This window comes from Natator depressus, chromosome 7, assembly GCF_965152275.1.
Source record: "Natator depressus isolate rNatDep1 chromosome 7, rNatDep2.hap1, whole genome shotgun sequence".
In the NCBI taxonomy this organism is placed as follows: domain Eukaryota; kingdom Metazoa; phylum Chordata; order Testudines; family Cheloniidae; genus Natator; species Natator depressus.
Genome location: NC_134240.1, coordinates 93,449,184 through 93,562,498, shown reverse-complemented (window position 1 = coordinate 93,562,498; position 113,315 = coordinate 93,449,184). Strand labels below are relative to the sequence as shown.

The 113,315-nt window shown below is 40.5% G+C and overlaps 1 protein-coding gene across 2 annotated transcripts; it reads left to right on the top strand.

Annotated features, from left to right (window-relative positions):
• The first annotated feature begins 14,603 nt into the window (after positions 1-14,603).
• On the top strand, positions 14,604-110,432 carry BTAF1 (B-TFIID TATA-box binding protein associated factor 1). 2 transcript variants are annotated; one of them, XM_074959097.1, is made up of 38 exons: positions 14,604-14,872; positions 24,251-24,374; positions 25,466-25,580; positions 27,143-27,289; positions 35,459-35,622; positions 35,948-36,084; positions 37,189-37,300; positions 38,141-38,209; positions 41,942-42,031; positions 44,453-44,548; positions 44,642-44,818; positions 45,398-45,538; positions 45,716-45,840; positions 51,011-51,131; positions 51,359-51,463; positions 51,685-51,834; positions 53,202-53,344; positions 53,526-53,700; positions 54,336-54,539; positions 57,738-58,164; positions 59,466-59,656; positions 62,223-62,376; positions 62,461-62,570; positions 63,761-63,962; positions 70,942-71,090; positions 82,867-83,019; positions 91,359-91,480; positions 91,568-91,735; positions 91,952-92,029; positions 92,112-92,241; positions 92,998-93,139; positions 93,318-93,448; positions 93,913-94,038; positions 94,765-94,917; positions 96,345-96,556; positions 99,605-99,764; positions 107,571-107,741; positions 108,076-110,432. In XM_074959097.1, the coding sequence occupies exons 1-38, from the start codon at positions 14,859-14,861 to the stop codon at positions 108,214-108,216; spliced, it is 5,529 nt and encodes a 1,842-aa protein (XP_074815198.1). In that variant the 5' UTR covers positions 14,604-14,858; the 3' UTR covers positions 108,217-110,432. The 2 variants fall into 2 exon arrangements, with proteins under 2 accessions (XP_074815198.1, XP_074815197.1); XM_074959096.1 differs by having other exon boundaries at positions 35,459-35,664.
• The last annotated feature ends 2,883 nt before the right edge of the window (positions 110,433-113,315 follow it).

Genomic DNA, 113,315 nt, shown 5'->3' with positions numbered 1-113,315 from the left:
TTTATGTGTGAGAATTTTCTCTCACGAATTGCTGACAACTTCAGATTAATTGGATTTTCAGTAAGAACTTGTTGACCTTGCTCTTAGGCAGCCTGAGGATCCTGAACTGAATCTGCATTCCTTCCTGCTCCCACAGACAATGCATTTGTCAGTCCAGTGCCAGATGCATATCATCATTATCTTCCACTAGCTTCTGCTAGCAATGTAGCAGAGTGATCTTGCCCATATCACCAGAATCCCTGTTCCAGCTGACCAGGTCCCTTGGGGTGGAGGTGTGTGCGCACACTTTTACATGTCAGTCCAATCTACCTCCAATCTCCAATTCTACTACACTTTCCACTGGCTTTCCTCAGCAACACAGCAGAGCAGTAGCTAGAATCTACAGGTAAAGGTAACCCTAGGTTCATCCATGTGTGTGCCCGAGCAGCCTACTCTGGATCACCATCTCATTTGGTGTGCTGGCAGCTCTCCAGAGAGTAATGCAGCAGAGAGTGACTGATTAACCCGTCACCAGCCTTCCAATTCTGGTAAATATTCAGTGCCTATAATCCTGCAGTTAAAAGCTAGTATAAAGAGAGAAAAGTGGTTTAAAGGTGGAATAGCTGTAAACCCACTGCATCAGCACTTAAATACACACCATGCAGTTTAGTGCAAAGGAAGGTTCTCAAACAGCAGTGCTCTTGCCCAGCACTCCCAGGTCAACATTTTTTTAAAAATAAGATCTTCCTAAATCCATAGTGAGGTACCTAAACAAGTGTTCAGATTTTCAAAAGTGCTAAGCATCTAGCACAAGGGTGGGCAAACTTTTTGGCCAGAGGGCCACATCGGGGTTCTGAAACTATGGAGGGCCAGGTAGGGAAGGCTGTGCCTCCCTAAACAGCCTGGCCCTCGCCCCCTCCCACTTCCCATGGCCTGGCCCTCACCCCGTGACAGCCCCCCTCAGAACTCCTGACCCATCCAACCCGCCCTGCTCCTTGGCCCCTGACTGCCCCCTCCCAGGGTCCCCTGCCCCTAACCACCTATCCTACCCACCCTGCTCCCTGTCCCCCGACTGCCCCAACCCCTATCCATACCCCTGCCCCCCGAGAGGCCCCCCCCAGCACTCCCACACCTATCCAACCACCCCTGCTCCTTGTCCCCTGACTGCCCCCCAGGACCCTCTGCCCCTTATCCAACCTCCCCACGCCCCACCCCCTTACCATGCCTCTCAGAGCACCAGGACTGGCAGCCATGCCGCCTGGCCAGAGCCAGCCACACCACCGTGCTGCCTGGTAGGAGCTCGCAGCCCCACCCCCCAGAGCATTGGCGGCATGGCGAGCTGAGGCTGCGGGGGAGGGGGACAACAGGGGAGCGGCCAGGGTCTAGCCTCCACAGCCGGGAGCTCAAGGGCCGGGCAGGACGGTCCCGTGGGCTGCATGTGGCCCACGGGCCATAGTTTGCCTACCTCTGATCTAGCAGCTCCCACTGACCTGGAGCTTTATTATGAAAATTCCAAGAACCTAAGGGCATGGCTACACTGGAAACTTCAAAGCGCTGTCGCAGGAGCACTTTGAAGTGTGAGAGAGTGGTTGCGTGCAAGCGCTGGGAGAGAGCTCTCCCAGACCTCCTGGTAATCCACCTCCACGAGGGGATTAGCTTTGAGCGCTGGGAGCACTCTGACTTGCTGTGCTCAGGGGGGTGATTTTTCACACCCCTGAGCCAGCAAGTTAGAGTGCTATAAAATGTAAGTGTAGCCAAGCCCTAAGAGTAACTTTTGTATAAATTCAAAAGCATTACAGATTTCTACAACATCTGCTCAAACATCCTGCAACTTCTTCTGTAGAAAAATGTGTTAGCATTTCAGATTATTCTGTTGTAGATGAACATTCTCTGGTTTTATGCTCCTGTGTTTCTGACGTAGCAGTGTACCATAGCTTGACAATGACTATTTTAACTAGAGTTGGGTGGCAAATGGTTTTCCCATACCTCAAATATTTGAGAGTTGAAAATTCGTCCCATCCTGAATCGGGACAAAAAGTCAAAATCTCAAATAGAAAAGCGAACAAAATTTCACTTTGGGTCAATCAAAACATTTTGTTTTAATTAATTTTGAAACACGTTGTTTCAATTTCAACATTTTTAAACTTTTTTCAGTCTAATTAGCTTACATTTCTAAACAAAAAGTCATTTTAAACTGCAGAATTGAAATCTGTCATTGACAAACTGTCAATGTTTTTGTTCAACAACTTTTTTCAATGCTTTTTCAAGTCCGATTTGTCAAAACTGTTTCAATTTTGACAAAAAGTCAGTTTTTGACCAAAAAAACAAAAAACAAAAATTTTCATTAAAAAAATTCCCAACCAGCTCTACTTTTAACACTTGTACACAGACAACTAACTGGATTATCTGTCAAATCTGGAAAATGTTCTTCACATGCCTGTCACATCAAATGGTGATTTTTTTTTTCAGTCAGTCCAACTGATTTTAAATTGTGGTTTTGTTGGGATACTGGTCTCTAATGTTGAAAATCTGGAATAGCCCTGATCCTCCATGTGTCTGTGTTGCTAAAAGATCACTTTCAAGATGGACTGGACTTCTTCCAGATTTCTAGCCTTGTAGAACAATATCCCAGGAAAAGCACAACACAGAATCTAAGTTCTGAATAAGAGCTGCTTTTCAAAATCTGGGCCCAATTATGGGTGTTGAGCTCTTTTGAAAATCAGGCACTAGACCACTGAAAGCAGAGAGATGCAAAGAAAATGAACAAGTTCAGCAGAAAGAGGTCCTGACACTTCATGAGTAAACAGTACTGTTTGAAGGGTGAAGAGTTATATCTTCTTTTTCCTAAGATCCTCTGGGTTTTCTTCCTGCTTCTTCCCAGGTCCCTTACAGACTTACCTGAGAGAGCCCAACAGCAGGCCAGCTGGCTCCAAATCATCCCTAATTCCACTTTTCTCCTGCATTCTCCACCTCAGTGATAGTGATTGGTCAATAACATTCCCCTCTGTCAGGATTCTCTCTCAATTTGCCAATTTTTGCTTTTTGTACAAAAGCTGAAATTTCTCATTTTACAACAGTTAAGGTTCGTTTTCCATTAAATCTGTGATCATGAGAATACTACAACCCTATTCAGTACTAAAGTAACAAGTATTTCAAAGATGAAGTAATTTTGAGAAAGGGTGTGCATATTAATGAAGCAAATTTTCCTTCAGTTGGGTGCTCTTTTCTATTAAATCATTTTAACAAGGGCTTAGTCTAAGCATCAGCATTCACATCGCTTTATCAGGGATGAGGGACAGGTGCAGCTCACGCTACAGGTTTCTTACATTCAGGTTTTCTAAAGAACTTGCTGATATCTTCCAGCAGAGAGAGGGAAGAGAGGCATTAGTATTGCAAATATAAATGTCTTAGCTTTGTTTTTGCAACGTTTAGATACTTGCTATATTGTATGTAAAAAAGGAGTAAAGAGCAACAATTGTGGTACATAGAGGAGGAAGTGCTTTGGAGTACACCGTTAGATTCAAAATGAGATCATAATTTGAATAGGGAAATACAGCCCCTATGCCCAGATTCAAAGGTAGAGTACTCTAGAGATCAATACTCACCTCTAGGTACAGTTTTCCAAGAGCCAGATGTTTTCAATTTGACAAAACATATTTTGCTTTTGCAGTTATGGTTGAAGCAAAATTGCTAGATAAGCCATTTACAACACACTGGCTTTGAAATGTTCTTGGGTGTTCTCATATCCTTTTTCCCAGAATTTAGTTTCTTTAAAAAAATTCCTATTCAGAATGGAATTACGCAAACAGTTATTGACTTGTCTTGAAATGTTTCTGCAGCTGAATCATCACTGCATATTAGCATCTGTAGTATTTTAAGTTAGCCAGATGGTAGAATATGAAATCAAATTAATTAAAATACTTATCTTCATACTATAGATCAATGCAACTGTCAAAATAAATGTCAGGTTCTCTCTTATTTCCTCCTTAACTTTTGAAAATATCACATGGTCCTGGCCTATTTCATGCAAATTCTCAACACTACTAGAAATATCTGCAGTATACTGCAACACATCTTGGGGAACACCACTGGTTTCCCACGGTGCGGAGTATGAAATCTCCTGGAAAGATGTAATGTTGCTGACATCCTGGAGGTTGCTGGTGGGGTATAATATGTCACATAAAAGGTATGACTTCAAACTTTTCTGGGTTGACTTTGTTGTCATTCACAGTGCTGTTGCAAACACTGACAAATTGCTGAAGCTGTGACAAAACAATATTATGAGTAATTTGCAAAAGGGACAAAACTGGGGGTGAAATCTTTAGATTCCTGCAAATCAGTGGATATCTGCTTTATATCCACAGACCATTTTTGCAGATCGCAGATGGATGCAGATCCAAATATTATATCCATGCAGAGCTCTAGAAATCTTGTCCCCATTTAAGACAATAGGAATTTTGCTATTGATTCAGTGGGGCCAAGTTTTCTCCCTGGATATTTAACTATGAACCAGATTCTCCAGACTGACTGAACCATGCTCAGCACAAGATAGGAAGGGGAGGGAAACAAAGGTTGCTTTTGGTTATCTTTGCGACCCCTGATCTTCAACTAGGCTGTACCAGTGCATATTTTTGAGCACCCTAAAGATTTCTCTTGTATTGTGCTGACAGTCCTGGCAATTCTCCCTATACCAGGTGCAGGAGGGATGGGTCTGCACCAGCTGCAGTTTCCTCTACTCAAGGGCAATCATCTGTTGGCTGTAAGACCCCCTTTTAACTGGAAAGATAATGTCTCTAAGTAAAAATAAAATTTATTTAAAGGCTTTTTTAAAAAACCTACCTAAATGTCTTACTCCAAAGGAAACCTGTTAAATTGTGCTTATTTATTTTTGATAATTGCTTAACAATCACACTGGTAGTATACAATGTAACTTCCTAATAACAAATGTTTTCCACAAATTGCTCTGTAGCATTGTAATGTTAGACCTGCTGGATATCGTACAAAAACAGATTACAGCTATAGCCTGCATTGCTACTGTAAGAAAGGATTGTTTTCACCTAACAAGAGAAAAGAGAGACTTAAATCATGACTCAGTTCATTTTTTAAAATATTGAATGTTCTATTTTTCCTCATCTGTGTTCAATACATCATCATTACTCTCATGGTAGAGTTTGCTAAAAACATTGTATTGGCCCTTTCTGCACGATAGAAACATGACAAATATTTTGATTAGTTTGTGATAAACTTCTGCATCATTGTTAATATTCTGAAATTAAATAGAAAATTCCACCTTGCTGAGTCATAAGATGCATCCCTGGCCTTCTCTCAGTGGGTCAATTGTACAGCTGATGAGCCGTCAAGCAGGCTAGGCAGTGCTAATGCCAATCTGTCTGGAGGTGTCACCGAGATGCACAGCACAAGTTTGGAACTACAGACATACCATATGTAACCCTTCTGCCCGTCAGAGTTGGCAGCAACAAGGGCCGGGTTCAGTATCTAGGGGTTCCATTCCAATAACCCAATGCAAAACCTGCTCGAGCCCCCGCCCAGTGACCTGGGACAAATATATATCACACCCGCTGCGCGCCTCCAAGAGGCAATACTTCCCCTCTCGCAAGCACAGAGTCTGAGTGTAGCAAAATCCTTTCAATAACAGAGAGAAACAATGTGGCATTATGTTGGGGAAACACCACCAACAGGATTCATAACACAACCCCTGAGCAAAAAACCCACCCCAAGCAAACTGGGGCATGTCCTTCCCTTTGGTTCTTGAGTCCAGCAACCCAAAGTCCCAAAAGTCCAACAACCCAAAAGTCTCTGTCCCTGGTCAGTGCAGCGTGCCAGAGTTTGAAAATTTATCTGCAGTTTTACCTCCCAACCTGGGTGGAGATGGGGAGGGTTAAGGGGCACCTTACGTGGTACAAAGCCGATTGCCCCACCTCTCCATGGGGCTCTGCTCCGCCCCACCAGCTGTCCCACGAACTGCTCCACTCTGCCAGCTGTCCCCATGAGCCGTTCCAGCCGTCCCACAAACTGCTCTGCTCCACCAGCCACTCTGCTCTGCCAGCCATCCCATGAGCCGCTCCAACCGTCCCGCAAACTGCTCTGCAATATATCTTCAGCCCCCCCCCAACACAACACAACACAACACTCCAGTGATTTCAGCTCTTAGTAAGTTTAGCTCTTTTGTGATTTCAGATTATAGCAGGGGAGCCTCAGTGCTGGTGCACCATCGGCCCAAAGTGAATTCAACTCAGTAGCCTGTAACTAGACTCCTAATGGAATCAAAATTAGCTCTGATAATCCACAATGGAGAGAGGAGGAAGTGCAATTAGCACATAAGCCCCTCACCCAGGGGCCTATGCTACCAGGTATTAATACCTATACCCTATCCTACACCTGCTCCCTCTCAATTCACTGAGTTTTAGAACCCATGTCCCTTGCCTAGCGAGTGCTACTTAGTTGATGGCCAGTCCCTCCATCATAACAAAAGGCCAAGTACAGTTCCACTGTCCTTAATTCATATAATCAGGATAATAACAATTTATTCTTCCTGCCCCAATAACAGAGAAACTGGGGATCCCACAGCAGCCAAAGTGACCATTTGGGCAGCTATGGGCTCATTTTATGCGGGGTGTGTGTGTCTATGCAAATGAGATCAGCCCCTGAAGTTCTTTTCCACAACTTGCCACAACTCACCACCAGATGTCAGGGTGGAGCTCATCCTGACTCTGCTTACACATACATAACTTATACAGTAACTCCTCACTTAACGTCGTCCCAGTTAACATGGTTTCATTGCTGATCAATTAGAGAACATGCTCATTTAAAGTTGTGCAATGCTCCCTTATAATGTTGTTTGGTAGCTGCCCGCTTTGTCCATGCTTGCAGAAAGAGCAGCCCATTGGAGCTAGCTGGTGGGGGCTTGGAACCAGGGTGGACCAGTAGCCCCCCTATCAGCTCCCCTAAGTTCCCTGTGCGGCAGCTGCCCAGCAAGCTATCAGTTGCTGGACAGTTCAGCTGGCCCTCCCCCCCTCCCTTGCCGTGTGCTGCTCCTGCCCTCTGCCTTGGAGCTGCTCCTGGGAGCCTCCTGCTTGCTGTGCAGAGAAGGTGGGGGAACAGGGATGCTAATGTCAGGGTGTCCCCCTCCCCCACTCCTGCCCCCCCACTCCTGTACCCCATCTCCACAGAGTAGGGATGGGGTGAGGGGGACAAGACAGGGTTCAGGATGGAGGGAGCTTGCTGGCAGCAGCTGCTGTCTCAATTTGCTGATCTACTTAAAAAGGCAGTGTACTTAGAGTGGCGTCAGCATACTTAAAGAGGCAATGCCCATGTCTCTCTCTCTCTCTCTCTCTCACACACACGCACACGCTGTGTGTCTCTGTCTGTCTCTGCCATGCTGTGTCTCCTCCCTCCATTCGTGCTGCCTTGTAGAGTGGGAGGATACATTAACAACAATGTGTTAACCCTTGAGGGCTCAGCCGAATGCTAGTTCATTGTTTAGCAGTAAGGCATTCCCTGGGAAATATACCACACTCTTCCACCCTCTGACTCCACCACCTCAACCAAGCTTCACAATCATCATCATTGCTGTGTACAATATTAAAATTGTTTGTTTAAAACTTATACCATGTGTGTGTGTGTGTGTGTCTTTTGTCTGGTGAAAAGAAATTTCCCTGGAACCTAACTCCCCCATTTACATTAATTCTTATGGGGAAATTGGATTCGTTCAACATCATTTCGCTTAAAGTAGCATTTTTCAGGAACATAACATCTAAGACTTTGAATGGGAAACCATCAGAGGCAATAACAATCAAAACCACTTACAGGTAAAAAAAATTACAAGACAGGGGTTTGCCATGTCTGTGAATAGAAATAAAAGGCTGTTTTCAGTATAACACACAAGAGGGAGAAGAACTCTGACCCATTCATTGAGGAAACCCCTCAACAAACTTAACGCTTGAGTGGCTGAAACACTAGTGGTGTCAGGGAACTGACACCCAGTTACCACAAGACTCCTTCTCATTAGATGCAGGGGGTAACAAAGTGACTCACAGTCCCGGGTGCCCCAAGAACCCTCACAACTTGTGAAGGAGTATTTTGTCAACTGCCACTCACATAAAACCTGCTATTCTGCATTAGTTAAAAAAAAAAAAGCATAACATATCAGTTGAAAATAATCACGTTAATGATAAACTCACAGTAAATAAATCAACAAATGCAGGAACCTCTTATAGTCAATGATCTTTTCTTTTGGGCAGTGTGATAGAGCAATCCACCAATGAAGATGAGAGAGTCTACAAGAGTTAACCTGCAAAGGTATCTCAATTAAAACCATTCCCTAACACTTACATTAAGAATAACTATTAATGGAATGATGTCTAACTGAAGGGAAGTCTCAAGTGGGGTTCCACAGGGATCTGTTCTGGGTCCGATGTAAGTACAGAGAGCATATTGATCAAGTTTGCAGATGACAAAGCTAGCAGGGGTTGCCAATACTTTGGAGGATAGACCTAAAATTCAGAGGGAGCTTGATAAATTGGAGAACTGGGCTATCGACAACAAAATGAAATTCAGGAAAGACAAATGTAAGGTGCTACACTGAGGGAAGAAAAACCAAATGTAAAAATACAGAATGGGGAAAACTGGCTTGGGAGCAGCACTGGTGAGAAGGATCTGGGAGTTGAGGAGGATCACAACCTCAATGCAATGCTGTTGCAAAAAAAGCAAATGCAATTTTAGGTTGCATTAACAGAGGCATAGCATATAAGTCATGGGAGGTGATAGTACCTCTTTACTCGACGCTGGTTAGACCTCAGCTGGAGTACTGTGTCAAGTTTTGTTCACCAACTTATAGAAAGGATGTAGAGAAACTGGAAAAGATCCAGAGACAAGTGACAATGATGATGGAATTCAAGCCATATGAGCAAAGGCTGAAGGAACTGGGTATGTTTAGTTTGGAAAAGAGGAGATTAAGGAGGGATATGACAGCAATCTTCAGATACTTGGAAGGCTGCCATTAAAAAGATGAAGAAAAGTTGTTCTCTTTGCCACAGAGGGCAGGACAAGAGGCAACAGGTTCAAACTACAGATTAGCAAATTTAGATTAAATCTCAGGAAAAACTGCCTAACTGTAAGTATTGTAGGACAATGGAACTGACTGCCTCAGGAGGTTGTGGAAGCTTTTTCACTGGAGGTTTTCAAAAGGAGGCTGGATGTCTTGGATGGTTTAGACACAACAAATCCTGCATCTTGGCAGGGGTTTAGATTAGATGACCCTTGCAGTCTCTTCTAACCCTGATTCTATAATTGTAAGGGAACTAAGGGATTAAGCACAATCACAAACTTCACCGCTTTTTGCTCAAAGTGCAAGGCATGCTTCTTAAACCTATCTTCTCTAACATAAAAACATAGCAGTGTCTACATTTTAAAAAACTCCTACAAAAACACAAACACTGCACATTTAATTTTTCCCCTGGGGAGAAGATGAGAGAGTACAAACTACATATGACAGAGGTTAGTCACAACACTTAATGTACTTCTGGAAAGTACTCAAATACTACAGTTATGAGTGCAATATAAGAACCTACACAGAATAGAATAGAAAGGGAAAGAGAAAAATGAGGTGCAAACTGGCACTGAATTGTGAATTCTGCATTTGTTTTTTCCTTTTTTGAATCACAGATACAAACAGGAATAATACTGCTTTCTAGTATATCATATAAACAAACATTTATTTAGTGCTTGATGGTAAGCTGAATTCTGATGTTCAAAGTCTATATATTAGAGTTTTTAACAAGCCTAAACCATATTGTTAGGAACAGTCTTATTGTATACAGCTTTGAAGAGAAATATCAATTGATTTTTTATAATTAAATACAATCATTTTAACATGTTGATATCTAGTTGCAAACTTAGTAACCATGATAGAACCTTGATGATGGTTACAGATTAGCCTTCTTTTCTATTTTTATATAGCAACAGCTTTTGGAAAGAGCTGGATTAGATGTGAACCCTCTGGCACTGTCTATTCAGCATTTCAGTGTTTTTCCTCATCCTTATCACCCTGATGATAGAGGTGCTTTTCTATTTATGCTATGCATATTTAGTTTGGGCACATGGGAATTACATACATCAAAGTCTTTTTACTGCACCGACTAATGTCCCTCTTGCACTGGTTCATGAGAGAAGAGCAATTTGACTATTAAAGTGAAACAAAAATATAACCTTATGGATGTTTGAGCTTAAATAATAAAATACTTAACTCAAAAGAAATGTGGCCCATACAGCATAACTTATTTATGTACAAGTTATCTTCATGTCGTCACTTTTCCACAGGCCCATCTGGTGACATCTGCAGTCTTACAGCAACAAACAGGCCTCACTATCTCCATTTCTCTCTGCTCATTTTTGCCTCTTACATAGCTCTGGTAAACACTGAAAAAAGTGAGGGGAACTCTTCTTTCCCAGGCTTCTCCCTATATACACAATATTAAACTGATTAATTTGTTTTCATATGGGGAGTTCCCTCATTTCATACATGCCATCCACTCCAAACTGAACTCGCAGATACAGTTTATAGGTGGGCTGAAAATAATGTTCCTATCCTGCAAATATTTTAAAGAATTCAAAATTTTTTCCCCATCTCAAATTGGGACAAAAAGTAGAAATCTTGAAAATATTTGTGAACCAAAAAAACCAACAACCACCCAACATTTTTTTGTTTCAGATCAATTAAAACATTTTGTTTTGATCATTTAGAAAAGTTTCATTTTTATTTTGGACCTTTTTCTTTTTTTAAAATCCTTTTTCAGTCTAATTAACTTTATTTTCTAATCAAAAAGTAATTTCTAACTGGAAAACCAGAATTTTTCATGTTGACAATTTCTAAACTTTTTTTCAGTTGGGGAATTTATTGAACTTGACCCTGTGGCATGAACAGTTTTGGTTTTGACAAATAGACAGTTTTGATGAAAAACAATTAAAGAACTCCAGACCAGTTCCATGATATTGTGCTTATCCATGTGGGCTGATACTGTAAGGCTCATAAAAGTTCAGAGTTCATAAAAACCATGCTTGATTTATGTAAATATAATTTAGTAGCCTTGCTGACACAAACAGTGGAGGAGCTATCAGTGGCACCTTTATTAAGTATTTATTAAACCCTCTAAGAGCCCTAGTTATGGATCAGGGAGAGAAATATAAAGAGGGTGGGTTTAAATTTAATAAGCAAAGGGAAACTTTTTGGAGAAGTGAACACCTATACACAAGAGATGAACCAGACTTCTGGCATGGAACTCTGCACACGTTTGGGGATATTATTTAAATTAAGAGCTGGAGTAAAAGCTTGACACGGTGGAGGAGTACCCGGATCATACAAAGACATGTGCTAGGGATGTCAACAAACAACAACAAGGTATTTCTGCATCCAGTAAAGAATAGGACAGAAATTAGAGCTGAGCTGGAGGGGAAACAGATGGAGATCATGGAGGTAAATTCTGGAACAACAACATATTAAGAGATTTAATAACAACAGGCTTATGGCCAAAAATTAAACCTAGAATACCTATATAGTAATACAAGACATTTAAATACAAAAAATGGTGAACTAGAATGCTTGGCAATGGAATAGAACCTTGACATAACAGGCATACATTAAAACATGATGGAATGTATTATTATAATCTCAAATTGGACTGATGAGGCAATCTTTTTACTCCTAGAAGATTCCATACAATCTAATGAGATAAAATTTCTGACTGGCAAGGATCATGGAGTAAAATCCCAAGCAATAGAAATCTACAAGTATGGTTACACTACCAGTCTCCTAATCAGGAAAAGCCTGTTGAATGTACAATGCAGAGGGAGATCAGAGGCAACTAAATCTAATGAAATAGCAATAATAAATAACTTCATTTACTGCACAAAAAACTGATCAAACATCCCAATCAGACATGATTTAGTGAAGCAATTTCTCAACACATTAAAACATTACTTCTTGAAACAGCTGATTTTCCAGCGTGCAAGAAGAGAGGCTATTCTTGACTTAGTCATAAGGAACACATTGAAGTCTGTTCTAGAAGTAACCATAGATAAGCTACTAAATGACAGTGACCACAATATGAGTTCCATATCCTCAAGGCATGGACTGTACCAGAAACTAGCATTTCTACACTGTACTTTTTAAAATGGCATTTGAAAAAAAATTATGAGACTATTCAAAAAGTCCCTTAAGTCAAAAATGAGGCAATTAAAATTCTTAGGCTATATGTACACTTACAACACTACAGCAGTGCCGGAGTTCTCCTGTTGCTGTAGCTATTCCATCTCCCCGAGAGGAAGTAGCTAGGTCCACAGAATTCTTCCCATCAACCTTGCACTATCTAAACCGGTTAGGTCAGCTTTCACACCCCTGAACAACACAGCTGGGTCATCTTAACTTTTTGGTGTAGTCTTTGCTATAGATTCAGCATGTAGACCAGCTGAGTGATAGAAGATAAACATACCTCTAAACAAAGAGAGCAGAAAGACAAGAAAAACATTTGGTTAAATAGCCATAACTAAAGGTTACTTAAACTAAACAGATATTCTTCAGAAAATGGAAATCCATCTTTAGTGAAGTCATAGATGGGAGCATAAACTACACCAAGTAAAACATAAATAAAAATTAGGAATGCTATGTGGTAATTGAAGAGGATACAATCTCACAATAAACATAAATAACAAGATTTCTTTAGGTATGTCAGAAATAGAAAGCCTGTGAGAAAATGGGTTGGCCGGCTGGACTATCAGAGAGTAAAGGGAGCAATTAAGGAGGATCAGTACATGGCAGAGATGCTACATGATTTATTTGTATCATGCTACACTGCAGCTACCTATCTCAAACCAAGTCTTTTCAGTTAATGAAGTATCATCAGAGACTATGATATCAATAGAGGAGGTGCCAAAACAAACTGATAAATTGAGAGCACTAAGTCACCAGGACTGGATCGTATTCTGACAGTCTTGTCCTAATGGAATCCAGGAATAAAGGCCCAGATGATCCACAATGGTATTCATGTGCCTAATTCCCACTGAGTTCAATTGTAGTTAGGTGCTTAAATACCTTTGAGGACCTGGGCCAAAGTGACTGAGCTGCTAGAAAAATATGCACTCTGTTATTTAAATTATATGCTATACCAGAGGATTGAAGGTAGCAAATGTTGTATCTCTCTTTAGAAAGGAGGTTGTGGGTGGAAATCTTGGAAATTAGCAAACCTTATGTGAAGCTGATAGTAGGCACCTGAGGAAAGGTTTAGTAATCTACCCCAGATATTAAGACGAATAAATTATAACAGGCAAAAAAAGAGCTATGATTGGTGGTACAGATTGTTGGGCGGAGTCACAGTAGCCTTTAAAACTGGTTCTGTTTCACATGGTACTTAATTTGCTAAAAGAAAGCTTGGGGGAGAGCGTGAGTTTGTGTTACATGGAAGACAAATGCAATTTAGTATAGCTGAATATCAAATACAGCTCTGATTTTACCTGTGGCATTTAGAACGTAATTCCTCTTTGTAAAGGGAGTGGAATGAGCTACAGATATGGAAACTCAGTCGTGGCCCGGCTATTTTGAGAACTGTTGCAGGTTAATAAATAATTGTAAGTAAATCTAAGAGGTCTTGTTGTTGTATCCCAGCCTCTATTTTTCAGTGTAATACCCACCTGTTTGTGGGAGGTGGGGTGAGTATACATCAGTATCTTACTACTAGCTGGACGTATTTCTATAAACTGTTTGATTTTCCCATAGCCACCAGCTGCCCTCTAAATGTCGAAGGTGGGAAGGATTTACCTCCCTTGACCCTGCTGGAGTTGCTCAGCCCCCGAAGGGCAGGCAGTAGGTAGAGTGCTAATGACAGCAGGACACGGGCGGGAGGCAGTTGCTGAAATATGCCCCAGCGCTAGGACCCACCAGCTCAGCATCCGCCCTCAGAGGGCGAGCAGGCAGAAGCGAACACCCGCCGGGCGCTGCCACAGTGGGCCCCCGAGCACGCGGCCCTACCTAACAGCGGCGCCGCGCACCCGCCGTCCCTCCGCAAAGGGCCAAGCGCACGCGGCCCACCCGCTCAGGCGGGCGCAATGCATGCTGGGAGTTGTAGTAGCGGTGGGCCTGCCACGCTCCTGCCGCTTAGCGTGCGCTGTAGACAGTGTGCCAGCAGAAGTTGTGGGGACGAGGGCTTATGCCACTGCAGTCGGGGGAGGGGGGAGTGACCTTTCCCGCTCTAGCCCCACGGAGAACGTTGCAGTTGAAGTTATAGGGTGGATGTAAACTGCCTGACACATTTTGGGGATATTCTCTCCCCACACGCCAACGGGTACGATCCGTTGTGTAGTCTTCCTTCTACAGCTATGTAAATGGTATGGCCCGCTCCCCCAGCAGGCGCGGCAAGCTCCATAGTAGATTCTGCTCAGCCCCATCCCCCAACTCTACGCTCCCTCCCTCGCCACTCTTAGAAGCACTGTTCCCATTGGCTGCGGCTCGCCGCTTTTGCCAATGAGGAAGCGGCTATCATGGAGGAAGGGAATAAATACAAGATGGCTGCTCCTATAAAATCAGGCGTTGGGCTTCTCCCCAGCGATGGGCGAATAGAAGCTTTAAGCCGTGCTTTGAGGCCGCTCCACTGCTACCACCCACACTGCCGCCACCCCCGGGGGCCAGTGGGACTCAGCCGGCAGTCAACGCGCTCAGCCGCTCCCCATCGTTATCCGCTGGGGCCGAGGTCGGAGTGTGGAGCCTGAGAGGCCTAGGCCAGGCCCCTGTATCCTCCTTCCTGGGAGAGCAACGGCGGCCCCTGCCTGCCACCCGCTGCTCTCATCAAACCCGGCCCAGGTTCCCTCTGGCTATGGCGGTCTCCAGGTCGGTATAAGCCCGGAGTGGCGGGGGAAGAGGGCGGCGGCCCATGGGCTTCAGTCCCCAAGGCAGCCTCTGGTGTGTGGGGCTGAAGAGGTGACTCGCTCCCGCTTCCTGATCGCCTCCTTAACCTCTTGAGGCCCCAACGGGGCATTATCCCTGACCAGCAGCATGCGCCACTTGCGGCCTCCCGTGTGCTTCTGGTGCTGCTGCATGGCCCTGGGCGCGGGCTCAGTCCATTGCATGTCCACCGGCCGGGGCAACTGCACCCCAGGAGCAGACCGGAGCCCTTAGCTCAGTAAAGGGTGTGTGGACCCAGACCCCTCCTTCCTGCGATAAGGGTTTTTTCCCCTCCCAAGATGTTATACGCACTGTCAAAGGATGTACGGGCCACCCTTAAGTGTTCCTGCCGAAGGCTGGTGGAATCCTGCCACATCAAGGTAGCCCACCAGTGTATTGGCACCGATGATGCTGGCCTCGGGAGTTGACAGGAACCACTTTGCTTTGTCTGCCTCCTAGTATACCAATAATAAAACCATAGACTTCCACACCAAGAAGTGATTAGGGAATCCTAGCTTTCTAGCTCCTAGGTGATATCTGTTTAACATACGTGAATCAGGGTGTGCTGGGGTTTAAAGTGTTTAATTATACAACTTTAGTAAAATATTTGTATATTATAAAAGTGCCTATGAGTCTCAATCATCCTTTGAACACAGAAAAACTTCACAACAGGATGCTTTCCCCCCCCCCCGTTCTAACCATTACCTAGACGTTTTGACAGTGGTGATGAGATTTGGGGATAATCTACATAGCTGGTACCTCTACATTTTAAAACTTCTGTAACAAAAGTGGATCCTAATCCAAAGATGTACATTAAGTAGGTAGTGATGTTCATATCTTTGTCCATACATAATCTGGTCTATTAGAATATGTGAATTTCATTCACCACTGAAAGCTGTTGTGAAACATGAATTCAAGTCTGCAATATGGGTGTCTTTGTTTCTAACAGCAGTGAGGCCATTTGATTTGACATGAGAAGCTTTGAGGTTGACAATGTTTCATGACAATTTTTTGGTTATGTTCTCTACTGTTCCCTTCAAAACAATTGTTTTGTATTGGAATTTTGTCCAAAATTTAAAGCACTAGGAGATTATTTTACCTTTTGCAGTGAAATTTTGCTATCAGATGCCACATGTCATTTCCAACACAGCAATGTTATAATCCCTTTATTTTTGGGGCAGTCACTGTAAATAATTCTTCTGTTACACAAAAATTATCCTAATTACTTTATTTGCAATGTTGCAGATAACTGGAATATTAAGAAATAGCTGAACAGTAGATATGTATTTTAAAGCCTTGTCTACAATGAGGATTTGCTTCTGTTCTAAGCTTCAACTGCTTGTAATCGAATGTGTTCCCTGTGTAGACAAGTATACAGAAGTAGTGGAGTATTTGTGAGAGACAGTCCAAGAAAAGTTGGTAAGGAATCACTTCAAGAGCCAGTAGTGCAAAGGAACTGCATATTTTGAAACACTTGTAACAGTTTGGCTGTCCCTGTTGTCTCCAATGTTTCAGTCTACATGCAAAAGTGATACTGTATAAGTTTGGCCTCAGCACATTCTTACAATAGCAGAAACATCACACAATGCAGATCATATACAGTAACTCTTATTCTGACAAGTGACCTTTCCTTGAAGTTAAATATAAGAACAGGAGCATTGTAGCAGTCTGTATTACACCTGACAATAGAAAACCATGTTTCCAAGAGTTCTCACTTCTGAACCCAGAAATTTCAGCATGCTTTCCTTTCAAACTTGTATGAATATATAAATTGTTGGTGTTGATTACATTAGGTTTGGTTGCTTAGTGTTATGGTCTTTACAAGCTTCATTTATCTTAAGAGATCTGAACTCTCCCTGTGGATAGTTGTGGTTAAAAGTATGTTTTTTACATATGTATTAAAGAACCAAGATTACTGTTCAATTTTAACTATAAATGGGGGGAGGGGGCGGAAGCAAGTCTGGCTGACTTAATATCTGTCTAGGATAATACCCGATATTAGCCTTAGGGAAGTTTCTGGCTAATTTAGTATTAGAACCTTATTTCAAAATGATATCATATTCCTGTGTTTGCAGCTGATTTGCTTTTATATTTTCCTGTACTTCAAAAACAAAAGATTGTCAAGAACCTTGCTGTACATGTGAAGATTAGCTTTGAATGGTGGTTGAATGGAAAAACCTTCCTAAAATCTTGGCTTGTCAAAACTAAACTCTGGATGGATGGTGAGAATCTGTAAACATTTTTTGTCAAAACCAGATTAGGATCTTATAATGCTACTATAGCTAAAACGCATTTGCTTTGTAAAATAATGGCTAGCACTTATGGAATGAAGGAAATGGATTTTTGGATATTAGTCCATGCTATTGGATGAGTGGTGGTGTGTGTCACCAGAGTCTACTGTCTTCTAGAAATTTTGTTTGTGGCAGAATCTTTATAGAGTCTGCTGTTTATTTCATTGTCTTGGTTTTTTGGGTTTATTTATTTAAAACAAAGTAGCAGAAGCCCCATAACAAAAGTAAAACACAGATTATGTGCCATATCTCCTGAAATAATACACACAAGTAGGGGCTACCCAATGGATGTCATCCCCAAGAATAAGTACAAATGGGTGTTTAGGCAAGATAGCCTTCCTCTCAGGAGACAAACACATGTTGCTACAGTGCTCCCTTCTCCAATCTCCAAGAATAAGCCTTGAACAGGGATAATTTGATGGGAATTCTCTTCTCTCCCTGACGTCTCCTTCCCCATTCGCTGTACAGGGCAGTGTATCTGGGTAATAGAATTCTTTCTTGGTAGAAACAACCAGTGCGATAGCAAGAAATTTGTTCTTCCTCTTCTTTCTCACTAGGCTTGTACACAAATGTGAGCATGGTAGGAACCCCTGCTTGAGAAAGGAATTAGGAACTCGTGGAACTGGGTGGCTCAAGACAGGGACTAATAATGGGATACAGCAAATCCTTTCACCTTAGTCATTTGCTCAAACCTGCCCCCTGTTATGGTGACAGTCATTATGATGTGGTGATGGTTTTGGTGGTCTTTGTGATTATAGGTTGCCTAGTGAACATTTTCACATCACAAACCACTATCACTGCAAAAAGGACACTATATTCAGTATTCTTGCCAGATTTCAGCGGTGTCTAAAGTGTGTGTTGGCATCAAAACTGAAAGGGGACACTGCCAGCTAAAAAGTTAATTAAGGTATTTAACTAAAGTTAAATTTAAGCTGTTTTTTAAAAATCCCACCGAAGAGCCACTCTAATTAATTTAAAAAGTTTAGAGGGAACCTATTTTTCATTCCCTTGTGTATATTCAAAAACACTTTATATATCATCCATTGTTTCTTCTGCTTAGTCAGTCAGTTACCCCTCAGAATAATGGGAAAATCTGCACTACACTGGGAGGGGAGAAGAAACCTTTTTAAAATAGGAAAATATGATAGTAAAATCAAAGAAAGTGGCAGAATGACTTTCTAACAGGTATAATACCTGTCCCTACCTTTAACTCACTTCATGAAATTGATTAGATTTCTAGTTGTGTTCATTTGAAATACTTTCTTACCTCACTGGAGAAAATGTGAAGCACTTTAATAAGCAAGTGTGGAGAAGATAAGCTGCCTGTGCTGTACTTGGTCAGTAAATAAGACGCCAATTTCTGGGTTTTCAGTATAGCATCCTTCAGTTGCACCCCCTCCCCCAGCCCCACACACACACAAAAATTGGGACCATAATGCAGGACCAATATTCTGAATAGTTACTAAGGATGATCATGATAGTAAAGTCCCTGAGAATGAGAGAGTGGTTCGTATGCTGGTCCTGGCAAGCCTTTATAAGGTGTGAGGCTGTGTTATATAAGAGTTCCTAAGAACAGGCAACCTTGCTGTGGGATCATAAACATCTAAAATTTCAAACCTATATATCATTAACTATCTGTCTATATCTATCTTTGTATGTCTGTCTGTCTCAAGGTAACCCAAAGCCTCCAGTAAAGGCCTGAAAAATCCATGTGCTTGTAGAAACGTTGTGTTAATGGGGTTATCAGTTCTGGCAGAATATAAATTTACTTAAAAAAAAAAAAAATTCTAGCAGAGGACCTTCCAAATGTGAATGTGTGCACTGCTGTCTTTTCAAGTTTGCATGTAGTTTCATTGCTGCTGCTCTTCACTTTCCCAAGCAGCAACAGTAGTAGAGTGGAATTGACAGACTGGGGTCAAGTTGATTGCCATTGAAGAGCCTGTAGGTATTGGTGAAAGTTATATTGGTGCGATTCTGATTAGTTTCATCAATACCCCCAAGCTTTAAAATAACAGTAAAACTGACCTGAGTCTTGTCAGTTCCACTCTACTAGTATTGCTGCTTGGGAAAGCTAAACAGCAGCATGGGCAGGCACTCTAGTACTAAAATCTTACTAATGGAGACTGCTAGAGTTGTGGAAGAACACTACTGCCTGGCACTAGCCTCAGGCAGTTGGTAAAAGGATAGAGCAGTGGAACTAACCCCCCATCCCCACCCCCCCCATATAACAGCAAGGAGATGTGAAACTTCTCAGACACCTCCTAGTCAAAGACTGATATGAAAGATGAAACTCCTGAACAGGATCCAAGGCTAGAACCCTGATAGGAATTCCAGCAGCTAGAGCTGGGATTCTCACCAGGGTGTTGCCCATAGATTTTGCTGGTATATCTTTTGTATCAGTCTCTGGCTACTAGGTGTTAATACATTTTTGAAGCCCTGTTCTAATACTATTGTGTCATTTTGTTGCTTTTCTCTGTAACTTTTGCAACGTAATTGGTCATACATATGCTTCAATTAATTCTGAAGATGCTTTCTGAGATAGAAAGTACTTAAATGATGAAATTTGCATTGCATTTATAGTTCTAAGAAGGGTCCGTTTTTCTCTGTCAGCTACATTGTATATTTTAGCATTTTGTGTGTGTGTGCTTTACGTGTAAAGGAATCACCTTATTTGCTTTAATAAGGAATGTCCAGTTCTAACACTGAAGAGGTTTCAGATTGCCAGAGTTCTGAATGAGGCAACTACTCTTCTTATATATTCCCTCAAAACACTACTTCAAAGCCTTAAAACAAGTAACTTACATTTCTCTTCAGTAGATGTTTTGTGTGTTTATACCTTCTGCTTTCCATTGTGAGATGGGTATCTGTGTGATTGCCCTGAAGTAATACTCCCTTCCTGTTTACTTTTGACTTCTTCCAACCCCCCAAAAATCCCTCTCTTCATGGTCTGTCCGTCTGTCTTTCAATTTAAGGCTTAGTTCTGCAGCTCTTACCCATACAACAACTTCTTTTTAGAGGCCAGTAAAACTTCTTGTATGTCTTTGCAGGACTTCACCTTAAAGGCCTGTTTCATTTCTCATTAAGGCAGGGGGACAAATTATAGTCACTTAAATGGGACATGGCTCGGGTCCTAAAATAAGCTTCTTGAGGCAGGGATCTTCCCTACTTATTCGATTGCAAAGTATCATGCTAGCTTGGGGATACACTATGTATATACATGTCTGCAATATACAAGTTATAATTATAAAAATATGTTAAATACAGTTAAGGTTGTAAAGTGGAATAGTAAAAAGTAAGGAAATGACAGAGTTAAGGCTGCCTGTGCTTATGCATTACAGCAGTCTTTAATTGTTATCCCTTTTTAAACACGTGATCCCTGTTTCATTACATAAAATTGATGACTTTGTGCCTAACTTAGTTATGTTAAACTGTTTGGAAGATCGCAACAGAATATGTTCTGTTATGACACAATGTGCAAGCAGTGAAGTAAGGAGGCTTGCCTTATTCCATACATTTCTCTTTCTCTCTCAACAAATAGTCATTTATATTCCACAGTCCCCCAACCTATGAAAAATGAAATTCCAATCAATTACATTTACATGTCTCAGGATTACATTGAATGTGCAGACATCAATTTTGTGAAAACTTTCATTTGTTTTTATCATCTAATATAATCTGATGTACATATGTTAAATAGGACTTCTTAAAACTCTTTAACTTGGATATATCAAATTTTCACCAGGACATAAAAGGCACATTTATGGTCTCAGAACTGTATTCCTACAAAACTTAAGTTTCTATCCTCTTCCTGCTTTTTAGTCAGTTTAAAAAAAAAAAAATGCTTTCTCCCCACTCCTTCTATACTTGAAAATGGCTCAATTTATTTGGGTGAAACTTACAGGGGGGAAAAAGTGCTCCTTGTCTCATAAAAGCGTACTAAATTTTAGCAGTGTTTTTAAGACCTGAATAACAACCGCGTAACATTAAATATAGGCACTGCAATGGGTTATTTCTAGGCAGCATGCATAGTGGATGTATTTGTCCCTATCAGTATTTAAAGTTTTTAAAAGGCAATTGCTAAACGCTTACTCTAAAATATATTTGTTACTTGCCGTGTGCTGAACCACATATCCTGCATTTTATTTTTTGCGGGAGGCCTGTGGATTCCTTTGGTTTTTGCTTGATATCCTTGTGTGACTACACATTTCTCTAAAATCATACCATTTTAGAAGCTACATGAGGTGCCATGTACTCCAAAAAGCAACAAAGAAGCACAGAAGGGGACTCATACAGTTCCAAAAACAAAGGACTTTAAAGATTGTGGACTTCTTTCCTCAGAATGTATTTATAGTAAGAAAGCAGAACCTACAAAACTTTTATTTTATTAACACTCGAACATCCTCCTTTCTTATAGATACTTTTAAACAAGTATTAAATCAGCTGTCGCAGAACAAATAGAGATACCTGACAAGTTCAGGGAAGTGAACAAGGACTTGACTTAATTTACTGTGCTATAAACAACGTCGCTTTTTATTTAAGCGCAAACACATAAAGGGATGATGACTGTTCTACCATTGCATCCGATGAAGTGAGCTGTAGCTCACGAAAGCTTATGCTCAAATAAATTGGTTAGTCTCTAAGGTGCCACAAGTACTCCTTTTCTTTTTGTTCTACCATTGAAATTCAGATGTCTTTGGGGAAGAAGGTAGCAGCCACTACAGTTGCACAGACAATGGTTTACGGATGGCAAATGAAGGAAATGATTAAATTGTGGGTGGATGTAGGCAGATGGGCTGCAATTATGTTAAAATTAAGATATCTGTAGAGGGAGGCCAGTTCCATTATTTTTTTTTATTTTTATGTATATAAAATTCACTTTAGCATTATTCTATTTTTTTTCAAAGCAATTCAGAAATATCTTTGCTGTTATTTCTATCTCTGTGCCACTTAAGTTTAGTTCCCAAGTACTCCTTTTATCTCTGCCTGCTCACACTCAAGGCTTCGTTTCTGAGAAAAACACAACACCCTCCTGGTCGGCTGAGAATTTCAGCTATAATCACAAGTGGTGATGTACCTGTGTATTTAAACTGTGAGCTGATTTGGGGGAGAGTTCTATTTTACATTTATGGTGCTGTTATATATAGGAGGTTGCCTCTTCGTAGCTGAGGTTACAACCAGATTCCATTAGAAAGCTGTATTTCTAGTTCCACTACAGTGTTGGTTTGGCCTTACCATTGCCTGCTTTATTCTGAAGGCAAAAAAATGTCTGCAGTTTCAAGAGAACTTTTTCAAATTTCGGTTTGCATTGCAAATAGTTGATTACTCTGATTTTAAATTTTTAGTAGTGTCTCAGGTTTGTCTTCCCATTAGCTCAGAAATGCTTCGGTGCTATCAAAGTAGAAAACCAGATGTAATCGGACTAAGGCCTAGGCTACGCTGGGGGGGGGTGGGGGTTTCGAACTAAGATACGCGACTTCAGCTATGCTATTTGCATAGCTGAAGTCGAAGTATCTTAGTTCGACTTACCTGGCTGTTCTCACAGTGGCGAGTCGACCACGGCGACTCCGCCATCAAATCCGCTTACTCCTCCTCAGCAGGAGGAGTACAGGTATCAATCCCGATAGATAGATCACGTGAAGACATACCCTTAGTTATTAACAACTGTGGTGTCTAGCTTCAGGATCAGTCCTACGCCCACTGGTTTCAGTGGGAGTTGTGAGATGAAATGTTCCTCCCATTGATGCCAATTGATTTGGGGGCGGGAGGGATTTTTTTTTTTTTTTTTTTTTTTTTTTTTTTTTTTTGCCATTAACTTAGTTGGGAGGAGGATAATGGGGTTGGAGGGGGATGAGAGAGAATGTTCCCCCTTTGTTAAGTTTTGCAGCTTGGGGGGGAAAAAAAATATCATTCTCCTAGACCTTCCCTGATCTCATAGCTTCAAGAACACAAGTCTCTCACTGGGATCTAGTTCTGTCTGTACAAACATAGGTGTTACAGAGGCCTGGAGCACCGAACTGCGGCCAGTGGGAGCTGCGATCAGCCGAACCTGCGGATGCAGCAGGTAAACAAACAGGCCTGGCCCACCAGGGGGCTTACCCTGGCGGGCCACATGCCAAAGGTTGCCAATCCCTGCTCTAAGTGGTTATGGAGTCACATCCCTTGGCAAAGAGATCCATTGATTTGCTCCACAATTAGAAAAAAAAACTTATTCGTAAATCACAAACGCTTCCATTTATGAAAAATTACTGTAGGAAAGTTTCATAAAGAAAACTGCTTATTACAAAGTCCAATCTTTTTGCCTTAAATGTTGCCATCGTGATGTCTCTGCTAATAGTGAGGTAAAGTATTATACAGAAGACCCCATGTTGCGCAATACTTGTCGTGCTGTTACTCCTCTGTTTGACAAAAGTACCTCAAATATTCTATTGGCTTGATGCTTACACATCTGGCTACTCAGCTAGGGGAAGAATGAGAATTGATGACAAAACTGGTATCCAAAATAAAGGCAGAACTTGACATAATGGATTATAAATCTGCATTTCCAGCAAAAATTTTAATGTAGAATATTAGGGTTATTTCTACTGGAGTCTTGTCCAAATGCACTCGTGTAATAGCACTTCTCCATATCACTGTTGGGATATAAAGTGTTACTGAAGTTCAAAGGTATTTCTTTCCTGAAATAGAGAATTTCCATCCTGTTCTGAGATGAGCAACTAGTTGATCAGGATTACAACTTTGTGGAACTTGAAAAAAGTGGATAAACTGTAACTTTTGTAATGAAAGATTTTTACTCCATTTTGGATTTGATCAATGTTCTGGTTTATTCTCAATTAGAAAGTCCTTCAGAATGAGTAAACTTTTATTACTAAAAACCATAATTGCAGATCCGTTGGTCTATATCTTGTCTTTCCCCAAGCAACCAACTCCCCTCAAATTGTCAAGTATGCTGCATGGTTTAATGGGATTATGTTAACGAAGTGAGCCAATCAAATTCTGCAAGTACAATCACTTAGCATTTTTTTCATATGTGTAGGCTTGATCGTCTCTTCATTTTACTGGACACTGGTACCACACCGGTAACAAGAAAAGCAGCTGCACAGCAACTTGGGGAGGTGGTGAAACTCCATCCCCATGAACTGAATAATCTCTTATCTAAAGTAAGCATTTGTTTCTTAATATAACATCAGAGCCTTGCCAAATAGAGAACTGAAATGAGAATAAAACTAGATTTATTTTTTTGATACTACAAGGAAGCCTTATTTGTCAGTCTCCTGTTTTTTAGGAGACCACCTAAAAGAATCCCCTAAATATATTGAATACTATTCTGCTTCATTCTTAATTAGAAGACCACTTCCATTAAACAGCTAATTTATCAGCCTTTGGGATGTCACTTAAGACTGGTTTTCACTGTGTATTCTAGATATGATTAATTCCTACTTTGTTCAGCATTTGCTGTAATCTGGAAAGAGAAACTTAACTCTTTTCAGTTTCCCGCTGTTGCATCATTAGTTCAAAACTTAGTTGATCTATGTGTTGTAGGGTTAAAAAGTGATTAGTAGCAGGCTAGATGATTTTAAAGGACTAGAAATGAAATAGAGAATTTCATTACTTCTAGATTTTAATCTGGCCAAATCCAGTTTAAAAAAGAAACAAACAGAACCACCAAAAGTAATATTTGTCTGACAGTAGTGGCATCAGAATGATCTCATCTCTGTTCTTATTGAATGGGTTTCTATACCACAATTGATGCTATCATCAGAGTGGCCAGAGTCATGAATATTATTCCACTTTTACCAAAAGAGAGTCCTTTCTGGGGCTGAGGCATAATGGTATTGGTGTAGAGAAGTGTATGCTGTCACAGCCCATGTTGGCCTCCTTGGGCAAAAAATTGTGCATTGAGCGTACTTTTCTCAGTGCTCTGAGAAAATACTTCTTTTTAAAATTTAGACTAAGTTGAGTTAGAATGATGGGACACAAAACTGTGTTTTAACTACTTGTTTGAGTTTGTTGTACTAGATTATCATTGGTGCTTCTTGTTGAGTAGCATGAATGCCATTGATAATAAAGCAATGTGTATTCTCACTGTTTCTTCCTTGTCCCAGCTGTCTTTTAAATGGAGCCTTTTGATCCATTGCATTTAAAATGATCTTGTACAGCGTCCAGAGCACTGGATGGCTGCTGTACTCATGAAATTAAAATTTATTTCAAGGTTTAGATAACTAATTAATTTTCAAATCTTTCTTTAAAGGTGTTAATATACTTAAGGAGTACAAATTGGGATACTCGCATTGCAGCTGGCCAGGCTGTTGAAGCAATAGTGAAAAATGTACCAGAGTGGAAGCCAACTCCAAGACCAAAACAAGGTGCTTTTAAGTGAACTATGTATAGTTGATAATCACTCTAATGTACACTTACTCTGGTATAAAACTTGTCAGACAATCTTTTCCAATCTGCTTTACAAGCAGTCTGCATGCTACATATGTCAGGGGTCAGCAACCTTTCAGAAGTGGTGTGCCGAGTCTTCATTTATTCACTCTAATTTAAGGTTTTGTGTGCCAGTAATACATTGTTAACGTTTTTAGGTCTCTTTCTATAAGTCTATAATATATAACGAAACTATTGTATGTTAAGTAAATAAGGTTTTTAAAATGTTTAAGAAGCTTCATTTAAAATTAAAATGTAGAGCCCCCCCCCCCGACTGGTGGCCGGGACCCGGGCAGTGTGAGTGCCACTGAAAATCCGCTTACGTGCCACCTTTGGCACGCATGCCATAGGTTGCCTTTCCCTGACATACACAGAATCCATACTCAACCTCTTAATGGGGTTTGGCTTTATTAACAAGGATAACAACATACGGTTCCACCAAAACTTCTGCATAAGTTTGGCTTCTCCTAGGATTTCATCAGGACTGCTCAGCTCGTGTTCTAGACCCCAGAAAACATCCTCCCTTCTCTTTTATAAAACAGGTGGGATAATAAAGCGCCTACCTTAGTGAAAAAGCAGAAGTCCATTAATCCTTAAAGCTTTACTGTCAGAGTTGGGTGTTTGAAGCCTACTGCAAACACTTCCCCCTTCGCCTCCCCACTTCGCACTCTTACACCACTGAACATGTCTGCCTGCTAGAAGGTGGAGTCATGTGTTGTTGTTGTGTTGCTTTGGCCAGATATTTCCTGAACATCTCCAGTTAGTTTTCTATAAAAGCCCTGTAAGGCTAAAACTACTAACAACCTGGTCTGTATGTACTGTCTCTCTCTAATTTTGGAGTCAGTGAAGCTATTTGATCCTACTGATGTTTGGTGGCCCAGTGTAATGTTGCTGTATTATCATGGTTCTTTTACCTGAATGCTAAATACAATTATTGGACAAGTCAGTTCTCCCTTCTGTCTTTTATGTGTGTTACAAAAGCACAAGACTTTTTTTGTGTGTTAAGTGAAGAAAATAGGCTGTACTAATTTTGATTTGGGTACATAGACTTCCTAATAAAGCACATTAGGCTGTAAATGAGCAAGATTTTGTAATTTCAATTAGGGAAGCAAATAATTGATCTACTTTTTAGACCTTGGGTAGGTGCACATTTGTGTTTGAAGTACACAATCTGTGAACATATCAGGATTTATCAGCCCCGTGAGTCTGCAAATCAGTTTGCACAAAGTAGGCATGTAAATGCACAGCTAGCTAAGGTCTGAAAATCAAGCACAAGCATCATCAAGGCAACGTATTTAGACGGATATTTTTATTGACTCAGTTGGATTGCAGCATGTAGATTCTTCCCTCCATGAGGCCTTTAAACTCACAAATTAAAATGGGTGTATTTCTTAGTTTTCTGAGAAACACTTCCTCCTTTCCCACCTTTGCCCCTGCTTCTCATGTGAAAGAGCATTGGTGTTGACTGTTTCCTTAAGCTGTATTTTTAATTTCTATCTAGAATCTGATTCAGAAAGTCCTATGGACGATTCATGTGCCAGTGATAGACTGCGTTTTGATAGGTTTGATATCTGTCGACTGTTAAAACATGGAGCATCTCTTCTTGGATCTGCTGGTGCAGAGTTTGAGGTCCAAGATGACAAATCAGGTATGTGTTCTATTTAATAGATTTTCCCAGTTATCAGTGTGTGTGTTGACCATATTGTAGGTTGTGACAATCGAGAATCTCCCATACTGCTAGGAAGAAGGTGTGGGGGAACTTGCTAAATCAAAACGGTCTTTTGGTTTGAATTCTCACTTTAGGGTAGAGGAATGAATTATTACTACACGGCTCTGCTTGGAAAAATAGTTTCTGCTCTAAAGTAGTGAGATTGATTTTTAGTCATTGTCCCAGCAGAGCTATGATAAATGCAGGGGAAAAAAATGAAATAAGGTTTTGTAGTTGAGTTCAAAGGGAAAATGACAGGAGAAGAAAAAACTAAGGTTTCTACAGCAACAATAATTCAGCCACATTGTGCATGTACAGGTTTTCTATTTTTAGCCTAAGTCTATTGTAATCTCTTTGTATTTCCTGTATGTGTTGTAAGTGCTTAATATTCCTGCCTTTTTATAAAATCATGATTTTGACAGCTCAACCTTAATGTTGGATAGCATAGTTTGAAGGTTCTCAAATGTTTTCATAGGGTGGACTGCATTTTAACAGAACTTGTGAATGAGGTCTTACAGACCTCTCATGTAATATTCCTATGACAACCGCAGCATTTCATTATACGGAGGGAAAAAAAATATCAGGAAAGCTCTTCTTTAGCTTTGTTAGTGAAGAATAGGAGCAGGAAATAACTGAGAGGAGCCGGTACCATACGACTAGCCAGCTGTCCAGCAAGTACTCCGTGGACTTTTGTGGTCCAGAGACTGGTGGTGGCGGTAAACATGTTATGGTAGTATCCAAAGGCACCAGCTGGGATTGAGGCCCTACTGTGCTAGTTGTTGTTGTGCAGACGCAGATAAGAGACAATCCATGCCCCCAGACAGCTTCAATCTAAATGGCACAAAACAGACAAATTAGGAGATAGGGATTTAATGTATGAGAAAATGAATATGTTGAAGAAACAGTTCTGCTTTGTTAGGTTCCTGTGACTTGGGGGAGGGGGGGGGTGCAGTTCTTCTTTAAATTGGAGGTAGTAGTAGGATGAGAAATGGGGAAGTTAATAAGAGTAAGGGGAAAGAGGCCAGTCACTGCTCATTACTTGCCTGACCATGGTCTGCATCCTGGGTTTGGTAGGCATTCTAAAAGAGGAGTCTTGAGGAGGGATTTGAAGGAGGATAGGGTAGTGGTTGCAAGTTATATTAGCAAGTATTTCTGAGTATTAGGGGTGGCATGAGCATACAGGATGCATAAGGAAGGAAGCTGACTGGTGCACAGAAAAAGGTGGGAGTTGACAGAGTGAAGCTGGGAGTTGGTGTCATGATACATTACTAGGTCAGCAAGACAGGGAAGGGCTATGTTGTGAATACTTTCTCATTAAAACAGACTTTACCTTTGAAAACAAAGGACAGCACTATTGGAGGGACTCTAAGGGTATTTCTACATGGCAAAGAAAAACCCACGGCTGGCCCTGTGCCAGCCAACTTGGTTTTGCAGGACTGCTTAATTGATGGGCTCTCCAACCTTGCAGGGTCCTAGAGGCTGGGCTCCAACCTGAGCCCGGAAGTCTACACAGCAGTGAAACAGCCCTGCAGCCCGACCACATGAGCCCAAATTGGCTGACATGGACCAGCTGCAAGTGTCTAGTTGCTATGTAGACATGCTCTAAGAGGACTAATGTCATCAGAGCAATGAGCCAGGAAGGTGATATTGGCAGCAGCATTTTGAATGGACTTGAGAGAAACAAGGTTTTAGTAACCAATGCCAGAATGGAAGATAATAAAGATGCAAATGGTGAGGGCTTAAACAGAGTACTAGCTGTGTGAAACAAGAGGAAACGTCAGACTTTAGAGTGATTGTATAGGAAGAAGGGGTGAAATTTAGACATGGCCTGAATAGACTCAGATATGGCTGAGTCAAAGATTTTTATCCAGGCTATGGCCCTGGATGACTAGGAGCATGGTGTTGTCCACAGTGAGAGAGAGAGAGAAACAGTTGGTGTGTCTTAGAGGACATGAAGAGCTCAACTTTGGCCTTCGTGAATTTGGGAGGACTGGACATCCACAAATAGGTGTTAGGAAGATGGGCAATGACACTGGATTGGAGGGAGGGTGGAGTGCTCATTGGTAGAAAGGCAATGAACCTGTGCACTTATGTGGGTGAGATATGTAGGAAAAATGAATTTTTGTAGTTTGTGGTGATAGTTAAATGGTATTAATTGGGCTTTGATTTTCATACCTTATTGATCAGCATTGGGCAACAGTGACCCTTCTACATTTACTACAGTCACATAAGTATTAGAAAATAGGGTGCAGGAGATTTATAATGGATTTTTATTTATTTTTTTTTAAACTTTCTTACTCGTAATCTTTGGTACCAGCAGAAGGAATTATGGTAAAACTTTCCAAACTTTTTAGATGACGTAGGTGGATTTTAGGTGCTTAACTTTAGTCACCAAAGTTTGGAAACTTCGGGTAAATCGCTTCCTGTCTCTACTTAACAGGTAGATTCTCAGAATTTATCAGTTACATAGTATCTGTATTTTTGGTTTTAAGTGTGTGTGTTTTAAAACTTACACTGCTTTAGCTAACACATTTAAATTGCAAACAAAGTTATTCTGCATACTAATATTCCTCAGAACCAGAAATCACACAATTTATTTTCTCCGAATTAAGTTTCCTTTATGGGTGCTGCATGATGGGTGTCACATAATGGTGTTGTTCCTTGTTACATTAACATTAAGTGTAGTACTCAACAGAGTAATTGCTTCTATCTTAAGCTTAAATCTTCATACAAAAGGCACTTTTGTTTACTTCCAGAAATCAATTAGAATGTGAAATCAATATTTTTGCTTCTTTTGCAATTTGGTATCTGGAGTAGACAAATAATGACCTTTTAGTCCCTTTGAATTCCTGTTAATAAACAAAATACCCTTTATGAAATAAAGTCTTCTAATTTGGTAAGTAAGGATGTATAACGGTTTCAAAACTGTAGGCACACGGGTGTGTGCACCTGCATGCCCAATAAATATGCAGAGTTACCACAGTTGGATGAACAAATGAAGTGTACATATTTGTGTATACAAACTTATTTGCATGCACAGTAGTGGTAAATGTGTGCACTAACTTTCTGCAAAATTGTTCCAAATTTAGAAATTCAGGTCCTAAATATCTAAGCAGGCAGTATCTGATTAGATTGTGTCAGAGGAAATATTACTCCTGAAATGTGAACCACTAGCTCTATATAAATAAGAAAAGGAAATCTGACCACCCCAACTTGTCATGGCAGGTTTTTACAGAATTCTTCATAGAGGCAAAATTTAAAATCTCCTGCTTTCTCCTAGTTGCATGGTGATGACAGTGTCTTTCCTTTCCTATGTAAATTTACCATTCTTCAGCTGTTCAGGGACTGTTACGCCAGAACCTATAGCTACTGTGATGGGGCAAGGCCAGATGACTATAGAAAAGTAGTGGGAGATAGATATATTAGCTCCAGGCTAAACAAACCCTTGGTACCAGGATAAGTGAAATGGCAGCTGCTCCTGGTCTATTAAGACACCTGGGGCCAATTAAGAACTTTCCAGAAGGCAGGGAGAAGGCTAGGTTGATTGGGACACCTGAAGCCAATCAGGGGCTGGCTGAAACTAGTTAAAAGCCTTCCAGTTAGTCAGATGGGTGTGCATGTCAGGAGCTGTGGGAGGAAGTTGCATTATTGGAGAGGCTGAGTAGTACACACCATATCAGGCACAAGGAAAGAGGCCCTGAGGTAAGGGTAAAGTGTAGCTTGAGGAAGTAAGGGCTGCTGTGGGGGAAGTAGCCCAGGGAATTGTACATGTCATGTTTCTAAAAGGTCAGCTACCATAGCTGATACTATTAGGGTCCCTGGGCTGGAGCCCAGAGTAGAGGGTGGGCCTGGGGTGCCCCCTCCCCACCTTTGCCCCCTGATTAGTCACTGAGGCCGGGAGACAACAGAGACTGTGCAAGGAAGGATAACTTCTCCTCCCCTCCCTCTCTGGCTTATGATGAAAATGGGTCAGTAGACTGTGACCCTTGTCTCTAGAGAGAGAGAAGGGTTACGTGGAGGGTCACAGTGAACCTCTGAGGCTAGCGAAATCCACCAGGAAACACGGGACCCACAGAGGCAAGGATAGAGCGTTGTCACACTACTTTCATCTTGGTAAGATTATGTCCAAAGTCTTCATTTGCAGCATGTGCTATATTAAATTAAAATGGCAAACCAATTTTCTGATAAGTGCACTCTTTCTTTTCAAGCTACATGAACAATACATATAAAATACTATGTTAAAAGAACATTATTAAGCCTGAGAAGTCAAGCACTCAAAAGTTATGAAATACCAGAATTAAAGTTGCCTATGCACACTTAATTTGACCCCTTTGTGCATATGCAGTATTATAAAGTTTTGATCTACATGATCACTTAGTACTTTTTCCCCAGGTCCTCAACTTCATTCAATGTACAGGAGAGAGAGTACTCACTGAATGAGCAGCTGTCCGCTGTTCCTTTTTATACTCCTTCAGTGTGTGACCCCAGCCTTGTTTTGCTACATGCCTTCCAAACCCTGCACTGAATAAAGAATTATTAACTTCTTCAGGACAGCTTTTATGGTGCTTATCACTTTAGCATCTGAGTAATTATCCACTTTTTACAGATGGCCAGAGATTAAGGCCAAAATTGTCAAGTATCCAGTAATTTTGGGTGACCAACTTGAGATGCCAAGGACCTAATTTTTCAGAAAACTGAGCATCTTTACAGCACTTCAAAGCATAGCTTTCATTGATGTTGCTTTCTCTTTGCAAGTGCTCAATACTTTGCAAGTCAGACTCTGGGCCTCAGGTTGGACTTTCAGGAAAATAAGGAAGAAACAATTAGTATCCACTTGTGAAACATTTGGCTTCAATGACTTGTCCAGCATTTTCTAGGAATTCTGTGTCAGAGACAAGCATAACATCCAGTTCTCTAGGGTAGCATTCCCCTTCAAGCATAAGAACATCCCCTCTCTCCTTGCAGTCCCTTGCCTCATTCTCTATACACCTTTCAGCTTCTCCAAGTGAGATGGGGTGGAGTGGGTCCTACAGACAATACCCTAATTCACCGCACAACCCTGATTCTTCCCTTTAGTGCAAATCTATCCTGTCCTGGTCACACAGCAGGTCAGTGTGGTTGAGCTGGATATAGAACCCAGGACTCCTCGCTTCTAGGCCAGTAACCTATCCATCAACTTTGCTGCTTCCTCATTGTGTCTGTTTGTCTGATCTTCATTGATCTTAGGCTCATAAGAAATTTATAGAGCATCTGGATTTCTGATAAAATATGCCTCTTTATTCCCCTATTAAACAATGATATCTAAAAAATAGATGTCAGGTATTTACAGAGTACCCATTCTTAGAAAAATATAGGTGTCTGAATGAGTTGTTTTGAAGTAATTGAGCACCCATTTTAATGAGAAAATTATGTACAGTATATGGTGAATGTTGTTGTTAATCTTGCAAATGAAAGTGAATTGTAGCTGTGAATCTGGTGGGTTGTTTTTTTCCTTTTCTTTTTAGTGGATTAATTTACATAGGGTTCTCAGCTATCTGCTATGTTTATCTACAACATAAACGAAGAATTGGTTCTGGTTCTGTTCAGTATCTTCATACATGATTTAGATAATGGCATAGAGAGTACACTTATAAAGTTTGCAGCCAATACCAAGCTGGGAGGGGCTGAAAGTGCTTTGGAGGATATGATTACAATTCAAAATGATCTGGACAAACTGAAGAAATGGTCTGAAGTAAACAGGATGAAATTCAATAAGGACAAATGCAAAGTACTCCACTTAGGAAGGAACAATCAGTTGTACACATGCAAAATAAGAAATGACTGCCTAGGGGGAGTACTGCAGAACGGGATCTGGGGGTTTATAGTGGATCAGATCACAGACTAAATGAATAAGCATTGTAATGCCGTTGCAAAAAAAGCAAACATAATTCCTGGATGTACTAGCAAGAGTATTGTAAGCAAGACATGAGAAGTAATTCTTCCACTCTGCTCTGTGCTGATAAGGTCTCAGCTGGAGTATTGTGTACATTTCTGGGTGCCACATTTCAGGAAAGATGTGTCCAAACTGGAGTCATTCCAGAGGGGAGCAACAAAAAAGATTAAAGGGCAAGAAAAATCACCTGTGCGGAAAGACTGAAAAAAATTGGGTCTGTTTAATCTAGAAAAGAGAAGACGGGGGGCGGGGGCATAACAGTTTTCAAGTACTTAAAAGGTTGTTACAAAGAGGAGGATGGCAAATGGTTTTGTTAACCTCTGAGGATAGGACAAGAAACAATGAGCTTAAATTGCAGCAAGGGGGGTTAAGGTTGGACATTAAGGAAAAACTTCCTAACTGAGGGTAGTTAAGCACTGGAACAAATTTCCTAGGGAGGTTGTAGAATCTCCATCATTGGAGGTTTTTAAGAACAGGTTAGACGAACACCTGTCAGAAATAGTCTAGTTAGTACATAGTCCTGCCTTGAGTGCAAGGGACTGGACTAGATGAATTTTCAAGGTCCCTTCCAGTCCTACTCTTCTGTGATTCTATGTTATGAAAATATTCTGTGAATTAATGTGTAAAAGTACATCAAACGTTATGCTCTTGTTGGACAAACAAAAATAATAGCTCTGTAGTCTTGGCAGAGTCACTATATGCCTTCAAGATGGTTCAGGCCAAGGAAAATGGACTATTCTAGGTAGTGGCAACTGTTTGACTTTCTCTTTTTATTTTGTTGGCTTTTGTAATCACACATTTAAATGTATGAATTTACAGGATTATGGGCATGGATATAATTAAATCCATATATCTGAGTTTCCCCCAAAGGTCCTGGCAATATGAGCCACCTGACTCAGTGTTAAATTGAACATTGAAAGGGTGTGTAGAGCCTGATGTCACTGCTTGATAAGTCACTTCCTTTCTGCTTGCTGTCTTCAGCTGGCACTTGTCCATCCCTAGTTGTGAAGGCAGCAGTGGCAAAATCCAAAGGTGGATGACACCACTTCAGATTGGTTTCCATATCCTATATCTAGAAATTCCTAGAATGAGCAAAATTTACCCACTAGATTTCTAGGCTTATATGTAGCTTGTGGCCTTGTTCAATTAATTGAACTCCTTTCATTTGTATGTAATCTTGAAGTGCCTAACTGTCCTGGTATCTAGTTGCTAAGCACTTCACAAGCTTTAATTAAGCTTTGCAAGTTTCTTGAGCGGTAGGCAAGTACCATTATCTTCACTTTACAGATGAGACTTGCACAACTTAACACATGAAGTTTGTGGCAAAACTGGGACTAGATTCTGAGCAGACCCCAGTTCCAAACCCAACCATAAAACCATCTTTCCCCTCCTACAGAATCCAGCTCTCCATCAGAAGACATTAGTTTGGGGGGAACTAGTATAGAAGAGGCTTGGATACAGTGGTTGGGGGTTTTTTTGTTTTGTGTGTGGGTTGTTTTTTTGTTTTTGTTAAGTATTTTTAAACTATCCAGAGAAACTTGGCTTTCGGGCTTCCAACAGGGAAGTAAAGATGTTCACATACTATGTATGGGTCTCTGAGTCATCTTAACTCAGAGATATTAGAAATGTCTCATTCTCTGCATTTTTGTCAGGCCTTTTTGTTTCTCTTTGGGGAAAACCCTTTCCATAAAAATAGGTGCATATGCAAAATAACAATATTTAATTTTTTTATTTAGCAAGGCTCCAGTTATTGACAGTCCTCTGTGCAATATGGTAACTGCTTGTTCCCTTCCTCCAAAGTGCTTTTCCACAAAATTCAGAAAAATGTTATTTTAAAATCCCATGCATATAATGCAGTTCAGTGAGTCTCATGGAAGCTGTTTAAAAGTATTCTAGAACTTTTCTAGTGAAAGCTAATGCCACTTTAATTAGGTAGCTATATGGTTACAAAAACAGATCTTTAAAAGGGTCAGTATGTTTTGGGTTAAAAGAAATTTTACAAAGCTTTAAAGTTTCTGTGGCATTTATTTATATATAATCAAAGTACAGTTGACCTCTGTTTTGTTCTCATAAATTAGAATATTTTAGTTCTACTGTAATTTTTATCAAGTCTTCAGCAGTAAATCTATTGGACATTTGTGTTTTGAAATGAAGTATAAAAGCTGACCTTTTTTTAGGTGAAGTTGATCCTAAAGAGAGGATAGCACGACAAAGGAAACTGTTACAAAAGAAACTTGGCCTTGATATGGGAGCTGCAATTGGAATGAACACTGAAGACCTGTTCAATGATGAGGATTTGGACTATACTCCTACTTCAGCTTCACTTGTAAACAAACAACCTGTAGGTAAAACCTCGGGCTGTTTGACTGCAAGGAATAATACAGTGGGTTTGCTTCATTTGTGCTTCTGCCATTGTAAATCATTACATTTTAAATACTAAGTTTGACTTATAATTTTGCTCTGTCTTTCGAACACTTAAATTTCATACGTTGCACATTAATCACATTTAGTACTGTGCCAAACTACTGCTCTGGGTTTCAAGTAACATGGGTGCTATGGGGAAGTGAGAACAAGAGGGTGTTTTTTGTTTTTGTCCTTGGGGCGGGGGAGGGGTGAACTTTAGATACAGGCAGGATTGACATTGAATGGATTCTTATTTTTTTTAGACTCTTCAGGCTGCTGAGTTGATTGATTCAGAATTTCGAGCTGGTATGAGCAGTAGACAAAAGAATAAAGCTAAAAGGATGGCTAAGCTATTTGCAAAGCAAAGATCCAGGGATGCAGTAGAGACTAATGAGAAAAGGTACTGTAGCAATTGCTTTCTTGTTTGTTTTCTGGTAACATAGTAAGTTATCGGGCCAGCTCAGAAATTCCCATTCTGGCTTGGGTCTGAGAACTCTTCAATGAAGCTTGGTTCCACCTTTCAATAATTCCAGTAAATATAAACTATTCATACACCATTCTTTATTGCTGCATAATATAGATGTACTGTTGTCCTCAAAAGGCAGTTTGTCAGAATACAGTAGCAACAGGGATAGGATAAACAGCAACCTTAATCATAAATTCAGTTGCCATATAGAGAAACAGGCTAGACTTCAGGTACCTTTCTAACCATCCTAGAATTGTGATGAATCTCTCCAGTGAAACATAACTATCTTTCAGGTGGTCACTGCCAATAGCCCTAACAGTAAAACATTAATTACAAGAATTTTGTTGTTTTGTGCTTTACTTTAAAAACCACAATGAATGCAGGTCTCTAGTTAATCCTTTAGCTGGGAACCTTTCTGTATATAATGTAATATATTACATCTGACATTCATGGTGGTTATTAAGGACCTGATGGTACTGAATTAAACTCATGGATTTATGAAGATCAGTAGTGGCTAAATTTTTCTCAATCCGTGTTTATTTCTCCAACATACTTATAGTATGTTTTCCTCTCGGTGATTTGTACCAATGGAATTGTCCACTACTGTTACGTTAATTAAAAAAAAAAAAACCAAAAACAATAAAATACGTTTCTTCTAGACATTGTTTGAAAATTCTTCATCTTGCATTTCCCTCTTCAAATAGCTGGGAGAGGTTGGAAAGTGGGGTGGCACTGAGTATTCTTGTCTCCTATCCCTCACTGGGTAGATCACTGAATAATAAAGCTCATGGTAACTGTTATATACAAGGAATACATTCCAACATAGCTACCAAGTTACATTTAGCTGCTAAATAACAGCTTATATTGCTTAGTTAAGAAGAGAGACTTCCATTTGCTACTGAAGTCATCTAAAGAATGAACATAAATAAAAATTTGATAGGAATGTTTTCAAGACACTCTCAGGGGAAGTGATTACTCCTGTTACAATGCATAATGTTTCTATTCACAAACATGACATATTTCAACTTCCTTTTTTAGCAATGATAGCACTGATGGGGAACCAGAAGAAAAGCGCAGAAAAATAGCAAATGTTGTCATCAGCCAGCCTGCCACTGACTCAAAAGTTTTGGTAGACAATGCACCAGAAGAGGTACAATATGTCCCCTTTTATTAAGGGATTGATAACTTGGTGATGTGGGCCAATGTTGTTTATTTTTAAACTACTTTGTGCTCCCAAATTCTTCTGTTCGTTTTACCATTAATTTACCAAAACCAGAAGGAGGGAATTTCACTTGCAACTCATCTATAGCTACAAGAGCAGAGTTTTTTTTTCTGACACTGCATGTGAGGTTGAGAGATCACTGTTAATTGACTAGTGATAATCTGTGACTTCAGTGAACTTCACTTGAGAACCATCTGACTTCTTATTCAGTAGGCAGATTAACACTGCTGGTGGTTGTAGTCTTAAATTTAGGTGCTTTTAGGGTGTTAAATTGTAAAGCTAGGCTAGAGCAGGTAAAAGGTAATAAAAGATCATTGTGACCCATAAATAGTTTGTTCTGAAAATCTTGATAAGAGACAAAGATTAAGGGAACCTTTTTAATCAGATCTAATTTAGACTAAAATTTCTAGTGTATAACTGCAGAATTAAACAGTATCACAAAGACTTGTTGAAGAAATTCACAATTATGGAAAGAGACTGAAGCTTGGAAAATTGTAGAGTAGCTGTATTTGGATGTGAGAAATAGCATATGGGAAAACAGACCTTGTGTACCCTAGCTTGCTGTGCAACTAACTTGCTGTGTAGACAAGCCATAGTGGGAGAAAACACTAAAGTCAAAGTAATTAACTTTTCTTATTTATTGGATAAACTAGTGGTGATGCATCTTGTGTTTGTATGTCTGTCTGACATGGAACTCTGAAGTTAACAATTAGGGAAATTTAGATAGTCTCTCTTGTTGATTGGGTATCTTTGTTTGTTTTTTTTTAGGCAAATGAATGGCCTTTAGAAAGCTTTTGTGAAGAAGTATGCAATGATCTTTTTAACCCATCCTGGGAGGTAAGAATTATGCATAGCCGCCTTACATCTAATTTGTACAAATAAGAAATTGATGCCATTAGAAATTGGGACTTGTATTTACATTTCATGCTTATGCCATGATCCTACATCAGGGACTGTAAGTGCAGTTCTCTGCACTTGTGCTGCGTTCCATTTACTCCACTAGGACTCAACACAGATGCCCAGAGGTCTGATAGTGGATCCTTGAGTTCCACTGAAGTGAATGGGACTTGGCACAGGTGTAGATGTCTGTACTAGTTTTCCCTGATGTGGGATGGCCTAAATATTTTTAGGTAAGCTTTGTTTCTTCAAATAACATCTGTTTTTACTCAGAATAACTAAATGCAGACTCCAGGGCAACATTCTGGAGAGGCATTCAGTAATGTCTTAATTCATAAGAATGAAGTTACAGTTCTTTGTGTAGTCACCTAAACAGTTCAGTGACTATCTTTTATAATACACAATTTTAAAAAGCAAATTCTGAATGTGATCTGACTTTCAGATCTGTCCCCTACAAGGTTTTACTCTTCCTCCCTGCTCCCAGATACAAGCTTTTAGTGTCCATCTTTTGAGTGTTCCAAGAGCAACTGCTCTTGAAAAGCATCTGGATTGCATGTCTTTGAATTTCCATAACTTATTCACGTTGTCACACTAATTAAACAGTATGTGGTGGCTTTCTTCACTGGAATCCATAGGATCTGCATCCACTCTGAGAACAAATTGCCAGCAATATTTAATTTTTAAAAGCCTTTGTTTGTTAGTGGGTCCAAAAAAAACCCCAAACAACTTTAAACAAAACTAATATGATGTTTGTCACTCTGTAACAGACAGACTTCATAACTTAGTTCAGAGAGTATGTGTTAAGACCATTCTGTTAAACCTTAAACATAAAGACTTGTAAAGGAAGAGCTACATGAGTTTATCAGCACTACTATATAACCATGCCTATAGTCATGAGGACAAATAATTGGTGTGATGCTGCATACGTTTTATATGGTGGTGTGGAGTCTAAGACTGCAAAATGTGTGGAATGGCATGACAAATAGAGCAAGATAATGTTTTGACCACATACAAGACACTTAACCTTTGGGATAACATGCAGTTGCAGAAAATCCTTGCATTCTTCTCCTCTCCCACCGCCTCTTGCAAATCTCTCATATAATGAGCTCTCAAGTAGAGTGCATCTCCCTTTTTGGAGTCAAAATCACTTTATCTTGTTATGTTTTATTTTAGTGAGAAAATATTGATTAAAGTGGTACAATGCACTTACCTGTGACAGCACTTCCTACAAGTCAAACATTCTCCTTGTTCTATAGAGTAATAAAAAATAAAATAAATAAATAAATAAAAAACAACCACCTCAGTGTCTACTGTCCCCTCAGTTCAAGATAGCCATTGAGGTAGACTGCACTAGAGGAAACAAGCCTGCATCTACTTTAGCGAGCAACTCAAAACAGGGTGTTTCACTTAGTAAATTACAAAGCCATCTCTATTCATACATCCTCCAGGCATACTAAAGATGAACTAAAGCTTTCTGCTAATGCACCTTTCAGTCTGACGCCTATAAGCAATTTAATCTAGGTTTTTGTATCACACCTATGTAAAATATTATAAAATGTACATACAAAGATACATTTTTCATTCCCCTTTCTAGTCAGCAGAAACTGGACTTCATTTTTGTTTTGTGGTAGCTTCTAGTTTGCTGGTGGAGGTGATCCTATGTTTTATCTTAATGCTGAAAGAAAAGAGGAGACCTAATGGAAGGCAATAGTCTCTCTTCTCTTCTTCTCTCCTTCCCCCTGCCCCCGCACTTTCTGAATTGACTGTCTGAAATCTATTCGGGTGTTTTCTCCTTGGACATATAGCTGGGGAGGAAAAATCTACACCGATACTTCCATATCTTTTTGAAGGTGGGCAGATCTTTCCAGAGGTTGACTCCAGATTGTCATATATATATTCTCATGGAGAGACTAATTTGTATATGGGACAAAAACATCCTAATAATTACTTGGTTATAACTTTCAAAATATTTTCAGTAATGAAACTATAGATTTAAAAATGGTGAGTGTAGTCTCTGCCTCAATACCTTGTCTTTTGGCTCTACATAGAAATATACACTTTGGTGCATTCAGCATCTCTACATTAGGATTGAAACGGAAGGCTTAGGGCTTCTTCACCCTGCCTTTCATGTAACCTCAGAGAATTTAGGGCTGAATGGCTTCCCAGACCACTGAGGAAGTATTTTATTCTGATTTACCTGAAAGGTAAATCTTAATACCTCTGCTCCTTAATACAGCTGTTTGATATAACTCCTTAACTTTGTACTCTGCTATGGAAGCTGATATGCCTGTACAAATGGAGTCACAGGGAATCGTTTATATGGTCACATACTGAGTTCCCAGAGCATTTTTGAGGGATTTGGGTCTCCATTGGTTCTTGCTTTGGTTAACAGAATCATGAAGACCATCAGAACCTAGAAGACTGATTGTTGCAAGCCACCACCAGTGAATTGATTCCCTGGGGAGCAGGACTTTTTTATTATTTTATTTATTATTAATATTGTTGTTTTTAGATCCACTGGTCATGCTTAGAGCTCACATAGCCTACAGTACTGGTGCTAATACTTGGTTTTAGTGTTAATGAAAGATTCTTTGGTTCTGGATTTTGATGTCTAGTGCCCGTATTTCAGATTGGTGGTAGCCCCTAACTCTCACCTATAATTTGCTATTCTAAGGGATGACTTGTGTGGCTCTGTATTCTGCCTCATTGTTTAACAGTAAAAACTTTCAGAATGTCTCCTTCTGACTATGCTTACTTCTGGCTCTGAGAAATGTCCCTCAAATGTTTACACTCAAAGTGCAGGAATACCTCTTTAGAAGGAAAAATTGTTTGCCTAAAATTCTGTTTCTTTGATATCCACACACACTATTTCACCCATCTACCACCCCATGAAGTTCTGTTGCTGGATGGTGTGGTGTTTTTCAAAGTTTAGATTGTCTGCCCTCATGGTTGTCGTGTAGAAAATTCACTTTTTTGTGTTTGTAGTTGGTATTTGTAAAGGAGCTATTGCTGCATGTGCATTTAGGAGCTGACTGAGAGGGGTCTAGTGGATGCTAAGGCAGTGATAATTAAGATTGGAATGTTTGTGGAGGTGGAGGGAAGATCTGTCTTGACTATTATGCAGTCATCTAAGAGCCTGAGTCCTATATAATGATATCTTAGGATAAACGTAATTACATATAAGTAACCCACATGCTTGCTGCTCTTAATCTACTAAGAAATATTGCAATCCCTTGATATGGTTAGGAAGATTTTGTGCAGTCACTCTAAAACTTCATCCAGCATCAGTAAAGGAGTTTTGGTATAATAACTCTCTGTCTCTGAAGGAACCTCTACTGAGAATTATCTGGCACTCATAACACACAAAAATAAAACCTAATAAAAATGACATCCTTCTCCATAATCGGACTTTAGAGAAACGCTGAAGACTTCTTGGGAAGATCAGGGAAATCTCATTACTGATTTCCATCACCTTTGACCAGAAACTTCCTACATATGTGTAAATGTTATAAAATGTCACCAGATCTGAAGCATTCAGAACTTGTTACTGGAAGGAAAAGCAGTTTATATTGTTTGAACATTTTCCAACTTCTTCAATTGATACTGAGCATTTGTAGATATTAAAAAAAAAAAAATTGGTCTGTTTTTATTCCCCCCTCTTGCACGTTTTAGGTTCGGCATGGTGCAGGCACTGCGCTGAGGGAAATACTTAAAGCACACGGGAAAAGTGGTGGCAAAATGGGAGACAGTACTGTAGAAGAGGTAAAATAAGAAGTCGATGATGATTGATGATGATCAGCTTATTGAAAGAGAGACCAAGCAATATTTAAGTGTGGCTTCTTTTGCAACCTGTAGAACTCTTCTCTGCAAATACTAAAATTGGGATACACAGATGATAGAGGCAATTTAGGAGTGTGGGAGTGGCTGTAAAAGGTGTAATCTAATGACAGAATGTAAATCACCTTTTTTAAAAAAACAAAAACTTGAACAAAGAGCCTCTGCATTGACAATTGAGTGCAAACTTGGATTTCAAGAATCAGCTTTGCCATTAGCAAGTATTGGAATCAATATGTTCCAAAGTTATGACAAGGCAAATTCTGCAGCGTAAAATAGTTTGGCTAATTTAATAAACCTAATTTAACTAAAATGGCTTTTAGATTATAAAGCAAGTTGTATAATGCTTTCTAATAGGAAAGCTGATTCCATTGGCTTGCTTTGGATTACTAAACCAGGAAGACGTATTTAGAAGGCAGTCCCCATTTATTTAAAAAGAGCACTTGAGTGTGCTATTGATGTAGCCCATAGGAAGTTTTTAGAAATACCTGCTAACTTCTGCCACCCTTCTTCACATAGTTGTTGTACAATCCTCTTGAGTTGGCTGTTGCAAAAGGGACTTTAAGGAAGGCATAAATGCCTCACCCCAATTGCAAAGCAAGTGGAAAGTAGTCAGGTCTGTAAGAGCCCGTGGTGTAGAGGATGTTCAGGGTTTTTTATTTTTGTTTTTTTTTCCCTTGGGGTGAGGGCGCATGTGAGAGACATACTTGTGCAGAATTGCTGGGCTGTAACTTTGCAGTGGCCCAGAGAGGCCATTGCCATAGTTATGGAAGTTGGGCTGCCCTACCCAGCACTGGGAGCCCATTACCCGGGGATGAAGGAGTGAGGTGGGCAGAGAGGTACAAGCTGCCATATCTCCTTTTTGCATCCATGCAAGGATGTATTTGCCCCATTGGAACTTTTTGCAGAATGCTCTGTGAATAAGGATGGGAGAACATGAACCTAAATATTTAGCCATTGAAGGTATTTTAAATTGTATAGCCTTTAGTTCTTTTGTTTGAAAATGCACTTGTCCTATGGAGATTGCAATTCATTGGCAGAACTGGGAAGAATAAAGTAAATAACAAGTATAGAAATAAAACTACATAAATTTCATGAATATTAAAATAACTTTTGGGGGAAGTGGTGGAGAGTTAATAATTCAAGGGGGCTTTTGAGGTGAAGGTGGTTTTGGTAATGTCTTTTAGCATTTGTATAGTGTTCAGTCTCTAGATCCTAGTGAACTTAACTTACTGCTTAGTCTAAATAGAGATGGAGGATACCTTAACTAGAGCAGGGCTTAGCAGAAATTGGTTGCTTTCATTCTATCTCTTTTCCTAGAATAAAACAATACTTGGTTTATTTTAGACTTCTGTTTGTAAATGTGTTCAAACAACTATTACAAGGTTCAGTAACTGACTTGTATAGTAGGGAATGGGCATTATTTAGTGTTTGTGAGTCTTAAGATTTTCTAAAATTTTAATAATATTTAGAAGTATTAATACACATTAGAGATGGGTATATAGTAACAAAACTGGACCTAGTAACTAGATGAGTGCATAAAATATCAACTGTTACAGCTTTTCTTTTTTAACATCTGAGTAGTGTCACAATTTGCCCACCTTGACCAATGCAGAGGAGGAAAAAGATTGTTTAATATCTGCAGTGTGCTTGTATTGCCCAAGTAGTATTTGTTCAGTTTAAAATCCCAGTGCATCTTTGCTGATGTTTCCAGTTGTTCTAAAAGTGAGGCAGAAATTTCCAAGTAGTTCGCCTCTTATTTGGATAAGGGAAAAGTTCCTAAATTCTGTTTGGCGGCTCTTCCACCCCCGAAAAGTAATTTTTGATGTGACCACTTAACCCTTCATATATGGTTCAGTCCCATAAAAGCCTGGATGTTCAAGTGTCCTATGAGTAGAGCATGGAGGTACTGATGAAGTGAAGCCAGCCTCTTTCCAAACCCAGGTCTAGAGTCCAAGACTGCCCTATGCCCAGTTGTAGATATTGGAACCATAGTGATTCATCATGTATCCTGTGGCAGGCCTTTGTGACCCATTTGGGGTCCATGTGGAGACCCTTTCCTCAGCACACGCACGCTTGCACAGTGGCTCCACTTGTAGTCCCGCTGCACAGAAGTTGTGCAAGGCTTAAGTGGTGCTTGTGACCTTGTGCTGCCCCTCCATGCAGTGGATTAATTTCACTACTGGAGAATTAGGTGATTGGGGCGGGAAATCTGCTTGTAATGCAGATACACAATTAGTCACAAGTTTAACTACTGTGATACAATCTTCTCAGTATGGTGAAGAAAAGGAATCTTGAGAATCTTTCTATGAACTAATTTAGCAAATGGTATTTAATCTCCTTTAACAGATGGCTCAGCAGCATCAGGAATGGCTGGAAGACTTAGTTATTAGACTCCTTTGTGTGTTTGCATTAGACAGATTCGGAGACTTTGTTTCAGATGAAGTAAGTGTCAACTCTTAGACTTGCTAATCTATTTCCATGTCAGACTTCGTGTAGAAATGCTTTGATTTATGTCCATCATTCACTATGTCCTAGGTTGTAGCACCAGTACGTGAGACTTGTGCTCAGACTTTGGGAGTAGTATTGAAACATATGAATGAGACTGGAGTTCATAAAACTGTGGATATTCTCCTGAAGTTGCTCACACAAGATCAATGGGAAGTGAGACATGGCGGTCTGCTAGGAATAAAGTATGCGTTGGCAATTCGTCAGGTAATCAATCACCTGTTTGTTGTGTTTTTCCTATTCAAAGTCGCTAACGCTACAAAAAATTTCCTTTCACAGAGACTTATTGTAAAACTCCAGAAACAGAAGTGAAGAGACTAGAAGGTGATATATGAATTTGATGCTGTCATTTGTTTTCAAGAAGCACATGTTTAAAATATATGGCATATTAAATGAAACCATATCCCGTGGTGACTGCCTCCTCGTCCTCCTTCTCCCCTCCCCGGTGGTAAAACACTATGGCTTGGTACAACTGAAGACTGCCATTTAGAGGTTCTAATAGTGGAATAACAAAAGTATACTGAAGGTTCTGGCTGAGGCATATTTGTAGGACAAATTCAGTCAATTTATAAGATAGATTAGCTTTCTTTCATGAATGGTAACTTTTTAACTATTCAGAATGGTTGCTATTTCTGTTTCTGACCAAACTGCAGGGGGGAGGTGGTTGTCTGGGTTTTTTTGCTTGTTTTCTTTTTTAAAAGAGAAAGAAGAGGACTCTGAGATTGTGGAAAAGAGATTCAGTTAAACGTTTCCTCATTCAATTTATGAATTAAACTTGTTTTTTAGGATACGATTAATACTTTATTGCCTAAAGTCTTGCCTGCAATAATTGAAGGTCTCCAAGACCTGGATGACGATGTCCGAGCTGTTGCTGCAGCATCTTTAGTACCAGTAGTGGAAAGCCTTGTTCATCTTCAGTCACAAAAGGTGAATGGCTTATTTTCTACATTTTGACTTTGAAAAGTTCATCTTGGAGCTGAACAAGAAAGCAATGTTTATAGTGCAGTACACAAATTTTTAATTCCTCATTTTGTTATACAGAAGACTGACTTATTTTTCTCTCTCTTTGTAAGATAACTTCTCCCCTTGTGCTTATTCCTCTAGGTGCCCTTTATTCTTAATACACTGTGGGATGCTCTTCTGGAATTGGATGATCTGACAGCTTCTACAAACAGCATCATGATCCTTCTTTCCTCCCTTTTAACTTATCCTCAGGTCCAAAAATGCAGGTACCTCTTTCCAGCTACTACTTAGGAGACAGATCTAAGCATTTGTTACTGAAGCAGTTCATATTGGAATAATCTAAATTTATAGCAAATTACACTGTATATGGAGGAGATAATGCATAATAATATTGGGAAGGTATCTTTCTGCAGTAAATGGACGCTGGTATAAATTTGAGGACAAATTTTGTAAGTTGGTCAAAGGCTGTTAAAGGGCAGTGCACTTTCTGTTTTAGGACACACTAATAATCTAGAACCAAAATTTAACACACTTTGTCACTAGATTTAGCACCACTCTTTGTTAAGAAATTAAAGGTTAAAAAGCAATAGTCACTACTTATGCATGACCCTTAATTATTTCTGTTGTGCTAAGTGGGAGCTGTTATCCTGCACTAAACTGCCCCATTCTGCAGACTTCATATACACAAACCCTGTTGACTATAATGGGAGAGTTACACCTATGCAACACACACCCAAGGGCTTCGGGGTCAGACCCCTAGCAAAATGCAAAGGAATAAACCTATCTTATTCACAGAACCACTGGCTGTATCACTGATGCAAGGAACCAAGTAAATAGAAGAAACTGGACAAATCCATGTTGGCTTCTGCTCAGTAAACAGAATTAAAAAAAAAAAAAGAAAAGAAAACCTGACACTGTATACTAAAACTTGCGCTTAAAACTTAGGCAGACTTTTAATAAATTTATGCTTGTCCTCTTTTCTCCATTTATTTTTTTTCTTTTATCTGTCTCCTCTGATTGTCTTGTCTACCTGATTAAATGTTACCAGTGTATCCCTTTGTAAAGGATGAGACCATCTCACTATATTTTTGTCATCCCTACTCATACATCAGGGAGATTCATTTTTTTAAAACTCTAGTCTATTATTTAATAGTGGAGACCAAAAAAACAACTACCTCAAATTTATTTAGTTATACTGTCATAGCCCTTTTTAACAGCTGGGGGAGCATGGGGGGGTGAGGGGGAAGAGAGAAAAAATACTGCTTTAAAATGCTGTCAGCTGAAAAAAAAGATGAAATTGAAATAGATATCAGGCTCTTAATTTTTGTCCCCAAAACCTTCCCTCTCATCGCTTTCTTGGTCACTGTGAACAACACCACCATTCTCCCTGTCACTCAATCTGGGTGTTGTCTTTGGGCCATTTCTAGACTGTTGCATTCAGACCGTGTCTAAATATTGCTTCTAACGGTTTGTCTACAGTGAGGAATTGAGTAGCATGGCTATTCTGGAATAGCCATTCTGCAGGAGTTCTTCAGGTATAATTTAGTTATTTTTGGAATTGCTCTCTGGACACTAGTCTGAAATATGTGACATTATACTGGAATAATGTCAACACTTGGAAGTTATTCTGGAATAGCTATGCTGATTGATGTCCTTCATGTAGACAAGGCTTTCAGAGCCAGCCTTTATGGTCCATTCACACAATGTGACTCTCATCTAGTGTCTGGGCTTGTGTGATGGGGTTCGGTCCATCACTGCGGCGCCTCCTGCTGGCTGTCCTGGGGACTAGAGCTGTACACCAGTGTAATCTCTTCTGGTGGTGATTCGCCACTGTCACTTCTGCTCCAGGGACCCACATCACTCCCAGGACTGCGGTGTCCTCTTCATGACACAGCCCTCTGGCTGTGCCACACTTGGTGTTCCCCCTTCTGGGGGACAGTATCACAGTTCCTCAGTCCAGCCACTTTCTTAGTGGCAAGTGGGGACCAGGGGGACCTGGGCCTGCCCACTACTCTGGGTCCCAGCCCAGGGGCCCTGTGGGTGGCCACCACTTGCTGCTTCCCCTCCAACTCCTCTGTAGAGCTCCCTGGGCCACTTCCCCATGGCCCCAGCACCCTGTTTGCCCTTGCCTCAGGGCCTTAGCCTGCAAATCCCTGCAGCCTGCCAGGAGCTGCCTTTAGCTCCCTGAGTCTCTTCCTGTAGCACTACTATGTCCAGGGTGCGTGCTGCCCTCCGCCTGCAAGGCAGCCAGTCCTTCTCCCCCTTCAAGCTCCAGGGAGTGACTAAAGCTGCTCGGTATGGCAGCTCTTCTTATATGGGCCTGATTGGCTGCTCCTATAAGCTCTTCTGTGATTGGTGGCCTTCTGTGCAGCCTCCCTATGGCTCTGTTAACCCCTTATGTGCCGGTGTGGGGCATACACTACATCGCGACTTGTCACTGCCTCTCTGTTCTTCCCAAATGTTATCTTCCACCCTTTTAATCTTCGCAGCAGTGTTTTGAATGTATTTATCTGGACTTGTAGCTCTGGCCATGTCACCATCCACCCTTAGCACCCCCCTCCTAGCTTGCCCATTTTTACTGCATCAAATACACTACTCAGGTTCACCTTTATGTTCCTTTTTGGTCTAGTCCTGCCCTAGCGATCACTACTTATGCACTATTGAGGCCCACCTCTTTCACCAAAAATGCCAATCTTCTTTGCCTGTTCAGATTTTTCTCATAAGCACCTTCATGTGTTCTTCCATGCCATCCTATATGCATAAAGGAGTTTCCTGTAACAATTTAGTATCCTTGTTCAGCTCTCTTCTTAATTTTCCTTTGTTATGATGGCTACAGAACGCTTGATAATGGCTCGACAGCTGATGTGCTCTGACCACTGCTGCTTTTACTTACAATAGTCTCACATTGAGGCCTATAGTTTATTATTTGCAAATAATAGAAACAAATAATTAAGTTCTTTAGGAAATCAAAGTAGAGAGATTCTATGAGAAGCTACTGTGAATTAAATCCAAGGGTTCAAGTTGCATCATAATGACTTTTTAAAGTAATACTAAGCCTTTGGGATTTTTCCCTTCTCTCCAGCTGATGGTCTGAGTTCGTTTTTTGTTGTGTATTATACGGCTCTTGTCCTTGTGTCTCTTCCCCCGCCCTTTAAAACAATTAAATAAAAATCCATCTTTTACTTAAGGCTTCCAAGCTATTCTGCAACTCCTTTCTTTCCAGCGACCCTACGTTTTGAAATTTCACTGTGATGTAGAAACTTGAATTACCATTAGAGTAAATCGTTTTAGCTATTTTGGGGGCTGGGGTGGGGCGTGAAGGGTAAAAAATGTAGTTTTGATATTTTAAAAGCCACAATAAACCAGTTTATTGTACAAGTAAAATTTTAACTATTAACAGTTTAATGCATGACATGTGACTTTACTGCCATGTATTATGACACTTCTGTGTTGGTTTGGGTTCACCTAATTCTCTATTTTGTATGTATTGATATGTGACTCTATATAGGTATAATCTAGTTTACATAACTTCATAAAGAGACTTTTGGGAATGTTCTAAAGATGAAACTAAGTGGAATTCTCAGTCTTCTGTTTTCAAGTAGCTTATGCTGCTGCTGATTCCCCTTGTTGCCTCCCACACATCAGCAGGTAAATTAGTAGAGGGCCACGTTTTTTTGCTCGAAACAGGAAATGAAAAAGTATAAATCAAGACCGAGAAAACTAATGTTTTCACTCAACCTCTGACCCTCACTTATTTAAACAGCGAGTTCATTAATGCCAGAATTAGAAGTGGAGACACATCTATCCTTTTGATACCTTTTTAGTAGGAGCTTGGCTATACCAGGGTGTGAATCTGGAAATTATGTACTTTGTACCACTTCTTGGGTGTATATAATCTGCTTTCATGATATGCAGTAACTCTCAGTGGAATTTTTGGGGAAGACCCATATGATGATCTCTGGGAGTTTTGATTTTACCACACTAACAAACAGCTTCAATCAAGGTGTTTTAATTCACTGTAGCATAGTGTGGATATTGCAGTTTAGTGGTGGCCCCACACCACTAAAAGTCAGTGGGGGCTTTTACATTGACAAAGGATGCAGACCCATTATGAATCTCCGTTTTTTGAATGAAGCTTTTCTGTGGGGGGGAAAAAAGATTTGCCTGTGGTAGGGTTCAACTCTATATCCTTAATCTTAGGAGGTAAATTGAATATCTAAAAATAAAATCCCCTTCTCAATCTCTAATCTTCCTCCACCTGTTTTGTTTTCCCTTCCTTATAATTTTTTCCTCCCAATTCCTGCATTGTCTTCTGCTTGTGTCTCTCACTATCTCACAATCATGTGTACATGCTGTTTATTCGCAGGACAATAATAACTCTTTAATAGCTGTAAATCACTGCCTTTAAAGACCAAAGCATTGGTAAAACATTTGTTTGGATTAATCAGTGGTTTTATTAATAAATATTTGCCTCTTTGTTTTGCGTGTACAGGCTTTTGATTCATTTAGATTTATTGCAGTAACTGATTTTTGTTTCCTTTTAAAAGTTTAGTTAAGCTTATCCAATAGCTAGGACTACAGCAGTTAACTTTTCCACAACAATAAAGTGAAGAAATATTTCACCTTGGGGCTTTGATGAAGACAATAAATCACTAGAGTTCCTTTCTCTAGATAGAATTATGCCGTTAAATCTTTCAGGAATCATCAATGAGATGCCTTGGTTGAAGGTTCTCATATAAATTATGAAAACAATCTGTTTTGAGAGAGCCACCTTACAGAGCTTTCCATCCTTACCTCTAGTCTCAGATATTATAATTGCAACATTTTCAGTATATTCTCACAATGTTCGTGCCAATATTAAAATCTCAAGCAGGAAAAATCGGAGTTAAGGCAGAAACTTTGTAATTCACTCCATTGCATGGAACGTGGTATCTCTGAGTTGATGTGTAACAACTATTTTCATTATCAGGCAGAAGGAGTTAGCTAAAGAAAAGTTTCATCCTTAATGCTTAACTGCATGACAGATGAAGAAATTCTGACTGACCTTTAAAATGAAATGTGCTTATTTCTATGTATGTGCTTGTTGGGGTGGAGGTGGGGAAGGGGGACATACTCTATTTTGAGTGTGGAAGAAGCCATAGCAATTAAGCATATAGTTACAGTAGGACCTTACTAATTTGGACAAGCTTCTGAATTTTGCCATTCACAAGTAAACACCAAAAAAAAAACCCGCAACTCAAACCATTTATTTTGACCATTATAGTTGAGCTATAACTTGATCCTGCACTTAACATGGCCTGGGGAATACACAGTGTTACTTTTCTATTTTTCCTTCAAAAACGTCCCTTTTTAATTTAAATATTATAACTGGGTTTAAATAAAATGAACTTACATTTTTTTATTTTCCTTTCTCTTACACCCCTCAAAATGTTCCAGTATTCAGCAATCACTCACCATTTTGGTCCCACGTGTATGGCCGTTCTTGCATCATACTATATCATCTGTTCGAAAAGCAGCATTGGAAACTTTATTTACGCTGTTATCTACCCAAGACCAGGTAAGAACTAATACTTATAATACCACCTACCAATTACAATACAGAAGTGCATTGCATTGTCTTTGAGTCACTTGATAACTCTTACAAGTTACGTGGAAAACATTTGTGGCCTACTTCTGCTCTGGGTAGAGGTGGGTGCCACTTTAATAGCGAGAACCTAAAATAGTATATTTAAATTTACATTGTATATTGGAATTTTCTCTCACTCATCATATCCCTGTCTTCAGAGTTCTTCAGCCTGGCTAACTCCGATCCTGCAAGATATGTTGAGGCACATTTTTCAGTTTTGTATTTTAGAAAGCAGCCAAGATATTCTGGACCTTATTCACAAGGTATTTATTTAGCTTATGACTATGCTCTCTTTATACCACCCTTTGTCAGATGCATGACCTTCAGTCTACATAATTGCATGGCGTTATACTGCTATACATTGATTTCACTATGATCATTGTGAAACTGTTCCTAGATCTTGGACGTCATGTTCATCAAATGTTTGAATAGATACCATGATACATATTTCTAATGTACACAAATTTTTTTTTCCTCCCTCAAGGTGTGGCTGGAACTGTTAAACAAAGCATCAGTACAATACGTGGTAGCAGCGGCTTGTCCGTGGATGGGAGCCTGGCTCTGCTTAATGATGCAGCCTTCTCACTTGCCTATTGATTTAAATATGTTGCTAGAAGTAAAAGCCAGATCAAAGGTAAAGATTTTTAAAACCTTTGTGGGAAATCAAGGAAACCAGTGATTACTGAGGTGCTGTAACAAAACTCTGTGACTGGCCTGTGTAGAAAGGAAGGAGAGTGCTGTTGACCCCAAGACTCTGTGGGCGTTACCACCATAGAGGTGGAACTATGAATCCCTACAGCAGCCTGCAGAGCAGTCCCACTACTTGTGTATGTGGCCATTCAAGGAAATATAGTCCCTACTGGGGTTCCACTTGCAGCAGTACAGTTTTGCATCACCCTGACACAAGCCAGTACCTAAATGGCACAACTTGGCCCTGTATAAGAACTTTAAAATGACAATTTCTTTTGGTAAGCTTTGACGCTAATATTACAGCTATGGCACAATTTTTCTTCTTTATATAAATAATTTTGTCAAGGCCAAATACAAATGTATGTAATAAAGCCTATTATGCAATTAATAGAAGTTGTTTAACTAAACGTAATTTAAACATTAGTTCGCTCACAAATGCCTCAGAGCCTCTCTGGCAGATACTCTAATTCTCCATATAGTAAATACTCCATAGACCTGGTCTAGACCTAAAACTTGTCACTCGGGGTTGTGAAAAATGTTGCACCCAGTGCACTATAGGTAGGTCAACCTAACCCCTGGTGTAGATGAGGTTAGATTGATGGAAGGAGTCTTCAGTTGACCTAGCTACCACCTCTCAAAGGGTTGACGTTACAGGAGTTGTAAGTTGATGGAAGGGGTGTTTCTGTTGATGTTGCTTACATCGATGTAGGAAGTGTCTACTCCTGTGCTGCTGTAGTGTACCCTTACCTATCTGTGGATGGATCAAACTATGCACTGTGCTCCTTGTAAACCCTCTACTGTTTTATAAGGTTCTAGATACTTCTTATTTCAACATGTTTTCATATCTGATCTGTAGCACCTATGTGTATCATTTCTCCAACTTCTGTTTTGCAGAATTGAATCCGCTTTCTCAGGATTACTTTACTCGTGAGAAACTGTCATATGGTGTTTTTCTTCTTCACTTGTTCTGGCCTCAGATTCAAACTGGAGGTCTAGCAGCATACTGGCTTAGATAAGTTAGTTAATATTCAAACCAGGCCACACATTTAGCAGTGCAGAGCCTCAGCAATAGCTCATAGTCATCTATCCATGATTTAAGCACCTTCAAAAGTCACTGTCAGTTATTCAGAGATCCTGGACTAATGTACAATCAAATCTGGTGTGGATATTTTCCATATCACTGCATAGAACAATTATAATTTAATATGGAAATGTGAATTCATAGGGTTTGGGTTTTTTTGCCTGAAATACAGAAAACTTTGGAAAGCAAAACAGACAAGATTTCTTACTACTTCTGTATTTATTCCATAGGAAAAAGCAGGTGGCAAGCTGCGCCAAGGTCAAACCCAGAACAAAGAAGTGATACAGGAATATATTGCTGGTGCAGACAGCATTACAGAAGATCTGGCAACCAGGGATTATGTTGTTATGCGAGCCCGGGTGATGGCAGCAAAGTCAGTTTGTGGAAAATATGAAAAAAAATACAAAAACAATATATAATCTAAAAAAGTTAATTTGTAAAATTTTTGCTAAAATCTAACTTCTGAGACATTTAACTTTGTCTTTGAAGTATGAACCAAGGAGTGAGACTAATGTTACTGTAACACTTTTTTTTTTTTTCCTTCTTTGGTCAAGGTTGTTAGGAGCACTTTGCTGCTGTATTTGTGATCCAAGTGTAAATACCGTTCCTCAAGAAATAAAACCAGCTGAATCACTAGCTCAGCTACTGCTTTTCCATTTGAATTCGAAATCTGCCTTGCAGAGGATTAGTGTTGCGTTAGTAATCTGTGAGTGGGCTGCCTTGCAAAAGGTAGGATGCTTTTTACAGCAAAAATTAAATATGATTTACTAAATTAATGACTGTTTCTGTTGTTTGAAATAGAAGTACAACAAAAAAGCTAATACTGTATTTTTATACTGTTAAATGATGAAATCTGACAGGTGAAGCAATGGCATAGAACGATACTGAATTATTTTAAAGTTGGCTAAAAGGCCACACTGTCGTTCAGTGAATGTGTTAAGGGTTCTACAAATATTAACTCTAGATGGATACTTGACTTTCTTTTAGTATCAACATATTCTGCATAAATGTCTACCATCTTTCCTTTTGTTATGATTTTGTTCTTGTTTAGTAAGTTATTCTCCAGCCATGTAAAATTGGGTGTTAAACCTACTTGGAAAAGCTTTTCCATTAATACAGTACTGATGAATGATTAATTTTTATAAAATATTGGGACCATTAACTGTTTTCATGGTATACTGAAGTTTGTGTGCACATCTTCATTTTTGTCGCTTTAAGTCTTGCTGTGTTAAAAGCTTTAAATTTTTTGTTCAGGAACATCTAATTTATTAGCGAAGTTGAGTTGTGTTCCTTCATCTTTAATTGAACAAAATAACCAGTTTGAACACTTGAAGATCTGAATTGATTGGCTTGTTCTGTTTTAGGAATGTAAAGCTGTAGCCCTTTCTGTGCAGCCACGCTTACTTGGAGTCCTTTCTGAGCACCTTTATTATGATGAAATTGCTGTTCCTTTTACACGGATGCAGAATGAATGTAAACAACTCATTTCATCACTAGCTGATGCACACATTGACATTGGGAACAGAGTAAACTACAGTGTATTTACAATAGATCAAGCTAATGAACTGGTGAGTAAATCTGAATGAAGAGGTAGTTTCTAGTCCTAATTTTCAATGTGCTGTATAATAATGCTGAAGAATTGCAATAGTTTTCAGAAGTCAATACATATATTGCTTTTTCTGGCATAAGATAAGAAATGGATGTTCATTATATGTGCACAGAAGAAGACGAACCAAAAGATTAGCAGCATGATATTTGTCCATTGAAATATATATCTTACAGAATTATAGAGGCACCATTTTAAACCCAACTACTGGATTCGCTATCAACATCCTTTTAGGTCAATGCTTTAAAAAACACTTATGCAGTCAAATGTTAATTGAGGCTGATAGGACATATGCAAATCCAGGTTTCCTGGGAAGGGTAACTTTTCTTTGTGATCGCATATGTTCATTCCACCTTAGGTGTGTGCACACCCAGTGCACCAGAGCCAGAGATTTTTCCCTTAGCAGAACCCGTCAGGGTGGTACATGTGCCCTCTGCATGATGGTGTAGAGGAAGAAGCTGCTCCAGATTCTCCACAGTTCCTTCTTACTGTCCTTTAGGAGTGTCCTTCCAGATATTGTGGAGAGTTGGCACCGATTCCCCTTCTCTGGTGCTGAGGAAGGCTCACGGATCACATTCCTTGAAGGAGCCATGCTCGTCTAGAAGGTTGAGGTCCCCATAACCATTCTCCAGTGAACAAGCAGAAGGATGAGGTGGAGGATGGGACAAAATAAAGCTTCTTCTGGGAAGAAATGCTCCCCAATACACACCTCTTCTTTTCCTTAATGATCATTGAGGCCAGCCAGCCAGCCACTTCTGTACCAATCCCTTCAATGCAAAAAATATCTTGGTACTGATGACACTGGAGGGCTATCCAGCAGCATGTTACCTGTTCTGTATCTCTGAGCTGGATTCTCCAGTAGTGCAGTGGACAAACTAGTCGGTACTGCTTGATCTCAGGCTTCATCTATAAACTTACAAAGACTGGTTCAGCCCTTGATACTATGGTCACCGTCAAGGATATCTCTGACCCACACTTTCCTACTATCATGCCACAGTGTCATGCGGGGAGCTCATATTGTTGCTTGTCCACTATGACTCCTAAATCCTCTTCAGAATTATTGCTTTCCAGGATACAGTCTCCCATTCTGCAGATGTGACATGCATCCAGGAACTTTGCATTTGGCTGTATTAAAACGCATTCTCTGTGAAAGGATGCAGATTACCAAGTGATCGGCTTGCTCTGTGTGACTAACCTGTCCTCATTATTTATCACTGCATGATCATTGTATTATCCACAAATTTTATCAGCAGTGATTTTTATAGTTGCTTCCAGATCACTGACAAAAATGTGAATAGTATTTTAGGCTCAAACAGATACCTGAAGAACTTCATTAGAAACATGCCTATATGATGATGATTTTTCCCATTGACAACTACTTTTTGAGACCTACCAGATAGTTCTTAATCCATTTAACCTGTGTCTTTAGTGATTATTCTGTTATGCTAATTTGTTGTTCAGAATGTAGTGCAATACTAAATCAAGGTATATTAAATCTACACTGTTACCTTTATCAACCAAACTTGTAATCTCAAAGAATAAAATCAGGTGCATTTGACAAGGCCTTTTTTCCATAAAACAAAGTAGAATGGCATTAATTATATTTCCATCCTTAATCTTTCACTTGAATACCATATCCACTTGTTCATTATTTTTCCCTGGATTAATGTCCAGCTAACCAGCCTGTACCTACCCGAGTCTGTTTTTTGTTTGCCCTTTTTTAATATTGGCACCACAATGGCACTCTTCCAGGCTTCTGGAATTTTTCTGGTATTCCAAGATGTATTAAAAATTAACATCAGCAATCAGATCTCCTCAGTCGACTCTTGGGTGCAAGTTATCTAGGCCTGATGATTTAAAAACACTTATCCCTAGCAGAGGTTGTCTAACCCTCCTTAGTTATTAATGGACAGGAAAGTACTGCATCATTCTCCATGATATGAATACATCATTCTGCTTCTGTACAAATGCAGCACAAATATTTAATGAACACTTGTGCATGCTGTCTCATTACTAACAATGTTAGTATTTTCATCTAGTAATGAGCTCCGTACCACAGAGTAGGTGCAGCAGTGTCCCTACCAGATTTCCTCTTGCTCTCTACCCACCTGTGCGCCTGGAGCAAGTTTCAGGGTAGTGAGATCAGCAAATGCTGATTGAACAGCAGACATAAGGCCCATGTCAAATCAAAGATTTTGAGTGTTCCAGGAGCACTGCAATCCTTTTATTACGAAGTCAGCTGAGGAGCAGCTCAACTTCCACATGACTCTGTAGCATTGCACATCTTGCCCCAGTATGCTGGACAGCACAGCTCTTCTTGCCTGTCTCTTTTTCTCAGACCCCCATGCTGGTAATCCGTAGAATGTCTAGCTATTTCTGGCTGGGCACAGGACAACTTCAATATAGGGAATTCCCAGACTCTCCCCCAAGCTTCAGTGACTTGCCAGTTTGCCAGTCATCTGGGTCTTGCTGCAAAATTGACTAACAGGAGTTAGGCAGATACTGAAGAGCACTCTTTGGAGTCAGGACTTATGTGATATCCTTCTAACCACTTATCTGTGTCCCAGATGAGGAATAATGGGAAGGGGGTCCTGCAAGTAAGCTGGGGGAAAGTAGGGCAAAGGGAGCTGTAGGCGTGAATGGAAAGGAATGGAATGATTAACAAAAGTGAGGAGAGACAAAGAAATTAATGATGGGAGATATTTAGAAAGGGAGAAGGAAAGGTCTGCTGGAGGGATGTAAGGTAAAACACACTCGTCAGGGGTGGGGGGGAAGAGAAGAAATGTCAAACAGAAGAAAATAGAAGAAGAAAAAACTGGGCCACATTAAATATTCTACAGAAAGCTTCAATCAGGATGTAAAATGTATTTTGACATGGTGTATGTGTAGTGGGAATCCCAATTCATAGGCACCAGCTAGTACTTTTTATTCCCCATTTAAAAAACGGGGGGGGGGGGGGGAGACATTTTAAGCAAAGCTCCCATTGGCTTCATTGGGGCCAGAATTTCACTCAGTGTTAAAGTTGAAATGAAAGTGTGATCACCTGTGTCTTTAACCCAGTGTTTCTTTCATCACGCACAAACCCCACCTCCTCTTTTAGAGGAAATCTGGTTGTGCTATAAGCACAAATTGGTTTTAACTCTAGTTTTCTTTTCATTAGGTTACTACTGTTTTCAATGAAGTTACATCAGCTTTTAATTTAAATCCTAATATTTTACAACAATTGGACAGTAAACGACAACAAGTCCAAATGACTGTTACGGAAACAAACCAGGAATGGCAAGTGTTACAGCTGCGAGTCCATACTTTTGCTGCATGTGCTGTTGTGAGCTTACAACAACTTCCAGAAAAACTAAATCCTGTCATAAAACCTTTAATGGAAACTGTCAAAAAAGAAGAGAACACACTGGTACAAAACTATGCAGCTTTGTGCGTAGCTAAGTTACTTCAACAGTGTACATCAAGATCTCCATGCCCCAACTCGAAGATCATAAAAAATCTCTGCAACTCTCTCTGTGTGGACCCACATCTTACTCCCTTAGCAGCATGTCCTGCACAACCTCAAAGCAGCCATGAAAACTCTAAAGGTATATTGTCGAAGTCTGTGTCAGTTTTTTGAAAAAAAATTGCATAAATGAAATATTTGTTGTTTTTTTATATAGTAGATATCTACATGAGTGTTCTACTTATGTATTTAAAATCAATCAGCTGTTTTAACTTCTTGTTAGAACTGTAGGAGATGTCTGAAAAATTAGTAGCTATGTACATTTATTTTTTGAACATAGCAGTGTAGCTCAAGAATTGGTTTTAGTGAATTTTCTGGAAGTTTTTGTGTGGAAGACTTTTTAAAACACAACAAAAAAATGGACTCCTGGGATGATTTTTAAATTGAAATGTTTCATGGAGCAGAAGTGTGATGCTATGTGGAAATGAGGGATGTGTTACTATTCTGTTAGAATAATATTGCTAGTACAATTTTACATAGAATAAACCTAATGTGGTTGCATGCTGTAGTTCTGCAGTCTAATCATAAGACAACTGAAAATTAAATGTTCACAAATACATGTAATGATGTTGTTAACAGAAGAAATCAGACCCTGCAAATATAGTCCTGAAAATTAATGCTTTTCTATTCTTGTGGCTGAAAAGTAAATCTCTACCTCTCAGATGAACAACCTGAATCCTAAACTTTTAAGAAACAAAATTTTTGAAATATTAAATTTATTGTGAGGCTTGACTAACATTTTATGTCCTTTTTGTATGTGTGTTTTAGAATTGCAAGTAAAATACTTTTGAAGTAAATTCCACGTAACATATACATATATGGTACCCACATATCTGATGAAACCTAAAAATGTGGTTGGTTAATCTTTTTAATACCACTCCTACTACTTGAAAAGTAGCTGAAAAGTAAGGCTAGTTAATCACATCTGTATTAATTCTTCCTTTAGATCTGTGGGTGTCCAAAGTATATTTCCCATCTTAAATTTCAGGGTAAAATTCTTCCGAGTCTCTACAAACAGAGATGGGGGAGTGAGTGTGCATCATGATGATTTTGGTCTGAGCTGCTTTCCTTAAAAATTTTTGCAGTTATACATTCAATTTTACTATGAACTACTTGCTCACTACTAGTGTGTGGTTTCTCTCCAGAGTAGCCCAGTGGACTAGGCACACCCTAATTAGGGAGGTGTGGCTTCCATTCCTGGCTCTCACTGACCCACGGTGTGATCTGGTGCAAGTCAAATCCCCTCTTTCATTATCCACAAAATGATATTTACCCTTCTTTGTAAAGCAAGTTGAGATGCACAAAGAATAGTTGATTGTTACCACTGCCACCCATTTCTGGTACTGTATTTTAAAGTAGATTGTCAACTTTATCCTCTTATAGGACCCAACTCTGAGAGAGATGGGATGCACCATACTGTCACCAAGCACAGAGGAATAATTACTCTGTATAGACATCAGAAAGCTGCTTTTGCCATCACAAGTAGGCGAGGTCCTACACCAAAGGCTCCAAAAGCCCAAATTACAGACCTTCCAACAGGCAGTAGTGGAAACCTCACCACAGAACTTGATGAGGTAAATAAGTTGGGTTTGTGTGTGTTGGTTTGTTTTTTTTAAGAGCTAGATTATTGATTATCATTATACTTAAGACATGTTCTTCTAAATGTAGCTGTATTTCAGTCAATGGAGTTACACAAAGGATGGCGCAATAGTTTTTCTTAATTAAAAACTGAGTCCATGTTTATTTTTTTATGTTGTAAGCAGCATGAAGAACTTTATGCTCAAATAGAGGAAGAATTAAATATCTGTAGTGGTATTAAACTTAAAATAAACTAATTCTAAAGGGAAACATTTAGTCCTGAGTAAAACAGCTATTCATGTAAATGGGACATGCAGAATTAAATTCTCAAGTACTACATTAAAAGTGTGCCCTCTCCCTGGTGTCTACATTGGGGGAGGGACAGAAGACTGCTCAATATGTATTAAAAAAATCTTCGGGTTCTGTCTCAGATTTCTGTAAGTATCTCTGAATTTCACATTTGTAATGTGGCAATTTTATTTTTGCAAGTGTTGCATTAACTAGTTGAATTAAAGAATCTGAAAGCATCCCATTAATACCTTATTCATTAAAATCTACTTCTAAACAATTTTATTTTAAGCCATTATTTACTGTGTAAATTTGTATTTAGTATTGCTTTGGGGGACCCGGTAGAAAGTAGTGTTAGACTGATACATGTAATCTATATGAATAATAGCTAGTCTTCAAACAACTGGCCACCTAGCAAATCAAAGAAAAAATTTAGAACTGATCTGCTTCATACAATAGACTAGTGTAAATTCATTTGAAAAATATCATTTCTAAGGTAAGGTCACCATGGTTAAATGACAAAAATCTTTTTCTTTCTTACTCATCGGTAACTTTTAGCTTGAATGTGGAAGTTGTCAGAGGTCTGATAACTTGGCTTTGTAATTACACATTACTTAGTTCCCTTACAAACATTCTACGTACATGCCTTTGTGTAAATAATTAAGTGAATTAATTCACTTAATGTGCTTCCTTTTTTGATATTTTAAAAGTTGAACTGGATATCTTCTGCAGAAGCTTAACTTTTTCTAGATTATAAGTTCATAAACCATGAAAATAAATTCATATTTTATGAGTAACTCCAACCAGTAAACTGGAAATGGCATGAAATTAATTCTGTATGCTCAATAAAAAGAGGAAGCTGTTCTCTGAGGTATTTTGTGGGGAAGAGATGCTTGCTGTGTTTTCTCTGAAGGGAAAAAACGAAGTTCCTATAATGCCAAATAACTTATTGTGAGGCTCTGAAACTCAAGAGATGCATTTACACTAGGGAATCTTAGTGGAAAACATAGGGGGAATCTTTTTATTTATTTATTTTTATTTATTTATTTATTTATTTAAACCTGCTCTACAAGTATACTTGGCAGAGCCTTGTCTATGCTTTGGCTCCCATCAGTACAGATTTTTCTTCTAAAACTCCTTAGTGTAGACAGATCCAAAGTATGAACTTCAACTGGATATTTGCAAAAGTAAGATGTCTTTTCTGCCATGCTTAGTGTTCAAAGAGCTCCATTTGCTCCACTAGGACTTAAGTGCTTAACATTAAGTACTTAACATGAGTAAGTCTGGCAGAATCTATTATATTGTAACTCAAAATTCATAGGTTTCAGCGTAGCAGCCGTATTAGTCTGTATTTGCAAAAAGAAAAGGGGTACTTGTGGCACCTTAGAGACTAACAAATTTCATAAGCAGTTATGGCCCTGATTCAGCAAGGTAGTTAAACACATGCATAACTTTAAGCAGGTGAGTCGTCCCCTTGACTTCAGTAGGACTACTCCCCTGCTTAGAGTTATGCATATGCTTAACTACCTTGTTAAATTGGGAGCTAAAACAGAAGGAACTACTAACTGGATGCTGCATAGTAACTATAAATAGTTCAATTTGCCCTCCTGCATAATACCGCTTATAAAGAATGTAAGTGCCTGTACTGTGAACTTCCAGAGAGCAGTAATCACAGAAGTTACTTCCCTTTCTCTTGGTACAGGATTCCAAAGGTATAAAAGTTGGAGCATCCCCCAACTGTCCTTCAGTATCTTCTACCACCAAAGGTGCAGCAAGCTCAGATAAGACTCTGAGGGCTTGTCTACGTGGGGAAGTTAATGAGCATCAGGTTAGGGGGTGAATTTAAAGCCAGTAGCTATTCTTCATGAACTTTCTGTGTGGACACACTTTCTGTGCATTAACAATGGCTTTGTGTGGTTTAACTTAATACATTTCTAAAGAGTATAAGCTTATAATAATTGGACAGGGCACTCTTAGTGCACAATAAGAGTCTCCACATGAGGAGTTCATGCAGAGTAGCTAGCATGCACTAGCTATTCCAGGCTTTTCCTCATGTAGACAAGCCCTGAGTCTTCCCCTTGATGAACAGTAGTGTATAATATTGGCTATGCAATCAAATTTGTTTAAGTTTGAGCCAGGGAAGGACATTCTTAGTTTTATTTTTTTGTTCAATTTGCAGATTTAACACTTAAACCTTGCTTGAATGTAACAAGGTTTGCTTCATTTTTAAATTCCTTTAATCTACTTATTCCCTCAACCATATTTTAATTCTAGGCTCAGAAGCCATATATTGTACAGAGGAGAGGAGCTGAATTTGCCTTATCTACTATAGCTAAACATTTCGGTGCTGAAATGGTAATAGGATTGCCACATCTCTGGGATGCTATGGTTGGTCCACTAAGAAATAATATTAACCTAAACAGTTTTGGTATGTACACTTCTTATTATGTTCTTGTTTTTTTGTTATAGCATGTGTGTTATCTGAAACTGGACATCTGTTTGTTTTTAACAGATCGGAAATCCTTATTGGAAAAGGGAGATGTGTCTGCTCAGGAGTTGGTCAATTCTTTACAGGTGTTTGAAACAACAGCAGCGTCAATGGACATTCAGCTTCACCCTTTGGTAATTAGCATGTTCTACTCCAAAGTGATTTCCTGACCAAACAATTTGCATTCATTGCCATTGTTTGTTGTTCTTTTTTACAATACTTCAGTTCTTTATATAGTTGTATTGCTATTAGGTTGCTTGTGTACTCTCTTCAGATCACTTATATTAGTCTCCTTAAGAAAAGAGACCGCCTCCTGCATTTTGTTTTATTTAGCTTCTAGATATGAAAGCTGCATGTTCTATCCCTTCTTTATGCCATGCGCCTTTTTAAATATAGTTCAATTCCATATTTGTTTTATCTACAAGGTGCAGGATAGGTCAAGAAAATCAAATTATCTTATTGTTTCATATATCATCTATAAAGAGGGAGGAAAGCCATTTGGAAATGTAGTTGTTGGTAATATCTGAAATTCAAGCTACAGTGCAGTTTACATTGTGTTAAAGACAACAGCAAGCTCCTTGAATTTAAATGTATTTTGTTCTGGTTCAGAGGTTTCCAAATGGTCTGTGGGGAGCTGACTGGTCATATGGGCCTGTCTCTTCTTTGCTGTTAAACTGCATTAAAGTATAGATACAAATATAATATATTTTCCTAATTCTACTTTTCTGAATAAGCAGTTGCTGTAGTTGACTCAGGAATGTGAAATGATTTAAAGTGGAAAGAAGGGTGGTCAATACAATTATGACTGGGATAGGATGTGGTCCAATATTTCCCTGTATAGTCAGCAAGGAAGAAAATGACTAACTGAAAAGACTCTTCTGAACTTAAATGCCAAGATTTTAAAAAAGCCTCAAGTTAGGTTCCTAATTCAATATGTAAGCACTTTTTTTATTCTTTTTTTAATTTTTTTTTCAAAAGTTCTGAGCACTTAACTCTCACAGATTGAGATGCTTTTTCAGTTTGAAACTTCTTTCCTATCTGTAGAGTGCTTAGATTTTAAATTCTGGTTTAAGAACTTCATACATCTGTCTTGCTTTGCTAATTGACTTCTTACTGTGCTGGAGAATATCCCTTGTTCCAGGTGCAAGTAAATTAGTCTTACATTATGTTTGTATGGGCAGTATACTGTGTTTTCTCAGACATCTCTGCATTCAGAAGTCTTAATCTGGGTATCCTTATGGTATTGACTAGGATACAATAATTGATAAAATAAATATATTTATACGCAATATGGAGATCTGACTTTTTTTTCTTTTCTTTTCAGTTGATACAGCATTTGCCTCATCTTTATGTGTGCCTTCAGCATCCAAGCACTGCAGTGAGACACATGGTTGCTCGTTGTGTAGGTGTTATGAGCAAAATAGCTACCATGGATACAATGAATATTTTGTTAGAGAAGGTTATTCCATGGCTGGGAGCAATAGATGACAATACCAAACAAGAGGGTGCAATTGAAGCGCTTGCTTGTATCCTTGCTTGTATTATCTAAAATTGTGTGATTAACAAAAAATACAATTTCTGTAGTGTGAAAAGTAGAAAATGAAAGTAAAATTTTGTTTTATCATCCTAGTGTAGGATGCTGGGCTTCCGGTTGGATCACTTCAGTTGCCCATCAGATGAGCTTTTTTTGCTCCTGTTGAGGTTTTAGTGGAGATAGTGTGAAAGAGAATTGCAGGATTATCTTTCCAATGAAAACTGAAAGGCAACAAGTTTTTAAAATAAAATTGTATGCATATCATGTAATGAATCTGTGGCAGATTACCATCAAGGCCCATAGCTAAATAGGACTATCAAAAAAAAATTAAACCTATTAAGTGGATAATATCTAACCTTAAGAACTTGGAGAGTTATTTAAACATTCTTGCTTAGGACATTAGGCAACCACTAACTGCCTAGGGTACTTCTGAAGCATCTGTCTCTGTTAGAGGCAGGATTCCAGACTCTGACTTACTGATGTGATCCAATGTGGCAATTCCCATGTTGCAAACAATATGTACAAAGGGTTGTTCATATACCCCTTTTATTTCATGTCTGTCTTCATATGTAAGACAGCTCTCTGTCCTATATACCTGAACAGTTGTGATACCTTCAGTGTTTTTTGTCTTTTTTGAAATCTGGTAAATGTGTGTTAAATTATTTGTCCCAAAATGCAGGATTTGTAGGGATAACAGAAGTTGGAACAACAAATGCAGCGTTCTTCTTCAAGTGCTTTTCCCTGTGGGTGCTTTTCTTCAGATGCATGCATGCCCATGCACCTTTGATTGGAAATTTTTTATGGCAGTGTTTACAGGTCCAAACCCGCGCCCTACACATCCTCAAGCTTCAATCTGAGAGTTTATAGGGAAGGGCAGACTCGCTCCTGCTTCAGTTCCTTTTCAACCACCTGTAGCCTGAGACAGAGCCTTGTTGTCTCTTAGTGTGTCTCTTAGTTAGATGAAATTACTGTAAAGTGGGTCCATAACTGGTTGAATGACCATACTCAAAGCGTAGTTATCAATGATCCGTCGTTCAGCTGGGAGGCCATATCTAGTGGGGTCCCGCAGGGGTCTGACATAGGTAGGGCCCTACCAAATTCCCATTCCATTTTGGTCAATTTCACGGTCATAGGATTTTAAAAATCATAAATTTCATGATTTCAGACATTTAAATGTATAATTTCAGTGTTGTAATTGTGGGGATCCTGATTCAAAAAGGAGTTGTGTGGTGGTCACAAGGTTGTTGTAGGGGGTGGAGGTTGTAGTACTGCTATTCTTACTCCTGCGCTGCTGCTGGCTGCAGCACTGCTTTCAGAGCTGGACAGCTGGAGGGCAGTGGCTCCTAGCCAGGAGCCCAGCTCTGAAGGCAAAGCCACCACTAGCAGCAGCGCAGAAGTAAGGATGGCATTGTAGGGAATTGTCACTCTTACTTCTGTAAGGCTGCTGGTGGGGCATTGCTTTCAGAGCTAGGCACCTGGCCAGTAGCCACTGCTCTCTGGCTGCCTAGCTCTGAAGGCAGCGCAGAAATAAGGGTGGCAATACCACGACCCCCCTAAAATCCTTGCGGACCACTCCAACCCCACCGCAACTCCCTTTTCGGTCAGGACTCCCAGTTTGAGAAATGCTGGTCTCCCCTGTGAAATCTGTACAGTATAGGGTAAAAGCACACACAAGACCAGATTTCCTGGTCCATGATGCATTTTTCATGGCCATGAAAAATTTGGTAGGGCCCTAGTCATGGGTACGGTACTAGTCAATGTTTTCATTATTTGACTTGAATAATGGAGTAGACAGTATGCTTATAAAAATTTGTGGATGACCCCAAGGTAGGGGAGGGGGTTGCTAGCACTTTGGAGGACAGTATTAGAATTCAGAATGACTTTGATGAATTAATCTGAAGTAATCAAGAAGAAACTCAGTAAAGACAAGTGCAATGTGTACTACATTTGAGGAAAAATCAAATGCACAACTACAAATGGGGAATAACTGCCTTGGTGGTAGTACTATGGAAAAGGACGTGGGGGGTATAGTGCATCACAAATTGAATATGAGCATGTGTGATGCAGTTATGAAAAAGACACTCCAGAATGGCATTAGCATTAACATGAGTGTCAGTCATAAGACATTGGAGGTAATTGTCTGCTCTACTTGGCACTGGAGAGGCCTCCAACACAGCACTTGAGCTGGTTCTGGGTACCACATTTTAGGAAAGGTGAGGGTAAATTGGAGAGAATCTGGAGGAGAGCAATAAAAATGGTTTAAAGAACCTCACCTTACAAGGAAAATTTTAAAAACTGGGCCTGTTTAGTCTTGAGAAAAGAAGACGGAGGGAATGGGGACCAGGGACCTGATAAGTCTTCAAATACGTTAAGGGCAATTTTAAAGAGAAACAGTGATCTGTTGTTCTCCGTGTCCACTGAAGATAGGACAATAAGTAATCAGCTTAAACTGCAGGAAGGGAGATTTAGGTTAGATATTAGGAAAAACTTTATCAGGATGGTAGCACTGGAATAGGCTTCCAAAGGCAGTTATGGAATCTCCATCATTGGAGGTTTCTAAGAACAGGCTGAACAAACACCTGTCCGGGATAGTCTAGTTTTACTTGGGTCGTGCCTCAGTGCAGTGGGCTGGACTAGATGAGCTCTCAAGGTTTCTTCCAGCCCTACATATACATGATTCTGTGTTTTTGTTTTGCCAGCAGCTGTCTACTTTGACAACTGGCTTCTCTGGGGCTGGTCCCTTGTAGAGGTTCAGTCTGCAGGCTTTAAGGCTCTGGTCCTGTTCTGCTCTTTGAGGCTGAATTTAGAATTGTCTATCTTGATGCCAGTCCAATGCATCAAGTTTACAGAGATTACTCTTGATTTCAGAACCACCAGAGCTTTCTTGCCATCAGATTCAGCAACCTAATCTTGGACATTCAGAGGAGTCCTCAAACTATAGGTTGGATCTGCCTGTAAGCTGTTAGGTTACATTTGTTATGTCCCACAAATGATGGGGGTTGATTTGCAATATCTCCAAACCTAGCTCAGGACAGTCTACGAACCCAACAAACACAAGAGGGTGTCTTGGCCAAGAGGGTGTCTATTCTGCAGAAGATTCTCAACTCCCTCAGTGGAAGGATCCCAGCAAAATCTGTCTGGGACCCCATTTATGTGCCTTTTCTCTTTGTCAGAGAGCCTGCACCATCTTGGGATTCAACTTTGTCCCAAATGCTCTGATGAAAACATTCTTCAAGCCCATGGTGAGCTGCTCTCTGCTTCATTTATCTTTCAAGACCTCCTGCTTAGTAGCAATCACCTTGGCTAGGAGAGTTGAGGAATTGGGCGCCGTTATGGCTGATCCACCTTACACAGTTTTCTGCCGGGACAAAGTGACGTTTCATCAACACCCTCGTTTCCTACCCTAGATCTTTTCATACAGCCATATTTAATCAGAATATTCAGTTGCTATTCTACCCTAAACCTCACAGTTCTAGGAAAGAAACTGATCTTCACATCCTGGATGTTAGAAGAACTGTAGGCGTCTACCTCCATAGTACCAAAGCCTCCCCTAGGCTCTTTGTTTCTATATATCTGCTCAAAGACTGTCTAAATGGGTTTTGGGCTGTATTCTGTCATGCTATGAAGCTTCTGCATGATACCCTTCTTCTAGGGTGACTGCCCACTGTACTAGAGAACAGTTTCCCTCTATGGCTCTGCTTAAAAACTGCTACTGTTTTAGACATCTGTAAGGCCACCCCCTGATTTTTCCAGGCACTAGGCAAATGCAGCCTTTGGGATGGCTGTCTTCCAATTGGTACTAGACCCTGCCAGCTCCTAACTCAGTAGTCTGGGCACTGCTAGGGAGTCACCTGAAGTGGCTCACCCATAGGGACCACTACTCAAAGGAGAGGTTACTCACCTGTACAGAAACTGGAGTTCTTTGAGGTGCTTTGTCCCTATGGGTGCTCCACTCGCTGCTCTCCTTCCCCTCTGCTTTTGAGTCCTGGTCTCTCACCAAGTTGCATGGTAGAGAATGAACTGGAGCAGCAGCGGGTCTGCCCTTCCCCACGTATCCTCAGACCAGAGCACAAGGAGATGTAGAGCAGAGGTGCAAACCCATGGATTCTGCTGTTGAAAATCTCTGATCAAAGGCATGTGGGCATGCATGCATGTATGAATTGGAGCATCCATAGCGACAAAACATCTCAAAGAACTCCAGTTACTGTGTAGGTAAGTAATCTCTCCTTTCGTTGGTAATATCAGAGCTTAGAAAAAGCCCAAACTATTCTGAGCCTTTTTAAAGAAAATAGTTCTAATCTAACCAAAGCAAATGACCTCCTAACTGAACAGAGAAGGCAGGTAACTATTTTTGTCTTCATTTTAAAGATTGAAATGATTGTATGAACCATCTTGAAGACTGGTAGAAACTTCTCAGAACCAGAGAAAGCTTCACTTTCAAATGACTGAACATAAACAAATTATCTTGATTTATTTGCATGTGAAGTAACAGAGCAAATGAGCCAACAGTGATTTCTGGATCTGAAGCAGAAGGGAAACCTTTAGCCTGTATCCAGTAGAATGAGCTATTACTTCACTAGTTTCAATCAGAATGCAAAATCTTACAAAATTGGTAGTGTGTTTGTGACCACCCACCTTATTTTTCTGCTTGACATTTTTCTCCTTTTATGGTGTCAGTAATTTCCATATTTTGAGTTACTCAGCACTTAGTCTGAGTAATGATATGCACTATCACAGTCTGCAGTATCTGCTACAGGACATGAAGATTTCTGGCAATAGCAGTATGCTGGTGCTTATCACTGTAATGGTACATTAAATCTTTGGATTGTGCAGTTTTCAGTGTCGGAGGACCTATTTAGTCCTATTGTGTGTCCAGCCTAGAATTTTTTGTGCTACTTCAGTTAAACTTTTAAAAAATATTATGGGGGTGTCAAAGCAACTCTGTAGTGTAGGACATGTTAAAATTTACCTTTTTCAGGGGGCTAAAATCCCTCTGTTTGGTCTCCAGTTATCTTAGTTGTTGCAAAATTGAATTTTCTAGTTAATTTTTTAGGAAAAAATTTACTAACTTTTGGAAGTTTGTCATTGTGTTCAGATTTCTTTGCATTTCTCTAGCTAAACAGCCATGTCACCTACCCAGGGGAGCCCTCAATGCACCAGTGCCTCTGTGTAGAAATTCTGATTCCTGGATGCTGCTGCCTGATGTGCTGGTGATATAAGGCAGTATGGAGGAATGCTTTTAAGTACTGATGCCTTGATCAAAAGTATCTAGGCTACATCTGTACAGCTGCAGATCGCCATTCAGTCCCTCACATCAACTTAAACTCTCACCTGTTACCACCTTTCCCCATCAGCTCTTCTGGTGCACCATGCAGCAATACCAGAGAGAGCCAAAGGGGTTGAGAAAGTATGTGGGGACTAAGCTGACATAGGAGGAGCTGATAGAGACTACATTCTGATGAACCGTAACCAGTATGTTGGAGCTCTCTTCCACCCCACTTGTTTGCCATCTACCTCATGCACACCCCACACATGACCTAGCGCTCTGCAGCTCTGCGTCCACTTTACTCTTCTCTCTTGTGTTGCATCCGTGCCCTCATACCACCCTGCATCCCACAGTTTACTCCCAAATATTTTTCCCATACATCACTAGCTCCACTCCGCTATCCACATTCCCCGCCATGCCTCCCTCCGATATAAACATTTAGGTTTTATTTATTTATATATTTGATAAAAGCTGTATATGTAGGGAAGCATAGTGATGGGAGGGAGACCAGGCTTGTGGTGGTGACTGGGGATATAGATGGACACAACTAGCAACTTTCTGCCTCTTTTATGGTTTATACCTCATCTAAACCTTGCAATTCACAACTATAATTTAGCTTTCTCCTCCGTATCTCTCTGATCCATTAGTCATAATTCATATGCCTCCTCAACAGAAAATGTGCAATCTTAATTCCAATCACCTAAATATTGCAAAAACAAACTTTATCACCTAAATAATAGTATTAATGCTACAAACAATTATTTTCCAAGATGAATACTAGTTCTACTTTCAAAAGCAAAGCATTCTGTCCATTATCAGCTAAAAATCTACATCGTACACACGAACACTCCACTTCAGTATTTTTGAGATAATTCGTAAAGATCCAATTTCTAACCCTCTATGCCAGGGGTCGGCAAACTTTTTGGCCCAAGGGCCCCATCGGGGTTTCAAAACTATATGGAGGGCTGGGTAGGGAAGGTTGTGCCTCCCCAAACAGCCTGGCCCCCACCCCCTGACTGCCTGGCCTCAGAATCCCTGACCCATCCAACCCCTCCCCCGCTCCTTGTCCCCTGACCCCCTCCCCGGAAACCCCACCCCCATCCAGCCCCCCCTTCTTCCTGTCCCCTGACTGCCCCGACTCCTATCCACACCCCCACCCCTTGACAGGCCCCCCAGGATTCCCACGCCTATCCAGCCCCCCGTTCCCTGACCACACCCCGAACCTCCGTCCCCCATCCAACTGCTCCCTGTCCCCTGACTGCCCCCCCCGCCCCCTTACCATGCCAGAGCCAGCCACGCTGCCCAGCAAGAGCTCCCCCCCTCCCGGAGATGTGTAGTCTATGTCAATCTACATTTGACTTCTTAAAATGTCAACATGATTTCTGTTTAGTTTGAACTTTAATTTTGAAACTCCTTTGGTGAGATGAAGCCTCTGTTTTGTTTTCAGTGTTCCTTTCAAAGAATTGCAGCATTTCTAGGAGGGTCATCCTTAAATAACTAGTTGATATATGCATTTCTGAAATTGTCTCCCCTGATATATTTGTATAAAATTCTACTCCTGTTGACTTAATGATGCAAATATTTTGCTGATGTACAGAATATGATTGAAGTTTTGACTACTAATCACAAGTAGTCAAAAATATACCATTTGTGGTGTAAAGCAGGTACTGAACTGGTTACAATGTTTCCTTAATAACAAATACAGCTGTAATGGAACAGCTAGATGTTGGTATTGTTCCATATATTGTCCTTCTAGTGGTCCCAGTTTTGGGTCGAATGAGTGATCAGACGGACAGTGTACGTTTCATGGCTACTCAGTGCTTTGCAACACTAATTAGACTAATGCCCCTTGAGGTAAGTTGGAGTTATGTTTGAATACGTGTGTGTTCTTTTGTCCTCTTATTGTTCACTAGCCACAAGGAACCAACTTAGCCCTCACATAGGTTCAGTTCAGATAGAAGTCACTAGGAGGGGCACCTGTGTGTATATAAGGCAAAAATGAGATACTAGTAATGAAAATAAACAAAATTCTAGTGAATGGTATACATTGTCCTTTATCCCTAGCTGACCTCTCTGAAAAATCTAAATGAAGATCAAGTACAGTTTTAAATATATTGCAGACACCTTAAGAAGTAACCAGTTTTTCTTCAAGTGCATGCTCATGTTGATTCCATTCTAGGCTTGTGTGTGCCCACATGCACAGTTGTCAGAGACTTTTGCCTTAGTGGTATGCATAGGATCGGCTGTGGTGCCCCCTTGAGTGCCCTGTTCATGCGTCAGTATATTAGGCACTGCTGACCCTGTGTCCTCTCAGTTCCTTCTTACCGCCTGTGATGGTTGGTTGGAGCGCCTTGTCTTGCAAATTGCAAGAGCATTAACAGTTCTTTACAGTCTTTATCTCGGGGTTCTCAAATTTCATTGCACCGCAACCCCCTTCTGACAACAAAAATTACTGCACGACCCCAGGAGGAGGGACTGAAGCCTGAGGCCCACCACCTAGGCAAAGGGCCTGTAACCTGATCCCCCACAGCCCAGAGTTGAAGCCCTCAGACTTCGGCTTTGGCCCTGTGTGATGGGGCTCGGGCTTGGGCCCCAGCAAGTCTAAGACCAGCCCTGGCAACCCCATTAAAACGGGGTCACAACCCATATTAGGGTCCTAACCCACAGTTTGAGAACCACTGGTTTATCTTTTTTTGTATAAATAGTTTGTAGGTATAAACCTTCAAACCATGCTCATCAAGCAGTAGGTTGATGCCTAACAGTGACACCCCCCACAGCTGTTTTAAGTGTTTGGCGGAATCCCATAGAAAGGACAGGTGTTGAATCTGTAAAAACTTTCTACCTAGAACTCAAAAGGAGCGGGGTGTCCACTTGAGGGCCCTCCTGTTGGAGGCTGCGCTTCGTCCTGCATCGGAGCCCTCCCACTTGGATACCATGCTGGCACTTCAGGGCAAAGTGCTCCTCCTGGCACCATTCCCCCTCGCTGGTGCCTAAGAAATGGCAAAAGAACAAGAGCCCCCCAGCACTGGAAGGGAAAGGGGCTCTGGGCAAATGACCTATGTCAGGCCATGTGCCCTCCCTGGGGCTTCATTGGTGTACCATAGGGGTCTGGACCCCCTCCCCCCCCCCCCCCCCAAAGCCTGGCCAGAGATCCAACTCCAGAGAGCAGTAGGGGACCCTGGTCTCTCCCAGAGCCCTCATTGCCCGAAGCAGCCCCGGTAGCTAAAGAACAAGTAGGCCAACTGGCACCGCAGATGCTGCATCAGGTGACAGACTCATCTAAGACCCTGACATCTAGGGGCAAGCTGATCATGGTACTGCCTCATAGGGCAGTGGAACACCCTCTGTCACTGGACCGCAGGCTCAGATCTCCATCTCCACGGCCTCGGACCCTGGCACAGTATCCTAGCTGTCTGACCAGAAGGCCCAGGTCCTCAACGCACTCTTCCTCTACGAGACATGACACTGGAGTTGCAGCGCCGGTCCCCATACCACCGGAACAAAGAGCTTCCCATCAAAGATCGCCGCAACCTAGGTCACCTTCACCCAGGTGGTCTCGCAGACGTTGGTCCCAGCGAGGCTGTGGCCACTCCTTGTCATGACAGCAGTCCCCTTCCCCCCGGTATCAGTTATCAGGCAGGTGGTGGTCCTCGCCCTTGCCTTGCCGGTTGCCAACCAGAATCAGTTGGCAGACTCAGGCCTTGATGGCTCCGCCCTGATCACCAGAAGGGCAATGGTCCAAGTCAAACCAGGAGTTCAGCCCCTTGCCACGGAGGGGTGATTCGCCACTGACACGTGAGACTGGTGTGGACCTCGTGGCAGCAGGGACAGTGGCCCACTCAATGGCTGTACTGGAACCCGTGCGAATGTGCTAGTAATGCTGGTCCCATTTTCCCACCAGTCCTCCTGGGCCCCCTCGGACAAACCAGCCCCGGCACCACCAGCACTGGAGTTGGAACGCGGTACCGAATCCAATCCAGGGAATCGCACTGAACTCCAGCACCTAAGGAGCCATCCCCAGAGGGGGTGGGGGGAACCTGCTCCTCCATAGGTGGTGCAGTCGTCACCGGACAAAGTGGTGGCGGGTTCCTCCCAAACAGGCAGTCCTCCTGATGACTTCAGGGAGCACCAGGCCCTCCTTACAAGGGTGGCTACTAATTTGAACATACAAATTGAGGAGGTGTCAGGCAACCTCTTTAACATTATATCCTCCTCCACTGTAGCGTGGGTTGCACTGCCCATCCACCCAGGGGTCCTTAAAATTGCAAAATCGCTGTTGCAAACCTCCACCTCCATTCCGCCACCTTTGAAGTTGGTGGAAAAGAAGTATTACATCCCTGAAGAAGGGTTTGAATATCTGTATCCATACCCTCTAGCAACATCACTAGTTGTCTGCTGTTAGTGAAAGGGACAGGAAGGGCCAAGTCAGTGTCATGCCAAAAAAAAGATGCCAAGAGACTGGACTTATTTGACAGATTTATTCAATGGCAAGCCTGAAATTTCGGGTGTCTAACCACCAGGCCCTATTAGGCAGATACAATTTTAACCTGTGAGATTCCTTTAACAAATTCAAATAGGCCCTCCCACAAGATCGAGCCCGGGAGTTCACTGCTTCGATGGACGAGAGCACAGCGGTGGCAAGGGGGCCCCTCCAAATGGCCTGGGATGCTACTGACTCAGTGGCTAGGGTGGTCGCCTCCATGGTGACCGTGAGGTGCCATTCCTGGTTGCAGTCGTCCAGGTTGTCCCAGCAGATGCAGGCCACTATTCAGGACCTCCTGTTCAAAGAGGTGTGGATCTTCTCCGAGCTCACAGACTTAAGTCTCCACGGTCTTAAAGACTCCTGGGCCACCGTCTGCTCCTTGGGCGTTCACACTCCTCAGCAGACCAGGAAGCTGTTACGCCCTCTGCCTCCTCCACCCCTGCAGTCTAGGCCCTGGGGAACTCCCCAGCTGGGTTCCTGCAAGAGGAAGGACAGAGACCAAGGGATCTAAGCAGCAACACCCATCATCTTCCCACTAGTCTGCTCAGTCTGACCCCCACCCCCACCCCCCAGAACCAAGGAGGCCAGAAGCAGTCATTTTGTGGGTGCACCCGAGCACAAAGCAGATGGCCTCTTGCTACAAGAGGTCCCTCCATCCAGAAGTGGTCAGCTTCATCTTCCACAAGTGGGGAACTCCCAGGTGGACCTGTTTGCGTCCAGACAGAACAAGAAATGCCATGTTTTTCTGCTCAATTCTGGGGATCGACAGAGGCTCCCTTTCAGATGCTTTTCTGCTCCTGTGGTCGGGGGCTCTGTTTTACACCTTCCCCCCAGTACCATTAATTCAGAGTCTTCATGAAGATCAAGCAGGACAGGGCAAAGGTAATCCTCATAGTGCCAGCTGGGCCACGCCAGCACTGGTTTGGCTTGTTCCTGAACCTCTCCCTGGCCAGTCCGTTGCAGCTACTGCTCAGGCCAGACCTCCTATCCTAGAACCATGGCAGTCTCCCGCATGGTTAAATGCTCAGGAGCAGCAGTGCTCGGTCGATGTCCAACAGGTCAGTGGACAGTAGAAAGCTGTCCACCAGAGCAACCTACCTGGCCAAATGGAAGCGGTTCGCCTGTTGGACCTCGCACAAAGGCGTTCAGCCTGAGTGAGCCTCACTGCAGTTAATCCTGGACTACTTTCTGCATCTCAGTCTCCAAGACCTGTCCCTTTCATCTGTCAAGGACCACTTGGCGGCTATCTCGGCTTTCTATCCGCTGCTCAAGGGAAGGTCTGTTTTCGCCCAGGACATGACTGCCAGGTTCCTCAAGGGCCTTGAGCGCCTCTACCCGCATGTCAGGGATCCCGTTCCTCCATGGGACCTGAATCTGATGCTGTAACGGCTCACAAGACCCCATTTTTTGAGCCTCTGGCTTCCTGCTCTCTCCTTCTCCTTTCCTGGTTACAGTAACATCTGCCTACCAAGTCTCTGAGATTAGGGAGCTCACCTCAGAACTGACCTAAACAGTCTTTTACAAAGACAAGCTCCAGCTGACTCCACACCCTGCTTTCCTGCCCAAGGTGGTCTCTTCGTTTCATATGGGCCAGGACACTTACTTATCTGGCTCTTTTTTCTTCTAAAGCCGCATAAGTCGGAGGAAGAGCGTAGGCTGCATTCCCTAGACGTCAGGAGGGAGTTGTCCTTCATTGAAAGCACCAAGCCATTCTGTAAGTGGATGCAATTCGTCTCAGTGGCTGGTAGGATGATGAAAGGTCGCCCAGTGTCTGCTCAAAGAATTTCTTTGTGGATCACCACCTGCATTCACTGCTGCTATGATCAGGCAAAAGTGCCACTCCTGGCAATTGTAACTGCCCACTCGACCAGGGTGCAGGCCTCTTTGGCAGCTTTTCTGGCCCAAGTCCCTATCCAGGACATCTATAGGGCAGCTACCTGATCGTCCCTCCATACATTCATGTCCCACTATGCACTTACCCACCAGGCCTGGGACAAAGCTGGCTTTGGTAGGGCAGTATTACAAGCTGCTAAACTGTGAACTCTGAGCCCACCTCCAAGGATACTGCTTGTGAGTCACCTAGAATGGAATTGACATGAGCAAGCACTCGAAGAAAAAACTGTTACCTACCTTTTTGTAACTGTTGTTCTTCAAGATGTGTTGCTCGTGTCCATTCCATTACCCGCCCTCCTACCGCTCTGTCAGAGTTGCTGGCAAGAAGGAACTGAGAGGGTGTAGGGTTGGCCGCACCCAATATACCAATGCATGAGCACAGCTCTCAAGGGGGCGCTGCAGCTGACCCTACAGATATGGCTAAGTCAAAAGTCTCTGACAACTGCGCACATGGGTGCGCGCACACCTAGAATGGAATGGACATGAGCAGCACATCTCAAAGGACAACAGTTACAAAAGGTAGGTAACCGTTTTATCTGATCTTGATTTTTAATTATTAACACCATTAAATCTCTTTTTATTTCTGTATATTTTAGGGTTTTCCCCAGTGTTGTAGGCTAGAAAATGCTATGTTTGTGAGAAACTTATTTTTTTCACCAGTAGATGGTAATAAAACACAATTTTCAAAATTCACTTACACTGGATTTTCACCAGTGATGTATGAATCACTGAATTGCAGTCTTTTGAGAATTGTCAACAAGATTTAGTTTAACTAAAGGTATTACCTTTTTCTGATTTGGGAAGGCTTTCCCTCTGAATTAGATGAATCACTCTGTAATATTAATGCTACACATAAGCACTATGAAGAATTTGTCTCCTGATGTGGAAGACTGCCCAAAAGCACATCCCTAGGGAAAGTTGGACACCAAATGTACCTGGGCTTTCAGAACAAATAAGCCAACAATATAAGAGATATTCAGAACTGTTTGACTTAGATCCCTTCAGTGAAGAAACCGTTGGGCTTGGGGAAAAGCTTATGAAAGAGGTTGGAAAGGAGTGATGTGATCACTGGACAGAGCCGATCAAAACAACAAATGTGGTTTCTCCTGCCTTGAGGGAACTCTCACTTGACTACTTCTGCCTCTTTAACTACTGCCCCATCCTTCACCTCTAAACTCCCTGAGCAGGAAGTAGTCTGGTCCTGCCCTTTTAAAATTCTTTAACCCTTTGCTACTTGGCTTTTAGGCTTTCTATTCCACAAAGGCTGTCTTCACTAAAGTTTTAGTAGTGACCTTCTCTTGGCAGAGGCCCTCCCCCGGTGTTCCTATCTGTTGTCTTTGACACTACAGTGTCCATCACTCTCTTGCTCCACGTTTCCTTTTCCTTGTTCTTCTGGAGTACTGTATTTTCTTGGTGATTCTGTATTCCTAGCCATTCATTTGCATTTCCTTTAGGGTTCAGCCACCTTTTGATGTTCCCCAGGGCCCAATACTTGGTACTCTCCTTCTCTTCCTCTGAACTGTTTGTTTGTGAACTTCTAAGAAAAAAATCACTGTTACCGTTAATGTTGATGTATAAACTACCTTTATTTTTTAATTTTTTCCTTTCATTTTAAAGGAGGTACAGAAATTTGAGTAATCACAAATTGGTACAAATGAGCAAAATTCATTCCAATCTCACGTTGAAGTAGGACTCTCATACCAGTGGAATAATCCACTCACTCAATGGACTTAGAAAAAGCATAGGGGGAAACGGTTCATTGGATGAAATTTAATGAATATGCAGTACAAGGATGTAAGGTTAGACAATTGTATCAGTTGCATGTATTCATATTAAATATTCAGTGTAAAGGTTATAAATAAGTAAAACAGAATTCTTCATTAATAAATTAAATGTCTAGATAATTCATGAAGAATAATATCTGAGCCTTTGGACAATTATCAGTTCCAATTAGAAAAATCTTTTGAAGAAACTATCTGAACTGCTTTAATTCTACAGACATGTTCTGTGGAATTTGACTAAATGTAAACATTAATTTTTTGGATATTGGCAAATCTCATTCTAAAATATGTTTAAAGGAAGATCTTTAATAAAAAACTAAAGCTACAACATTTTAATTCTAAAAAATAGAGACTTGAGCGCCCTTGCTAGCTGTTTTAATAACTAGATTAATAGTTTGGACTGACTTTATTTAGTTATTTTTGCTCAAGTTTGTTTCGAAACACTTGGGATGAGCACAGCAAAGCTGTGCTTGGCGGTGGAACTAGAATTAAAAGCTAGCCCTTCTATAAGGCACTTCAAGTTTTTATATAAAAACTTGATTAAAGACTATATTTTTTTGAAGGGTATATGCATTCAGACTAGAATTGAATGTTTTCCCCCGAAAGATTTAGACAGACTTTTACTTCTAATTTGTTTTAAATATAAAACCCAGGAAACTGAGATGGCTTTTTCTAATATCTGTGTTAATGACTGGATGGCAAACCATCATTTAAGTAGGAAAAGAGAATGCATAAACCGTGGGGGTGGGGGAAGGAGACTAAGGACAGCGTGCTGGCATAGGTTCTTGAACCCAGCAACTCCCATCTCAGCACTTAATTCCTTCTTGATTTCCTTTTTCAAACAAATATTAACTAAAATATTGCAAGAGTTTGAATTAATTTATTATAACTTCTGTGAACACTTACTGGTGCAGCATGGTAGCATGAAATAATTGAACAAACAGGAAAAACTGGATTCTAGCAGGAACTTGAAGAAAAAAAATTTGCTCCTTATTTGTAACGGTGGAGCAGACCAAATAGAACCCCTCTTGGGTTTTGGCATGATTTAATCTATCTGGGAGGAGACTATCACAGAAGCTGAAGAAGTAGAGCTCTGGCACCTCTGTGGACCTTTACCTTCTCAGTTTGAGATCCAGCTGGGGCGGAAGCCTGGGCAAGCATGCCTATCTCTTCAACCTAGTACCCCTCTATGGTGCTATAAGTTGTAACAACCAATCTGCTCATGCTGGTGATATCTGATTCCCTATATTTCCTCCCAATAAATACATGCATCCTATTCACAATTACATTGGCAAGAAAAGTGATTCTTGACCAGGAGTACATGTACCCCCATGGTACACAGTGTTCTTCCAGGGGGTACAGAAACACCTCTAGATAGTTGCCTAGTTTTACAACAGGCTACATAAAGAGCACTGGCAAAGTCAGTACAAACTAAAATTTCAGATGACTTGTTTATACTTCTCTATATATTATACACTGAAATGTAAGTACATTATTTATATTCCAACTGATTTATTTTATAATTATATGGTAAATACGAGAAAGTAAGCAATTTTTCAGTAATGGTGGGCTGTGACACTTTTTTGTATTTTTGTCTGATTTTGTAAGCAAGTAGTTTTTACGTGAAGTGAAACTTGGGGTATGCAAGACAAATCAGACTCCAGAAAGAGGTACAATAGTCTGGAAAGGTTGAGAACCACTGGACAAGAAGACTGAAATCTCTCTTAGAAGATGCACCTTAATGTGCCTTCCACACAAGGGCAAGGTTGTTCTTCTACTCTAGTCTTTTTTCTTTCATATTTTACAGGAGATTACTCTTCCTTTGTTTGGACCTCAGCTGAAAGAGAAGTTGCTACACATACCAGAAGTGGAAAAAAGCTGTTAATATTTAACTCAGAACTGATGAATTCAGGGTTACATCTCTTTTCTTTCCATTCTAAATGACTGTACTTAAAAGCATCTAAATCCTACATAACTAGGTGGATCAGTTACTGCCTCATTGAAGCATATGCCGCTGCAGATTGGTTATGGAAGGAATCGGGGCCCAGTAGATTGGTGGCCTGTTGGGTAGAAAGGTCAACAACCACCAACAGAAGAAATAAGCAAAGGTGCTCCTGGGTAATCCATCAGCACATTTTGTAAACGCCTTACAAGATGGCCCTTTAATCCTCAGCAGCAGTATACTTTTATCAGGACAGTGGTCCAGGCATTCGGACCAATGAGTGGAAAGGAAAAATTAGTATCCCAAATGTATGTTTGGAGGAGATGTCAGGATTGCTACCTATTTTCTTTCTTCAATTTTTCTTTTCCTCCCAGTGCATCCAATCAGAGTTAAATTCTTGGATTTCTGTGATGGCCCATTCTCAGCTCTAGTTATATAGTTACTGCTGTTGAATAAGGCCTTGAGCTGAATAAGTATTTGAATTCATCTATTAATAGCACTTCAGTGTTGCAATATAGCTTTGGAAGTACTTATTTTGCGTGAGGGACGAAGGGGCATATCAAAGTCTTGGGCAAGTGTGAATTGTCTCCAGTGTATTCTAGATATGAGGGCAACCCAAATGTCTCCAATTAGGAGGTGAGGTCCTAGAAAGGAAAATTGGGTATCAGACGTTTCATTTTGTATTCTAAACAAAGGTTAAAAATAAAGTAAGATATGTCTGTCTGTGTACTCTTCTCCCCCCCGCCCCCTTCCGCCTGTGAAATATTCCACTTCTGGAGTTCAGACTTGTCCTGCTGCATAGAAATATTGGCAGTGCCTTCTATCAAGCTTCTAGGGCTCCTCTGTTTCAGGCAGCCATAATGCCAGCCTGTCAGCTTATTTTTTAGGAGGAATCAAGGGGACATGACAGTGATTAGCAAAGGGTTTTATGATGTGGTTTTTGTGTGTGTTTTTATGTATTTGTGAATAGGGTATTAGAACAGTCTTCATTTCAAAGACGGAAAATCCCTTGTTTTCAGGATTCAGAGTAACAGCCGTGTTAATCTGTATTCACAAAAAGAAAAGGAGTACTTGTGGCACCTTAGAGACTAACCAATTTATCTGAGCTACAGCTCACTTTTCCACAGTATGCATCCGATGAAGTGAGCTGTAGCTCACGAAAGCTTATGCTCAGATAAATTGGTTAGTCTCTAAGGTGCCACAAGTACTCCTTTTTTGTTTTCAGGAGTTAGTGCTGGAAATGAATTATTTGAGTTTCTTTTGTGTCAACCATTTGGTTTCAGTTTAGATTTGTTTGTCTCTGGCAAACAACTTAATATTTTTGTAATATAAGATAATGTATCCATTGTCCAGACTCTTGTGCATTGTCTTCAGGCTTTTAGAACATTTCCAAAATGTGAGGCTCTTTATTCAGTTGTTGAATGAGTAAAAGAGTTATGAACAAACATGGGATTTCTGATGTATGTTGGCTCCTAATCAACCAAAACAGGAAACCTATATTTTAAAGTGGTTGTGAGATTGAATTTGGAAGTTGATAATTCAGTGTGCACAGTTCTTATAGTTCTCTGATCGCTTAATTTCAATATATTCATTCTAGTGAGCCATGAAAATATAAGACTAGAAAACTACGCTTGGAAGAGAGGATACAGAGTAAACAATTCATTACTGTCTTGTACATCTTCATGATAAACGGTTTTGCTATAAGTTGACGCAGGACTTTCATTTCTCTTTTTTAAATGTAAAATAAAAAAAGGTGGTTGAACGGGTACTGTATTTAAAAAATCAAAATAAAGTTGCATGCTTTTCTGATTGGAGCACTAAAACAATCTGAAAACTGGGTTGCTTGTGCCTTTCCTTTATTAGATAACACTACCAAGTGGTTGGTACAAGACTTTGGAGCCCCAATATGGGGCAGCTAGTCAGAAGAGGAATCTCAAAGCATTTTATAGGTGACACAGACATGGCACTGACCATAGTAAGCTCAATAGGCCAGATTTTTAAAGGTATTTAAGATGTCTGACTCTCCTGCCACCTACAGCCACTCTTCCTCTAGGCAGTAGGGAGGTCCACTGAGTTCACTCTGCCCCCAGGTTTGGTGCTATGGGGCTGCCCACCCAGCACTGAATCTATCCAGGAAGTGTTGACTGACGACTGTGGAGGGAAGTATACTCCTTGGTGAGAGAGGGGTTCCATTCTGTCCAGTGCAACTGTAGTCATTACTACCTTCTTCTTTTCCCTACACACAACAAAGTGAGGGAGCAGACAGGAAGCTGCCAAACTATGGGCTGGGACTGGCTTCATGTTCTTTGATTCAACATTTCCCTACCCACTGCTATTCCTGTTGCACTCAGCAGTGAGTGCAACTGAAGCTTGTGCAGAGGCCCCAACCACCACTTTTTGCAGACCCACCATCCTTGAAAGCTCTGAAGAAGGGAATTGTTCTCTGGACTTATCCTGAGGTGAAGTTTAACCAATACGCCGAGCCCTCTGCTCAGTAGTATGCCAGACAATTTCCTCCAGAAGACTGAGACACTTAGTGGAGGCAGTGACATCTACCCTAACCCTCTATGAGGCAAAGAAACAAAGTTTCTCTACCCTCCATATAAGCACAGGCAGAGATTGATGTTTGCTTCCCGTTTCACGTAGATATAAGGGCATTAATCTCAGAATGCAGGTGGAACCTGATGTAAAACCTGCCTTTCCTAAGGCTATGTGTAAGTTTCATAGGCTGCCAAAAAAAGTCCTTTGATTCATTGTGGACTGCTCATCCAGAGCCTGCAGTTTGCAAGCAATTGGTCCATCACAACTGTCATGAAGCCAGGAGGCTTTCACCCCTTCACTGAATTCATACCTTCATCCTAAAACCTCCTCTCAACATACGTCTCTGATTCACCATAGGTTCTCAATGTTTTCAATTCTCTGCTTTTGCCTTTGGCCTAAGAACAGCAACTGAGAGTCTTATCAAAGGTCCTGATAATGGTTTGTTGTAGTACTCTCTCTCACCCCTCTAACAGTTGGAATCTTACCTTTCTACTTAACTTCCCCAAGAGTACTCAGTTCTCATTTTAGGTTATAGTTTGGAATTTATCTACTACTTTTTGGGGGTTGGTTGTAGCTTAAGAAGAAAAGGTGTCAGTTTTTTATCAGTCGATTGGTGAAGCTACCTTAAGTAAAGGCGGAACAATCCAGCTTCTGCATAATTTTACAGGTAGGACCGGTGTTCCCCTTTTGTGTACAAAAGTTTATAGTGGAATTTTCCTTTGGTGAATGTTCAGGGTATGTTCTGTTTTTGTCAGTTCTGCAACTTTGGATGAACTAGCCTATCGGGGATCAAGCAAGTGACTTTTTTTCCAAGTGTGTGATAAAAGAAGCCTTTGGGAATATGCAATTGAAAAAATACCTTGCGAAAATGCTGAATGCTTATTAAAAACTCTTCTGGCGAATGTGAGATTCTAGTTTGCATTTGCTCACTTTCTATATAAGAAATGACTCCTTTTGTACAAGGTTGCTATATTTTTTTAATCATTTCAGGCTGGCATTCCAGATCCACCAAACATGTCTGAAGAATTAATCCAACTGAAAGCCAAAGAGCGCCATTTTCTGGAGCAACTATTGGATGGAAAAAAATTGGAAAACTATAAAATTCCGGTCCCAATCAAAGCAGAGCTCAGAAAATATCAGCAGGTAAAAGCTTCTCCTTTTACTTTACAAGAAAAGCATGATGACTTATAGTGCATAATTGTAACACATTCTGTACACTAAAACTCGGACAGTAAACTGACAGACTTTCAGGGTTGGTAATTTCCCAGAAGAAACTAGTTTAGGACAAGGCATTAGTAAATACTGTTTTCAACCCATTTTAGTCAGAAACTGGGAAGAATATAACTATTAGAATAAACTAATGACAATTACTGAAAAATATATTAGTAACTTGATAGTTTTGCGGTAAAATGATCTAATTTTAATTAAAAGGCGATAAAACGAAAAAGAGCCTCAACTTAAAGCTGTATGCTATTGCCTTGGATACTTCAAATAAAAACTGAAACTTCTGAATCTGGGAATTCCCCTTCTTTGTTTAGCAATTAAAATATGTTTAGTGCAAACAGACGGATTCCCACATTCAGAAGTTGCAGTTTCTGTTCGAGGGGAAACTACCAAATTAACTGTCCAGTCCAGTACTTTCTCTTCAGTTGGCTGGCTGGAGTGCAACTGAACTCAGTGAATACAGTGACTCAAGTAAAATATTTCAGCATGAGCAAAGATGGAAGAACACTTGACCCAATTCATGGCTAATTTTGAGAAAGTTCATGAAGATGGCAGAGTCTTGCATTCAGAAATTGCAAAGACAAAGTGAGTTGGAAGGCAGATTGTATGAGAAATATTTTGCAAAATGCAGTGGAAAGAACAAAAACACCAGAACGACTGGCTTTGGCTACACGGATGTGAGTATTAGAATCCGACTCTGAGGATGAAGGTACTGACAATGCTGCATTGCCATTGCTAAGTGCATCAAAAGAAAGTCAGATCCAGATTGGCCAAATAAAACCAAGAAGAAGTTTTTAACAAAAACAACTCCAGAACTGAAGCAAAAGATAGACTTGAAAATTGCAGATTTTTTTTTTATGGCTATAATATTACTTTGTCTGTTGAGCATCCAAATTTTCAAGCAATGATCAGCTGCGTAAGGCCAGACTACAAAGTACTCAATTGAAAGCAGGTGAACGTTAGACATAGTTACTGGTGACTTATTCGTTGTATGCTTCTACCCTTTAAATGAAAAGCAGTCACATTAATACAGGATGGCTGGAGTAATGTACACAATGACCCAGGGAACTCTGTGCAGATAGGGAAAACTGAGGCTTATGTGTCAGTGGTTGATACTGGAAGTAATAAGACTTGAACGTACTGTGCTACACTAGCAAGAAATGCCAAAGGCATTAGCAAATGAACTGTATGGCTATGGTGTTAAGAGCTACCTGGCAGACAATGAGAAAAAGATGTAATATGTGAGAAGTGATTTGGAACAAGATGATGACACTTTAGTTATGTATGGATGTACGTCACATTGGCTAAATCTACTTGGACAAGATCTTGCACAAAGTATGTTGATTAAACATTTTGTAGGTTTACAGAAGTATTTTCATAATCGCAATCAGCCTGAAGCCTTGTTAAAAAGAATGCCAAGGGCATGTAAACACCCAAATTCCTGGTGACGCTCAAAGAAACAGTCAAATAACATGCCTGGAAGTACACGTTAAAATATGGCTGCATTCTCTCAGGATTGAGAGTGATCATTAGTAGGGCCCTACCAAATTCACGGTCCATTTTGGTAAATTTCACGGTCAAAGTATTTTAAAAATATTGAATTTCATAGTTTCAGATATTTAAATCTTAAATTTCATGGTGTTGTAACAAAGCATGAATATGTATTAAAAAACCTAAACATATAAAGCCTTTAAATCGGCATTTCTCAAACTGGAGGATCCTGACCCAAAAGGGAGTTGCAAGGCTATTGTAGGCAGTATTGCCACCCTTACTTCTGCTCTGCCTTCAGAGCTTGACAGCTGGAGAGCGGTGGCCGCTGGCCAGGTGCACTGCTCTAAAGGCAGTGCCACCACCAGTGGTAGCGCAGAAGTAAAGGTGGCAATATCATACCATGCCACCTTTACTTCTGCGCTGCTGGTGGCAGCAGCACAGCCTTCAGGGCTGGGCACCTGGCTAGTAGCTGCCGCTCTCCAGCCAGCCAGCTCTGAAAGGAAGCGCAGAAATAAGGGTGCCCCCCCCCAATAGCCTTGCAACCCCCTTTTGGGTCTTGACCCCCCCCCCCAGTTTTGAGTATAGGGTAAAAGTACACAAGTGCAGATTTCACCGTGGAGACCAGATTTCACAGTCCATGACACATTTTTCACGGCCGTGAGTTTGGTGTAGGGCCCTAATCATCAGGCAGAACTTGAAGATAGAATGATCAATATAACTAATAATCAAGGGATTTACCAAGAAGCAAAGAACTCAATAAGTCAGTTGAAACTAGTTGCTGTTGCATGCAGTGTATGATTTGATCTGATAAATGAAGATCTTGCACTAAACAAAGCAAAAGGTACAATTAGTTCTATGCACATGTTGGCCAACTAAAGAAACTGTCAGCTGAGCAAGAAGGAATTGCAAGGCAGTGGTTATTCAGCAAAAATCCTGACTTTCTCCCATATTTACTTACAATTAAAGTAGAAGAAGCTCCATGTCAAAAGTCAGTTTTCATCCACGATCAAAGAAAGTTTCCCCTCTAACATTATGGGAAAATATCTGAAGAATTCTGACATTCCATCTGACTTCATTGAACTTAAAATGCAGTTTCATCTGTGTCCAGCAAATTCAGCAAGCATAGAATTAATCTTTTTTAAAACTGGGATACATCCATTCAAAACTGAGGAATAAGCTCAGTGTATCACTACATAAAAGTTGTTCGATTACAGAATGCCCAAATGGACCTGGACTGATAGTCTGGACCTCTGCGTGCTTCTGATTGCATAATGCTTCAAGCCTAGAACTCTGCATTACTGTTGTTTCATATAATATGATGATTTTGACTTCTGTTTCAATATTATTGAAACCTGAAATGAGTCATGACATATATAAATTCCTTGAGAAAATACCAAACCAAAACCTATATAAACATTCCAACGTTTAGTATTGTAATTACATATTAGTATTATGTCCACTGCAGTTCTACTTTTTATTTTCACAACCCTAAACTGATCTCTGAATCTGTTATGTAACCACAATTTGAATATGTAACTAAAACTAAATGTAATGTGGTGTACGTTGTTGAAATAGTTTTGTAAAATCCCTTAAACTGGGACTCTTTGTTTTTCTTGGAGGAGTTTTAAAAAAAAAAAACAAACATAATTTTACCTGGTATTTACCAGACGTGGTTTTTACCAGGTCATCCCTGCTTTCCATTTTCTGTAATTTTGAAGCAAGAATGGTGGTTAATTTCATCTGAACACCGTGTGCAATAAAATATCCAAAAGATACAAGGAAGGGAGAATTATGGCATATGAACATAAAAATATCTTTGTAGATCCTAATATTTCCCACAGTCCCTGACTAATGGGCTATGCCTTGGTCTGTGTGAATATCAGAGACCGTTCAGCATTGTTACTAGGCAACCACTGGGTTTGATCATGCTCCTCCCTTTCACTCACCAGAAGTTCTCACTTAGTGGTTCCCTCTCTCGGGCTCTTTTTAAAAATAAGTAAATTGTTGTGCAATAACCTTTTTACCCCTCTCTGAGGAGGTCTTGTCCTGAGGAATATGGAAACTGAGGCATTTGTTCCTCTGGGCTCTTCAGTGCAGCATGGTATCTCCTTTCCATGTGCTCCCCAATCATGATGAAGCAGCATAAGAAGTAGTGAGTGAAGTCTCAAAAGATGCTTTTGTTTTGTAAGGCAGCATTCCCAGTCAGCAGATAGGATGAACTATCCATACCCATTCACAGCCCCCATCCCTCACTCCACCAGGATATGCCCCCTGTCACTCGAGAAGCCTTTACACACCACAAACAGGTTGTGGATCAGAGAGACTAGTAGTCTCAAACAAATTTGCGAAGGAACAGAGCAGATCACTCCTCTCCCTCCCATCCTCTCCCCGCACGGAAAATATTTCTAATAGCCCCCTCAGCACCCTAGAGAGACAGCCCCAACTACCAGACTGTTTGTTTGAAAACCAGGGTCCCCCTGCATGTTCTCAAATGGTCCAAACTCCCTAGGCAAGGAATCAGTTGTCTTCAGTCCATCTGGCATCTCCTGTGCACACAAGGACTGAAATGGGCAAGAAAAAGCCTATGAGCCATAACTGTTCCCACTCCTGATTCCAGTTCCTCCACTTGAAAACTGTGAACAGCCATCACAAGTGAAAAAGAGAGATTTCCCACCCCCCAGCCCTTGACAATATAAGACATACTGCACAAGACAGTGGTGGCTCTGATTTGAAATCCAGCCAAAAAAAAAAAGACAGCAAAAAATCTAATGGGTAAATATCTGTTTTCAAAATAGAAGTTGAAAACAACCCCCTACTCTTTCCTGGGGAAAATCATGAAAAAGGCAAATGTCCTGTGGGAAAGAGACCACAGAATGTTTTATAGTTTAGGAGCCTAAGGAAAACCACAAGTCTTGCCTAAAATCACACTGGCAGTAGCCCCCACTTTACCAAACATGAGCCTGTCTGAAGGGGATTTTTTTCCAAAAATTCAGATAATAAAAGTTTTTAGGTTTCCCTAAGAGAGACTACAAATCTTCCACATTCTACAAAGTCCTTTGCTACCACCTGTTTTGCCTGGGCTCTCCTGTCATGTTTAACTGATCTGACAGCTGCAGACCCCAACAAAGCCAAGGAATTCCTTTCAGCGTTAAAGAAAAACTTGCATTCTGTTTCTTTCTTAGCTGACTTATCTAAGGATTCCATAGGGTTTGCTGCTAGGGTCATGACCTTTAATTCAGACCACAGCAGTGGCTATGACTCTGGATAGCAGACAACCATTCAAAGAAATACTGTTTCTCAAATGGACAAATCTTCAAATTGTCTTATGCTTTACGAACGCTCTCCCCTCCACCAATTATTATGGGGTTATAGGAACTCTGAAAGTAAGTAGAAACAAATTTTCTGGATTTAAGAGTAATGAATCTGGTAATTCTCAGGTACTGGCTTCAACTGCAAAGAGACTTCCTTCTAGTACAATCAGAAAAGCCTTCATGGTGGATTTTTAACAACCGAGGAGGAAATAGAAGCCCAAAATTCCACTCCACAGTAGTACAGATACTATTCTGGATGAAGAATCCTTGCATTGATCACTACAGCCCACAAAAAGGGGGACATTAAAGAAGAAAGACTACCTGATTAGACATTTGACTCATAACTCAAATAGTTCTGAAATCAGGAGGTCTGTTTTTATTTTCTATGAGGGAAATATGTGCGTAGTTAGTTACAAAGTTGATTTAGTATTAGAACTTGTTACTAAATCATTAGTGTTCTACAATTTTAAGAAAAACTCTTCGACCAGGTCTACGCTACAGAACTATATCACTATAACTGTATTTTGCAAATATTGACAAGTGAAATATGCATTTGAAAATGCTGTCAGAGGTTTGAAAAAATCCACACCCATGAGCGACGCAGTTATATTGACCTAACACCTCATGTAGATGGTGCTATGTCAACGGAAGAGCTTTTCCCTTCGACATAGCTTACTGCTTCTTGGGGAGATGGATTAACTATGCCAACAGGAAAAGCTCTCCTGTTGGCGTAGTAACATCTTCACAAAAGCGCTACAGGGGTGCTATAGCACTGTACTTGAAGACAAGCCCTTCTAGTGAGTGGAACAAGGGGCATGGCTAGAGATGCGAGGTCTGGAAAAACCCAGAAACTTGCAGTGGGGAAAAGAACTTTTTTTTTTAACCCCCCCCCCCCCCCAAATGTTTGGTATGAAAAAGAAAATTGGAAGTGCTGGGAAAAATTGAAAAGAAACTTCTGTGCAAATATTATATATCTGTAACCCCCTGGAACATATTATAGCCCCCCAAATTGCTGCCGTTTGTACTAAAGAAAAACTGAGTATAGGGGCCCTTTCTTGTGACTTACTGCCTGCCTGTCTGTGCTGACTTCCGTCCTGGACGTGGAGTTTGGTGTGGAAACAGTGTGAGCATGAGGGGGAAGCAGCTGCTACCCTGAAGCTGCTGTCCTCCTGACTGTCCCTGATGAGCAGCCCACTCATTCCAGAGACGACATCTCAGTGGACTGGAAGGTTTACACACACTGTCGTGTAGGGGACCTAACAGTCTGTAGCCTGCCTGCATAGTCGCTAGGCTAGAGAGCAAGAGGCCTATGCATCCAGGGCCTTGGAGGAAACTCTTGAGGGGCAGGAATGGATTCTGCCTCCACTTCCTGACCCGGAGTTCTGCAGGAGGAACCAAATGCACGCAGCATGGAGGAGCTCTTTTTCTTCTCCCTCAGCAAAAATGATATGACTATGGAAGCATTTCCACACTGAAAGTCATTCAGACGAAAAGGGATCTGTATTTGCAAATACTGCCAAGTGAAATATGCGTTTTCAAATGCTATGAGAATGGCCAAACACATCCTTGCATGTAAAATGTCCTGCACACATTTAAAAAAGCCTTCATGACTGGCAATGAAGGTCAAGAAGAAGAGATGACACTGACAGTGGTTGCACTTGCAACAATCCTCCTCAATCCAGAAGTCCTTCTGCTTCTGACACACCACCATCTGAAATCGTCGTACACTCAAGTTCAGCTCTTCAGTCATCAGGAAAATAACATGCATTTCAGCCAGTTATATCCAAAAGACCCTCAACAATGACTTCATTAATAGACAAGGTGATGCTTGAATGGCAACAAAAAATTGACCAAACTCTCTCAAGGGTGATATGTTTCTGGCTCTCCACTATGAGTCACGGAAACGATTTATTGGCAGGAACCATTTAAACTATTAAGACCATCATGAAAGTCACCCAGCAGACATTCTTTCAGCAAGACTCTTCTACAGTCAGAATATGAACGTTTTTAATACAAACTCTGCGCAAAAAAAAAAAAAAAAAGAATCAATGAAGCACTTTGTCTGGCAGTACGTGCAGATGTGTGGACAGATGCATGGGGCGGGGGGGGGGAAGAAATCCTAAACTGTATAACGTGAAAGATGTTGAGAAGTGTTTCAGTTAATGCAAATCTTCAATTTTAAAAGTACATGAAGATCATAACAAAAGTTCAGGCCAGAAGTTGTGAATCTTTCAGACAGATTCTGATTAGAGAAGTCACAAGAAAAATCTCTATTCTAGCATTTCCAAGATATTAGTAACTAAACTGTTTAGCCAGCTATGAACAAGTATAGTATAATTTTGCTTAAATTATGACACTTTTTAGTAGTGTGTTATCCTTTATAGAGTCCGGTGTTTACTATAAAGTTTAGAGAGATGCTGAGACTTACCATTTGTCCTTAATATTGTGTTAACATAATGAATATGTAAAGGGGATGCTCAGTGGAGACTCTCTCATCCCCATAAGCTTGGTGGCGGCAGCAGCAGAAGCATCACCCTCAAATCCCCCACCCCACCAAATCCAGGCAGGTAGTTGGAGCCCAGGCCAGCTTTCAGGCTCCCTTTCCCCCTCAGTTGCAAACTGAAGAAAGGGAGCAGGGGTGAAGAGATGGTGAAGTCCAGGAGGGAGTCATATAGCGGGTGTCCAAGGGACACTTTTATGTGGTGGTGGGGAGGGGAAAGGGGACCAGCAGAGTCAGCGAGTTGGGGTTTGTCTGTGGTGCCATATATTTATATGCAACTAAGGCTGAATTTTCAATCTGTCACATGCATGGGGTGGGGGAGGTTTAGAAACCAGAAGATGTGGGGTTTTTTTTTGTTTTTTGGGGTTTTTTTTAGAATCCCATGATTTTGGGGAGTTCTGACTCATTTTGAATCTTGGGCTTGGTGGTAATAAATATCAAAACAAACAAAGGGCAGAGGCCATCAGTCATGGTTTTGGGGAGAGGTTACACTCGAAGAAAAATTATTGAGTAACATATTCCAGTTTTCTTCCCTCTGCATATTTTAATAGCCAAGCAGTTGTACGTTACATAGTGAAGACTGCAAAGGGACACTGACTAGGATTTTTGTGAGTTTGTTTTTGCAAGTGTTTCTGCTAATCCATTTACCAGCACCCAAGGAGCATTTTTTTTCCCTTTTCTGTAAGGCTGTTAATGAGATGGTGGGCTGAAGTGGATACATTTGTGGACAGTCCTTCGGGGCTGTGTATGGGGGGGTGTTAATTATGGGATAGGCACCCAGAGCAGTGCATGGACACCTGTAGTAGTAGTTTAAAAGTTTGATGCAATCAGGCAGGAGTTTGACAGTGCATGGCATATCCATCACAAAAGCGTTTTGAAGAAAAGATTGATTGCTCTAATCAAAACACCTGACTCTTTACATCTTTTGTCTCCTGCACTTTTTCTCCTTTTTAAAGGATGGTGTCAATTGGCTGGCATTTCTCAATAAGTACAAACTTCATGGAATTCTTTGTGATGATATGGGTTTAGGAAAAACATTGCAGTCCATTTGTATTCTTGCAGGAGATCATTGCCTCAGGTAAGCTGCTGTTCTATCATGCACTTTGAGGATTTTTTTTAAGATACTAAAAGTAACATTGTGTTCTTAATGTTTGATACTCTAAAGGGCTCAAGAATATGCAAGAACTAAATTGGTAGACAGTGTTCCTCTTCCATCCTTGGTGGTTTGTCCTCCAACGCTTACAGGTCATTGGGTGGATGAAGTGAGTAAATTTTGCTCCAAAGAGTATCTCAATCCTTTGCACTATACCGGACCTCCCACTGAAAGAGCAAGGTAAGCAGTACATTGCAGAAAAAATATTTTGACTTGAAAATGTATTCTCTGTCTGATAAGATAAATTTCAAAATTCTTTGTATGTGGCTGAAAAAATAACTTCGCTTTTTATGCAGACAGTAAATCGTAGAATGTTTACACTACTTTTGTGGGTGGAAATGAAGACCTATTTATTTATATTTGCCCTGAACACTGTTTCTCTCTATTTGTTTTAAGATTGCAACACCAAGTGAAAAAGCACAATCTCATAGTAGCTTCATATGATGTTGTGCGAAATGACATTGATTTCTTCAGGTAAGAATTAATGTTTGTCTTCTTGCTTTCTTGTTTTATTCATATTTAAAAATATTAAATAAGACTTCCTTTTATTTCCTAGAAATATTAAGTTTAACTACTGTATTCTTGATGAAGGCCATGTAATCAAAAATGGAAAAACAAAATTGTCAAAAGCAGTAAAGCAGTTGACTGCCAATTATAGGATCATTCTTTCTGGGACACCAATCCAGGTAATTGCTACACACTCTATTTCAAGAGGGTGGGAGTGGAAGAGGCAAAGGGAAATTATTTTTGCAGTTACTTCGCTGTCCTCATTATCTTAGCTGTCTTGTTCAGCATATAGCTTACTGCTCTCCTGAACATCTGAGGCTCGTGCTCACCATTTCACATATGGAAAAACCCAAAGTGGTGTGGGGACTCTGAAGTACTCCCACTCCATTTTTTTCCAAACTGTTTCAAAGTGGTGTGGTTTTCCACCTTTATGGAACCCAGGGGTTCCATTCCAAAAACTCATGGCACATGATGTTCATATCAACTCGAACTCCCTCACATTTTGAGTCCCATTCTGCTATATAAGACCTCTCTCCTTGGGATGTCTGCCTCGCGTTGAGTTGAGGCTGCCAAAGACCCTAGTGTACTGCCATACACTCTCTCTCTGCTGCTATCCAGAGGGCATGGTTTGATTGATGCCTGGAGGTGTCGGAAAATCCAGTAATCAATTACAAAGTGCACATTCTGAAGTCACTTTGGTCCTGGCCTGTGAAGGTACCATTGGGGCCTTCCCCTTACCTAATCCTTGATTTCATCCCCACCCAACTGTCAATCTCCCAGATACACAAAACAGCTATAGGATCATAATTGGTGTCGAGAGCTTCATTGCACTGTATTATAGGGTAAAAATTCAAAAAAGTGAAGAAATACTCCATAATCTTGGAAACTGTTTTCAGTCTTGGAAAGGTTTTAATGAATTTTTCTCTTATCTTCAGAATAACGTTTTAGAGTTGTGGTCACTGTTTGACTTCCTTATGCCAGGATTTTTGGGTACTGAACGCCAGTTTGCAGCTCGTTATGGCAAACCAATTTTAGCAAGTAGAGATGCTCGGAGTTCCAGTCGAGAACAAGAGGCAGGTAAGGCACAAGCTCCAATCTATTTTCTTGCTTGTTTCTTTGTAACTCAAAATTGCTGTTGAAAACATCAAACACTTCAATATTGCAGTATGAAGTCTTTCTGTTTGTGGTGATTGAAGTAATTTGCTGCTTTGTTGTGGTTTCTAAACTATTTGCTATGTCTGCTGTTGACACCTAGGAGTTCTTGCAATGGAAGCACTGCACCGTCAAGTATTGCCATTTCTGTTGAGACGAATGAAAGAAGATGTACTACAGGATCTTCCACCCAAAATTATTCAAGATTATTACTGTACTCTCAGTCCTTTACAGGTAAGTTTAAAAAGCAAGATATAGACTCTCTCTGGTACTGACATTTGCTCTGCACTAGTTGGGACTACAGAGGAGTCAGTTGTAGCTCCATGATCCTGGGGTCAGTTCAGTATGAGCCTTGGCATACTTTAGACCACCCGGATTTGAAAATATTTTCTTATGAGGCTTAAAATTAAAATCACTGAGGAGTGTGTTTCTGGTATCACTAATGTGGGTAGTTGTAGGAAATAGTTTCCTGGCATGTATTACTTAGACAATATGCATGAATTTGCAAATTTAAAGTAAAATTTTCAACTAATGATTACACATAAACTGTGTGGTATTAATATTATGTTTAGTGAGAACTTAAAAAGTTCTCTTCGTTTGTTGCATTATTAGGCAGTCTGGATTTAAATTTTGTCGTTCTTGTTTTCTCACTCCTTTACACAATACACTCCTTTCTTTCACCTCGGGGGACCCTACAGGTTCAGCTTTATGAAGATTTTGCCAAGTCTCGTGCCAAATGTGATGTTGATGAAACTGTTTCATCTGCTTCACTGAGTGAGGAGACTGAAAGGCCAAAGCTTAAAGCTACAGGACATGTGTTTCAGGTACAGATTTCTTCAATAATTTGTGCTCTCTTGTTAATGTATTTCTAGTAGATTATATTCTACTAAATCCTGCCATACTGAAAAGGGTAATTTTTGTACACTGGATGTTGAAATATAGTTTAAAGTAAATTCGGTTAAATCCTGAACCTACTATTTAAATGAAGCAATTTCCATAGCTGTGATTAACTTGTCTGGAATAAGGTGTGAAGAGCTAAGATGATTAAATTACATTTTGATGTCTTATTTTCAAGTGAAACTTCCTGTTTAAAATATTTAAACTATAGTAGGTTTTTTTACGTATTCTGCTGAATTAATCAGACTGAAATTGTGCATGACCACAAGCCTTCATAAATTTGGATCCAAAGATAACTTAAGGTAAATTGGTATGGCAGTACTTCTCTGAAGGGCCTCACACAGCTTCCAGGTTCCAGTCTTGTTGTTTCAGAGTCACATGATGCTCTGATGCAAGGGTTTCATGCACTGTCCCCAGAGCTGGAACTAAGATTGTTTTAATACTAGCAGCGGCAAGTTTTCGGCTGGAATTAACTTTTTATTTAAATAAGTGTATGATACAAACATCATTAAAAATCTGTGTTGTCGTCAGACTTGTGAAATTATGGCCAAGTGGACTACAACATTAAATATCAGTTTTGTTCACCCCATTTTCCATAATCTTTAGTTGCTGCTAACCTCACCAGTTAACTTTTTTCTCTCAAAATTTAAAAGGCATTGCAATATTTACGAAAACTATGTAACCATCCAGCATTAGTGTTAACAACCCAGCATCCAGAATACAAGAGAACCACAGAGCAGCTTGCAGCTCATAACTCATCCCTTCGAGATATCCAGCATGCACCTAAACTGTCTGCTTTAAAACAAGTAAGTATACTTAAACCATGTTATGTATCCCAAAGTTCATAAACGTATGTACTGTTCTGGAGTTACTGTGATTATTGTATAACACTGTTTTTGAAAAAAACTAAATTCCTAACTGATAGTTTATTTAAAAAAATTTAGTTAACCTGTCCTTGAGTGTCTGCCATATTTCTGGTTTTACAGTTCCATTTTTCTGTTTTGGGTTATTTTTGTGGGGGGGGAAGAAGGCTATTGAATAATTTCTCTCAATCATTCCTGTGCAAAAGAATCCATACAAACAGAAGAAACTGAGACCCCTTGCAGTCAATGTGTGATGCTGAATTTGGGCAGAACTATTTGATTTCACGGTGAAGCGGACCATAAACAAAGTGCAGTCAAATAACAAAGTGCCAGCAAACTGGGAAAACGGGGAGATATTTTGTCCCTCTAATCTTTGTTATATTAAGCAAAGATGTTACTTGTAATAATAGCAAGTTTAAAAGTTTCAGGCAGAAGTGATTTTTAAATTGATGGGGTTTTTTAAAATGCAATTTCCATGTAAAATTGAGTGTAGTGCACGATTTTCTGACCAAGTGTTCACTCTTAGCATGGGACCACCATTTTCAGGAAAGTAGCTATAATTTATCTCTTCAAATTTTAATCCAAGGCATTTCTGCTCTCTTTATATATATATATATGGAAATGATCACTAGAAATATTTGCTAAAATTTAATTTTTTAGAAAATAGTACTACATTTCTTAAGAAAATAGGCATATGTAAGTAAGAAGATGGGATATGTATGAAGTGTTGATTTTGTACAAATACAGAAGTTATGTAGTTATTGCATGGAGATATAATTATCTCTCCAATCCTGCATTATAATGTGTGGGCACAGCAGTCTGCATACATGGATCACAATACAGGATCAGGCCTTAGTCATTGTTTTTTCAAGTGCTTTGGAGTATCTGAAGTATGAAAGCTGCTTTTTCTGTTCGCTGTTGCTTTACTACTTCCTGTTACTCTTAGCAGAAAATTGTTTGACCTGTTTATTATAGAAGACACCTCTGGTGGTTGAAGACATTGACTCAATTTTCTATATAATTACACATGGTTATGTATTATATCCCTCTTACTAATCTAATATTTGATAGAAAACTTCTTGTTTAAAACCAGTTTTTGTGGAAACAAGATAAGAAATTTAAATGTTTTCTGCCAAATTTTGCAGGTCCTTCATAATGTGAAAGGCTGTACAGTCAATATTCCTTGTTCCCTACAGAATGTGACTCCTAGCTCATTACATACCCTGCAGGAATTTGTGGGGGTGGGGAGAGAGAGAGAGGAAGAGAGAAAAATATGATTTTTATTCACTTCTGCCAGCAGTGTAAATATCTCTATTTACAAGAGAGACCTAATCCATTGTGGTAATTTTTATTTTAAAATTTACTTGAAGCTACTACTAGACTGTGGTTTGGGAAACGGTGGCTCTTCAGAGAGTGGCACAGAAGCTGTTGTGGCTCAGCACAGGATACTTATCTTCTGTCAGCTCAAGAGCATGCTGGATATAGTAGAACATGACCTTCTCAAACCTCACTTGCCCTCTGTTACATATTTGCGATTAGATGGCAGCATACCTGCTGGTCAAAGGCATTCCATTGTTTCACGGTAAGTTCCTCTCTTCTTTTCCTCTGGTGCCTTAAGGCAGACTACAATGGATGGCATTACTTGCTCGAATACAAAATTGAAGTGGCTCTTGTCTCCTGGGAGCTCTTGCAGCTTTTAATAAGATAGGGTATTATAATTTCTACGCATGTGATCAGATTGTACTGGCACACCATCATTGAATGACTGATCTTGCAATTTGAATCAGATTAAATGAACCAGTGTGAAGATGTGTTCACAAATATTAACTGAGTAGCAAGGAACCATGTGTCATAAAATAAGCATCATACTTTTTTAAAAAGTCGTTAAATTAAATTCTGAATAACACTAGGCTTAAATTGTAAGGAAATCTTCATATGATGGGCTTTCTTCGGTTCGCCAGTACTACAAAAGAGATTCCAAAATTCCAAGTGTACTCTGAATATAGTGAATATACTTACAACAACAATTGAACTATGAAAGCAGGTCTTTATTGTAAAGCCTGAAACATTTACTTGTGAGCCAGCTTGGTTGTCTCTTCTGTTCATCATGCAGAGACCTTTATACAATCCTAATTCCTGGTTTCTTGCTGTCTTGATCAACTCCAATGTTTCCAACTCTTGCAGTGATGAGTGTTTTTTCTTGAATAGGGGAGAATCTCAGGTTTCCTGTAAAATAAAAAACGAAATTTCTATTCCTCATTGCAAAGAAAATCTTGAAAACATGAAACAAATGTAGTAATCAACCAGAAAGCAAATAAAAAATAACCAAACTTTCATGATTTTTTTTGAACACTGAGAATATTGCTATTGTAGTTTGTCCCTAGACAGATTAAGTACTTTGTCACTCTGGCAGAGCCCTATATCCATATGTCATTTGGCCTTCTGTTCAAAATTATACCTGCTGGTCCTTGTATGGTGCTCCTCAAGAAGAGGACAGGAGCATTCCATATACGCTTCCCCTCCTTCCCCCGCCGAAGCTGTGAGAGAAATAGTCTGGAACAAAGATTGCATCTTGTTAGATTTTTTTTTTTTACTTTTAGATGCATATTTTCACTTTTGTTTGTAACCATCTCTGCCTTTATCTCTTTTACTTCTATGCTTTTTTTCTTAATAAACTTGTTTTTGTTTTTATTATAAACCAATTCAGTGTTGTGTTTCGAAGGGAAGGGCATTTTTACCTCTTTTAATAAATTGTAACATGCTGTCTCTTTAACAGAGCAGCGTACTTTAATATTGTCTGTGAATATATAGTGATAGGTGCTATGCAGTGCAAAGAAGCATCTCTGAAAAGCTGGAGTTCACTTATTACTTGCTAGGCAAGATTTGGGCTGGGGGAGCCTAGAAAAGTTTGTTGGAGGAAGACCAATTGATGTGGCAAGGAGCTGACAGTCTAATATCTAGTAAACCTCACTCTTGCAGAGAAGAAACAGTGGCCCACAGCTCTGGGTATCCCCATCAGCATGTTAAAATTAACGAGGCCTTTGAAAGCACCAGCCAATAACTTCACAAGATAATACTCAAAACCCACTTCATCCTAGATTAAACACAGGCTTGTAAATTCAATAGCCCACTTGCCAATGACAATTAGGAACGTTTTTTCCCTAATGAGTAGAGTGTCTGCAGATTTGACTTTTTTATTTTATTTTTATTAAGTTTTCTGGCTGTTATGGTTGTGAACTGAGGAAGCCAGCACTGTAGTGGCTAAACTTGAGGCTGTGGAGCTGTTTGCCTCAAGACTGTGCTGCTGCTCGTAGCTTTCATAGGATCAGAACATGGGAATCGAGACTGGTAGTTAGTTTCATTGCTGCTTATCAGAACACTGAGAACAGCAGTGAAACTACCTTTCAGTCTGCTGCTCCTTTTGGGAAACGATGCATAGCCGTTCCTGTGGGAGGCAGAATAGAGTAAGTCGCACATATGTATGAGCAGCATGACTAGCAGCCAGGAGGCTTAGAGAACAGAAGTGACAGTAACCAATTTTCCCACCCTTGTTCCTCTTTGGACTTCTGATCCCAACAATCGGGAGGCTCAAGCAGGAGGATTGGTGAAAAGAACATTCTCTTACTTGTAACAAAATGTCACTAGAATAGTATACTAGGTAGCATATTTGTACTTCAAAAAATAATACATGGCAATATTATATAGACTTCCTTTTTCAGACCCATTAGAATTCTAAATAGCTTGACACCAGTCCATGTCAATGGCATGGATTTTTTTTTCCGTATTATAGCAGTGTGACCCTATTGTAAGGCTCTGTAAAGCCTGTTTAGACTAGTGTACCCTCCACTATTCACCTACAGTACTGCTGTCTCTGGTGACTACAGGCCAGATAGACAGAAGCCATTTGTGGGAGTCAGTCCATGGCAACAGCTGTGTCCAAGGACAAAGAGTTCCCATGGAGAGGGCAGGCAGCAGTACTGCTTCCATCCCTTGGGAATTCAACTGAGCAAGGCAGCTTTAAGTTCCAGCCAGTGATCCCTAAGGAGCTATGCCTAGTCAATATACTGAATCAACATGACCTGGCCAACCCCACCTGCATTAAGAGCTTGTGCCCGTTGCTTCTGAATCCCCAAGCAGAATGGATGTTGAAGGTGGTTTATACCATTGTGCCCCAACTACTGGCAAATGTTTCTACATTAACAAAAGTGAATTGGGGCACCAGCATTATTGGCATTGTAGCAGAGTGTCAAAAATTAATCTTTTTTTCTGATTTTTAGAAAACAGATTTGAGAATCATTTTAAGGAAACAAATGCCTTCATTCACATTAGTTTTTACCTTAACTAATTATTGATTTTCAGAATGTGAGTTATTTTGTAAATAATGTAAAGTAGTTTTTACTGAATTATTTCCTCTTCTAGTGAGCTACAATCTCTGCCTGTGTCAATTAACCTTTCAGGTGACTTAAAAAAAAATCTTGACAACAAGCAGTGAAAAATATGATGTCGAAAGTGATTAAATACACCATTAATTATTTATTTATTTACTTGTAGTTTTTGTTCCATTTCATTTCTGCAGTCACTCTTATGAACTTCTAAATACTTGACTTTTTATATTTATATATATATATAGGTTTAATAATGACCCATCCATAGATGTTCTTTTGCTCACCACTCATGTTGGTGGACTGGGACTTAACTTAACAGGAGCTGACACAGTAGTATTTGTGGAACATGACTGGAACCCAATGAGAGATCTGCAAGCAATGGATCGAGCGCATCGTATTGGACAGGTAAAATACCAATTGTTAATCTTTCATGAGTTATCAGAAACATCTTTTTTGTTCCCGCAGCCAGGGTCTCCCACAATTTTTGGTGTCTGCGTTGCTCTCTTCTGTCTGCAGCTCATGGACAAACAAGAGCTTTGGAGCTGCATAGTCTGGCCACACCTCAGCTCCTGCTTGATTTCAGTTTCTCTGCTTACATGGCAGCATGTGGATAGTGGTTTTTACAACTCCTGCCTTCACATTTGGCTAAGGGGGCTTTTTTTTTTTTCTCCAAAATTTTGGGGCAGTGGTGAGCAATGATCTCTCTCCTCCCCCCAGGCCAGTTTTTAGCCAGGTGTTGGAAACCCACAGAGCCTTAGGTACAGTGTCTCCCTGCTGGCTGCTCTGCTGTACCTGGAAGGTGCACAGGTACAGTAGAGCAGCCCAAAAAGCACCGAATGAAATCCAAATGGTGCTTCATCTTTGAGGCTGCCGTCCTGGGCTCAGCAGACGGTCAGTTGTGCCCAGCCTTCTGTCCTTAACTCTGTTACTTCCCAGGGCTATGAGTTGGACAGGCATGTGGCATCTTCTATCCACTGAACAGCTTTGACTCCAACATGCAGGGGAGGGGAGAAGGACCAGGAGTCTGACAGAGCAGGAAGAAGCTCCAAGGATGAGGAGGACCACAGTCAAATGACTCAAGGAGCCCCTGGAGAATAGAGGGAACAGTATTGTAGGGTTACAAATGCTCCTCCAAAGTCCTAAAATGGGTCCTGAGCACCCTGATAAATCAGGGTTCATAAGCACCCTCCTCCTTCCCAATTTGGCCAGGACGGATCTCCAAGTGTTCCCACTCCGGGAGGGGGGGGGTAGGGGGGAGGGGGATCCAGCAGGTGAGGACTCTTAAGATCTCAGACTTCAAAAAGTGTTTTCCTTAACCTCTGAGGATAGTACAAGAAGCAATGGGCTTAAATTACAGCAAAGGAGGTTTCAGCTGGACATCAGGAAAAACTTCCTAACTGTCTGAAGTTAAGAATTGGAACAAATTCCTTGGCTTTAGCAAAGCTTTTGATACGGTCTCCTACAGTATTCTTGCCAGCACGTTAAAGAAGTATGGGCTGGTGAATGGACTATAAGGTGGATAGAAAGCTGGCTAGGTCATCGGATTCAACGGGTAGTGATCAATGGCTCCATGTCTAGTTGGCAGCCAGTATGAAGTGGAGTGCCCCAAGGATTGGTCATGTGGCCGGTTTTGTTCAATATCTTTATTAATGATCTGGAGGATGACGTGGATTGCACCCTCAGCAAGTTTGCAGATGACACTAAACTGGGAGGAGTGGTAGGTATGCTGGAGGATAGGGATAGGATACAGAGGGACCTAGACAAATGCTACCTATTAATTTCATTTGGTGGCCCCTTGTTCTTGTATTTTGAGAAGGAGTAAATAACACTTTCTCTATACCACTCATGATTTTATAGACCTGTATCATATCCCCCCTTAGTCGCCTCTTTTCCGATCTGAAAAGTCCCAGTCTTATTAATCTCTCCTCATACGGAAGCCGTTCTATACCCCTAATAATTTTTGTTGCCCTTTTCTGAACCTTTTCCAATTCCAATATAAATTTATTTGAGATGGGGTGACCACATCTGCATGCAGTATTCAAGGTGTGGGCATACAATGGATTTATATAGAGGCAATATGATATTTTCTGTCTTATTATCTATCCCTTTCTTGATAACTCCCAACATTCTGTTCACTTTTTTGACTGCTGATGCACATTGAGTGGATGATTTCAAAGAACTATCCACAATGACTCCAAGATCTCTTTCCTGAGTGGTAACAGCTAATTTAGACCCCCATCATTGTATATGTATAGTTAGGATTATGTCTTTCTTAAAAACCTCTAAAGTCAGGCTTGACAAAGCCCTGCCTGGGATGATTTAGTTGGGGATTAGGTCCTGCTTTGAGCAGGGGGTTGGACTAGATGACCTCCTGAGGTCCCTTCCAACCCTATGATTCTGTGATTCTAAATTGCTTAGGGAAGTTGTGGAATCTAAGTCATTAGAGGTTTTTAAGAACAGGTTAGACAAACATCTGTCAGGAATGGTCTAGTTATTACTCTGGTCCTGCCTTGAGTGTGGGGGACTAGACTAGATTACCTATTCAGATCCCTTCTGGTCCTACTCTTCTGACCTCCTGGTTATGGAAGTAATAGTAGTCCCTCAGAAGAAAGATCCTCAGGGTTCTACTCAATTTTCTTTATCATTGAGAAGCATACAGCAGAAAACCAAGCCATTCTAGATTTCAAAAGGCTCAACAAATGGATGAAGAAAATTAGGTTCCAGAAGGAGATATTAACCGCTACAATGTCATCCCTGTCCCAGGGGGACTTTCTGACTTAGTGGATCTGGAAAATGCATACCTTGACAACCCAATCAGACTGTGCCATCACAGGATCTTAGGGTTTACTTATGACAGAAGGTATGCTCAATATGATGCTCCCATTCGGCTTGTCCTCAGCCCCACTGAGTCTTTACAAAGATTGTGGTAATCATAGCCAGACTCAGGTCACAAGGGATCCACCTGTATCCCTTCCTGGAGATGACATTTTAATCATAGCTCCGTCCCCACCAACAACACGCAGAACTATGTCCCTGACCTTGAATTTCCTGCAGGCACATTGGTTTATTATCATCAAGAAAAGCTCCTTCATTCTGTCCACCCAAATAACTCACTTGGGAGGGGACATAGATACCTCGATAGCAAGGATATATCCATCTCTAGAGATGTTCCAAAAGATTCAAGATATCCTCATGTTGTTTTGGAACTGCAAGAGGCCCACTGTTGCACTGAGCCTTCAACTGCTAGATGTCCTAGTATCATGCATAGAGATCACTCCATCACACATCGGACACCTTTTTTAAGGCTTCATCTTAAAGGTATGGGACTACTCCCCAGATTGCATGGAAGATAAAGTGAGGGTTTGGGAACAGGTAATTAAGTCCTTAAATGTTTGCAAGGGCATGCCCATGCTGTTCCGGCTCCCCTGATCCTCACAGCTGCCACCAACCTGAAGGGCTGGGGACCACACCTGGCTCCCAAATAGCTCAAGGCATATGGAACCTGGACGAAAGGACCCACAGCACAAACCTCCTAGAACTAAGAATGGTCAAGTTTGTGCTATGAAGGTTCCAGTCCAACCTAGAGAGGAACCACGTCCTGACTGAGTCAGACAACATGACCATGGTTGTATATGTGAACGACCAAGGGGGAACAAGAAGCCCAGCGCTACACATCGAAGCAACAGAAATCATCCAGTGAGTGGAGCATTCTCTCCTCTCTCTTAAGGCAGCTCACATAAAGGGAGACTTGAACCAGAAGGCAGACTGGCTCAGCAAGCACAAAGTGAATAACTCCTGGTGGTGCATGAATCAGGAAGACTTCAAGTTAATCATCCAATTGTTCAGCCTGCCATTCTTCTTTGCATATGTGCAATGTGCCTCAGGTGGCACACAACCAGGATTCAACACCAAATTTGGTCTGCTGGTTGGATCATTAATTTCCCCAGCTTGGGCTGGGTACTGACAAGGACTGTGACATGAATGCTGGGCCATGCCCCCTGGCCTGCCATTAACTGACCGATTCTTTAACACATGAATGTGAAGAGACCAGAGTACTTCACCAGAGCAGTGGACCCCAGATCCATTGGGACAGAATCCCTATCGCACAGATGGCCACAGGGCGGCCTCTATGCGTTTCCACCCTTCTCATTATTATGGGAAGGTGGTTCAGAAAATCAAACAAGATAGGGCAACAGTATTATTGGTAACCCCACATTGACCAAGGAGATCCTGAGTTTTGGACCTGATCGTGGAAATTGAGACCACCGGTACAGCTCGCCTAGGGGGAAAGGACATCCGTTCTTCTCACAAGGTCCTGTGCTTTATCCAGCCTTCCTATTGAAAGGGAAGCACTGGTATCATTGAGTCTGCACTCCAAAGTCGTCAGAATACTCCTTTCTTTTGGAAGAATATCATCCTTGAAAGCATACTCCTGTATTTGGACTGTGTTTTGTGGCTGGTGCCGGGAACATGAAACCAACCCTAGAAATCCAGGAATTCCAGCTATCTTGGATTTTCTTCAAGAAGGCTTCAACAAAGGTCTCTTCCTCAGCACGATTACATGTCCGGTGTCTGCCTTTTAGTAGCATGATATTCACGGTATCCATAGGTTCTTTGACAAAGAACCTCTGGGTAGCCAGATTCCTTATGGCAGTGCAGTTAGTCAAGCCAGATATTAGACCTCTTTTTCCCAAGTGGCACGCCACTTGTACTGAGAGCCCTGACAAACATAATTTCAAAGCATTTGGTGTATGTTTTTATTTGTCCATCAAAACTTGGTTTCTGATTGACACTTGCCTGGTAGACATGATGGCTGAGTTGGCGGTGCTCTCAATGCAGGAACTTTACTGTGTATTTCATCAGGACGGGGTGGTGCTCAGAGCTCCAGAATCATTTATCCCAAAGGTGAACTCTTTCCATGATTCCCAAGAGGTGGTTCTACCTTCATTCTGTCCAAGGCCATACCCTCCTGAGGAGAGAGGGCACAGTTTAGATGTCTCTGAAAATTTACCTCCAAGTACAGCGTCCACAAGGAGAGCAGATGTCCTGGTTTTTGTAGCCTTCCAGCCAAGGACTCAGAGCTTCCATCTCCTCTGTTGCTCAGTGGATTAGATGATACATTGTGAAAGTATACAAGGCATTGGAGATTCTGGTTCCAGAAGGGGTTAGGGCACATTCTGCGTGATCCCTGGTGACCTCATGGGCTGCAAAAGCTAATGCACCCCCAGCAGAAATTGATAAGGCAGTCACTTGGTCAAATGCTACCATCTTTATCAAGCAGTACAAGGTGGACTTGCTGTCCTCTGCAGACTTTAAGGCCAGAAGGGACCATCATAACCACCTAGTCTGACCTCCTGCACAGTACAAGCCACAGTGTAGCCCCTTGCTCACCCACTCCTGTAACGTCTGGCAGATCCATAATCTCTGGCTGAGTTACTGAACTCCTGAAATCAAGAGAGGACTTCAGGCCCTCAGCAAGACTTAGCCACAAAAAAGCTTCACCAAAGCAGCAACAGAGCTTGTACGCTTTCTAAGCAAGCTAAAATAGCTTTTTTAAAAAAAAATCAAAGAAAGCAAAAACAGGGAGGAAAAAGCATAAAAGAACTAGGTGGTGTGAATCTTCCGATTCCTCTTCCTCCTCCATAGAGATTGATAAATTGTTGGGCTCTGACTCCAATCAGAACTGGGAAAAGACTTCAGCAAAGATCCCCCCGTGTGAGAAATGGATTATTTAGATCAGCCTGAAGAAAACTGTGAGAGTAAGCCTCTGAGCAAATTTCTTCTCTCAAAATCCTCCCCTGTAGCCACAATTACTCTACATTCCTCCTTCAAGGAAGTAATCCTGGATGAATGGGATAAGCCAGACAAGAAGAACCACATTAACAGAAATTATATTAGGTTCTGTACGATCCAGGGATCAAAAATCCCAATTACTGATATACCAAAAGTTGATGCCGTAGTGTTCCTGACTAGAGATATATTATCCCCTCAGAAGGTGAGTTCTACCCTAAGAACTCCATGGGTAGAAAAATGGAGACCACTCTCCAAAAAAAACCACCAAAAAACATAGAGGCCTCTCCAGCCTTCCTGTTCCTAGCAGCTGCTTCCTTTGCAATGGCATCTCTGTCCTGGCTGGAAGATCTCAGAGCTCTCAAGGATACAGAGCTACCATGACTTTGTCTGTATTTTAAACAGTTTCCTTGGAAACAGTGTAAATTGTTGCTGACACCTCAGTGGATGTGATGAGATTCTCAGCCAAAGCCATGACCCCCAGCTCAGCGACCAAGCACCCGCTATGGCTCCATTCCTGGAAGGTGCATTGCCACTCAAAGCAGATACAGTAAAATCTTAACAGTCCCAATGCCACATGGTGCCTTTAAAAGAGTACAGACCGACCTTCAGACAAATGTGTTCCTTTTGGCCATTGTTCTCACAGAATACCAGCAAAGAGACAGCATGTTCTCCTGAGAAGCCGTAGAATTGTGACACAGGAGGAAAGCCTCAAGGGAACGCTGCCACTCCCGAAACCTCTTTATGACAAAGACCGCATTTTATGGGCTCCACCCCATCTTAATTATGGGCTCCACCCCATCTTTTTTTCATCTAGTTCTCCATCTTGAATGACCCTGTAAAACACGATCTAATCCATGAGACTGCCACCTAGTCAAATGCTACCACTTTTTTATCAAGTACAAAAAGATAGACTTCTTGTCCTCTGCAGAGGCATCCTTTGGCAGGAAGGTTCTGCAGGTGGAGGCCTGGAAATGATTTTGCCTTTTTAAACAAATATTCTAGATTGGGAGACCATTTCTGACCTTTTCTATAACCCTCCTTACATCTGTTTACTGCTTGCTGCTTCCCAGATGTCAAGAATTGTGGAAGGTGCTGGGCTGCAGAATGAAAAATTTTACTGATTTCCTTTCTGCTAGCATCAGCTCCCACAATTCTACTCACCCGAGATGGCTCCTAAGTCAAAGATCAGACATTAAGTGAAATCGTTACCATAGGACTGTATTTCTTGGTCTAACGTGTATAGTTATTTCATTATCTCTGTAATATTTATTAATGATGATATGCAAGTTTTACAGCTTTGGAATAACTCATCTGGAAGTAGGCAGGAACTGGGGAGGGAGGCATGACCAGACCATGTGGTTTCAAAACTCTGCTCCGCCTCTGTTAGCTGCAGAGAGAGGAGAGCAGCCCAAAAGTCAAGAATTGTGGGAGATACTGCTAGCAGAAAGGAAAATTATCAGTAAGAAATTTTTCCATTCTCTCACTTGATAAATTAGTATAAGCCTGCATAACAGAAAACACCAGAGCTTGCTCTTTGTAATATATGGTTTTTGTATTATTTTTTCAAGTACGGTTAGGCTTGATCAAACACCTGAATGAGGAAAGGAACATTTTACGTTGGCTAGCATGTAGGATCAGGAGATAATCCTTGGCAGAGCCAAAAGGAAAATCTGGAGCTAACTGTATGACCTTAGTCAAGTTACTTAAACATGCTGTGCTTCAGGTCTCTATTTGTAAAGTGTCTCTCAGAGTTTGAGGTTTAATTCATGCTTGTAAAGCACTTTTGAGAGCCTCAGGTGAAATTATTTTTCCCCTTGTCTGTATTCTTGTTGGAAGTTTCATTTCACTTACTTTTTCATGATGTACTGGTCTCATCTTGACTTAACATCCCTTGTTGCATCCATTATCAACAAAGGCCTGAAATTGACTATCTCTAGAAGTACTGCTTGTAAAGACGCTAATTCAGAAAAGCATTTAAGCATGTGCTTGTGTTTTGCTGAAGTGGGGTGTAAAGGCCTTATTCTGAGAAGTACCAAGCCAATTGAAGTCAATACCTATTGACTTCAATGGGAGTTGTGTATTCAGGATCATGCCCTGAATGAGTAGAAATGTTGTTGCTGAAAACAAGACTCTCCCTTTTTCCTCAAGGACATTGTGTGCCTGGTCCGTGTCTTGTGAGCTGGGAGTCTAAGAAATCTAACTACAATCACTATAAGGCAGTAGAGAGCACTATCTGAGCAGGTTGGCACTTTGTTTTTGGGACTGTTTTTTTTTTTGCCTTTACCTGTGTGGCTCCATTCACTAAAAGCTGCCTCCTACCCAAATCCTCTCTATCCCATACCATGGTTTGTAATTAACGTTTTAAAACCATGTATTGACATGTTTTAATATTTGTATAATGAGAATTTTTCCTTTCAGAAACGTGTTGTCAATGTGTATCGCTTGATAACGAGAGGAACTCTGGAAGAGAAAATTATGGGTCTGCAGAAGTTCAAAATGAATATTGCAAATACAGTGATTAGCCAAGAGAATGCAAGCCTACAAAGCATGGGAACAGATCAGCTTCTTGACCTATTCACTCTTGACAAGGTAAAGAACCATTTGCAAAAGTATCTACTAAAAAGAAGCATTTAGAGGCATGAACATAAAAAATGCTGTGATGTGAATCCTAAAATTACTGGTCAGACAAGCATTTGAAATAGAATAATGAACACCAAGATGTTTCCCAAGGAGCCGTTACCCTCATCCTCTTGGAATGGACTCCACAATGCTCCAGAAAGCACGAATATCAATCTTTCAGAGGTGTTCCAGTGTTAATGTGTGTAAAGGGAAACTAGGAATAAATAAGATGCTTGTGATTAATAAATATTATAGAACACTTTTTTTTATCTTAGTTTAAATGTGTCCATTTTTTTCTTTTAAGGATGGGAAAAGTGAAAAAGCAGATACTTCTTCTGGGAAAGCCTCTATGAAAGCAGTTCTTGAAAATCTGGGAGAACTTTGGGATCCAGAACAGTATGATTCTGAATACAGTCTAGAAAACTTTATGCATTCACTCAAGTAACCATCTTACATTCTTGATTCAATTGCTGCTAGTTCACGTATTTTTCTGCTGATATTCAGCAAATTTCAAAGCATATATAGTGAACCTATAGCTCAATATGTAAATAGACTTCTTGAAAGAAGAATCAGCAAAAGACTGACACTGAATAGTGTCATATGTTTCACTGGGGGAGTTATTCTGTCTTAAATATTTGCACTGTATAAAACTTTAAATGTAAACATATTGTGAGGTGGTTTGAATTTTACTTGCTAAACAGATGCAAATTCTTATTTGGTAGAGGAATAAAACCCAGCAAGTTTTACATATGCTAACAAGTGTTACTTCCTTTTGAAATAAGTCCACCATTGTTCCTTGCTGTATCTATAGTTTTGTACAGATAAGTTTCAGTGAGTACTTCAGGATGTTCGTGTACATTTTTTTTATTTTAAACATAACTTGCTTTTATGATTTATTAAAAAGTAAGATTTTTTTCAGCTTAACAAGTTATAATGATCTTTCATTCAGATCATTTCAAGATGTACATCACCAATGGCAAACCCTAGAAGCTAGAAAGAGTGGTGGGAAACTAAATGGAACTAGATTTATGTGTGCCCATCTCTGTATATTGAATATAAATATATAATGCTCTTCAGTCTTTTGACATCACTTTGAGAGCAGTTGATTTCAACTTTTTAATCTAATGTGTTATACTAAATACAGGTAAATGGTCTGTTTAAGGCCACCTATGCATCCCATTAAGAGGGGTGTGCTTTTTTAATTTATCTATAAGGCTAGAATATAGCCCCATTCAGAGACCTATGTATTCAGTAGGTTTCAGTCCTATATATTTTTTGTAACTAAAAGAACAAATATACAAACAGAACTTTTCCAGAAATAGATTTTGCACTGTTTAGAATTCTAAAATCCATGCTGAAGAGACTGTTTACTGTACTAGTGCATGAATTAAAACCTCTTAAACAGAAGATGGGAAAATATTTTCTTTAGGGATCTAGATATACATACATATCATCATAGAAATACCTCCTCTCAATCTGAGGGAATGGAGCATTAGAGTTAAAATCATGTAACAAAGATTCTAAAGCAGGGGTGGGCAAACTACAGCTGCATCTGGCCCTTCAGATGTTTTTAATCTGTCCCTCGAGCTCTCGCCGGGGAGCGGAGTCCAGGGCTTGCCCCACTCCATGCATGCCGTGGCTCCGCATGGCTCCCGGAAGCAGCAGCATGTCCCTCCACCGGCTCCAACATGTAGGGACAGCCAGGCAGTTCCACATGCTGACCCCGCAGCCCCCAATGGCCAGGAACCGTGGCCAATGGGAGCTGCAGGGGCGGCGCCTGTGGACTGGGCAGCGCGCAGAGGCACCTGGCCATACCTCCGTGTAGGAGCCAGAGGGAGGACATGCTGTTGCCTCCAGGAGCTGCTTGAGGTAAGAGTCACCCAGAGTCTGCGCCCCTGACCCCCTTCCACCCTCTGTCCCAGCCCAGAGCACCTTCCTGCACCCCCTATCCCTCATCCCTAGCCCCACCGCAGAGCTCGCACCCGCAGCCTGAGCCCCCAGCCCGGAGCTCCCTCACATGCCCTGAACTCCCCATTTCTGGTCCCACCCCAGAACCAGCACCCCCAGCCAGAGCCCTCACCCCCTCCAATACCCCAAACCGCAATTTCATGAGCATTCATGGCCCGCCACACAATTTCCATTCCCAGATGTGGCTCTTCGGCCAAAAAGTTTGCCCACCCCTGTTCTAAAGGGCTTTAATAGCTGGGAGTGAGTATACAGTAGCTGTATATTAAGCAGCTTTTTATAAAAGGGAGTCAATAGTAAAGGTGGTATGTATGTTTATAGATGTGCATGTATGTACCAGTATGTACACAATTTTATAAATATATTAAATTATAGCTAAATTTACAAAGCTGTCTGAATACATATATAGGATATATGTATAGATATCAAAATCTACAATTTGTAGCTTGTTGTGCACTTAAGCGTCAGACTAAAAACCATCAGAGACCTCAAATATGTAAAATAACAGATTGCTTTGTTAAAACACCCCTCCCCCCAAAAAATAAAATAAAAAAACCCGCTTATCCTATAAAAGCAAGACTGTTCTGCTGCATTTGGAAATGAATTTGACATATTTCAGTAGTTACAAACTGCCATATTGTAATATTAAACTAGCATTCCATTAAAAAAAATAAAAACAAAATTGGGAATACATAACTCTTTGTATGTTGTATGTACATGTTCTGTGTGTATGTAGAAAAGAATGATGAATGGAGAGAGACCAGTTTTATGCATAGTGAACAGTCCTAGGGAGAAGTACAGTTGGGTCATTAGTGGTGAATGTTTTGGTGCAGGGATGATCCTGATTGGTTAATGTTCACTGCAAAAATAAAGTATCTTTCTCCCCCAGATGCATAGCAAGTACCTTCATGTACATTGCCTAGGTTTTTTCTACTGCATGTTCCAGAAAAGATGAACAGTGTGTAACTAATATCTCAAAACAATAAGCTTTGGTGTCCTTCTGTTCTAAAATTTGACTTGCTATTGTTGTAGCCAAAGAATTACTATGCATTAATTTTGTAGGCATTCGGAGATAATGTTGACAACTCTTTTATGCATTAATCTTGCTGTGGCTCCAAGACATCAGTGATGAAAAAGATGGTAAATGTTTTTCTTTAATTTCAGTAAAGAAGTGTTTTTATCTAACCATAAAACATTGCATTAATTTAAAACTAACTTGGGGAACTCTGCAGCAACAAGCATTCCAATCTATTTATGATGATGGGAATTTGCTGGAGCACTGCAAAGCTCTACTCCTGTCACTTCCATATGGTCACCTGGACTGCATTACATTAATTACCACCATAGGGAAGGAAAGATACTGCCTAGCAACACTCCCATGTGATGTCTTTAAATTGGCTGCTCATTGTCACATTTTTGTTGCTATGCAACCCTAATCCTCCTTATGACAGTGGCCTTCTTGGATGTGACATCAAGATGGCCCCGGCCAAGAGCTGGGGAGTCCGGAATAATTAATGTTTGTGTTAATTTGAGGATTGTATGCACAAATTATAATTCTTAAGAGAAAATGTTCAGAGCAGGAAAAAGACATAAAACACCAATGAGGACTGGTTCAAATCATTTTTGTATAAAGTCAGACTAAACAATCTGCGATTGAATGACATTAAACTCAGGCAAGTTTCAGGACCAAGAAAACAATGAATGGATTCAAAGAAAAAAGACCCTATACACTTTTTAGTAAATGAAAAGATGTGTAATGAACATTAATCTGTTCAGAAATGATGCAAATAGTAGCTGTCTAAAGTATTCAGAATTAAGCAGAATTCTTGCAGACTTCAAGTTTGAGGGGAACCAAGGCCTGAAAAGATACTAATCTGAGATTGCAATTTTTATTAAGGTTGCAGCTCAGACTGACATTCTAATCTGAGCCAATGTCTATGAGATTCTTTAAAGTACATGGTATTAAAAAACATAGACTATAAAACACTTTGGGGCAGAAAGTACCATTTTAGAAGCAAACTATATGGATGTGTGTAGTTCTTTTCAATTTTTGAAATAACCTAATTTTTGAAATAACATACCGTATATACTTGTTCATAAGCTGAATATTTTTGGTAAAAAAAGTGACGCATCAAAGAGTGGGGGGTCGGCTTATAAACGGGTCTACACCAACATTTGATGATTTTAAACTCTATGAAATCATTGAATTGAATATCTAATACATTGTCGTTTTGTTTACCTGGAGCGTCTGCAGACATGGAGCCCCTCAGTTCCCAGTGGCTGCGGTTTGCCGTTCCCAGCCAATGGGAGCTGCAGGAAATGGCGCCACTTCCCGCTGCTCCCATTGGCTGGGAATGGCAAACCACAGCCACTGAGAACTGAGGGGCTCTATGCCTGTGAACGCTCCAGGGAAACAAAACGTCCTGACCCACCAGCAGCTTACCCTGACAGGCCGGGAGCCAAAGTTTGCCAACCCCTGAAATATAGGGTCGGCTTATGAAAGGGTCATATGTTTTTTACTATTTTTACCTATCCATCTTTTGCGGGGTTGGCTTATAAACAAACGGGCTAATGAATGAGTATATACAGTAATTGTTCCAAATGAATCTTTCCAGTCTAGTATTAGTGAAGTTTGTGCATGTGCACTACATCTGCATGTTAAATATCTTATTGAAAATTTTAGTTTCTCCATTTGCATCCTTAGGAAAAAGGCAGCAAATATGACAACTACCCAAAGAGTCCACAGCCAGTCTTCACAGCTGATAAGGAGAGAGGACTTCTCTTGTTATACTGGGGACAATCATTTTCCATGCCACATAAAGTGTAATTAATTCACTTTTGTTTTAGAAATCTTCCAGGAAAGTTAAGTGATGCATTTCCATGCCATCTCCCAACTCTTCTTCCTAGTCCTCCACAGATACCTTCTCTATCCCTTTTCATGAATCCATCTCCTGGGGCCTCTGCTTTAACACAAATTTGCCACAGTTCTGCAATTTGGGGGGAAACACAAATTGTTCCCCAAGAGTATTGAAGAGAATGGCTCTTGCTTTTTCAGTTAAAAAATAACAAAAAACAAAACAAGAACAGTAGTCTCACACCTGTGTTTGACTTTTGCAAATCCAGATCTTCTGAGATACTTGTTTCAAGTGTGTGGTGGTGGTGGTGGTGATCTTTCCGTGCTCTTTTTGTACTTTCTCAGGATTAGTTTGGGACTTTATTCTTCCATTTCTCCCACCATGAAATCAGGAAGACAGAGTCCAAGTTATTCTTACAGTTCTAACTTAATCTTGTCAATTTTGACATTCTAGTAGCCCTGTCACTGAACATCAAAACCGGTTGCCAACAGTTCCAGATCTGTTACCTCAAACCATTACCAGGTCTTCCATCTAGACCTGAGGTCACTCCATATGGCATCTTAGTGTGTGAAATCCTTTTAGGATTTGGATGTAGACACCCAAATCGTTGGCTGCAACCAAAGAGTGCTGAGCTATGCTCAGGAAGGTAAGTACAAAGGTGGACTTAGTGTCTGAGCGTAACAAGTTTTCTTAAATGACTTGCATTTTCTCTAGTTTGGGAACA

Excerpts from the sequence above, each read along its gene's own strand:
- BTAF1 (XM_074959096.1), top strand. Across the intron at positions 63,963-70,941 it reads TGCAATTGAAGCGCTTGCTT|CTGTAATGGAACAGCTAGAT; the intron begins GTATCCTTGCTT and ends TAACAAATACAG. Across the intron at positions 92,242-92,997 it reads TTTCTGGGACACCAATCCAG|AATAACGTTTTAGAGTTGTG; the intron begins GTAATTGCTACA and ends TCTTATCTTCAG.